Source organism: Pinus tabuliformis, chromosome Q (assembly GCF_031772625.1).
Source record: "Pinus tabuliformis cultivar Carrire ecotype Pingquan chromosome Q, CPIR1, whole genome shotgun sequence".
NCBI classification, from domain to species: domain Eukaryota; kingdom Viridiplantae; phylum Streptophyta; class Pinopsida; order Pinales; family Pinaceae; genus Pinus; species Pinus tabuliformis.
The window spans coordinates 445,521,520-445,665,698 of record NC_142296.1 but is presented as its reverse complement, the minus strand read 5'-3'; the positions used below and the strand labels follow the sequence as shown (position 1 = coordinate 445,665,698).

Sequence of the window (144,179 nt, the reverse complement as noted above, 5' to 3'; positions counted from 1 at the left end):
ATGTTGGATGCTATAATTCCAATTCAATTCCTAAACACTTAATTGTCAAACCAGGGCTATGTAAGCTTTGAGGCATAACATAAGTAATGTCAAAGACTCTAGATTTAACCCTGAAAATCCTACTTCTATTCCTACAATTAAATCATTCGAAATCTGAAATAACAAATTACAAGAAAGCATTTTATTCCTTTACTTGCGCTTGCAGACACAATGACATTGCTCCACTCTGGAAACTGGATTCACTCAGAAATAACAATCAAAGGATTTGATGAAAGAAATAAATCATGCCACTCAATAACTCGATTGTAAAACTCAAAAGATTCGAAAAGCAAATTTGTTCCTGTACTTTAGTTCTTGCACTAGGAAAACAAAGTAAGTTTATTTTTTGTGTTATATCAATTTTGTTTCCTATACCAGAATGACCATGTTCCTGTACTGGAATGATTCTATTCTTGCACTCAAAATGACTATGTTCCTGTACTAGAACCACTCTGTTCCTGTACTAGAACGATTATGTTCCTGTACTAGAATGAATCTATTTCTATACTCGACAATCTTTCACTCCTTAGTTAACAAACCAAAATATGTTGTGTTATCAAGCAAGAAATCAAGAAGTGCGAAAAGAAAAAATTCAATTCAGTAAGCATTAAAAAAAAAAACAAAAACAAAAAAATCCCAAATCATTACATGCCATGTCAAATGTGAATTGCAACTCTGAAATATGAACTGCGAAAGCCAATGGGAAATTTATCAATCTTAATGCAAATATCGAACTCTTACGTTCAAATAAAGGATCATCGTATAAAGATGTGCTCTACTTATATTCCCTTTGAAACATTCAACACTGTGTCAAAGTATGTTCCTGTGTTTGTAAACGAATTTGACTTCAGACAAAAAGATTTGTTTTATAGTCTTGAATCTGAATAACAATGATTATCGATTCATGTACTTTAAGACTCCAATAAGCGAACAATTAACAAAGCGAGGAATGTGATTTAAATATGATAGTTTATACAGGAATATTGGCATCTTTACACAATTGTGATATATATTTTTTGATCAGAGTGTGGGAGTTCTCCCTCCTTGCTACAAAGAAACAACTCTTTAAATAAAGCCTCAATTGTTCATTAAGCAAGATCATAATGAATAATCCTGCAAACCCTAATCATTAACTGAAAGTGATTCAAGAGGAAAACTTCTCAGACCAAAGAAATGCTTGTTGTGCTTTAAAGAAATAACGTAAAGAAATGCTTTAATGAAAACAAAGGAAACACACTTAACACACACACAGATATGAGAACACTTCAGTAAGGAAAAGGAAACACGCAAGAGCTCTGTCAATCACGCACACTCATCATTAAGAAGCGACCTTCTCACCACTCATTTCTTGTACCTAACACACAACACAGTAAGGCTGGGAGAGCGAGTTGGTTTGGCTGGGCCCTAGCCAACCAGCTCATTTCCCTTTTAAGGAAACTGCTTAGCTTATGCGAGTAAGATTACCATTACAAGAAATAGATAGGAAAGATGCATAAAACTGGCATTGCCTCCTTTTTATTAAAAATATAGAAAGTCTTTATGAATACACATTACAGAGTGACGGATCCAGCCCCCAAAGGGTTGTGGCGATGCAAGTCTTTGAAATACAAATGCTAAAATTCTCAGTTTCGTTACCCTACGCTATGACCAAATTTTAACTTATACAAGTTACATCAGTTGTCGGCTGTATCGAATAGTTAACAGAAAGACGCAGCAGATGGTGGTCGACCCCCATCTTTGGAAACCATCTAACACCCCGAACCCTTTACAAGAAAATGAGAACAAGTCTTCAATGGTAGGTGCATGCCATTTCCCTTGACAGCTACAATGAACTCGAAGCTAATCTTCTTCGAATCAGTCGATCATCCAAATCCGGTGCAGGAACTGAAGTGAGTATAGGAATGTCGGGATCCTGTACCAAACCACTTTGACTTCGATTAATGATCATACATTTCCAAGCCACAAGGTAATGTAAATAATAAGTTACATGAAAAAAATAAACATATTTAACATTTTTAATCAAGATAAGCATACATATCCATTTTCCAAAAATTCATTAAAAGGAACCAAAAATGCATGTAGAGAGGTCTTGTCCAGGTTGTGAAACAATGGTTAGGGTAAGGTAATTCGGGGTAAAAATAGGGCAATTTCAATGACCAACAGATTTCTAAGGAGAGTCAAACAAAAAAGTGGAAGACTATTACAAATCTTCAAAAGGAAGTTACTCCAGAGCCAGAGGGAGCTATGGAGTTTTTTACTCATCTTTAAGTCCTTATACTTGTTGACCTAGACTTTTAGGAATTAAACCCTAGAACAAGACTTGGAGTGTTGGATGCAAGTGAGTTTTTCGAGATGTTTACTTGGTTTATTTCCTTGATAGCATGTGGAATGCAAGTGAGAGATACAAGGGTGGAATTGGTGTTGATGCTATGTTTTTGTTAAGCCTTTGGGGTGGTTGGATAACTCAATGAATGGATTGTTAAGCCTAATTTGCAGGATGAAGAAACCCTAGCTCTTAAAGATCATGTGGAGATGGAAAACATCATGCATTAGCAGCAGAACGTTAAGGACAAGCATGAGCATCCACCTCAGAAGAAGATAAGTAATCCAAGCATGATGATATTGCAAATGGACTTCACTGATTTCTGCAAGGAGGCAAGGATCAGTAAGGAATTGACAATTCCCTATAACCCTCAACATTTACTCCTTTTTTAATCAAGAGATAAGTACTTCATATCTTTCTCCCATCATTATTATTATTATCTTTATACTTGGTCAACCTCTTGTCTTTGTATTTTTTGCTTTGTTATAATTATTTCTTCCATGGCCTCCTAAATGAGGTTTGCCGGTACATCGTGAAGGCTTCCAAGGAAACGATTTTGACAACAGATGGTAGCATTAGGAAGAACAAAGTAAGGCTTGTGATAAGAGGGTTCTCCTAATAAGAGGGAGTGGACTACAAGGATAGTTTTTTTTTTTTGCTCCAGTCACTAGATGATCAATTTTTTTTGTAAAGGCTAAAGCACAAAATCATCAAATTGGTTGGTGTTCAAAAGGAATAAATTGCGTATATTGTTAAGACATCTAGGATTGTGCTAGATGATAGGAAAAGATTCCAATTCCGAGGGAGAAAACCATCAGGCAGAGTGGAAGGGGCGACTTTCAAAGAGGTTGTCATGGGTTGAGATTGTTAATCTTCTCAAAGAAAAAAAATTTAGGAGCAGTATGTCTTTCTTTGAGGAGACTCTGTCAGATAACAAAAGGACTTGCTTATGCGACAAAGGGAGAAACAATAGCAGAAGGACTTTCTTACGAAACAAAGGGAGCAACAACAGCAGAAGGACTTGCTTACATAACATAGAGAGTAATGGTAGAAGGACTTGCCTACGTAACAGGGAAAGCAATAGTGGAAGAAGGACTTGCCTACATGTTAGAAGGAACAACAATGGTTGGAGGATTTGCTTCGATGATAAATGGAGCAATTAGGATTATCACAAGAGATTTTCTTCCGTGTCAAAGGATTTGGCCTCGAATATTGAAATGAATGATTCTAGTCTCATACACTATTTCTTGGGATTGGAGTTGAGATCGTATGAGATCTTCGTTATTTAGATTTTGAGGAGATTCATATGATGGATTGAAAATTCATGACTACACCTATGGTGACAAATCTTAAGAAGTCATGTGATTCCATTTCAGATTTAGATTTGGTGGATCCCATGATGTGCAGGTAGTTAGTCAAATCCTTGATGTACCTAGTTAACATCAGACTTGATTTTTGCTTTGCATTGAGCACCCATAGACAGTTTATGGTTGAGTCGAGGCATGTACATTAGGTTGCAATGAAGCATGTGTTGAGGTACCTGCGTGGTACCCATTTGATATGGTTTGAGATATCTATTAGGTGGTGAAATGATGTTACAACATATACAAATTCAAATTGGGACGAGAGTGTAGAGGACAGAAAAAGCACATCGGTTTGTTGCTTCAGCTTGGGATAAACTATGATATCTTTGTTTAGCAAGAACCAAACTTCTTACGCACACAGTACAACAAGATTAGAGTATATCACAACCTGTGTCACAAGTCATGAAGTAGTGTGACATCAGAAGCCTTTTGCAAGACTCCTTGATCAGGTCACTTCATCTGAGACACAGTGTAAAGTGGATCAGTGGAAATACATTACATTTACATAGATGAGAAGATTGCAAACATTCTCACTAAGATTCTTTCTAGAGTGAAGTTTGTATACTTCAAAGACAAGCTTGGCATGATGCAGAATGTGTCCCTCATTGAGAGGGACGGTTGATGTCTTTGTAGGATCAGGAAAAATCATCTACTGAAGCCATAAAGGACTTTGGTTGGGTCATAAAGGACTTTAACCACAGGAGATGGATACATTCACCTAAGAAGTGAGAAGGACTTGACTGGGTAATAAATGACTTTGACCAGAGGTGAATGGCCTAGGACAATTACAGGATTGGATAGATCTTCACCTAAGAAGTTAGAAGGACTTGGCAAGGTCCTAAAGGAATTTGACCAGAGGAGATATATGTAATTCACCTGAGAAGTCATACATGACTTTGGCTAAAGGTGAATGGTCCAAGGGCATATTCTCTCGTGAGAAGCTAGCAGAACTTGGCTACCAGAAGCACTTGGCTAGTTCATAAAGGAATTTGACCAAAGGAGATTGATACATTTACCTGAAAAGCCATAAAGGAATTTGGCCAAAGGTAACTCACATTGCCCACTCCAGGATGGAGCTATCTATAAAGATGCATCAACATAACAAGCTCATGAACTTTTCTTATAGAGGAGAAAAATTAGCTAAGGGGAAATTTGTTGCCGCCAAGGAGAATACATCCCTCGCTAAGAGGAAGTATTGATTTTTATGTAGAATTGGGAGGTGTTCTTGCATGCCAAGATGCTTCCTAAGTCATTCTAGAAGAATTATGGAAATTGAAAATAAAATAAACTTTATTATGGGCATCATGTAGGCTCAAGAATTCAAGTCGACCCCACCATGAAAGGTTGTGTCCCTTGGTAAATTTCACTCATTCAACTTGTATATATATACATGATGTGACACTTCATTTGATCACTCAATCGTCATCATCTCTCTTCTATAACATCCACGTGTGGGAAAAAATACAAGACGAATTTGATGAAGCTTGGACTTGGATTTTTGACACAAATTTCTAGACAATTTGGAATCATAAATCTTGTTGAAGAACAATTTCTCTTCGAAGAAGAGTTTTTGGGTTTTCTCCCAAGTTTAGTTTTCCTAGGGAAAATTTGTTGTCTCTATTATGCATGGTTGTCTCTTTATGATATTATCGTTTTCGTTGCATTATTGTTGATATTTTTTGTGTATAAATTGCTCAATGACATCAATGGCATAAAGATAATTTGTTAAAATATGATTAGCAATTAATTATCATATCAGAAAATAGGTTTCTATTGTTTATCTTGTAGAAAAATCAACAGGTTGGGGCCTCCTTTTAGCTGTCTCGTTTACCATTTATAGATGATATATTAATATTTTGTTATGGGTCAAGAATGGATATAGAAAAACTCAAGGAGATACAGATTTTGTATTGTCACCTATGTTGCCACGGGGACTTGGTAAATATAGGGAAGTCCACTATCTCTTTTTTAGGGGTTGAGACTAAAGATTTGGAATACTTTGCAAATCTTTTCGCATTTAAGTATATTATTGTGGAAGATGTGAATATGGATGGTGCTTGGGAATTTTCTGATGGAGCTGCTTAGCATGACCCTCAGCATTATGGGGTACGGGGGGTGCTCTTTTATGGTGATCCTCACATACTAAATTTCAAAGGAGGCTTGGGTCATGGAACCAACAACTATGCAAAACTGATGGCTCTTAAACTTCTTTTAGTTGGTGACAAAGGGGTTTCTAGAATCCAAGTGTTTGGTGATTCTTTTCTACTGATTAGGACGATGAGGAAGGAAAAAAAATGTTTAAATTTTCTACTACATCCTTTGCTAGAAGAGGTTCAAGGTGCATGTTATATGTTTAATGATATCTCTTTCAATCGTGTGTATAGGGAAACGAACATAGTTGTTGATGCTTTGTCTATAACTAGGATACAAATTATTCATGAGCAATGCTACATTTAGGAGAAATGAGAGGGATTGACTTATAAGTGCCATAATCCTACTTTTTGTGATATATAACATTCAATTTTATTTTTTTCCCCAGCTATGATGGAGTGGGTTTTTTTGTTATATTATGATCTATAGATTGCTTATTTCCAATATTTTTCTTTTATGGATATTTTGTAATTAGGGACTATTCATAGAAGATCGTGGCATCCATATAAATGGAATATGCCGTTCATGAACTTTTTATGTTGATGAATGGGGGGTTTTGTGAGAACTTGATGATGCATTACTGTAAGTGGTGATGGGATATCCATACTATTTTGAGGAGAAATTTTGAAGTTGGAAAGTTGATATGTGTAATGCTAACTAAGCATTTGAGAATGTATTTCAGTTCATGGAATTAAAATTACAATTTTTTTTCCATAAAGGAAAGATATTATGTTGCAAACTTAGTTTAACACTTATATTTCAACTTAACTTGGATTACACTGGTTGTCCCTTGATTCGCCATCCTGAACAACATTGTTTACTAGTTTTCTTGTATTGTTTTATTTTATGGAGTCCTTTAGTCCACTACTCTGGCATGGATTTTCTGTCGTCTCCTCATTCTTTTTGTACAGTATTAGTTGTAATATAAATTGTATATATTTTAAAGAATAAATTCTTTTTTTCTCTAACGAAAACACCTTGTGGAAAGCCCTTTGAATAGTTTCTCATGATCCATGGATGGTAAATGGGGTAAGTCATTGGCTTTGATTATTGAGCCCAATTTTAAGGGAATCAAGATAATTGAACTCATGACCTCTGGGGAAGAGATATCGCATCTAGCTCATGACCACTTAAGCTAGACCTCAAGGCTATATTTTAAAGCATCTATTATGTTGTTAATTAAGATTAATCTCATAGAGTGAGTAATTAGGGCAGGTTTTAGCACATTTCATCATTGTTCCCATTTCACTTTGTTATGCTTCTCGTTCTTCTTGTTTATACATATAAATGGTATTGGGAAGGTGTTAATATTAACTTATTCAAATATGTCTCTAGTTTTCATTGTCATGCTTCTTTCCACACACACACATCAATGTTGAAAAAATTTAGAATTGACAAAAAAACATAGTTTCAGAAAGAAAATAAATAAATAAATAAAAATAAAAAATAAAAATAAAAATAAAAATAAAAATAAAAATAAAAATAAAAATAAAAATAAAAATAAAAATAAAAATAAATAAATAAAATAAATAAATAAATAAATAAAAAAATAAAAATAAAAATAAAAAAATAAAAAATAAAATAAAATAAATAAATAATTAATTAATTAATTAAAAAAATAAATAAATAAATAAATAAAAATAAATTAATTAATTAAATAAATAAATTAAATTAAATTAAAATTAAAATTAAAAATAAATTAATTAATTAATTAATTAAATTAAAAATAATAATAATAATAATAAATAAATAATAAAATAAAATAAAAAAAATAAATTTAAAAAAAATAAATAAATAAAATAAAAATCGATATATATATATATTGATCCATAAGAGTCAATACTGAATCATGGAGTCTGATAGTTGTCCAATCAAGGACTGAAAAGTAGAGAACTAATACAAAATGACATGACTTTTACAAATGTATCACATCATAATGAGTAGATGTACAACGATACCAAGAACAAAACTAGCAGCTAGTTAATGCCCTCTCCCCCTTTTATGTTAAAAGATGATGGGTTGTTTTCCAAGCCTACCCCTAACAATAGAAGACCCTGGCATTGCAAAAAGTGTGTGATGGTGCCTGGTGGGTGTAGGATTAGGTTCATTAGTCTCTCTAAAAGGTGGTGCTGATACTGCCTCATCCTCCTCTCCTCTTCCTCGTCGTCCTCCCCCTCCTCCTCTTTCTTCTCCTGTTATTCTGCTTGTCCCTCCTCTAACCATCTAGGTGCCTCCTTCATGATAGATTGTTCAAATTCCAACCTCCACTTAGACAATACATCAATATTGTTTAAGTAAATGGCATCCACATCTGATGTTTTGTCGATTTGCCTCATCCATAGTCGAAGGTTATAATGGACACACACCAAGTCTTTGAGACATGAGAACCCCAACCTATAAGAGGGTCATAAAAAATATAATGAGCCTTGAGAGTCATAGTATATTAAAGGGTCATAAATTACAATAAACGTAATTGTTTTGTTCAAGTTCGAAGTTCTAACTTGTGCATTTATTTGAGTGCATTTTTTGAAATACACTTCAATTGTGCTCACATCTTGAAGCACTACAAGTTTAACTAAGGATTATGATGGAAAATTTATGAAATTTTGATGCCCTTGCACCATAGTTTCTCCACCAAACATTTATAACAAATAAGAAAGAAAATAAACTAAATTACATTTCATTAAAATGGAAAATAGAAAATAAAGAAAACATAATTAAACTTTCAAATAAAACATAAGTGAATTTAAAAAATTTGAAGTTCTAAATTTTAATGACTTATGTGGCATCAAAATGGTCCTTCCATTAATAACATCATCAAAGACAAATAGTCCAATACCCTCTCGATACCTTTCTATCTCATCATTAATTGTGATGTGAACCTTGACATCAAATACCATCCTATAAAGGAAAGTATGCAACCCTTCCATCACCTCGCCATCAAAATCAAGTTGCATTTTTAGGAAAATGTGAGGTTGAAGAAAAGTGTTGTTGCATGAATGGGTCAATGGGGCATTCTGATCCACTAACGATCAATCAAATCCCACAACATCATTTGTCTATTAAACCCAAGGGTACCCTTGCCCACATAATAAGATATTATAATTTGTTTGGTCCTATCTATGGCCTCATATAGATAGCCCACTGTAGACTTGTCACGATCAACCAATCTCAGAACCTCTACTAAAGGTTCACTAACTGAGCACATTTCTTCCACTCCTTCCCAGAAGTGGTCAGTGTACACTAATTTAGCAATGGATATGCCATCATCTCTCCTGATATATGCATATGCACACCACTCATTACAAACAAACATTTGCTTCAACTCAAACTGGCATTGAAGTAAAGATTGGAGATTAAGGAAGTTGGTTGCAAAGTGTGTGATTACAAGATTCCGCAACTCTCTGTTTGTGGTGCCTTTACTCATGGGGCTAAGAACGAAAGCATGATTATATATGAACTTAGGGATGCTCCTACCCTGATAAGTCACATCCTTGATGAATGAAATTTTTTCCATATACTCAAGAATCAAATAAATATAATAAGAAAAGCATGGAGTCAAAAATAATGAACAATGCTTATCCATAAGCATCCTACCAACACCTAGATAATTAACTGCATTATCAATTATTATTTGCACCACATTGGGAAAACCAATCTCTTGGAGGAACCCATCCAACAACTCACATAGCAACATTGCATCTTTTACATGTATAGATGTGTTCACTGATTTGATAGATATAGTACCCCTAGGAAAATGTACCAAGAAATTTGGATGGGTACTACCCTTCCTATCTATCCAGTCATCAAACATGATTATGCATCCAATGACCTCCCATGACTACTTCAACTCATCCAATCTAGATTTGATGCCCTTCTTTTTATTCTTGAAGAATTGCCCCCCACAACTCATGTAGCACTTTTATACCTTTGGTTAATAATAATAATGGCATCACACATCAACTACCAAAATGGATTGTTTTTTGTGATGCTGAGAGGTAAGTCACTCCAAAAAATACACCTCCCCATAACCTTGTTTGCTTCTTGCTTCTCATTTTTTTTTAATCACTGTTTTGATGGAACTGATTCGAAAAACAAAAAAAGTGAGGACCTCCCAGTATATGTAGTCGTCGAGCCCCTCCCACTACCCTCAGTGGTAGATAGTCCTGAAGCTCTAGTTGCTTGTTCGGTCTTATTTGCAACCGCCACTCCTTTCCTTATTTCATTTTCATTAATTGCATCATGCACAGCTCTCATAATCTCTCGTCTGGATCCTTTACAAATCCCAACTTCTCTGCCAAGGATTCCAGCTAGATGGAAATTCAACTTGAAAACCCATATGTCATGTACTGGCCACATAATTTGCAATATAGTTTTGTCAATTGTTCCCTACAAGTTCCCCATACTACCAAAATGGGTCCAAGACCTTTGGCATATTTGCAATGCAAGTGGACAACTTTAAAATTCAAACCTAAGGCACGATAAACACAGAAAAACAACATTAAACCTTCACTACAAAAAAAATAACATCCTTCTAATTTAATAAATCAATTATAAAAGGTTTAGAAAATATTATTAGATCATTAAAAACTAAAAATGACAATAGGAGAGTGGAAAACAATTGATTCAAGCTGGTTGTCCCATTTCTTAATTTTTTTAACCTTTACATTGCTTTATGGGCATGAAAATCATGGAAAATTGTTAAGAAATAGAGAAAAAATGTAGATGAACAAAGAGGCAAGCAACCAAACAAAAATATATGAAAAAAAAGCATTAAGGTAGTGGGGTTTAGATACATACCTTTCAATGGAAACTTCACCATTGTTTTGGCAAATGAAGCTTACCCTATTGGAAATGTAACTAGTGTCAATCTTCATAATGTAATTATAATGTACTATTGATGTATTTATTATATTCATTATTTTTATTCATTTTCTAGTCAAAGCATGTTATTCATGCTTGTTACACGAAATTTTTTCACCATGATAGTTGATTTGGATCCCTTGTCATCCGATGAAGTGTCCCGATGAATCCCCTATGAAGTTGGAAGTAAAATAATACTAGGGATAAAATGAGTTTTGGGTTGCATTGCTTAAAAACCATTTTTGAGCATATGCGCAATTTTCCTAGCCATTACCTACGCATGTGTGTTTTTTACCATTGTGGCCTATAGAAATATGCACAAAGTCTTCCACTATAAACTGCGAAATCTTGTTCATGCAAATAAAATAAAAATAAAAAGCAAGTTCTATAAGCTTTGATGGATGAATCTTATCCAAATTAGAAATCTTGAACTACTACATACCCATGCCTCATCCCTTGGTTCATGGAACTAATCTCCTCCTCTTAAGCATCATATCCCTTGAGAAGAGGAACTAGAAACCTCCTCCTCTTGCCTATAAATTGAGCATAAGACTAGAGGAAGGAGGGAGACTTGGATTTGTACACTTATGCTGTTGATTTTGGGTCTGAAGAGCTTGTCATCAAGGGAAGGAACATAGACCATTGGAAGAGGCTTGTGACATGAAGGAAACTAATTTGTAATCTTGTTCTCTTTTGAATTCAATACAAAGTAGTTGTTATTTCCTAATTGCGTTTATTTTGATGTTATCTGTGAGATTCCTTGATCACTCGCATATTTTATAACTGATAATTGATTCAACTATATGTTGTATGTTAAGTTAGGGATTTCATTTACCTTTGATTTTATATGTGAGATGCTTTGATCCCTTTGAATGTTTTTGTCTATGCAGATCTCTTTTGGAGCATCATGGAGAAGTTGTGGAAAGCATTAAGAAAGCCTCTAAGGCGTTGAGTAAAAGTTGGTTGTGGAAAGCATTAGGAAAGCCTCTAAGGCATTGAGGAAAAGTTGGTTGTGGAAAGCATTAGGAAAGCCTCTAAGGCATTGAGGAAAAGTTGGTTGTGGAAAGCATTGAAAGGACTTCTACAAGCACATTGCTAATAGGTAAGTGATTCTTCGTGTACTAGATTTTTCATGTTTTAGTTATAGGCTAAGGAAAGGTAGTAATTATTTTAATGTTTGTTACTAGGTTTGTTGGAAATCTAGGGAGATCCTTCTTGTTCGCAAGAAGCATTAGTCCGCTATAATAATGCTTATAGAGTTTATTGAGTCAAAAGATAATTTATTATGATTCAAAGAAATGTAATTGAGTCAAAGTCCCATTTGGAATTCTTGTAAGGAAAAGAAAATTTATTTTATCTTAAGCAAAATGTTCTCCACAGACCAAGTCGGCCCTCCTGGACAAGTCAGTCTAAAGAGGCATTTATTCGACCTCTTGGACATGTATCAATACAAGGAAACTTGATCTCATTTAATCACTCACTCATCCACATTGATTTATGTGCAAGAAGAAGAAGAACTTCAGTGAAAGTCAAAGGAGAAAAGTCAAAGGAGAGAGAATTTTTTGCTTTCTTCAGTTTCTATCCACACGTGCAATATTTTCTCTGATTTATGGAGTTGTTACAAGGCCAAAATTTAGCCATCACTGCAGGTCCAAAATTTTCAGAGGTTTAACCAGATTTTAGAGAAGTTTGACCAATGTTGACTTTGACTTGTTAGAGGAAGACCTAAAGGAGGGCTAACTTGGGGTCTTTGTGGTAGTCTTGGTCTTGGTTTTGGGTCTTGGATATCTCACTTTGATCTGATTCTATAAGAAGAGGATTTCCTTGGTTTTCACCCTTGTGGGGTTTTTCCTTGGCTTGGAGCCTACATCTTTGTGTTCTTTGTCTCTTGTGATCTTCATGATTTGTATATTTTTTGATAATTACTTGATACAAATAACATAATAAAATAAATAAAAATCCAACAAACATTCACAAGTAATTCTCAAGTAAGAGAAATCAACCCTAATCTATAAGCATCTTGATTTTTGAACATGGTATTAGAGCTAAGGTGAAGGGAGGGCAACTTGAAGATCACTTTTGTTGGCATATTTGAAGACACTTCTACAATAGTTATCTCACTTTTGAGGACACTTATTGCAGTAGTGATACTTGAAGATATTCTTTATCAAGGGAAAAAATAAGAAGATCCAAAGACCATGATCTTTGTAGCAGCCATCATTCACTCTTGAAGAAGACCATTATAGCAACAACATCTCTCTTTTGTCATTTTTGAAGGCTTTTGGAAACGTTGTCAAGCTCTTGCTCATTTATCATCCATCATTGAAGAAATCATTATAGCAGCTTGAAGACATTATTGTAGCAACCATCCTTGAAGAATTCACTATAGAAACTACCACTCAAGAACATCTTTGGAGACTCTTGGAAGCATCATCAAAGCACTCTTTTGACAAGTAAGTACTTTACTAAATTCTATGTCTCAACCTTCGAGCCAAATGGCATCTTTTTGTATGGAAGGCAAAACTTGATGGAGCCTCTAATTCAAGTCTTAGAGAAAGATAATTCATTTGGTTTTCATAGATAATGAAGTCATTGATCACATTCTAGGAAAAGTTCCAGAACCAGACAAGGAAAAGTATCAAGAAGTGGCCAAGTACAATACGGGGGAAGTTTGGGCTCAAAGGATCCTCTTTGAGTCTATAAAAGACCATCTTCTCTCCTTTATTTCAGATTTTCCCACATTCAAAGAAGTCTATGACAAACTGGAAAAACTATATTTTGTCAATACTACCAGTCATAAAATTTCACTAAGGAATCAACTTTATAGAACAAGGATATAAAAAGATGAAGATGTAGCCTCATACCTTATGAAAGTCTCAAAGTTAAAGGATCAACTTCAAGGGCTTGGAGAAGTCATATCTAATTATGGATTAATCACTTCCATACTGAATGCTCTACCTCCTTACTGTAGTGGTTTTGTAACTAGCATCCAGGGAAGATTTTAAGGATGGACATTTATCTTAAAGTTTAGAAACCTTGGCGAATCTTACTAATCTTTAATATGCAAAATATACATAAAATTATCTAAGTTTCTTATGATTTTATATATTCCCTATAAAAATTTGGCAATTTTTGAAAAACAATAGTTTATGTTATAAAATTTGGGCAAATATTTAAAAAAAAATGGAAATTGGTGATTTTTTTTATATAAAAAAGCATGGAAAAATAGCTCACCTGTGAATATTAGCCCCTAAAATTTTCCCTACTACCATCTACGCAAGAAAATAAACTCTGACATTTGAAGAAATTTGGGCATAATGTGTTCTAGAAGAAGCAAGGTTAAAAGCCAAGGATGATAGTGTACCTAATAATGAAAATGCTCAAACTTTTACTGCTAGATCAAGGAAGAAGTTTGGAATATTTGAACCCCATCGTAGATACAATAACAACAACAATAATCAACCACATGGGAACCAAAACATGTCTAAAGTGCAATGCTTTGGTTGCAATGAATTTGGACATTATAAAAGAGATTGTCCCAAAGATCCTAAGAACAAGAAGAACAACAAGAGGAAAGAGAGAAGTGAAGCTCACATTGTAGAAGATGAAGAAGGCAAGAAGAAACCAAATATTGAAGACAACAAGAACCTATACTATTGAAGAAATTGATAAATATTAGGTTTGAAAGCAGTTTGTTTTCATTTCCTTATTATAAGATGGCAGTTAGAGTAGCAGTTATAGCTACACTTGTGTAGAAGATTCTTGAAATTCACAAATTATAGAAGCATCAAAGTCTACATGGAGTTCTAGAAGGAACACTCAACTGCATATATTCACAAATAGTTGAAAGCAATCATCATATTATCTAGCTAGTCATAATAGAAGAGTTTGGGTCATCAAAAGTTGTCTACACATCATTCAACAGTTACAAGTATTTTACAGTCACTGAAGCAATTAGTTTCATGAAGATTTAGAAGCAGACATCTAACAAGAAAGAACTACAATATTCTTAATAGAAGCAGAACTATAATAGAGTTAGGATCATTATGCAACATTATAGAAGTCTCTCCAACACGTTATTTCGTTTCTAGCATCAATCTAGCGATATCATCAGAATTTGACATTTGAATGGAATAATCAAAGAAGCATAACAAAAGTCTATTCTACAAGAAGAGCAAGCATCTTATCAATATGCATTGAAGAAAAATCTAGAAGCAACAAGGGATGAATCTCATCATTCTATATTTCATGGACATCATCTTCAAGGAAGATTAAAGAAGCAATTTGACGGAAGCTTGAAAGGAATAAGTACAATTACCTTGGAGTAAGTTTTCATAAACATCCTGTAATCAACTATCTCAAAAGAGGACTCATATATTCAGAGGGAGTTGAAGGAAGAACATGATGCACTTAGATCATAGATGTACTTGGGAAGAAAGTTAATAGTAAAAGCATAATATGTCTTGGTCATATAGTTGAAAAGGAAAGTCAAGACTCTTCTAGATGGTTGGCAACAAAATATATTATTGTCAAGACTTATGTTGACACTACTATTGGTTGTTATCCAAAATGAAAATAAATAATGTGAAGAGGACTTCAAAGGGAGCTTGCAACAAGGATTGATATATAGAATCCTACAACTTGATTCAAGGATACATATCAATTACTCTTGATAATTATGATAATAAGGAATGACAACAATAATGTTTGGGATATAGGGCTTCCAGAAAGAATACATAACATAAATGTATACACTTCAAAATAATAATAATAAAAAGGCAACTAAATGATAGTAGAAGTCATAAAATATTTTGTTGATCACTTGATGATATGTTGGATCTCATATTGATTAAGAAGAAGTTCACCCACCTCATTCAGAAAACAGGGAGCTATAATTGGTTCTACATTGATTGGTTTGACAAGTACTATTGTTGATAGAGATACCACTGATGATAATTGGAAACTGATATGATTTCTTGGATGAACATGAAGTTGAACTCTAAAGGAAGAAAGTGTGAAGGCATGCACAATCAACTGTGAAGAAGTTAGGCTCCATAAGAGAATTATATGATGACATGTTGGATTCAAAGTTGTCAAACAACCAAGAAGATCGAAGACCGTTATGATGTGACACAGATAGGGTCCGAGAAGCTACAAAAAATCTCCACTGAATAACAAGCATTCGATGCATTTATGAGCATTTGTGACAAGGTTAGGCTTGTGGGAATTTGTCCATGTTTGAGAGAGAGTGAGGTTGGACATCGTATTCTCCATGTGTCATGCACTATGGCTAGGACTAACAACTATAAGCCTAGTGAAGGCTCTGGTAGGGAGAATGGTAGATTCAATAAGCATCCAGGACCAATATTTTTTGAGGATAGGGTATCCAAGATAAGAATAGTCCTGTGAGGGCATACTTAGTGAACATCCAGTTGGAGTATGTGCCTAGAGAGCTGGTGGTGTCTAAATTTATTCCTCCCAAAACTATGCTCTAGTCTAGTGGAGAGATAGAGCGTGTTAGTCAAGGCCTTGCTATTTTTGAAAATGTTGGTTATGATGATGCTTATCATCTAAATCCCTTCTTATGAGGATATTTCAATTTGAGAGTATCTTGTTGTGTCCTTATTAATGCCTCCCTAGTTAAGAGGGAGTGTTGGAAATGAAACTATTATCGATCTTTGTAATGTAATTCAAATGTATTATTTATGTATTTATATATTCATTATTATATATTTTCTAGTCAAAGCATGTTATTCGTGCTTATAGGGTTTATTGAGTCAAGATAGAATTTATTATGAGTCAAAGTCCCATTTGGAATTCTTGTAAGAAAAAGAAAAATTATTTTATCTTGAGTCAAAATGTCTTCCATAGACCAAGTCAACCCCCCTGGACCAGTCGGCTTAAAGAGGGTAGGTATTTGACCTCCTAGACATGTATAAATACAAGGCAGTTCAACCTCATTTGATCACTCACTCAACCACATCGATTTCTATGCAAGAAGAAGAAGAATTTAAGTGAAAGTTAAAAGAGAGAGAGAGAGAAGTCAAAGGAGAGAGAAATTTATGTTCTTTTCCCTCATTTCTATCCACAAGTGCGAGACTTTATGCTATTTTTGGGGCTGTTACAGAGCTGAAATTTGACCATCATTGCGGGTTTGGAAATTTCATAGGTTTGACCAGAGTTTAGAGAAGTTTGATCAATATTGACTTTGACTTCTTGGAGGAAGACTTGAAGGAGGGCTAACTTGAGGTCTTTGTGGCAGTCTTGGTTTTGGTATTGGGTCTTGGATATCTGACTTTGATATGATTTTATAAGAAGATGATTTCTTGGGTTTTCCCCCATGTGGGTTTTTCCTTGGCTTGGAGCCTACATCTTTGTGTTCTTCGTCTCTTGTGATCTTCATATTTTGTATAGTTTTTTATAATTGCTTGATGAAGAGAACATACTAAAAGAAATAAAAAATCAACAAACATTCACATGTAATTATCAAGTAAGAGAAATCAACCCTAATTAATAAGCATCTTGATTTTTCAACACACCCCTTGCAAAAAATCTTGTTGGTGTATTGGTGATGACTGCTTAGATTCCTCCACAATCAACAAGGATTCCCACAAACCCTTGTTCTCCCTTCTCTAATAACTTAAAAAAAAAATGGTAGAAAAAAAGACAAATCAAGTTCTTTAAACCACCCTTCACGTTGGCCTGGAAATTTTTTTTGTCAAACAATAATACAACTAAAAAAAATGTGACTTTTTAACAAATCATTGATTTGTCGTCAATTTTTTTCAACACTACAAAAGGGCTACAACCTAGAGGACTACCAATTCGCCTTGTTCCTCGACAACCTGACCTAGATATTCTACAGTCTAGAGTATGCTACTACTTAGGTGACAGGTGGTTGTTGAACAAATAAATAAAATGTAATGGAGCCTGGAGGTTGTTGCATCACTGTCCAACAGTCATTATGGTAGGCGCCCAACCTTCTTCCCCTAATAATCAATGTAAAAATATTTACACGAGGGTCCTATGAAAAATGCTTGGTTTCTCTGATTTTAGATCTCCTTGGTCAATGTTCACACTTCCCTTGGCTGGTTCAGGTGCTTCCACACAACAAAATAGAAACCACCCCTGTGGAAACCCAATCTACATTGGCCCAAAGGCTAATCTACCTTGGCAGATTCCTTTATATAATTTCCTTTGATTTTCTTATTAAGCGGGGAGCTATTGGTTGCGCGTTCGAACACTATGTCAGGGGCTTAAATAATTTTTTAAGTTTTTTACTACAAACCTGACATAGTATTACCTCTATCTAGTAAGAGCGTAGAACATAAGGGAGGTGCGAAGTTGTTTCCTCGGCCAAAGGGAGAGCAAGGAAGTCGGGTGAGAAATAAAAACATATTGATTCGAAGCCAGAATAGGAAACTCTGATTATGAACCAATCTACTTGTTGTTTGATCACAAAAACTACCAAAATATAAGTCGCCTCGGTCGTAATAAGGGCTCAGAAGAACCGAGAGAAGGATATCATAAATCCAAGTTCCAACAATCGTAGATTCACAGGTATTTCTCCACATTGGACATCTTTTTTATTCTCTCTCTTTTGTTTGGTTTAAAACCAGAGGAAATGAAGGATGGTCCCTTCTACAATTGCTTTTTGTTCCTATCGAAAATAGACCCACACTGAAATTAAGTTATCTGCATGAGTATTGGGTAGCTATTGAGAAATAGATTTACAACTAGGAACAAAATTATAAAACAAATTTAATTACACATTGGCATAATTATACACAATAAGTACTCAGAGTTCAACAGCATAAATAAATGTCTTGAAATAGAGAAGACCATTAATTTTGAACATATTATTCAATGTATTGATGACACTACACCATTTTCTCCAACTTTATCATCATCTCACGCTCTTTAGCATGTCTATAGCCATTCTTTAAATCATATGATCTCACAAAAATGCAACACAAAGCACTACAGTGGGGATTTTCTATTTATGGAGTTTTGGGTTGGAACTTGGTAAAACCATTTTTAAGTCAGACAATGGTTTTTGTTATTTAAATTTCTTTTTAATGTTTAAATGAGTTTAACTAAACTAGTAGAAAAGTTTTTATACATGAAGATTGTGCAGAGTTGAAAAATCAAATCTAAGATTCTAAAAAATTATTGTTAAATTTTGTACAAATTTGATTAAAAAATATACCAAAATACTTTTAACACAAAGAACCTTTGGAATAAGGCATACAAATATTCACCTGAGATCGGATTTTTCCATAAATAAGGTGGTTGTTGCACAAATTTTACTATCAATGAAAGATTGTTATTTTTTTCGCTTTAAAAAAAAGGCGGTTGTGACTACCAAAAATATATTCTATAGTTTTTCTTTTGTGAATGCATTAATTCTGTGAACTACAGGGAACCTAAATCCCGAGTTTGACTTGAATATTGAAATATATATGAAGTTTTGATGCAGGGGCATCCTAGTCAAGAAAATCATTGTATATTTGGTTGACTTAGGGGATCTGATGTTTGATAATGAATTTGATTTCTTAATAGGGAATTTTGTATATCTTAATAATTTGAGTGAGAAATATTTGTGTGAGGTTTTTAAATGTAAATATTCTCAATTATGTGAGAATATGAGAGATGTTAGACTTGTGAATATCTCATAAAGATCTTAGGGAATAGAAGATCCTAGAATAGGGAATTAGTTGAGTTAAAAGTGGATTTAGAGGATTTTTAGGATATGGTTGAGCAGATTGTGGATCTGAACTAGAAACGGTTGCAGAATCCTTTTGTATATATTTGTAAGCCTCAAAGGCATTAGGAAGAAGGAGAAAAGAGGGCCATTTGAAATAAAGGAAACATGCCAAAGGGAGTGGGAGGGTGAAAAAGACCAATACTTGGTCTACCCACATATTGTATATCATGCCATTTAGATTTGAATATGATTTATAGATAGCATCTATTTTCATCTCTGGAAATTATCTCTGTTTGTGAAATCGCAATTTGTTTCTGTGTGATATATCTGTAGGTTTATGGGTTGTATATGATTATGTTGATATTGGTTACGCATCCCTTGGCTCATGAATTAATCCATATTGTGTGTTGCTCCTGTTGGTCACATACTTCATATATTATTTAGAGAGTTTTGTGTGATTTGATCGTTGAACGATTTGAAGGTAAAGGCTTTCCATTTCCTATGACAAAATTCAAAGTTTCACAGATTAGATTATTGTCATCACGACAGTGATGCGAAAGTAGAGAGAAGCCAAGTTGTATAAGAGTGGAACCAGCTTGTTGAAGCTAAGAGCATACTCTGTGCAAACATGTCAAGCCGTGAGAGCCAAGCAAGAAGAAAGAGAATTTCTTAACAAAAGGGAAATTCATAAGGGGAAATCATCATCAATCTTGCGGGTCCATTTCTGATCAAAGGAAGACGAAATTAAAAATTCTGGCATCTGGGTTTTGTGCAGAGCAGGGTCTATTTGGTAACTCGCAAGTGATTTTCCAAAAAGATCCTTGGTTGAGGCGTTCCGAAGTGATCTTTAAACTATGTTTTTGTAGACTACGTGATTAGAAAAAGAAAAACGACTTGCTGTGTTTGGAAATCAATGAGAGAAAATTGTTCCACTGTGAGCACAGATCTGGGTGGATTCAATGAGAGGATCAAGCTACTCATATTTCTGAAATAGCTAAATTTGTTCTACGATCAAGCCAGTGAGAGTTGTGTGAGATGTTTGCGAAGCATTCAAAGAATGAAGGACGAGTTAAGTACCGATGGTGGTATAGTTGTGTAGTTCCAGTGGAATAGTTTTAAAACAATAAACTCAGAAAATCGTTGTGCCATAGCTTGATATGAGGACGGTAAGAAGATCCAACAGTATATTGAGGATTATGTATATGTATTTGATAGAAGATGAGACAAACAAAGAGGAAATTGTGTTATAAACACAGGAGTTCATGTTCGGTTGAGAATTTGAATTGAGTTATAGGACAAAACCTAATGGTATGATCATGGCAGGTAGATGGAATAACAGATGAAGGGTTAAAAGAGGGTGTTCAACTCTTGTTCTAGAGTTGGGTTCTTGTTCTCATGTGTTACCTCTATCATACTCAGGTATTCCATATAGTGCAAAACTCTGAAAACTAATCCTTCCATGTTTTGTATAACTGATATGAGTGTAGTTTTAATGAGAAAGTGAGGGATAAGAAGGGTTGAAGTCTCTTTCTTGAGACTTGTAGTATATTCTTAGTGTATTAAGGCTATCGATTGTGGAATCATAGGCCTAGTAGGTCATCATTTGGTATTAAAGGGAGATGATTCTTGCCAGTTAAGTTTGTTCACTCATGGAAGAAGTATTGCATAGCGAATTTGTGCAGAGGAGATTCAGATCTATAGAACCTGAATCAAGGAGAACAGAGCATATGAAATCTGAATCAAAGAGAAGGTGACCCATTCAAATGTTGAAGAAGGGAGATACAAGATCGTGAAAAGATCTTGCAGGTATATTTTTGTGATAACTCTGGTTTTAAAGATGTGTTTGCAGGTTACAAATAGCAGCACTGTAGGTTTGTTGTGAGAGCTTGTAACAACACTGTAGGTTTGTTGTGAGAGTTTGTAACAACACTATAGTTTGTTGTGAGAGTCTATAAAAACATTGTAGTATGTTGAGAGAGCCTGTAACAGCTTTGAAGTTTGCTGTGAGAGTCTGTAACAACACTGTAGTTTGTTGAGAGAGCCTGTAACAACACTGTAGTTTGATGTGAGAGTCTGTAACAACATTGTAGTTTGCTGAGAGAGCCTATAACAACACTGTAGTTTGTTGTGAGAGCAAAGATTTTTTGTTCATCCTGTAACAACATTGTGGTTTGCTGAGATAGCAGCCATCAATTTGTGGTATCAAAGCAAAAGAACAACAAGAGGAGTTGTAAGAAGAAGAACCAATTGTGTTCTTGAAGACAAATTAAGTGGATACTCTGAAGGAAAGTGGGGAAGAACCTAAATGTTCTTGGACAAAGAGGACAAAATTATTCTCAAGAAAAGTGGATTTAAGTTGCAGAAGCAAAGAGGAGCGAGAGAGTTTCTCAGAAGATGGTTCCAAGACAGAGAACCAAAAGATATCAAGAGGTCAAGCGCAGAGAGAAAACTTGCATTGTTGGATGGCAAGTATGAAGGCTTGCTGAAAAGGGGATTGAATGCAGTCCACAAGTGAACAGATGGAGTTCATAGAGGAGGAGAAGATGACTATTGATAGTCATTGCAGAGGTTCAGGGAGAAGCCACAGAAAGGAGAAGGAAAATGCCAAGGCAAATGGCATGAGAAAGAATCAAGAAGAGATTGACAAAGAGAAAGCTGAGATAAAATTCCATCTTGAGTTATTGATGGAGATGTTACAGAGGAATAAGGAAGACCAAAGGTATGGTTGGATTATGAAAAGAAAAGTCAAATGGCATAGATTGCAAGTGAAGTGGGAGCATAGATTGAATGCTCAACTGAAGGAAGAGTTACTCAGAGTAAATGAGTATGAAAATGAAGTTTTGGTATGTGAACCAGAACATGGCCCATTTCTTTTTGAAAGTAATGAAGATACAGAGGAGAAATATACAGAGGATCTTCTGAATCATATGAAGGATTCAGAGCAGCAAGAAGACCTGGTGGCTGAAGCATCAAGTGAGACTGCAAGGTCTTATGTTTTTAAAACTAACAATTTGTGTATGATTGCAGGTATTATAGGAGATAAGCAGCCTTTTGAAGATGTCTTCAGGATGGGTGAAGATCTTGAAGTAAAATATGATGAAGAAAACCTCTTAGATGAGGAAGGCTTTGAATGGTTGCAGCAGAAGGAGTTCATTGATGAGTTACTTAATGGGAGAAGACAATCATCTGAAGTTGTCATGGAGATGGAAGATCATAATCTTATTCTGATGAAGAATGAAGGAACACTGTCTCAGAGAGGTAAGCCAATGAATTTGACTAATGTTATTGATGAAGAAAAATTGTGGGAGAATGCTAAGGCAGAAGACGGGGCAAGGATAGCTCTTGAAGAGGGCTTACAAAAAGACAATAATGCAAAATGTGTTGAAGAAGGAGGTGAGGCAGATTTGTCTCAGGACAAAAAGAAGATAGTCATAGGATTGAATAAAGAGGAAGGACAGCTACTGAAAGACGTTAAGAAAGAAGAAGAACCTATTGAAGACTATAAACAACATCATGATGAAGTACTTGTGAGGTGTCAAAGAGAAATTGAGTTGTTGGAGTATTTGCTGAAAGAACAGGAGTATGAGAGTGTGACTGTAGTCAGAAATGAGGGAGTGTCTCAAGCTTTGATTGGGACAGAGATATGTGTTAGTTTCCAAGTTTCTGATGTACTGGCTAACAGAGAAGAAGAGGTGGATGAGTATGCAGTCAGAAAGATGACAGACAATTTACTTCTTGAAAGTAAATTTGAAGATAAGAAGCAGCAAATGGAAATTGCAGAGGAAGATGTTTTCAAAGACATTAAGGATGTATGGATGGCAGAAAAAGCTGAAAAGAGAAGCCATCAGATTAAAAATGAATGTGAAAAATTGCAGTAGAGAAAGAATCTCAGGGAAGTTGCTAAGACAAATTTTGTGATAGAAAAACTGTGGAAGTTGATGATGAGATAGTCCAGATGGAGACAACTAACAATATAAGGGATGATCAATCAGAATTTGAAACTGATTGAAGAAAGGAAAATGAACCAGAAGATAGCAAACATGCAACAACAACAAAGGTGCAGAGCATTTGGACAATTACAAATTAAGGTTTGGGACCCTGGAGGTTTTCATCAGCATATGAAATCACATGATCAGGAATGTTTTCAACTTTGGGAGTCTGATGTAGGAGCATCCTGGTCAAGAAAATCATTGTATATTTGGTTGACTTAGGGGATCTGATGTTTGATAATGAATTTGATTTCTTAATAGGAAATTTTGTATATTTTAATAATTTGAGTGAGAAATATGTGTGTGAGGTTTTAAATGTAAATATTCTCAATTATGTGAGAATATGAGAGATGTTAGACTTGTGAAGATCTCATAAAGATCTTAGGGATTAGGAGATCCTAGAATAGGGAATTAGTTGAGTTAAAAGTGGATTTAGAGGATTTTTAGGATATGGTTGAGTAGATTGTGGATCTGAACCAGAAACAGTTGCAAAATCCTTTTGTATATATTTGTAAGCCTCAAAGGCATTAGGAAGAAGGAGAAAAGAGGGCCATTTGAAATAAAGGAAACATGCCAAAGAGAGTGGGAGGGTGAAAAAGACCAGGACTTGGTCTACCCACATATTGTATATCAGGCCATTTAGATTTGAATATGATTTATAGATAGCATCTATTTTCATCTCTGGAAATTATCTCTGTTTGTGAAATCGCAATTTGTTTCTATGTGATATATCTGTAGGTTTATGGGTTGTATATGATTATGTTGATATTGGTTACGCATCCCTTGGCTCGTGAATTAATCCATACTGTTTGTTGCTCCTGTCGGTCACATACTTCATATATTATTTAGAGAGTTTTGTGTGATTTGATCATTGAACAATTTGAAGGTAAAGGCTTTCCATTTCTTGTGACAAAATTCAAAGTTTCACAAATTAGATTACTGTCATCATGGCAGTGATGCAAAAGTAGAGAGAAGCCAAGTTGTATAAGAGTGGAACCAGCTCGTCTAGAAGCATACTTTGTGCAAACATGTCAAGCCATGAGAGCCAAGCTATATAAGAGTGGAACCAGCTCGTTGAAGCTAGGAGCATACTCTGTGCAAACATGTCAAGCCGTGAGAGCCAAGCAAGAAGAAAGAGAATTTCTTAACAGAAGGGAAATTCATAAGGGGAAACCGTCATCAATCTTGTGGGTCCATTTCTGATCATAGGAAGACGACATTCAAAATTCTGGCTTTTGGGTTTTGTGCAAAGCAGGGTCTATTTGGTAACATGTAAGCGGTTTTCCAAAAATATCTTTAGTTGAGGTGTTCCGGAGTGATCTTTAAACTGTATTTTTGTAGATCACGTGACTAGAAAAAGAAAAACAACTTGTTGTGTTTAGAAATCAATGAGAGAAAATCATTCCCTATGAGCACGGATCTGGGTGGATTCAACGAGAGGCTCAAGCTACTCATATTTCTGAAATAGCTAAATTTGTTCTGTGATCAATCCAGTGAGAGTTGTGTGAGATGTTTGTGGAGCAGTTAGAGAATGAAGGACAAGTTAAGTACCAATGGTGGTATAGTTGCATAGTTCTAGTGGAATAGTTTTAAAACAATAAACTCAGAAAATCATTGTGCCATAGCCTGATATGAGGATGGTAAGAAGATCCAACAGTATATTGAGGATTATGTATATGTATTTGACAACAGATGAGACAAACAAAGAGGAAATTGTGTTATAAACATAGGAGTTCAAGTTGGGTTGAGAATTTGAATTGAGTTATAGGACATAACCTAATGGTACGATCATGGTAGGGGGATGAAGTAGCAAATGAAGGGTTAAAAGAGGGTGTTCAACTCCTGTTCTAGATTTGGGTTCTTGTTCTCATGTGTTACCTCTATCATACTCAGGTATTCCATATAGTGAAAAACTCTGAAAACTAATCCTTCCATGTTTATGTATAACTGATATGAGCGTAGTTTTAATGAGAAAGTGAGGGATAGGAAGGGTTGAAGTCTCTTTCTTGAGACTTGTAGTATAGTCTTAGTGTTTTAAGGCTATCAATTGTGGAATCATAGGCCTGGTAGGTCATCAAGTTTGTAATTCATTTCATTCATTTATAACATACTATTGTAAAGGTTCATAAAATTTTGAATTGACTATAATCTGTGAAAATACAATTCAAATAACAAAACCTCTAAAATTACATATGTCAAATGATTTAGTTAGCATTTTGAAATTGGATGCACCTTTGGTTAAATTCTAACTAAGTTGCCTCACACTGTTTTTAATCATTTTTAACCGGCTTTTCCCAGCTTATCTACGAATGGAATCCCTCATCTTTCGGTTCCATTCTTGGTCCAACCGGAGTCAATTTAATTCATTAAATTTCACTGTGCAATGGTAAGAGTTTGCTTTTGGTTGAGGGACCCAAAATAAAATTTTGCAAAAAAGTTGGTCATCTATATGTGTCTAATTTTAGAAAAGATGAGCTCGAACACACAAATAAATATGCCATTATTGAGTATCTATAAATGGATTTGATGAAAAGTTATACTTTTAGTTTGTTTTGGGACCAAGGTAAAACTTATAATGGGTAGCAAAATTTCCTTAATTTAAATTTGGTAGGAATAACTTTGATGTAGAAATTTAGAATAAAGAACTTTGGTGATTTTTTATTACCCATTTTCAAATCCCAGATTACACGATTTTAATCATAGTGAAGTTGAGATGCCGCACATAAAAAAACAGGGTCAAAATTGAAGAATTACCAAAGGCATTTGCTTGATATAAATTTCAATAATAAGTACACCAAATACATTAATTTCAAAGGCTCAAAATGGAATATGACCTAAAAAATTCATATGAATTTTGGAATAAAGTTACCCTATTTAAATGTTGAAAATATTGTTCATTCACAATTCTGAGTTGACCATTGTTTTTCTATTCCTTCATAATTAATGTGCTTCTTTCTATGATAGTGCACAAACTTTTGGATAGGGGAGAGCCTTTTATTCTTGTGCAGGGACCAATACTAGTTATAGTACTAGTCCCACACATCCATAAAAAAATCATCATAAACCATAAAAAAGATGCACATAAATAGTTTATATTAAGTTATATAAGTTATATAATTATGTCCAAAATGGGCCCATATATTGATTGGACCAACAACTGTCAAACACCAAACCTTAACATCACAAGTTGACAAGACATAATGTCCCAAGTACCTCCAGCTCTGAATTACCAAATAAGTCAAAATGCACTACAAAACATTCCATTGAATTCTATTTGGGAGTACACCTATCCCATCAAACAGTCACCCATTGATTTCCACTAGAGAAACACATCCCATTGCTCAGTAATACCTACACAAGAATAGGTGAAATGTGTGTCAGCCATATGTACATGTGTGTTTAACCATTCAACCTATTGAAGACAATAAATGACAACATTCAATTCAAGAATTAGTTCAGAGGATGCAATAAATGACACCAACCCTTTCAATTCAAGTATTAAACACACCAGCCTTTTCAATTCAGGAATTAAACACATGAAAGCATAAGGATCAACCATGAAAGATTATCAGTCACTTGATCATGTACAAATCAATCCAGAACACACATTTGAATTTGGGAGATGGAAATCCATACCAATCTTCCCTACCAATTAAATTCTAAATCCAAAAACTATAAAACATCAACTCTTACTGATTTTCATTTCAAACATTCATTCTACTCATCAGTTGTTGGAGACATACGATCAGTGTTCAAACACAGTTACATTCATTCTATTCATCAATTGCTAGATACATACAAACAAAGTGTGTGCAAATGGTTGCATTCGTTCTTTTCATCAACTGCTGGAGCCATACAAACAGAGTGTGTGCACAATGTTACATTCATTCTATTCATCAGTTGCTTGAGACATACAAGTTTGTTTTTGTTGAATAATGCTATCATTTTTGTTGAATAATGTTATTTTTGTTGAGAAACAAGGGTAAATTAAAGCCATTATAGCCAATATCACTTGTTAAACAGATCACAAGATCTGATTAGAGAAGCATTTCTAAATGAATAATGATACCAATGTCTATTTATCACTTGTATATGATTATTAGAAATTCTCTTTTAATTATTAGAATATCAAATTAAGACAAGATAACTACAAGATTGCAAAAGTAGAACTACAAGGAATTAGACAAATGAGATGCAACAGATAATCATTTATTTCATTATGAGGAATATTATGAGAAAGGTGTTTAAGAGCCTACAAATTGGCCCATAGACATTAAAATTCTATTTAATCATGATGATAATGTAGAGGTAGTAGATGACTTTATTTCCCTTGATTCCACTGGTCTGCTCATGATGGGGGAGGAAGAAGAAGTGTAGGAGGAGGAAGTGTACTTAAATGATGACCATCCCTTTAACCTGTCCCCTACCCAACTCAGAATGGTGTCTGATAATATCATGGCGGATGTGAGAAATAAATAGGAGCTACGATAAATATCGAATGTACCAATTTTGAGAAGGGAGAAGGTAGCAAGGGGGCCTAGAAATGCAAGAAGGGATGCACCTAGGGAGTTAGAACACACTTATAGAGAAGAGGCAGCACTAAAGGCCTATGATTTGAAAAGACTAGTTATTCCAATTAGAGAAGAAATGAAATAAGTGGAGCAGCCCAGTTTAGTAACCCATTTCAATGCCACTGTAACCTCAAATTTGACCACTATAATTCAATATCATACTACTATAATAATAATGCTTCAAACCGTATATTTTTCAATAGTCTGCAATAAGTCACTATTGAGGAGAAGTAAGTTTACAAGTGATTGAAAATATACACTCCAATCATCAATAAAATGCAACAGACCTTAGAAGATCCTCACAGCCTAGACAAGTCAATCAAATAAAGCCCACAACCATGCAAGAGAAATCTAGAAAGAATTTTTATGTGTGAATTGAAAAGACTAGCTATTCCAATTAGAGAAGAATTGAAATAAGTGGAGCAGCCCAAGAACACTCAGAATGCTAATACTAGTTAGAAACCCCCAGCTTCCCAACAACCCAGTTTAGTAACCAATTTCAATGCCACTGTAACCTCAAATCTGACCCTTGCAATTCAATATCAGAATACTATAATAGCAATGCTTCAGACCTGATATTTTTCGACAGTCTGCAATAGGTCACTGTTGAGGAGAAGTAAGCTTACAAGTGATTGAAAAAATACACTCCAATCATCAATAACATGCAACAGACCTTAGAAGATCCTCACAACCTAGACAGGTCAATCAAATAAAGCCCACAACCATGCAAGAGAAATCTAGAAAGAATTTTTATGTGTGAATTGAAAAGAGTAGATATTCCAATTAGAGAAGAACTGAAATAAGTGGAGCAACCCAAGAACACTCAGAATGCTAATACTAGTTAGAAACCCCCAGCTTCCCAACAACCCAGTTTAGTAACCAATTTCAATGCCAAAAGAAAAATACTGCAAAAAGATAAAATGAATGCCAAGAACAATGATTTGAGGACACAAAAAAATAGTTGGGTTGAAGAAATTGTGTTATGTCAAAGTTGTTACAAAAAGAAAAAGGAAGCAAAAAAACCAAAGTCATGGTTTAAAGCTGAAAAGGAAAGTCAAATATAACCGACATCAATTTGTTACTTCCTCTTTATATAAACTCTAGGAGATTTTTAGTTTATAGGGTATGTATTTGTAAGGAAAGATCTTATCATGAATAGAAAGGAGCTACCTTCTTGTATTTATGTTAGTATTTAGAGGAACTATAATTAGATAGTATGATTTGTATAAGATAAGAAGTGAAAGAAGGAATTAGATGTCAAGATATATTTTATATAGTTTAGTTATAATAATTAGGATAGAGTAGGAACAAGAACAAGAAGGAAAGAAACCTCTTACTAGTATTTGACTTAGGCTTTGACTTGCAAGAACAAAAAGAACTAGAACTAAACCCTTAGACTTTTAGACTTTGAAAGGGAATAACTACATAAAGAGACTACAACTAAGAACCCTTACTCTCTATAGCTCTTCCTGATAACTCATATTTTTACCAACTAGGAATTTAGAGCTTATACTTTGAGAAAATACTGCAAAAAGATAAAATGAATGCCAAGAACAATGATTTGAGGACATAAAAAATAGTTGGGTTGAAGAAATTGTGTTATGTCAAAGATGTTACAAAAAGAAAAAGGAAGCAAAAAAACAAGTCATGGTTTAAATCTGAAAAGGAAAGTCAAATATTAACATTAACTGCAAGCAGATTAAGACATTGATTAAATTTATGAGAGATTTTTTGGCGTAAAACACATGATATTTCATTTGTTGACACGTTTCGAACCAACCAGTGTGGTTCATTGTCAGGACAAGTTGAAGAATCAAATCTAGCTTTGCATGTTAAATAGTCAAAGCAGAGCCTCTAACGGCTATAACTCTTGACTAGGCAACAGCTATATTGACTAACGGCTAAATTTGACTGGGAAACAGTTAGTTGGACTGGACCTGGGGCATAACCATATTTAATTAAAATAAGTTAATTTAATTGATTATTAAATTAAAAGTTAAAGGGACATATGAATTTACATAGAGGTTTTAGCTATTTTATAAAATTTTATTTTATATATATATATATATATATATATATATATATATATTAATTTAAATGATTATTAAATTAATAGTTAGTTATGAAAGGTATTAACTATTTAATAAATATATATAAAGATATAAATATTAGAATAATTTAAGTGTTAGAAAGAATAAAACTATAATATTCTAAATATTTAGATTTAATTAATTGTTAAATTAACATATTATCATAGATCGATTTCAATATTAAAGTAATTATTTTTCTTTTATTAAAATACCTCATACTATATCAACAACTCATCAAAGAACAAAGGCCAAAGGATACGGGATAACAAGGGGAAACTTACTAATAAGAAAACAAGAACAAGCTATAAACGAGGGAGGGGAGGAAGGGAAGAAAACGACTAGGAAGAGAGGGCTGGGACCTAGCAACTACTGATCTTCCAGCCATCCTCTCTATTGAGATTGCTCGGCCTTTTTTCAATCTCAAGGGCTTCCCTAAATTTCCAGTGATGGAACTGCGAAACTCTAGCAATAACACTAGCCTCCTCAATACAAACATGATGTTTGGTTTTCTCTGCATGTTCTGCTAAAGTGGAAGACTTGGTTCTCCTATGTTTAAGGTCAGTTGCGTGCTCACTAATCCTTTGATTAATGGAGCGACCAATCTCACCAATATAGGGGTCCCACAGGAACAAGGGATAATATATACCCCTTTCATGTCCTTAGGGTCGATAGGATCCTTCACTGATCTGAGGGACTTACGAATGGTGTTAAGGGGTCTAAAGGTCGAGGGGACATTATGCTTCTTAAGAATCCTCGCAATCTTATCAGTGGTCCCCTGAACAAACGGAAGATGGACACCTGGAATCCGCTCTTTTGGTTCTCTTTTAGTTAACGAATTCTTGGCAGCTTTGAGGAAAGCTTTCTGACCCATGTATCTACTATAAGAAAGCTTTCCTCAAAGCTGCCAAGAATTCGTTAACTAAAAGAGAACCGAAAGAGCGGATTCTAGGTGTCCATCTTTCGTTTGTTCAGGGGACCACTGATAAGATTGCGAGGATTCTTAAGAAGCATAATGTCCCCTCGACCTTTAGACCCCTTAACACCATTCGTAAGTCCCTAAGATCAGTGAAGGATCCTATCGACCCTAAGGACATTAAAGGGGTATATATTATCCCTTGTTCCTATGGGACCCCCTATATTGGTGAGACTGGTCGCTCCATTAATCAAAGGATTAGTGAGCACGCAACTGACCTTAAACATAGGAGAAACAAGTCTTCCGCTTTAGCAGAGCATGCGGAGAAAACCAAACATCATGTTTGTATTGAGGAGGCTAGTGTTATTGCTAGAGTTTCGCAGTTCCATCATCGGAAATTTAAGGAAGCCCTTGAGATTGAAAAAAGGCCAAGCAATCTCAATAGAGATGATGGCTGGAAGATCAATATATGGAAAGGAAACCGATCGAAACTGAGAAGGAATTCACCAGATTTAAGCCTGCCAAGCCATCAAAAAGAATATTAGAAAGAAACAGCTGTTTGAGGCGAGCATACCCATGCTCAGAGAAAGTAAATCTTGTCCGCATATCAAGTACAAGCGGATCCACTATGTATACAAGTATAAAGAACTGAAAATACATAATGGATCATCTGATCGTGATCGAACAAGTACATGTCTGAATATCACATATAAGAAGATGATCAATGAAGCTAAAAGATGAAGCTGATCACTGATGTCAAAAACTGATCCCAATAGTACCAAATGAACATGATGGAATAAGATGATACTACATCGCAACTCAGATGCCAGCATATAAGATGTCGTTGTGAAGGACTGCAACATATAATGTGGATGGTGTCAACTAGCAGCAACAGAAGCAACTGACAAGTGAACCAAATAATGTTGACGCAACCCAAGGTCTTCACCGACTGCCATGGTACATTTCTACACAATGGGAATAAATGATCTGAAGTCGACCATGTGAGAAATCATTTGATTACCGGTCATTGATGTATACCGTTAACAAACGCGAGACTACTCACCGATAATGATAATGAGAGTCAAGGTACCCAGTACAATCTAACAAGTGCGAATGAATGAGCTAAAGTCGAACACCTGGAAGAATCTATCAATTAGGGGACAATGATGGTTTCCCACTATCGATAGCGAGGGAATCTACCACTAATGACTACAAACCCCAAGGTATTTCCAAATGGACTCTAAAACTTTGTCCTAGAGGAATGAGTCGTAGTCAATAGGTAAAGATCCACTAGAAGGAAGGCATTAAGGCATCCTTCATCAATCTAGCGCGAGTGTAACCCGTAGGCCAATAATGTGGAAGGAATCAGACGAAAAAAAATGTAGTAACCCAACCGAAGCACGTTTCCGACATACACAAGATGTAGCTAACGCACGATAGAAACCCTCTGAACCAACCAATAATGAAAGCTGACACAGAGGCGAGGAATCCACCAATAGGGTCAAATGGAAACCAAGGCACTCCATGAATCCCAATGTGTGATAATGAAATCAAATGTCGAACATAAGGGAAACCACTTGGTCCAAGACCCATGATATTGATCGATGCTGAGCACAAGGTGGCCTATCAATAATGAAAATAGGGCTAGGGTGCGCTCTAAGCTTGACCTCAGAGCAATATGTCGTCGTTGATAAGGACAAGACCCGCCAGCAAGAAGTCAATGGAGACCTTCTCAAACCAGCACGAGTAAAGGACCAATATAACCGATGTGATGACAAACATGACACTGACAACCAGGGATGGCCGATTGAAAAATAGGTCAAGAGACACCACAGAGAGGTTGACTTAGGCTTACTTCCCTTGAACAAAAGTACGACCCAGTGATGACTATATGGCAGCATATGATAACTCTGTATAAGTTTGTCATGCAGGAGGCACGAGCGAACTCTCCATATGATTGGAAGAGGTAACCAATCAGAGGAGAACTGACTCAATAACAAGGTTAAGGCGTACCTAAGTCAAACTAAATCCCGCCCAAAATGGAGAAGAGATTTTCTTTTGAGTGCTTTGTTCAAGGGTGACACAACTGACTCTAGCTGCCAACAATATATGAAATGTTGTCCCGTTCCCGCATACACAATAAGTTGTAGATATGTTGTCCAGACCAATCATAAATTCATCTACTATACTTAAGCATAACTCAGTATTACATGAAAACTACATTGAACAGTATGCTCAAGATATAGATTTTAAAGATGTATATGCAACTTTAAGTCATGGCAAACAAGTAGAAGAATTGGATTATCATGTTAAGGACCAACTCTTGTATCATTTTGGAAAGTTATGCATTCCTTAAACTGAAAGAGTTAAGATAATTCAAGAAGCACACACTTCTCTAATATCAGGTCACTTTGGTGTAAGTAAAACAGTTGCACAGTTGCAAAGATTTTGTTATTGGCCAAAAACGAATGAAACAGTTTCTAGATATGTAAGAAGGTGTACCATGTGTGCTAAAACCAAGCCCAACAGCAGAAAAATAGGCTTCTACACTCCACTACCAGTTCCTTCTCATCCTTGGGAAAGTGTTTCCATGGAATTTGTTGGGGGACTACCTAAATCTAGAAAAGGTCATGACTATTTATATGTTATTGTGGATAGGTTCAGCAAAATGTGTATTTTAATACCTTGTAACAAACAGATTACAGCTGAACAAACAACAAAGTTGTTCTTTCAGCATGTATGGGTTCATTTTGGATTACCCACTTCCATTGTATCTTATCAAGATTCCCGATTTGTTGAGAAATTTTGGTCAATTATTGAATTTAGGCTTATGTGATCCATATCAAGTTTGAGAAGATTCTTCGGTGAAAATCACATAGAGATACTTTTGTCTACGCGTTTTGAACCAACCAGTGTGGTTCATCGTCAGGACAAGTTGAATGAACAGATCTCGCTTTGCATATTAAATAGATAGGGCAGAATATCCAACGACTATATTTCTAGACAAGGTAACGGCTATAATGACAACAGCTAGATTTGACCGGGAAACGGCTAGTTTGACTTTGATAAGGGGTATAAACTTTATTTAATTAAATAAGTTAATTCGGTTATTAATATTCTTATTAAAATAAACGTAAATGGACCATTTTATAATTATAATATATATTAGAATAAGTAAATCATAAAATAAATAAATTTAAAATTGTTAGATATCAAAATTATTACATATAAATATTAAAACTAGAGTAATCTATCAATAGTTAATTATATTTAATTAAAATATAAGTTAAAGGGACATATATTTATAAATATATATTAAAATCAATTAATTTAAAATAGTTAGAATAAGTAAATCCTAAAATAAATTAATTTAAAATTGTTAGATATCAAAGTTATTATATATGAATATTAGTTAGTTATAAAAGTTAAAAATAGATTATTCTGGTTAACACATTCTTTTATTTTGGTTAACACATAAACATCATGTTACTTATCCGCCAGATATGGATGATGATCGTAGGATTTGGAGGCTCCAAATCAACGGCGGAGACATGTTCTGATGGATGACTGGATTTGACAAGGTTAACAGGCAGAGTTGTATAGGATTTGAAGTCTGATGTCGACAATTCATTGGCAGAAGATCATGTTCCACGAGCATTCTTGGAGTTAACAAAAAAAACGGTCGCTTCGAATATGTTCAAGAGAACTGACACTGATCCGTTATGAAATAGGTGGCAACCTCCCTAAGAAGCGTTATACAGTGACTGATTACGCAGGACAGAGGGATTCAAACGGATAGAGGCAGGGGAACCGGAAAGCCGAGAAGCGGAAATGAACAGTCAGGAAGCAGATTGGCTTTAAAGCCACAAACTGACAGAGACAAAGAAAGCGGGGAAAAAACAAGTTAAGCAAAGTAGTAGGCAGTAGGCTGAAAGCAGAGACAAGAAGCCGAGCTGACCTGCAGAAGCAAAGGCAGCATCAAGCCAGAGTCAAGACAGAGACAGAGAGAGTCAGAGAGTCTATGTGCTCCAGAGAAGGCTTGAGAGGTTCAAGCGCACTCCTCTGTAATGCCTGTCATGTATGAGTCTCAAATTGGGCTCATATTACTGTGACCAATAGAGGTCTAGAAACAGTAAAGAGAGTCTGTGTACTCCAGAGACTTGGGGAATCTAAGTACAGCATTGCTGATTTATATCTGTTGTGTGAGACTCAAATTGAGCTCACTGTTGTAAAAACTCTGCTTTGAAAACATAATAGAGAGGCCACCACTGAAGGCTAGACCAAGAGACTTAGCCCATGAGTATTGGGTGAACTCCTTATTAAACTTGTTGTGTTTATATGTTTGCCTGTTATGTTTTCCTTAACTACTTCATTGCCTGTGTATTTCGCAATCTTATCGATCCGTTGCATAAAATAACATAGGCACATCCATGCACATGAGTTTGTAATACCTTATTACTTGTCTTAGATCAATTCCAAATCTGAACGGATCAACCATAAAAATTTCCAATGGAGAAATCTTCCAAGTTCTGTAAACATAAATAAAAACACTAGACAAGAAGTTAATATATCCCACATATAAACTTCAAATAAAATCTTGTGTTATAGAATACAAAACTTGAACATGCATACCTTATATATACAATATGGTACAGGGAACCACGCAACCTTGCGGCTTACGCATAATAGTTCTTCTGAACAAACCCCTTGCAGGGCTCAAGCCAAGGACTCCTTTGGTAGTCAAAACTCATGGCTTCAAAGAGTTCCTCCTGTGAAGGCAAATCAAATTCTGAGAAATCATGAGAACTACAAGGATCAAAAGAGGGAATTAAGGGGTCCCATGTCCCTGTAGGACGAATCTCTCGGTCAACTGTTGCGACCAAGTCCCAAGAAGGATAATAATAGGTCAAAGGATCCTTCTCAAAAGCGATTGAACATTAAGGATTCAATGCCACATAATTCACCCGTGGCACGGTAGAGTCTACTTGAACACTTGGAACAAACCAAGGGGTATTCTGCAGTAATTTCGAATTAGGATAGTGATTATCATATGCAAGTTGATCAATAGTGACAATATTCCCTTTATGAGGAAAACACATCACTCGAAAGAGTGAAGACACCACCGCGTTCATAGCATAGACAAAATCACGCCCAAGTAGCATATTAAAGTCTAAAGGGCTATCAATCACCATCATATCGATTAAGATAGTCTTCCCACCTAAAGTAATAAGCAATTGAGGAAGAACGCCCATAGATTCACCAGGTCTTTTATCATAGGCTAACAACTGACACTGAGCTGTCTACAACTTTGGGGAACCCAAAGTTTTCCAAGTCAAAGAGGATATAATACTTGCAGAGGATCCTTCATCCACCATACATCGATAAACGTTTGTGGAATTAACTCTGACCTTTACTTGGAAAGGTGTAGCGGAAGGAAGACGGGGCTCGACAAGACTATCCCAATCAAAGGAGACAGTCCTAGAACCTGGAGGGGGAACATTCGAAGAAAATGGAATGCCCCCTATACCAGAAGACTTTGTACTAGAAATCAAATCGACTCTTTTGTTAGGCACTTCATCCCCCAAAAGAGGAGTGTAACCAACCAGAGATTGCACTGGCTCAACCACATTATCAACCAATGGTTGATGAGACTGATGAGAAACCATATCAGATCCAGGAGTAGAAGAACTTTTAGACTCGGATCATATCCTTTGTACCTCTAGAATACTAGGGCACAAATGAGTAAGATGGTCTCCCTTGCATATCTTACAAGGGAACTTAGGTTTAAAACTTCTACGTCCAAGTTTCTTATCAACATCCATTCCACTAACATGACTAGCAGTGGTTTGCGGAGAGTCCTGAACATGACTTGCAGAGGTCAGGGACTCTTTGCTAGTATGACTTGCAGTGACTAGACTTATGCCCCCAGCATGACTTGCAGCGGCTGAAGGCTGATCTTCAACATGACTTGCAGAGGTTGATGGTGAATTGCTAGTATGACTTGCAGTGACTAGACTTGTGCCCCCAGCATGACTTGCAGCGGCTGAAGGCTCATCTTCAACATGACTAGCAGAGGTTGATGATGAATTGCTAGTATGACTTGCAATGAATAGACTTGTGCCCCCATCATGACTTGTAGCAGCTAAAGGCTGATCTTTAACATGACTAGCAGAGGTTGATGATGAATTGCTAGTATGACTCGCAATGACTAGACTTGTGCCCCTAACATGACTTGCAGCAGCTGAAGGCTCATCTTCAACATGACTAGCAGAGGTTGATGATGAATGGATAGAATTATTCTTCTTCTTCATCTTCCTATTTCTCCTCTTTTTAGATCTCTTATTACAAGAAGGAGGAGAAAGAGGAATCCTAGATTTCTCTTTGAAAGAAGATGAACAATTAACATCCATGTGATGCCCCTGAAATAAAGCATTCATCTGAGAAGCTTCAAGAACATCTGGAATATTCAGAGTGGACCACAGCCAAACTGGTAGTCCAACATTCAATCTAGGAATATTCAAAGTGGCCATCAAGGGAGTACCAACGTTCCAAAGAAAGGAAAAGCACAAGGACCCCCTTTTGGGAGGGTACCTTGGTTGGTTTTCACATGAATATTAGCCATATCTAACTTATTCGCAGATCCTTCCCTTACAGGAATGTACAAATGACTTTTCAAGGAAGATAGACACACAATCAAAACCTTTTCCCTTGAGGAGGCAACTCCACAACTTTTGAAGGAAAGATCAAAAGTCTTTCAAGATCAGTGGAGTGGTAAGTCAATCACTCAGAATCTAAAGTCCAAAAGTGACTAGACAAAAATACCTAAAGCCAAATATATACAAGGAGCAAAGAGCACTCGACTATAAAGTCCCTAAAGATACAACCAATCAAGCAACTTCCAAGTATTTCCGCTTCGAGTGATGAGGACCGGACACCAAAATACAAGAAAGTGAAGTAAGGGACCTTCCGAAGATAGTCTGGGATAATGATGGCCCAGGCCTACCAGCGAAGGTATCAGAGGTAGTTACGCTAACCTCCAGACAACAACCTTTGCCGGTGCAAGCCCCCAAGCTTCGCAAGGGTGCCCTCCAGAAGTACTGCTAAACGTGATACAACGTCAACCTCAGGTGCCACGGGATTCCCCTCTGCAGCCACTTATGTGGATTCCTAGGATAGGCAACTATGGACACCAACTCGTATCAGAAGCCGACAGAACAGTCGTGAGGTAGGATCTGACAAGTAAGAGAGGGGGTATCTCTCGTCCTTATCTTCACTAACCCTCATGCTTTACTCCCAGTCACGGAGCTTTCTCGGTCTCCCTAACGCTATTGGATTTCGCTCTTTAATCAAACTTCTATGTTTTACAATTTAGAGCAGCCTTGGAGAGTTAACTCTCCTCTCGCCTAATCCAAGGCCCTAAATAAACCTAAACTTGTTGATGTATTCTGATGACAATACAAAAAGGTTCTAGTTTATTTTAATTAGTGCTTGATTTTAAAGGTTGTTCTTTTAAGTCAAGGGATAAATGGGAGTGAAACCAATGATGTGTGTATGACTCAACCGAAATCAATGAAAAAGTAACTACATGAATGCAATCATTTTTCCTTCGATGAAAAGAGATCTCTACATGGGTTCTACGAAACTTCTATAAAGCAGAAAACTTTTTCTTTTCTTTTCTTGCAACACACTTCACACATGCAAAAACTAAAAAGATTACTAATGCTTTAACAATGAAAACTATCCTAATGCAAGGTGTAATGAAGATGCAAGATCCTAAATCACTCTTAAAAACGAAAGCAATTGTTTAGAACCATTAATAAGCCAACTTAAGTATTGAAGATAATATAAATTTTGAATGCAAAAAATTCTCTCCAAACAAGAAGGACAGATCGCAAAAGATCACAATTCACTTTCAAAAAATGAAAAAGGAACCAAAATCAAACTTGGCAAAAGAAAACAAAAATAATGTTTTTTTTAAGATCTTTTCTTTTTCAAGAAACAATCAAAACAACCTTTCAAAAGCACTCTAAATGCCACCAAAGACTCAAAGATCGAAAGAAGAGCACAAGGAAACTTTGCAAGTCACAAATTCGACAACGAATGAAAACTTGAACAAAAAAGGCTTCAACTTGTACTAAACGACCCAAAAGCAGCAAAAGAGCTTTGAGAAACTGACCAAGAAGTCAGGAAAGAAACACTTTCAAATTCATCAAAAAGAAACTTTCAAAAAGAAAGAAAAGGTGTAAGGCCACAAAATGACGGAAAGCAAAGTGAGTAGACCAATAATCAAGCTTGACACAAAGATTGAAAACAATCTACTATTCCGGAAGACCAGAACAATCAAGAACTTCTATAAGAAGTCTTGTGTGTTCAAACACAAATCATAAAACTCACTCATAAGCAAACTTAGGCCAAAACTTTTCAAAGCAAAAGAGAATTCAAAACAGTAAGCTCACTGAATAATTAAATTCTAAAGACAAAAACTAACCGCTCAGAAACCAAACAGATCAAGAAACAAATATTTCTGGGAAGAAAATTTTGAAAAAAGCATGCAAAAAATGGTATACGTGACTGTGTTCAAACACAGGGGCGTGTACACGCGCTTATGACAATGGAAACTCGCATATACGCGGTTTCACTTCATAGAAACAGGTGTGTGTACGCTACTGTAAATAGACAAAGGTGTGTATACTGAGTTTTGCAAGAAAAATAAGAAACAAGGCCTAATAAAAAAGATCAGACTTGAGGGCCAAGTTCCTACAGGCGCAAGAAATACTGTCACAGCAAGTAAACCAAGAACTGAGCCCTGATTGACACTGAACAAACCAAACTAGGAATAACAAGATTGTTATCCCCAATGGAGTCGCTAATTCTATTACTGGAATAAGTACCCTAGGGCTTTGGGTTAGAACCCCAACAGAGCAAGAGAAATCTACAGCAAGAAACACGCATACAACTCAGGCAACATACTTAAATAAACAAACTATGCAAGGATGAACATACCCAGATGTTCTTCATTTGGGTAGTTCCAGCAGGGTTCAAACCCTTTGCAACTCCTCATGATCTTCGAATCTGCAAATCAACCAATTTGAACATACATAGCAGCATATAGATAAAGCATTTTAATGAAATCAACTTTATATCATATAAGTAAGATGATTAGTTATACATCAAAATGACATTCATACATGAATTACAACAACATCCGATGCATAAACAAAGTCAATCTCAGGAACAAGACAACGTTTCTTTTTATTGTAGAAAACTATAATAAACATGGAGAGAATTCACCTAAGTCTTCTTCTTCCGGCTCCAAGCGGAACCGTCCTCTAGGTCCGTCCAGTCCCAGTCTTCAACAACCTCCTTCCATAACCAATACCATGATATCTCAAGCAAGTGGGAGAATATCAACACTCAAGGAAACAAGGGTTTCCTGAAACTTGGGGAAGTGCTTGAAGCATAGGGATACTTTAGACTCAGTCAGGGGATAATCTCAGTATAATAACTCTATCTCTTCTCCTCCTTAAGGCCTTCCCATAGAAGTCTACTTATACTTCTCCCAATTAGTTTTTTAGTTGGGAAACAGTTGGGCCACGGGCACTAGGAGGTAATCAACAAGTAAAACCCGTGAACTCCTTCCATAGTTAAGGAAATTTAATTTTTTTAAGTGTTTTAACACATATATGCGAGTTGGGTATTGACTAACCCACGTGTACACACTTTTAGCACAAGGCAAAGTAGCGTACAAGGAGCAAAACACTGTTTTTAAAATATTTGGACCAAGTATGGAAGGAGGGGTTGCCCTAGGCCATAAACCAAGCATCACAAATACCAAGGGTGATATTTGGAGCTATAACACAATTGGGAGATGGGTTAGAGCTTATACAACTTAAATCCACACTAGTTCAAATCTGTTAGGGGAGACCAAACCCCTTCAAAGATGGGTTTCCTAGTAAATCATGGTGGAGTGGGTTTAAAAAAAGGCATCCAGACCTTGTGCTACATACAATTAAGGGCCTTGACAGAGACAGGGCATTAAATCTACGCTCTGCAATTGTGTCCAAGTTCTATAACACTCTTTCTATTGCATATGAGCAACACTCATATGCCCCATAACATATATGGAACTGTGATGAAACAAGCTTACAGGCAGGAAGGAATTGTGGTATGCAAGGATTTTCCAAAATGTGCCTAAGATTTTCCCCAAGAGAAGGGGGTGGACCACTATTATTTGTTGTGTTAATGCAAGTGGTTCTTTAATCCCAGGATTTTATCTATTCAAAGGTAAAACATAACTAAAAAACTGTATACAAAACTGTGAACCAGGTGCATGCATGGCTACACATCCCCATGCATGGATGACAAAGGAACTATTCCTGAATTGGCTTTGTCACTTTGTTGCATCTATAGCAGGTGGTGTCTCACCTTTAAAAAAACACCTACTAATTTTAGATGGCCATGAAAGCCACATGGTTGTACAGACAATTTAGGAGGCCAATAATTTGGGCATTGACATGTTAACATTGTCGCCTCATACCACTCATATATTGCAACCCCTTGATGTCAGCATGTTTGGACATTTTAAGAACTATTTCAGGGTCAAGCGATCTTCGTGTATGACAAAGAATCCGGGGGTGGAAGTAAAGAGGTTTGAGCTAGCTGAGCTTGCAAGTAAAGCATTTAAAAGGGCTCTCACACCTTCTAATACCAAGGCTAGATTTAGGAGGACTAATATATGGCCACTTAATGTTGATGCTCTTATGCATGATACTGGTTGTATCCAAGCATTTGATGTGGAAGGTCAAGAAGTAGAGAACTTACAAGACCATGTTGATGGTCAAGAAGATGTTGTTGTTGCTGAAGGTATAATGTCCCTTTCTGAAGGGCACTTCTATAATGATGATGATGAACATGGGAGTGAGACATAGTTCAATCATGAACCAACTGTCAATATCATGGAGGCTATCACACCCATTGAACCACCGACCAATTCTTCATGTGATATTCCATATGAGGTAGTTGATCAAGCAAATGAAAATGCAAACTTAATTTCAAATGATAATGCAACAAGATTAAAAAATGAGCAATTGAGCATGCCAACCCAAGTAAGCCCACTATCATGGTTGGTAGAGGCCATGATGAATATCAAAACACATAATGTGTCTACCACCAATGAGGAAAGCATGGACATGCCTTCGCAACCATCAGAGTTGAACACCGAAATTGTTCATTATTTTGTGGACAATGGGTCATTGGAAGAGGAGCCTATTCGGCATGAAGTACCTGAAGAAGACAACAATGAGGGCCAATCAGTTGTCTCAGAGGTTGAAATCCAAGTGTTAGGTCTTGAGGAACATGGGACATAAAAGAAGAGAATACTTGGTGCATTCCTAAAGTTACTAGTAGAGAGAGTGAAGGCCCCATTAGGGCACTCAACATCAGATTGTCTTCGTTTGGGGATGAGTTCATAGTTGCTCACATCTAAAGATTATATGAATTTATTGTTTGAGTATGAATGTAAAAAAATGAAATTCAGGAATCTTAAAAAAGAAAGAAGGAGCTGGCCAAGGAAAAGAGAACTGCAAGGATTGCAGTAGCAGAAGCTCGAGCAAAGGAAATGTTGGAAAGACAAAAAGTAAGGGAATATAAGGAACATAATTTTTTTTTGGGCAAGGTAAGAGAGGGAGGCAAGAAATGTTCAACAAGTGTTGGGAAAATGAGGGGTGACAAGCATGGAAGACTATGGTCCAAGACAATTTGAGGCAAATAGGATGATGTCGAACACGCTGGACCACATTGCAGAGTACACACCATCATACCAAGACTTGATTAACATCCAAGTTCCCCACTATCAGCCAGGGGTTATGCCCACCTCTTATACCCCTACCAGTGCAGGTTTAAATCCTAACTATGTTTATATGACACCTTCACTCAGTGTTGGGGTTAGTAACACAAGTGGACACTTGGGCTACTCAGTCCCTCCATGGATACAAGGAGGAAATTGGAGTCAAGCATATGGAAACATTCAGGCACATCCTAATCAACCAATCTTGGGTAGTCCACCATACTTGGGTCAGGCAGGTGACTCAACAATTTTGGGAAATGTAGGAAATGGAAGCCATCAAACATAGGGGTGGCATGACATAATTTTTGTAGCCACATCACAATGTAAATTTTGTAAGGATGCAATATGTTGATTGGTTTAATAATAGAAGCTACACTTCTACACAGTTAAGGATTATCTAGTTCATCAGATTGAGGATTGCAAATGACACAATTACATCCAGTTTTACTTGATTTGAGAATGTTTGTCAATGGTCATTGTGATGATCAAGGAACAAAGGTAGTTGAACAGAATTCAAGGATTTGAACTTTGTTGGGATAATATGATCTATAGATAATTGAACTCTGTTTGGATAGTTTGATCAAAGTTAGATAAATTGAATTCAAGAATATGAACTCTATTGAATTTGAATTTGAATTCTAATCTGAAAAATATTTTTATTTCGATGTTAGGTTTTTATGCTTTTTTCAATAATCAAAATTTGCTCTTTTATTTAGAGAAAATCACTAACTCTAAAGCAATGAATCATTTAGTTTAATCTTTTCCTTGGAAGCTTTAGTTTATGGTATTGTTAGGAGTCAATAACAACTGTTGAATAAAGCAACAAGAAATGATAAAAATATAATCCAGAAATTCCAATTTTAATTTGTCCTTGAATTAAAATTGTGAATTAAAATCGAATTTAGTCTCACGAGCGCCTTGGAAATAATTAATTAATTCATTATGGATTAATTAGTTGGAGAAATTCCAGTTAGAAGTCTTCTGAAGTCATGTAACAATTATCCCTTAAATTAAGGAGATTATACCTTCATTAAGGAGATAAGATTGAGTTATATTTGAGTTGTAATTAGTTAGCTCAATTCACTGAGTTAAGTTCAGTTAAATTAGTTCCAAACTATTTGAGGAACTAATTGTGAGTTATCAATCAGTTAATGCATGCATGCATCCAACTAGTGTACTCTAGATAATTGAAGATTCTCTCATCAGTAACTCATGCATGTCTATTCTAAGAAAGACCCAATTGAGCTAAATGTCAAGGACAGGTTACTATCAGTTGCATGAGTTTTCCTATAAAGTAAAATCATCCATGCAGAAGGAATAAGGTTCCTTGAGGATTGTGCGTTTTATAGGGTGTGAGATCAATTTGAGTGATCAGTGTTACACTTGGTAACAGGAGAATCACCCAGAGAAATTGCACAAGGAAATAGGAGGCTTGGAGGGTAGAGGAGAAGGTTTTTGAGAAGCCTTGTTTGCATGTGAGCATCCAGGAGGATTGTACTTAGAGCTGGCTAGCTGTGGGAACTAAGGCTTTGTGTAATTATGAGATATTTCCACCTTGTATGATAATACAGATAGTGGGGTTTTTAGTTGAGGCTTTCCCCTAAGTATTTTCTATGTTTCATGTGCATTGATTCTTATTCTTCTGGTTATATGTGTTCAGCTTGATTCTTGCTCTATCTTTAAGCTTCCGCAAGTTTGATAGTAGAAGTAGATTATAGTATTTTGCTTTGGTATATTGCATTATCGAGTTAATCTACAGTCATATTTTCTACATAGATCTCAGAGGTAGATTTGTAGAGAATTTGTAGGAAATTCTACATGGTATAGGAGTTGTGAAAAGTATACGAAGAAGAGAATTCGAAGTTTGAAGTTTGGGTTTGTAGGTGCAAATCAAATTCTTATCATACTTCAAGGTTGGCCAATGGTGTTCTATGGCTTGAGACTCGAGTATGCCTTGGAAGGTAGCTCGAATTACATAGCATGGAAAGATTGCATGGAGGTTGTATTAGAAGACAACGGCTTGAAGGATTTCATTGATCAAGAAATCCCAAAACCAGGTTCAACTAATGCACAAGAGTTGGCTGAGTGGAAGAAGTGTGTGGCAAGGGCGAGACGGATCATCCTTGAGGGAGTTCGAGACCATATTTTCTTGAGTCTCCATGGGAAGGATACTCCATATTCAATGTGGAAGACATTGAAGGACCTCTACCAGAACAATAGTGACCAGAGGAAATTGGCGCTCAAGGATAAGCTTCGAAGAATCAAGATGGAGAACTGCGATACTATTTCCACATATTTGAACAAGCTCACCACTTGGAGAGATGAGCTTAGCAGTGTGGGAATAACTATTGCTGATGATGATATGGTGAGCCTCACTCTCCTTGGCCTTCTAAAGAGCTGGAATAGTTACCAAGACTCTGTGAATGGAAGGGAGAAACTGCCGGATTAGGAACGACTATGGTCAGATCTCATGTAGGAGGAGATCAGGAGGAGCACTTGAGATGGTTCTTCATCCAAGGATGATGATGAAGAAAATCTGGCCTTAGCAAGTAAGGCAAGGAAAGGGAAGGGGAAGGCGTCCCATTCCTAATCAAATTCTTCTCATGGAGGGAAGAAGGTTGACAAGTCTGAAGTGTGATGCTTTAATTGTCATGAAATGGGTCATTATGCACCTAATTGCCCATTGAAGAAGTTCAAGAAGGGATCCTCGAAAGGATCGGAAGGTGAGGCATTAGCCTCTCAGTTCGAAATGGACTTCACCCTCATCGCATGCATGGTGTCATCGATGATGGGTTGTGGTTGGTATCTTGACAGTGGAGCCTCATTCCACATGACCGATGATAAAATTTTATTCAGTACCTTGGAGGAGAAAGACCTCAAGATGTGCATAGAGATGGGTGATGATGAAAGGTATAGTGTTTCAGGAGTGGGCGCGGTTACTTTTCAGAGGGAGCATGGAGCTCTTATCACCTTGACAGATGTGAAATATGTGCCTGGACTGAAGAAGAACTTGGTATCAACTGCGATGTTGGAGGACAAAGGCTACGATGTTGTCTTCAGTAAGGAAAGGTTTTCCTTCGACACATCACCACGAGACAGGTGAAACAGATCGGTTCACGAGTCAAGAACCTGTATGCTCTTGAGGTTCAAGATGTATGCAAAGCCTTGAGGATCAAGGCAAATGTTAGAGACTTGGTGGTTGAGAGGGAGAGTAAATTACCTCTCAACATTCATTCGCAGAAGAAGTCTCAGACAATTGTGGAGGAGCCACAATTGGAGATGCTGAGAGGAGACTGTTTGGAGGCATCCACTCATGCAGAGACCTCTAGTAGGGGGAAATTTTGAGCGAAGTGGGCAGAGGGATCACATGCAACCATACCTCCGGGTGTGAGGTGGGGCGATGTGAAGTGATAGTCTCAAGAAGGCTGAAATTGGGCAGGGTCCATTAAGAGGTTTTATCTCATCAATCGTACCTTGCCACAAGAGACCAAAGTACATAGTAGCAGGAGGAATCAGTGGGATTGATGTAGTTAGAGATCAAAGTGACAGAGGCTAGAGCAGTAAGATACTGAAGAGTGTAGAGAAGGATTGACAACAGCGCAGAAAGGCAGAGTCAACCAAAGCGCAAAGTTTTCAGTTGACGAAGGCAATAGCAGTCAGAGACTTTGATGACATATGCATCACACTGATTCAGGTTGGATGTTTTTTTTTTTTGTTTCTGGAGTTGCTGGAGCAACAACACTAGAGAGAAGTGTTGCATGCATAACATTCCAAAGGTTCACGGTTGGGATCGAGTCGAGTTGAATTCCTTTCTTATTGAGAGGGAGTGTTGAAAATAGCAACAAGAAATGATAAAAATAGAATCCGTAAATTCCAATTTTGATTTGTCCTTGAATTAAAATCGAATTTAGTCTCACCAGTTGCTTGGAAATAATTAATTAATTCATTATGATTGGAGAAATTCAAGTTAGAAGTCTTTTTGAAGTCATGCAACAGTTATCCCTTAATTAAGGAGATAAGATTGAGTTATATTTGAGTTGTAATTAGTTAGCTTAGTTTACTGAGTTAAGTCCAATTAAATTAGTTCCAAATTGTTTGAGGAACTAATTGTGAGTTATCAGTCAGTTAATGCATGCATGCATCCAACTAGTGTACTCCAGATAACTGAAGATTCTCTCATCAGTAACTCATGCATGTCTATTTAGAGAAAGACCTAGTTGAGCTAAATGTCAAGGACAGGTTACTACCAGTTGCATGAGTTTTCCTATAAAGGAAACTCAACCATGCAGAAGGAATAAGGTTCCTTGAGGATTGCGCAGTTTTACAGGGTGTGAGATCAGTGTTACACTTGGTAACAGGAGGATCACCCAGAAAAATTGCGCAAGGAAATAGGAGGCTTGGAGGATAGAGGAGAAGGTTTGTGAGAAGCCTTGTTTTCATGTAAGCATTCAGGAGGATTGTACTGAGAGCTGGCTAGCTATGGGAACTAAGGCTTTGTGTAATTATGAGATATTTCCACCTTGTATGATAATACAGATAGTGGGGTTTTTAGCTGAGGCTTTTCCTTGAGTATTTTCTATGTTTCACGTGCATTGATTCTTATTCTTCTGGTTATATGTGTTCAACTCGATTCTTGCTCTATCTTTAAGCTTCCGCAAGTTTGATAGTAGAAGTAGATTATAGTATTTTGCTTTGGTATATTGCATTATCGAGTTAATCTACAGTCAGATTTTCTACATAGATCTCAGAGGTAGATTTGTAGAGAATTTGCAGGAAATTCTACAACAACAATGCTTTTAAGCATCTTATTGCTAACCAACTTTTCTAGTTTGAATCACCCAGTTCCATACAACAACATACAAGCCCTAAATTTGATTCTAAGCACCTTCTCTGATGAATCTGCAAGCACTTTTCTTTGTTGTAATCACATATGGTGGTTGTATCTCCTCCTCACATAATTTTTTGGCCATGAAAAAATAGAGAGACTTCCAAACCTTTCTCTGGCACCACAAATATACAACTCACAGCGCAAGCATTTAAACCATTAGGGGAGGGATGCCATTACCCAAATTGAAAAGAGGGAGGGAGGGACTAAAGACAGTGAAGAAAATCACATGTATTTAGGCAATTTTTAAATTTAAATCTAACAAACAAACAAACAAGCTAACAACATTTTACTGCTAACAACTGCTAACAATTTAAATGTATTATACTGCTGACAACTGCTAACAATTTAAATGTATTATACTGCTGACAACTGCTAACAATTTAAATGTATTATACTACTAACAACTTCGATCAACATTATACTGCTAACAACTGCTAACAAAAATTATGCATCATTCAATTACACTCGTAACATAATCATAATCCAATCAAGTACCAATCATAATCTAGACTACTTATAACATGTACCCGCCATACCCTTTATCACAAAAACCAGAAACTCTAACTCATTGAAGAAAATCACATGTATTTAAGCAATTTTTAAATTTAAATCTAACAAACAAACAAGCTAACAACATTTTATTGCTAACAACTGCTAACAATTTAAATGTATTATACTATTGACAACTGCTAACAATTTAAATGTATTATACTGCTAACAACTGTTAACAAAAATTATGCATCATTCAATTACAGTGGTAACATAATCATAATCCAATCAAATACCAATCATAATCTAGACTACTGATAGCATGTACCCGCCATACCCTCCATCACAAAAACCAAAAACTCTAACTCACTGAAAAAAATATACCAACATAACCACACGACATCAACTACAAACTCGTACCATATCGACCTAAAAAGAAAAACATTGCCCAAACAATCTCAACAAGATTGTACCCAAGCCAATTAGCAACACTAACAGCCAAAAACCCTGTTTACTTACAAAATTTCAATCAAGACCATGATTTACTAGATTCCTATATTCTTAAGAGATTCGAAGCTAAATTACTTAGTTAGGTCTCTTCGTCTTAAGCTAGTTGTAAACACTTTTCTATTTGTAAAACACTATGTATAGAAGTTCTATTAATAATATTAAGGGCAGGCACCCATTTTCTGTAACAAGATTTCAACAATATTTATGCTTTGTCTATTTTGTCGAGGGTTTCACCTCCTCCTAAGGATTTATTTCCAGACTCTTATTTCACTCTTCAATTCTTGGTTGAGACCCATATGGCCACGATTATAACTTTTCTTCTTACATTTCCAAGACAATAAATACATATTATTCTATAATTCATTAGGAATGATAGTTAAACATGAATTCTCTGGTGGGGCTTCTTATCTTGTTTAAAAATTAAGGCTCAGGCCTGTAGGGCCATGATTTTTTAGAATTCTTTCTTTGTTTTAAAGAAAAACAACTATATGCTCTTTTTGTCCTTTTATAGTTGAACCTGTAGCTTATTAAATATTTCAACAATACTTTCTACCTTGGTAGGTTGTGCTCATTTCAAACCCTATTCTCACATACAAAGTAGTATAATACACCAAATGCCAACACTGAGCGCGCAATTAGAATAAATTATCACAACCAGAACACCAAAACACCAAAACTACAACCAAACTTAACGCACTATTGCTGCACAAATGACTTGACACGTGGAGTCTTCATGCTTCAAACCCCACAATTTACACAAAACCCACAATTTAGACAAAACCAACACAACTGAAAGTGTTCAAAAACATAGGCAAATAAGCACAAAGGCACAATAATCCATCCAGTTAAATGTGTTTAAAAACACAGGTAGATATAGGATGGTAGGACAATGTCCTACCTTCTAGGTCTTGTTTTGTCGGCTTCCTCCATGCCAGCGTGCCACAGGAACCCCAGTTGCTCCATAAACCATAGGTCCAACTGCCAATCGTACAGTGACCTGCAAGACAAGCCTGACAGGGGGTTAGACATCCAAAAACCTGCATAAAACAAGAAATATCTCCAATGTAGCTCAAAAGCTTACTCTTTTACCTGATAAAACCCTTCGGAGCACGAAACCACCATAACCAGCATCGAGCCGAGCTAAATCCACCATAAGGACGAACACAGACGAATACCAAGGCCAATACACCATACGGGGAAGAGAAAACAACCCAATAAACCATACCAAACTCCAGATAACAACCTCACAACCTCTCGAACAAGAAACATAAAGACCCCATAACCCACTATTTGCAGGGCCAAGGACAGGCATGGCTGCGAGTGGCATTGTAGCAGCACCGTGCAAGTACCCGAGACCAGAAACACACAAGAAACATGTCTGAACAAAATAAGGCAGAGGTTGAGTGAATCCTCGAACAAGTCACTGCTAGGTTAACTTAACATGCCCTAAACCGGTTGAATTGGTCACCACACACACATGACAAGTGTCTGCAGGTGGATGACAGGTGTCATATGACACCTCAGCTAGTTGATGTGGCATTGGTGAGGTCCTAGAAGGACCCGTTCGCGTAATTGCGTACCTCCCCTAATGAATTTCAATAATAAGTACACCAAATACTTTAATTTCAAAGGCTCAAAATGGAATATGACCTAAAAAATTCATATGAATTTTGAAATAAAGTTACCCTATTTAAATGTTGAAAATATTGTTCATTCACAATTTGAGTTTACCTATTGTTTTTCTATTCCTTCATAATTAATGTGCTTCTTTCTACTATAGTGCACAATCTTTTGGATAGTGAATGAATTCCGTCTATCATAAAGATTTCGTGCGTTTCATCCACTTCAACCATATCATTTTGATCCCGCCATGGAATCTTTAAAATAAAAAGAATATCAGATAATATATTCTAATGGTAAAAATTCTTATTAGAATTGTTAAAATAAAAGGAATATGTGGTAATATATTCTAATGGTAAAAGTTCTTATTTCAGTGGATATAGTAATATAATTTATGGAGATGGATGTATGGTATTTATTTTTCTAATTTATGGAGATAGATGTTACAATTTACAACAATTTTGCATGAGAGCTTTTCTGAAAGGAACAAGATTTATTTACTAAAGAGTGACTAAAGGGTGTGGTGGTCACATAGTATAGCCTTTTTTTGCGCTCGAATTAGTAGCAAGAATTATTAATCTATTGCTCTTTAAACCGAAATGGAGCAAAATTAAGGGGACATGGTGTAGGCAAGGATTTAATGGATACTATAAATTATTTATTAACTAAAGAGTGACTAATATTAACTAAAGAGTGACTAACGGGCATTGGTGGTTACAAAGTATAGCCTTTTTTGTGCTGACATTAGTAGCAAAAATTATTCTCTGCTTAATTATCTCTTGCTCTTTAAACCGAAATGGAGCAAAATTAAAGAAACATGGTATAATCAATGATTTAATGGATACTATAAATTAGAAATACACAATACCAATTATAAAACACTAATCACAAGTGAATAAAATCAAAATAAAATTCAGAAAAAACATTATTTCATTTTGATTTTTTTTAATAAAAAGTTTATTTAATATACGCGTTATACCCTTCCCAATTAAATTAAAACTGGACCACTCAAATTTAATGTTGCATTGTTTTTTCAAATTAAAATGGTACAAAATTGCAGCTGTGGATGGGAAAGCTCGGTAAAATATCAAAACATCACACCACGTGTCTAGTATTTTTCTGGCATCTTATTTGCTTTGTCTTTTTCTACAATAAATTTGATTACTACTTTCCGAATTTTTAAAGTTCAATGGTGAAAATAGTCAAAATTCCAGGTGAAAATAGTCAAAATTCCAGGTTCATCAATTTTTCTTTTCTCCGTATGACCTAATCTCATCTCAGCAGTTGTGAGGATAAATTTTCTTTTACTTTTATGCCCAAATACCCTACCCACATGATTAAACGGCTCCCTTTCTGCTTCCTTCCCACTTTTCCCTCTGCATATTCTGGTCCTTTCCGCGACAGAGTCTTTCCATTTGTTTCAAATGGGCCGAGCTTTTAAGGATTCCTTTGGAGAGCACAATTGGGAGCTCAGAAGGTTTCACGTTGTAAAAGACGGGAATTGATAATAATGGAACCTCCCACTTTAACATGAGGAGGAGCTAGTTCATTCAAAAATGAGGTCTGTATGAGCTCTCCTCATATTGACGTCGGTGTTCCTCATTATTTCCCTCTTTTACAGCGTGAGATCTTCTAGGTTTCGATGCAGGGCAAAGATGGAGTGTATGTTAACGAAAATTTTTGAAATACAAGAAGTGACAGAGGCCCTCTTTGACGTTTCATCTTTAATCTGTCGACACGAGCTTAGAGGCGTGTTTTGAGTGAGATATCTTACTCTCTTATTACCCCTTGTTATTTTGCACGGGTTTACAAAGTTTCAGGTGATTTTTCTTTGTTTTATAGTGAAGTATTGTGGAGAAGGGTTTTATAAAACAGCCTTGACTGTGGATATACCCATTCAAGACAAAAAGAGGGTATATCAACCCAGGTCGAACTTTTATCTTGGGTATATCCACACAGGTCGAACTTTTAAGATAAATTGTACACATCGATCAAAGATCCTTAGAGCAGTATGCGATCGAATATCTACCTTGTTTAGAAGAAAACAGAGATTTTAGGAAACTGTTGTTATTGCAGTAGTGGCCAAGGGCGTAGAGATTTGGGTGTCGAAAAAACAACCTTGGCAAAATAATTCTTGTTAACCCGTAAAAGATCTGATTAGTTCAACCCTGCAGAAGTTACAGCTCTAAGGTCTTTCAATTCGTTCATCGGGGCTTAACTCAACATGATATGCGAATAGACAGTGACGAAGGAGGTATGTACATCGTCTCTCACTTTCCCTGAGCTTTTCCGCCACCACCTCATCTCGTTGTATTGTAGGATTTGATTTGAACAACTGGGTACAAAGTTTTTGGATGCGTTCTATGGATTGCTCTACTGATGTAAGCATCCTTACCCTTCCCTGTCTTCCCTTCAAAAGATCCTAAGGTTTTTGTTGTAACTTTGGAAACATGATCATTGAAGCGAAGCACCCCACTTACGATTTCCAAAGCCCACAAGGAAGCTGTTGCAAATATTTTCTTTCTTTAAGGCGTTTTCTGATTTGGAAACTTTGGTGTTTGATCCATGTGTCTGATGAGAACATATCTTTTCTCCTAAAATGTTATAAGTTCAAATACAGAGTACAGTACCTCCAGAGATTATTGAAGCCGAGCACCCCACTTGAAATTTCCAAACCCCATAAGGACCCGAGCACCCCACTTGAAATTTCCAAGCCCCATAAGGAAGCTGTTGCAAATATTTTCTTGTTTTAAAGCTTTGTCTGATTTGGAAACTTTGGTGTTTGATCCATCTGTCTGATGGTTGAGAACATATCTTTCCTCTTCAAGTTCAAATACAGAGTAGGGCAGAGTATGTACACCTCCAGATTTCAAATATATGGAGGGTCCCATTATCTTACAAATGTCTGGCTTGGCTATTGTTGCTATTGTTATTGTTATTATTGTTATTGTTAATGGAGCGACAATCTACATCCACTTAGTTTCAACAAACATACTTCCAAATTCTCTAACAATTTAGTGCTTCTTGACTGCGATGTCGCAACAATTTCACTATCTCAGGTGAGAGACTAAAAATATTTGCACTGTGTGGTCCTTAGATCTCACAAGTACAAATAGCACATCGACTATGCTGGGTAGAAACACACTTGATAGGTACAAATTTGAGAAAAGCATTTTGTAGTGGTATTGGAAATCTAAGCAATTTTACAGTCTTGGATATCGGAAGTTCTTTGTTGAAAATGCTGACCCTTGCTTGACTTAGTTACTTAAGGAGCTTGAAAGAAAACTATTGGCTCTTTTGTTTATGATTTGGAATCTTTGTTAGATTTATTGGCATTCAACAGTGTCTAGGATCACTATGTGAAAGTGGCAATTACCTTGGATGATACGGTGAGGGTTGAGGAGCTTGGGTTAAATTTGACTCTCACTTAGAGGCAGGGTTGAGGAGTTTGGGTTAAATTTGACCCTCCCTTAGAGGCACCATTTTGTGAATGTCCAACAAGGAATTGACTTAGCCACTTAGCATTGTGCATTGAAGGAAATATAATTTCTTTGGAGTATTCGAAACTGCTAAAACTAAGAGTCTTTTATAAAAGAGGATGAACCAAGGCTTTACATTTAAGGTCCATTGTGAATCCTCCAAGCTAGTTGCGTTAAAAGAATAATGAACCATCTTCGTGATGGTTGTCAACTTCGTCTTGAAAAGGCAAGTTATGGAACCATTTGATAAATCAGTTATAAACTAGCAGAAATCAGAAAATAGAACAGATGCATCTGATTTGTTGATGTTGCAATCGTTGCCCTCATTGTTTTGTTGGATCAACAACATTTCGAAGAGCACCACTTACTAGGAGAGAAATTAGATGGAATGGGTGTACACCTAATTCGTCACAACAAGAATGTGTGAACCCAAATGGAAAGATTCAGTCAACTGTAACATTTCATGATCCTAACCTTAATTTAAATCGTCATGAATCCATAATCTCAACCTCAATTCAGGCAGAATTGTAAGAATCTCCCCGTAGGCCTTTGTGTAATGAAGAGTTAGACTCCAAGGGGGAAAAAGAGCCCAAGGATGAATTTGAAGAAGCCAAAAAACTCCATACCAAAATGTGGGTATGGAATAGGAGTGATATGGCGTTGTTATGCTGAGTCTCGTTCCTGAAAATGGTGAGGAAAATTGTCATTTGATAAGTAAAGGAGGGCTCACTTCTGTCCCTTGCAGAATTTTGTCAATCCTACATAAGAGGATAATTAGTGCGATTCTATGGGGTCATCTCTTGAGTCCTAAACATGAATTAAGGCTAACAGGAAGGTCAAAATTGACTAGTTGACCACGTAGGAAGACATGAAATATGGGTATTAGGGAACTAGGATAAAATTAGGGATGTTTGGAAAACTGTAAGGCATCTAAGAGGCTAGAAAAGTAATAACAATGGCCACAATACAAAATAAGACAACTGACGATTTTGAAAGAGGCCAAATGTTTGTGCATATGCTTGCTGTAGTTCCTGTAGGGATAGATTAAAGGTTGGACAAAGTCCAACTGCTGGCAGTTTTTCTCCTGCAGGCAGGTCTCCATGGATGGTTGCTTTTTCTCCAGCAGTAGGATTCTGAGGATGGTTGCTGGCAGTAGGAAATGCTACTGTTCTATTAAAATTGTCACCTAGGGCAAAATTACACCTTGGGACAGCTCATTTGATGGAGATGATGATTGCATTAGATTCCTTTTTTTGAGAGGACCAAAGTTGATATAAAGATCATCTCATTCGGACAAGCAGATGTATGATTTTGAATTTATGCCCACTCATAAATTGTTCAGGTCGGCTTCATCATCATGTAGATTCATGGAGCCCAATAGACATGACCCTTTCAACTTCATTGACTTGTATAAATACAAGTGTTCCTCCTCCTCATTTGGCACATTCATCACTCACTCATTCTCTTTCCTTCTCTTATTGGTTCGTACAACATTGGGCAGCATCTCTCTCTCACACGTGTGGCAAGAAGGACGAGTTTTTTTCTGGGTTGAATTGCAGAACCGAAATTTCAGAATTTCAGACAGTTTGACCAGCTTTGACCAAGGACTTGTTGACTAGTTTTGACTACGATTTTTGGAGGAACATTTTTGTTTGACCAGGCCGCATTTACTGGCATAGAAATTGAGATTTTCTGGGCTGTTTGACCTGTGTTGACTGCAGGGTTGACCACAGTTTGACTGAATTTGACTGCTGATTTTGTGACTATTTTGGGCTGACTTTGACTGTTGTTGGGGGCTGATTTTGAAAATTTGACTGCCTTTGACTGCGTTTCAAAGGAGGAGTTTGACTGTTGTTTTGACCAATGTTGACTTTCTGGTTAGGGCTGAAGTTTGACTATAGAAATACACATGGCTGCTTTGACTTTGAATTGGGCATTTCATTTGACTTTTGTACTCTCTTTCTCTGCTGAACTTTTGATATAATAATAAGAAGAATTGATAAAGGGGTTTTTCCTTGGCATCTGCCAAATTTGGTGTCTTCTTGTCTTGGCTTGTTTTCTGCATTTTGTTTCATGTTCTATCTGCTTTTATTGTTAATGTGATTATTGTGATTGCTATTGGAAATTGTTATTGGGCTACTAAGGAACATTGAAGTAAATTGTGTTAAGCATAGAACATACCATTGTTAACTAAAATTAACAGGGAATTAGAGCCCAAGTGAAGACAAAGCCCAAGCAATAGTGAGAAAAGCAATCACTAAGGAACGCTGTTGGACAAAGAATATTGGTCTAGCTTCAATGAGGACTACATCATACTTCAAATCCAAGGACAAGCTCCAGGACAAATCCGACTATCGTGCATGGAAGATGACTTTGGATTTGACTTTGGAAAAGGATGATGCTTTGGACTATGTAAAGGGAAGAGTGGTGGAGCCTTCTTCAAATGCACCTGCTGCTGTAAAAACAAAATACAAGAAAGGTGAGGTCAAAGCTAAAAAAATTATTGTAGATTCCATTCACAAGCCTTTGGTTGCCTATATTTATGATTTGGAAACATCTAAGGAGATGTATGACAAGCTGGTTGGGGTGTTTAAAGTAAACAATGCAAATCAAGTCCTCTTTCTCAAGAACAAGCTAAAAGACATCAAGATGGATAGAGGAGAGTCCATTCAATCCTACTTTATGGGGATTATCGAAATCAAGGATGGTCTCCAATCTATTGGAGAAGTTGTTGGTGACTGGGAGCTCACTCTTATTGCACTTGGAGGTCTTACAAGAGCATGGAATGTGTTTAACACCACCATCCTCAACAATGACAAGATTCCAGGTTTTGATGAATTATTGGCTAGATGCACTCAAGAAGAAATAAGGATGATGGAGAGAGATAAGTTTTCAAATGGAAATGATTCTACCGCTTTCTCTGCTCATGCTAAAAGGAAGAAAAATGCTGGTCCAAGGAGACAAGGTCAAGGATTTAAGCTGAGATTCAAAGAAGGAAGAAAAGGAAGAGGTTTCAATTGCAACCTCACAAGAAAGTCCTCACAAGAAGGATACTCCAAGGGATGATGACAAGAACAACCACAACAACTACAAAGGCAATGACAATCAAAGAAACAAGTTCAACAATAAAGGAAAGAGGAATGCTCCCGCTACTCGATATGGAAATGGTCGTCCTCCCAAAAGATCAAGAAATTTCAAGTATGAGGAAAGTAATGTTGTAGAAAAACAAAATGAATTTTGTCTTATTTCCTCTTTATTTACTGTGTCTCCTCTGGATACATTGGATCATTGGTTGATTGATAGTGGAGCCTCAAGGCACTTTACTGGGTATAAAGAGGTCCTCTCAAATTTGGTTGAAAATAAGACTAACTTGGAAATCATACTTGGAGATAATGCCACGTATCTCGTGAAAGGAATAGGTAACGTCACTCTTCACTCGAATCAAGGCAAAACCATTCATCTACAAGAAGTATTGTATGTGCTCCATTTGAAGAAGAACTTGGTATCTATTTATGCGATGGAAGATAAAGACTTCAAGGTAACATTCATGGACGGAAAGGTACATCTTTGGCAAAGAAACCCTAAAGATGCATTTACACTTAGATTTAGTGTTGATTGTCTTTATCAAGTTGGAGGAAGTCCTTTGAGAGCCATGTCTTGCGATACTTCTTTTCAATTTGAATTATGGCATCAAAGATTTGACCACCTTCATTTCAAAGCCTTACCTCGGGTAAGGAAGATGGTCACAGGTATGCCCGATTTCAACATGAATCATGAAGGTGTTTGTCAGGGTTGTGAAGCTGGGAAACTTACAAGGGGACCATTCCCTTCAAGTGAAAGTCAAACTTTTGATATTCTTCAATTGGTCCATGCTGACCTATTTGGTATGTTGGCCATAACATCATTAGGAGGATACTTATATTATGCTATCTTTGTGGATGACTTCTCTCGCAAAACATGGATCTATTTCTTGAAGAAGAAGGATGAAGTGTTCAAATGGTTTCGTTCTTTTAAAGTCTTGGTGTAGAGTCAAACAGGGAACCATTCATGCCATGCTTCATGATCTAGGTATATTGAAGTTCTTATGGGGAGAAGCTGCAAATACTGTCGTATATGTTCAAAATAGGTGTCCACATCAAGCATTGGATTTCAAGACACTTGAAGAAGTTTTCACTGGTAAGAAACTTGATGTTTTTCATTTTAGAATATTTGGTTGTCCTGTTTATTTTCATGTGCCTAAAGAAAAGAGAAACAAGTTGGGAGCATGCAGGAAGAAAGGAACTTTTGTGGGCTAAAGTGAAAAATCAAAGGCATATAGAATTTATGTACCTGGTCAACGAGATGTGGAAGTAAGCCATGATGTTACATTCAATGAAGACATTGCTCTTGGGAAAGCTAGAGATCTCCCCATTCCAGGAAAAGAGAATGATGATGCTACAGGAAAGCAGGATGAACCTCCGTTCGATGAGCATATGCCCAATAGATCCCATTGATCCACCTCCTAGTGATCCCTCTTCCTCAAGAAAAAGGACCTTTGTCGCTCAAAGACACTCTCAAAGATGTTGAAAGCATATTGCTCCAAGAGGAACATTTTGTGAAAGTAAGAAGCCAAACAGGTATCAAGAGTACCTCGCTGCTATGAGTACTATTGTTCAATTTGAGCCTTGTATGTTTGAAGAAGCAGTGAAACACCGAGTATGGAAGGATGCGATGAATGAGGAGTACAAATCCATCATGAAGAATGATGTATGGGATGTGGTTCCTAGACCCAAGGACAAGTCTGTGGTCACTTCTAAATGGCTTTACAAAATCAAACATGGCGCTGATGGGAGTGTTGAAAAATACAAGGCCAGATTCGTTGCTCAAGGCTTCTCTCAAAAGGAAGGGGTGGACTATGATGAGATATTTGCACCAGTTGCCCGATATACCACTATTTGTTCAATTATAGCTCTTACTGCCTCTCAAGGATGGAGCCTACACCAAATGGATGTTAAGACTGCTTTCTTGCATGGCTCGCTTAAGGAGGAAGTCTACCTGGAACAACCTGAGGGGTTTGAAGTACAAGATCGAAGGACACACGTATGCAGATTGAAGATTGCCCTCTGTGGGTTGAAGCAAGCCCTTAAGGTTGTCATGAGAGGATTGATAGCTATCTTATGAAGCTAGGATTTACAAGGAGCGAAGTTGACCCTAACCTATATTTCAAGGTTGAAAATGACATGCCTCTCATTCTGGTTCTTTATGTGGATGATCTCTTTCTGACAGGTGCAAACCCTCTCATTTATCAATGCAAGAGGGAGTTGGCTTCCGAATTCGAGATGAAGGACCTAGGACTTATGCATTACTTCCTAGGCTTGGAGGGCTGGCAAAAGTCAGGTGAGATTTTCCTATCTCAAGGAAAATACATTGTGAAGCTCCTCGAGAGATGTGGGATGGTGGATTGCAAGTCTATGTCTATTCTGATGGAACTCAACTTCAAGAAGCTATGTGGAAGTGCTGTTGGGCTCGAATTGGCAAATCCTTCCGAATATAGAAAACTTGTGGGGGCCCTGATGTTCTTAATAAACTCCCGTCCTGACATATGCTTCATTGTGAATATGTTGAGTCAATATATGGTTGAGCTTCATCACATTCATTGGATTGCTGCTAAGAATTTCTTGAGATATCTCCGGGGCACAATCTGTTATGGACGGTGCGATACACTACCTGGAATTTGAGGCTGCATGGATATACAAAGATGCTGATTGGGCTGGCAATGTGGTGGATCGTAAGCGCACATCTAGATGTTGCTTCTCATTAGGATTTGCTTCAGTTTCTTGGATGAGCAGGAAGTAGAAATCCGTTGCACTATGCACCACTGAGGCCAAATACATTGCAACTAGTATGGCCTTGTGAAGCTGTTTGGTTGAGGAAGCTCTTCAGTGAGCTATTTGAGCACATGTTAGATACCATCGTGATCTTCTGCCACCACCAAAGTGGGAATTGCCTTTCAGAGAATCCTGTATTCCACGACCGCTCTAAGCACATTGATATCAGGTACCACTTTATTCGGGATATGGTACAGTCGAGAGCAATGAGCTCCAACACATCAGGACTGATGAGCAGGTCGCAGATATCCTCATGAAGCCTTTGGGGAAGGTCAAATTTTTAACCTTCTGAGAGAGACTTGGAGTCGTGGAAAGACCCTCCCATGAGTGTCCTGCTTGAGTTGGACACTGAGCTCTGGGAGCTCCTAGGGGCTTGGGGTACTTCTTGGAGCTATGAGCGACCATAGGGTGAGTGGTTCACCTTCCCCTATGTGGTGCGTTGTGTATAGGGTGAGTGGTTCACCTTCCCCTATGTGGTGCGCTGTGTATAGGGTGAGAGGTTCACCCTCCCCTATGATACCCCATGGTGACATGTGTGTAGGGTGAGTGGTTCACCTTCCCTTATGATTGACATATGCATATGATGAGTGGTTCACCTTCCCCTATGGCATATGAGCAGGATGAGTGGTTCACCTTTTCCTGTTGATGCCCCAACATACATCCTACCAATGTAGTCTGAGACTCATGGGAAGTACCTCTCATCTGGCCAATGAGTTGGGAAATGTGGATAGGGACCATAGCACTACCGATGGATGCATTGTGTACTGCCGTACTCCCTATGTCTAGGATGCATGGTGTTCAACAACTTGATCTGGGATCATTTGAGGTTCTACCTTTGGACTGACTTTTGTTAGTGGAGAGTGGTAATGTCTTGTGACTCACTCTCAATTGATTCTTCTTCATTATTACTTCACGGTTCAATAGAGCAAAGATGAGATGACATAGATGATACATGAAGACAGATGGATTGGTAGTGGAATTCTCCCTAGTTGAGAGGGAGTGTTAAAATTGGAAACTAGGGCTAAATTCCACCTTGGGACAACTCATTTGATGTATATGATGATTGCATTAGATTCCTCTTTTTGAGAGGACCAAGATTGATATAAAGATCATCTCATTCGGACAAGTAGAAGTATGATTTTGAATTTATGCCTAGTCATGTACAAATTGTTCAGGTCGGCCTCATCATCATGTAGGCTCATAGAGCCCAGTGGACATGACACTTCACCCTCTTCGACTTATATAAATACAAGTGTCCCTCCTCATTTGGCACATTCATCACTTGCTCATTCTCTCCTTCTCTTATTGGTTCGTACAACATTGGGCAGCTTCTCTCTCACACGTGTGGCAAGGACGAGTTTTTCCTGGGCTGAATTGCAGAACCAAAATTTCAGAATTTCAGACAGTTTGATCAGCTTTGACCAGTTTTGACTTGTGGTTTTTGGAGGAACATTTGTGTTTGTCCAGGCCGCATTGACTTGCACATAAATCCAGATTTTCTGGTCTGTGTTGACCTGTGTTGACCACAGGTTGACTGCTGCTTTTGTGACTGTTTTTGGCTGACTTTGACTGCTGCTGGAGGCAAAGTTTGACTGCCTTTGACCAAGCTTCAAAGGAGGAGTTTAATTGCTGTTTTGACCAGTGTTGACTTTGCGGTTAGAGCTGAAGTTTGACTCTAGTTGACTGCAGAAATTGACAGGGCTCTTTTGACTTTGAATTGGGCAAGTCAATTTGAATTTTGTTCTCTCTCTCTCTCTGTGTGCTGAACTTTTGATATAATAATACGAAGAATTGATCAAAGGGTTTTCCCCACTTTGGAGTTTTTTCCTGCACATCTGGTGTCCTCTTGTCTTGGATTTTCTTCTGCATTTTGTTTATGTACTATCTGTTTTTATTGTCAATGTGATTATTGTGATTGCTATTGGAAATTGTTATTGGGCTACTAAGGAACATTGAAGTAAATTGTGCTAAGCATAGAACGTACCATTGTTAACTAAAATTAACACGTTCAAATCCTCTTATCTTGAGTTTCCCTGGCTTTGTTCCCTTAGGAGATATGGGAGATGACTTTATTTCATTATCCTCAGAATGCTCATCTTTCATAACGCTCCGAATCTAACATGGTGTGAAACATGGACACTTTCATGTATAATAAAACGTTAGCGCAAACAGTATTTTTTTATGGTTGTCCTGTTTAGGCTCTGGGCCTCTCCAAAAAATCTTGGAAGAAAGTTGAAAAAGTTCAGAAACTATTCCTTTTAGAGTATCTGGGAATTAAAAATATAAACCCCTTACTCTGATGTTAGCAGAAACAAGTGTGTTACTTTTAGAAGGAGAAGCATTATGTCAATTTATGATATATATTATCAAAATACAGCATATGGATATGAATGCATTACTGAGGCAATCTAAGATTGCATCTCAAGATAAGGTAGCATTCAGTGATTACTACGTGAGTGGATGAAAAACCCTTCAGGTCATTGGTTAGTAGTCCAACACTTAATTTCCCAAGTCACTCAGGAGCCATTGACCTGATGGATTCTGTGCTTCCACCACTTATCTTGAATAACGTGGCACCCTTGCAGAAATTCAGATGGCCTAATCTCCTCTTGTAATGAGCAGCCTATTGAGATTTTTCATGATTTCAAACAGCTGCATTTGAAATCTCCCACTTCAAAAATCATGAAAGCATGAAAACAAGCTGCACTAACCAAAAGGAAATGAGTTAAATCTTCAAGCTATTTTTGATCAATTGAAACAGAAACTAGATAGAAGAAAGCAAACTGAAATCCAAAGCAATAGAATCAAAATTCTACAACAAATTGTTCGAGCAAAACATCAAAAGTAAAATTATAAGCAATGGAAATTAACAATAACGAGAGCAAAACTAGGTTTGAGCAGAAACAGAGTCTTGAGAGGCAAACCATCCAATTTTGATAAGCAGAAAATAAGCTGAAAGCAAACAAAATTACTTTTGGAAAAATGAAGTGAAGCTTGCTCTCTATTGCAGGGTATTCACAAGCAAACATGCACCATAAGAAAACCAATGCTCATTCAGTTCCTGGAGAAAGGCTCATCTGTATAGAAGGCCAGTAGGTAAGCATCTTGTTGAAAACAGTTACATCACTTGGATGAATCAGGACCACTTTCATGGCTGATTGCTCAATTTCTGATCACTGATCCTCATTACCTTGGTCCCTTAGATGGGGTTACTTGGATCCTCAGTCATGCGCACAATGTTATGTTTTATGATCAGCAAATTTACTTTTAAATTTCCCCTTTGAATCGTGCTTATGTTTACATCAAATCACAAACGTTTGCAAATTCTTCTGATTTATTACTACAGTGCAACTGTTGGTTTCTTTTCAATTTTTTGTCACCACTGAAACTTACTCTAGAAAATGTTGCTTTCACTCTGATATGGATAAGAATAACAGTGGTGGCAAGGATCCATTGCATTTATTGGTGCATTGTTTGCCAGTAGTATAGTTCAACCTTGATTCTTGGCTATCCTTCTTTTTAGCCTCCCATCTCATGTGCAAGTACAGACTCAAATTGTTAAAGAAGGCATTCAATTTGTGAATTCTTGTGGGTTACTGTGATTTTGATTCCTGAAAAATCAGATTCTTTGAAAGCAATGCTCCAACACTTGCATAGTTTACTAGAGTAGTAAATAACATAGCAAGAATGGTCTTAACCTAGGTGAGCACCACTGTGAGGGAGCAAGAAATCGAATTGACAATCCTTGCTGACTGAATGACACTTTGACTTTTGATCATCAATACGCCAGCTTTAATGTGATGTTTCATTGTTAGCAGCGAAGTGTTTGTATGTGTATAGTCTTCTAAACCAGCAGGCTTTCTAAAGATAATTCGAGACAGGTCACAAAGGATTGAAATTCCTTGCTGCGTTATTGAAGATCTACTCTAGAGATAATTGACGGTTGTTTTGATTGCCAGGAAAAGAATACGTGTCCCTAAAATCTCCAGAATATCCTATCAACAGAACAACTGACACTCAATGCGAAAGCCTAATTGCACACTAGCATGACTGGTAAAAGGGTGTGGAGGTAGGGTTCCTCAGTAGACCTTTTTCAAGATCCCGATTTACTTCAAACAGGCAAGTGGTTTTTTTAGTACGGCATTCTATATATCAGCACATCCGAATAACTTAATTTAGTGAAAACGCATACCTGTTTCAAAAGTTAATAGCCTAACTTTTGACTCGCTAATCTTGATTATGGGAAGCAAGAAAATAGCCATGGTGGGGAAGGTTCCTTTTTCCAACAGCTCCTCCAAAATATCCTCCCATAAGGCTCCATACAATAGGTCATAAATAAACCAGTGATCAAGACAGGCGTAGAGGAATGTTTTAGAATCATAAGAGACAGGTACTTAGCTGGACATTAAAGACTAGCAAGTTGGCAAGACTATGCTGAAATGAAAGCAAAAGGTAGATGATAAACATGAAACCAAAATTAAAGGAATCTTATTCTCAGAAAAAGATTAAAAATTTCTTAATCTAAGCAAGCGAAAGTAAACCTATGCTACAGAAAGAAAACAATACCTATTTCTGTTTCATATGTTGAACACGTAAACCTATGCTATAGACAGAAAATAATACCTATTTCTGTGTCATATGTTGAACATGAACAACGTATGTCATATGAAGTAATATTGGTAGTGTAACCACCCATACTGATGGTTCAGCCCTGAACATGGTTCTCGTGTCGAGTGGGCAAAAAAGTACTCTGCAAAATGGTATAAAACAAGGTACAATCCAGAAATAGCTCCCTTGTGATGAAAATTTTCACGAAAATTTAAAACACAAAGGGCCCCGATAATAACCAGGAGTAATGTTTTTGGATTTTGGCCCAGTAACCATTACTCTTTTTGTAATGTTCCCAATTTTATGAATGAAAAAAATTAAAAATCACTGAGGAGTTTTACCAATTTTTGGTAATATTAAATTAATAAAGCAAAATACTATTTTTGGTGGAGAAAGGTTGAAATTATTATTTTAATGGAGAATGGTGGGCAAAATAATATTTTATTGAGGGGAGACAAATCATTATCTTAATGGAGAATGACGACAATAATATTTTATTGGAGAATTGAGACATTACTATTTTATTTAAAATGGAGAATCTAGAAGCTAGAGGGAGACTCCATGAATAATTATAACAGGAGGAATTCAATTGCAGATAATTTTATTCCTATCTATCTTTGACATAGAAAATAGGTTAAGAGAGTTTCAAGAGTTTCAGGCAAAAGTCAAAGCTAATTTCAGTGGACTTCAAGTGCCACACTATTTAGCTCTTTGGGAGGATTATTTTAGATCTTCCATTGTGCTTATTGCAGAAGATCTAATTATCATTGTTTGCAGGAGGCTCCAACATTGGGGTGTAATTTGATTGCAGGATCATTCGATCACCAGGGCCAAGCTTATTTGTCTCACCAAGTGAAGATCGAACCACCCAATCTGGAGGAGGAATTTATATTTGCAAATCCAGAAATTATCTTGGGCCAAGAAGGGGTCGAGTTCATTAAAATTGCCGGAGGGCTGAGTTAATAATGACGAGGGCTGAACTGAATTGCTGATTTAATGATGAGCCGAAATTATCTCCAAGGAGAGATGTGATGCAAAAAGGATTTAGGAGGCCGCATATTCTATCTCGATGCCAAGGAAGAACACATTTAAATTCTTACAAGAAGAGGATCGAGCTCATTCAAGAGGGAAGAGGCCAAGTCATCTTGCACCAATACTTAGGATTCAACATGCCAAAAGACACATTTTAGAGGAGGATCGATTGCCTTGATTACCTGATCCTTCATTCTAGACTTAGAGACTTTTGGGCCGAACTGTCATTCATCATTCCGCTTCCAATTCTAAGTGCTATTTTCGTCATACAAGAAGGGACATATTAGTTTAAGGTGAGGAGGATGAATTATGAAGTTTCCAGGCATTGTTTTTTAGAACGCTGAGCAATATATTGCATAAGGGTTTATGGTACCAAGTGCTGGCAAAAAGGGGACAAAATTCTAAATTAAGGAGTCGTTGATACGCTTATGTACCAGATCTAGAAATTTCCTTGAGACCACATTCTTTGCATGCTTGTAGCAGCCTATTCAGGGGAGGCTGAGTTGGATTTAGAAGTACAACCAAATCAGTCAATTTAAGTTGTGTTCGTGGGTGCACTTTCTAGGTGTATACTTGACAATGGCATTGTAAATTTGACATTTTGCTCTCAATTAAAGATATGATTTGCTTCATAATATATGAATGTTATCTCTCAAGTTTGATACACATCCTGTGTTGTCCAGGGAAGCAAATTTTTAGAATTGCATACAAATTGTTGTTCAGGATTGGATCATTATATTGTTTGTCATCTATCTCTATGCTTTCAGAGTTGAAAAAGTGGAGGAATAAGCTCACGGGATTGTTTTTACCGGCAGAACCCAGTTTGGCAAAATAAGTCCTAAGACCTTATGGGAGCATTTTGAGGCATCAATCGACGTTTTTTGGGGGTAAAACTTTGGCGCTTTGGTGCAACACTTTTTCATGCTATTCTACACATAGATACCTTTCCAACGGTGCAAGAATCACATCAGGCAAAAGTTATGCCACTCAGAAGTTGACTTTCTTGTTTTCACCACCATAATTCGAGAGGATGTCACATCAACCCCCATTATTCATGGAAAAGGGGCTAGCCATGTGATTATGATGTAGAAGACTCTAGAAGAGTCTATATTGTAACTCTGGTTAAGAGTTGAGATAGTCAAACCTAACCACTAGTACGCTATCAGGTTGTGTTATAATTGAGCCATTAGGAGGAAAAGGGATTTCATTCTTTCGAGTGCATTTGTTCCATGACTGAACAAAAAGAGCCAAGAGAGGTAAGAGGTAGAGCACACAGAGGATTTGTGCACTGTAGTAGCCCACGGGCCACAAGCCATACTTCATTGTACTCGCTGCGGTATTTCCATTCAGAGAAAGAGAGTGGAGCGACTTGACCTTCTAGCTAGGTTTTTCTCCCGAAAGGGTTTTCCAAAGCATATCTTGTGTCAAATGTGTGTGTGAGCTTTTATTTTGCCGTTCTCTATTTTTTTGCATAATTTTTATTCGCATGCATGCACTATTAACAATAGATCTACATATCCAAAAATCTAATAAAAATGTAATAGTGTAAAATTTCAGATTTTAAATATATTTTTATTAGATTTGTTGTGAAGTCCAGTGGAATATCTACGACAATTTACGGATCATATTGGTATCAGAGCAATCTCTTTCGAGAATATTGCGAAGATTTGCAGGAGATCTAGATCCGCTTAGCCAAAAGTCATAAAACCCTAATCATGGCCGACGAATCTGTGAATAACCCTCGTGATCTTGCAAAGGAGAGGTTTTCGTGGTTGGAACAACAAGTCATTGATATAAATCGTAATGTAAATCTCCTCAATGTGGCCATGAGCAATAAGCTTGGGATATTTGGAGAAGATGGGGGTTCAAATGTAGATGACAAATCACAAGGGGGATCAAGAGATTGGGAAGAAATAGAGAACCAACTGAAGAAAGAATTTGGGAAAAATCAACTCAGTTTGACTGTTGTGAATTAATCACAACCCTTGTTTAAAATGGAAGCAAAGGTCAATATCAAGTCGTACCACGACGAGATCGACGCTTTGAAGTTAAATCATTGGTTGCAACAACTGGAAGTGTATTTCAATGTCCAACAAATTGAGGAAGAACAAAAGATTTCATTTGCGCGACTAAAATTAAAGGGCCATGCCTTGAGTTGGTGGGAGAGCCACACAGAGACCCTGAGGTTGGAAGGGGATCCTCCAATGAATAATTGGGAGGACTTCAAAACCCTCATTAAGTGATAGTTTTACCCTATTGGGTACATAGAGGACCAGTGGATTCGATGTCCCTACTTCGACCAAAATTGGGGCAAAGCGTGCAGGATTACACCACAAAGTTAAGAAAGATTAGCATAATGCTAGGTATCTCCTCAAAGAACCGAGATGTACTTAAGTATTTGGGGGGTCTACACTGTCACCTATGGCAGCAAGTGATGTTGGTCAAGCCAAATCAATGGACACGACTTGTGTACAGGCACATAACCTGGAGAACATAGGCTTGAAGAGGGCGCAATCAAGTGGTTCGAAGCACAAGGAGCAATAAGATGCTTCTAAGGAGGGGAAAAAGAAGCATAAAGCATGAAAAGATAAAAAGATGGTATCCAGAACACATCAATGCAAAGATCACAACAACCACTGCACCATTGCAACATAGATAACCATACAGAGGAGAAGTGTTGGAAGTTGCATCCAAAGCTAAATCCGAAGAACAAAAAGAAAGACAATAAGAAGAAGAATGTTATGGACACTGATTTGAGCAGACAAGTTGAAGAAACTTGGACGTGGATGAGAAGATTGTCTGTACATTAATGCAAAAAGAGGTGAATTTGAGTAGCCTTTAGCAACAAGAAGAGAAAGAAATGACCAAACACTTCCATATGAAGATACAAGTCAAGAAGACAAAAATTGATGCTCTATTTGACTCAGGATTGCAGGTGAATCTCCTTGCAGTAGAGTTGGTCAAGAAATTGGGGTTGGAAGTTCTTCATCATCCAAACCCATATCCATTGGGATGAGTAAATAAGGATGTAGAGCTGATGGTAACAAAACATTGCAAAATTAGACTTGCTATTAGTGTTGATTTTATTGATGAAGTAGAACTGGATGTGGTTCCCCTAAATGTATGTGGAGTCATGTTTGGGAGTCCCTATGTGTAAATGTGAGATGCAATATTAATGTGGAGAGCCAACTAGTATCGGCTCGTCAAGGATGGAAAATCATTCATGATCAACACACACAAAGGGAAGTCAAAAATTTCGCTGGTAAGTGCTAACCAAGTCAAGAAATTGATCAGTTCTAGCAAGATGTATGTTTTATTGTTTTTAGGAGAAAATTAGTTTATAGAAGAGTCAATAAGAGGCAAGGCATCCTTGGAGGGGTGCATTAAGAAACGGAAACAACAACTGGAAGAGTTGCTATAGGTATACAAGGATGTGTTTTGAGAGCCTAAATGGTTATCACCTAAGAGGGAGATGGAGCACGAGATACAACTATTGTCGGACTCCGCATTGCCAACAATTGGGTTGTATAGGCAGTCAATTATAGAAGCACGTGAGGTGAAGAAACAATTGCAACAACTTTTGGAACATGGCATCATTCGATCGAGTAAATGACCATGTGGGTCATCCATCATCATTATGCCAAAGAAAGATGGGACTTGGCGAATGTGTATAGATTACAGGGCGTTGAACAAAATCACGCTCAAGAACAAGTACTCTTTGTAGAGGATAAATGATCTGCTAGATTAACTGCAGTAAGCAAAATACTTCACCAAGTTGGACTTAAAGTCTAGATATGCCAGGTTCATGTCAAAAAACAAAGATACCTGGACAACCACCTTCAAAACCAGGCAAGGTTTGTATGAGGGGTTTGTGATGCCATTTGGCCTATGTAATGCGCCGGTTACATTTATGAGATTAATGAATGATGTATTGCACTATTTTATAGATTCATTTGTTATTGTCTATTTGGATGATATACTAGTATACAATGCTACCTAGGAAGATCACATCTCCCATTTGACATAGGTGTCAGAGACATTAAAGAAGCACCAACTACTAGCAAACCTTAAGAAGTGTGAGTTTGCATAGTAGTCTTTGGGGTATGTGATAGGTGGAGGAGAGATGTAGATAGATCCTGCCAAGATGGTGGCCATCATGAAATGGATGGTGCCTACTAATGTTTTTGAGGTCAAGAGTTTCATTGGGGTAGCACAGTATCTGAGGAAATTCATAGCCTCATTTTCAATAGTAGCAACACCGCTCCATGCCATAACAACAAGTGGCAAGAGTTTCCAATGGAGAAAGCGTCAACAAAGGGATTTCGAGGAGCTAAAGAAAAAGATCAATCAAGCACAAGTTATGGTATTACCAAACTTGCAGCAGCCGTTTGAAGTGGAGACAAATGCGAGTGGGTATGCTATAGGAGCGGTTTTGATATAAGAAGGATGATCCGTATGCTACAATTTTGAACTATTTCATGGGGCAGTTCTTGATGCAGGAGCATGTGACTTGGAGGGAAAAATCTTCAAACTTATTCCAAAAATCCAAAAAAATTTACAGGCAAAGGAGTGGGGTCCTTTAGCCATCAATTTCCATGCTTTTCTAGTTTAGCATAGGGATAAGATCATGTTGTAATAATTGTTGTATGGATAAGTTGTAGTGGAGGTTCTCGAGGGGGATGTCTCGCAGAACTGTTAGTCATAATAACTAAGTTTCTGTTTTAGGAACTGGTTGCTAAAATGAACCAGTAGATATGTAATTGGCATGCTATTGTAAAGGGATAAGGACCGAGTGGGCTTTATCTATTATTTTCTAAAGGAAAGAACGGGACATCTCTGTATTGATTGATCCTGGAGACATTGTGATCTTCGAAAACCCTCTCTGTGCATCTGAACTTACGATTCTCTATTAACTGGTATTTGTATGTGTATTTGGTTGCGGTTCTTTTCTTCTGAACCTTGTTATTAGTGATTCGGCCTTGTTTTCCTATTGATATTTGATTTACGTTGGTTGGTGTGGTTTTTCCCTTATATCGGCACGCCATGTTTCCTTATAAACATTGTTGAGTTCTGCAAGTGGAAATTCTGTTTGCACAGGAAAACCGTGAAAATACTTAGCTTGAATGAAGTTCTGGCCTTGAAATCTTATTAAATATGGCTCATACCCGTATCGGGTCCGAACCATTATCGTATCGCAGAACCACAGTGGAGCGGGAAGGACCTTTGAAATCGCTGAAATTCGAAGCTCCGATAGCTCGGACCCGAAATACTATAAAGGAGGGTGGATAAGTTGTTGGGTCTGCACGGCTTATCGGATCGCAAGACCCAAGCGGGAGGAGTTTGGCAAGAGGTTTTGGAATCGCCGATAGCGATTTCCGATAACACTACGTGTTATCGCATCGGGGGAAAGAACATTGAAAGGCCAATAGTTAACTGCCGATAGTGTTATTTGCGTATAACACATTTCTTTGAAATCTTGCGCCGATATTGTAATTCTTTGAAACTAGCACTACGACCGTTTATAACTGCCAATAGTTTATTTTGTAATTCCTATGGAATTACGGTTCCAATAGTGGAAAAGAAGGTTTGTTGTGAAATTTGTTTCCGCTAACAAGGGTTGGGGTGATTTAGAAGGAAAACGTGATGATTTTAGGAAAAAATGGAAACTTATGAAGCAGTGAGTCTAACAATAGATCACTGATACACCATTTGAAGAAGAATGAGAAATTCAGCCAGAGTTAGAAGAAATTATATCAGGTTTCAGCTGTTTGTCTATATCGCCTGCACCCAGGCCACCATTAGTGGTATCAGAGCAACCAGTTGACATTGAATTGAATCTCAGAAGTAGGAGAACGAAAGTTAATATGGCTTTTAGAGTTGGAAGAGGACGAGGACGACCAGTTGCAAATGTTGAAGTGATGGAAGCTGTGCAACAGATGCAAGCTAGATTGGATGCATTAACAACATGGAGAAATATAGATGATGGAGATGCTAGTGAGCCTGAGGTTGAGGCTGCAGAGGAGGAAGTTGTAGCAACTACTCTTGAGATGAGATTCTTCCAGTGAGTGTTGAGATCCACAGCTAGGCCAAAGACTGAGGTTTCAATATATGAAGGAGGACTGAACCCAAAAGAATTGATAGACTGGATTAATGGCATGGAGAAATTCTTCGACTATGAAGAAACAGAAGATGAGAAGAAAGTAAAGTTTGCTGTCACCAAGCTAAAAGGCCATGCAGCGCTTTGGTGGGATGGAGTGCAGGCAAAAAGAAAGAGACTTGGCAAGCAACCTATCAAGAATTGGAGCAGAATGGTAGCAAAGCTAAGAGGTAAGTTTCTACCAAGTAATTATCAGCAAACCTTGTTCAAACAAATGCAGAATCTTAGACAGAGGTCTATGACAGTGAAAGAATACACAGAGGAATTCTATAAGGTAAGCATAAGAGCTGGAGAAACTCAGGATACAGATGAGAAGGTGGCTAGATATGTGAATGGTCTTAGGATGGACATTCAAGATGAGATAAGTATACTGTCTCCTAAAACAGTAGAAGAAGCTTATCAGATGGCACTGAGAGCTGAAGAAAAACTCGTGAGGAAGCAGTCTGCCAGAGGGAGAGGTACTTTCCGAGGAAGGGGAAGTCAAGGTGGTAGAGGAAGATCTACAACACCTAAAGATGGAGCTAGCAGCAGCTCAACCCAACATGCACCCACAAGAGGTGATGCAAGAGGCAGAGGGAGTTTTTCTAGAGGAAGAGGAGGCAGAGGAAGAGGAAGAGAAGTAAGATGTTACAGATGTAACAAACTGGGACACAGAGCTTTTGAGTGCCCAGAGAAAGCAGAAACAAGTCAGAGGAATGCCATTATTGCTCAAGCTGAGGGAGAAGCAACATCAACAACAGGGACAGAAGAAGAAAATATACTAGAGAGGAGAATCTTTGTTTGTTAATAAAGTTTTTCTCAAGCCAGCAAAGGAGATAGTTGAACCATCACAAAGAAAGACTTTGTTCAAAACAATGTGTAAGGTTCAAGGGAAATGCTGTCAGATAATCATTGGTAGTGGCAGCACTGATAATTTGGTCTCTACAGAAGTGGTGGAGAAATTAAAGCTGAAGACAGTGAAACATCCAACACCTTACAAGGTGTCATGGTTACAAAAGGGACATCAACTGTTAGTGAATGAACAGTGTGAAGTGGAGTTTCAGTTGGGTAAGTATAAAGATAAAATTGTATGTGATGTGATGCCAATGGATGTGTGTCACATATTGCTTGGAAGACCTTGGCAATATGACAGAGGAGCTATGCATGATGGGAAAGGAAACACCTACAAGTTTGGAAAGGATGGTGTCAATCATACGTTGCTGCCTCTGCAAGAAGAAGATGCATCAGGAAAGAACACTGATCCAAAAACTCTGTTACTAGGAGGAAAGGAATACTTGAAGCAGATTGAAGAGAATGAGGTAAATTTTGTTGTAATTTGCAAGCCCAAGGTAATAATGACTTCTACTAAAGTTTCTGATTTACCCATTGAAATTCAAGAAATGTTGGAGAACTATTGTGATATTATTGTTGATGATTTGCCCAATGAGTTACCACCCATTAGAAGAATTAGCCATCATATAGATTTGATTCCTGGAGCAAGTCTACCTAACAAAGCAACTTACAGAATGACTCCTACAGAAAATGAAGAAGTTAGGAAGCAGGTGCAAGAATTGCTTGACAAAGGGTTGATCAGAGAAAGCTTGAGTCCTTGTGCAGTACCAACAGTGTTGAGTCCAAAGAAAGATGGAGGCTGGAGAATGTGTACAGATTCAAGAGCCATCAATAAAATCACAATCAAGTACAGATTTCCTTTACCTAGAATTGAAGATTTAATGGATTGCTTGAGTGGAGCAAAGTATTTTTCAAAACTAGATCTTAAAAGTGGGTATCATCAGATAAGGATAAGAGAAGGGGATGAGTGGAAAACTGCCTTTAAGACAAATGAGGGATTGTATGAGTGGAGAGTAATGCCTTTTGGGTTGTCAAATGCACCAAGTACGTTTATGAGACTCATGAATGAAGTTTTTAAAGAATTCATTGGTAAATTTGTAATAGTATATCTGGACGATATATTAGTTTACATCAGGTCTAAGGAGGAGCACATAAGACATCTGAATTATGTTTTTACAAAGGCTACGACAAGAGAAATTATTGCTAAATTTGAAGAAGTGTTCATTCATGAAAGAAGAGCTAGTATACTTGGGTTTTTTTATTTCTGTTGAAGGATTGAAGATGGATCCAGAGAAGATCAAGGCAATCATGGAGTGGCCTTCACCTAAAAGTGTTTTTGAGGTAAGAAGTTTTCATGGTCTTGCTAGTTTTTATAGGAAATTTATAAAGAATTTTAGTAAGATCAATGCTCCTATTATTGAGACCATAAAGAAAGATAAACAACCATTTAGATGGACTGCTGAAGCAGAAAAGAATTTCCAGCTATTGAAGAAGAAGATCACTGAAAAGCCTATTTTGGTTCTACCTGATTTTAGTAAACCTTTCCAAGTGAAGTGTGATGCCAACAGAGAAGCTATTGGAGGTGTATTAAGTCAGGAAGACAGACCTATAGCTTATTTTAGTGAAAAGCTGAATGATTCAAAGAAGAAGTATTCTTCTTATGATAAGGAGTTCTATGCAGTTGTGCAATCATTGAAGAAATGGAGGCATTATCTAATGTCAAAGGAGTTCATAGTTTATTCAAATAACCATGCACTACAGTATATTATGCAGCAACCAAAGCTTAGCCAGAACCATGCCAAATGTGTAGAGTATCTTCAAGGTTTCCATTTTGTTTTAAAACATATAAATGGGCAATCAAATAAAGTTGCAAATGTTTTAAGTAGGAGAAGTGTATTATTTCAAGAGAGTCAAATCCAAGTGTTGGGTTTTGATTTTTTTAAAGAATTGTATGAAACAGATCCAGATTTTAAAGTGGCATTAGAAGCTTGTAAAAACCTTGTTTTGGTGGATAGGAGTAAATGGTTGGATTACTTCTTACAAGATGAACTGTTGTTTAAGAGAAATCAGCGGTGCATACCAAACTGTTCTATGAGAGAGAACTTAATCAAAGAGAAACATAGTGGAGGACTTGTAAGACATTTTGGTGTAGAGAAGACTTATGAGTAGTTAAACAGATTTTATTTCTGGCCGAAAATGAAATCTGAAGTGGAGAAGTATGTGAGAACTTGCAAAGTCTGTCAATATGCAAAGGGAAGAAGCCAAAACACAGGTTTGTATGTTCCATTACCAATTCCAGATAGGCCTTGGGATATGGTAAGTATGGATTTTGTTTTGGGCTTACCAAAGACTCAAAGAGGTAATGATTCAATTTTTGTTGTAGTGGATAGATTTTCAAAAATGGCACACTTTATTCCATGTTATAAAACTAGTGATGCTTCTCACATTGCTAAGTTGTCTTTAAGGAGGTTGTAAGATTGCATGGGTTGCCTAAGAGTATTGTCTCACACAGGGATTCCAAATTTGTTGGACATTTCTGGAGGACATTATGGAAGAAGTTGGGAACTAAACTAAGTTTCAACTTTGCCTATCATCCACAAATTGATGGACATACTGAAGTTGTGAACAGGAGTTTGGGCAATATTTTAAGGAGTCTTACTGCTGAAAAACCAAAGCAATGGGATCAAGTGTTGGCACAAGCTGAATATGCATATAATGACTCACCTAACAGGAGTACAGGACAGAGTCCATTCCATGTAGTTTATGGAATGCATCCAAGAGGAGTATCTGAGTTAAGAAACTTGGGAAAAGATGAGATGAGAAGTGCAGAGGGAGAAGATTTTGCTTCAGAAATGCAAGCAATACATGAACAAGTGAAACAACAGCTGCAGGATAGTAACATCAAGTACAAAACCAGAGCAGACATGAGAAGAAGAGAGGTGAACTTTGAAGTTGGAGATTTGGTTTTAGCACACCTCAGAAAGGAGAGGTTTCCAAAGAGGGAGTATAACAAATTGAAGTTCAAGAAAATTGGACCGTGTAGAGTATTGAGGAATTTTTTTGCAAATGCCTATGAGATTGAATTACCTCCTGATGTTGGAATATCACCAATTTTCAATGTTGCTGACCTGTACAAGTATGAAGGTGAAACTGCAAATGATACAGAAAAGGATCAAGAGACCCAAGAGATTGACTGGGTAAAATAGTTACCCACAGCAAAGGAATTGCAGCCAGAAAGAATTTTGGACAAGAAGATGTTTAAGAAAACAAGGGGACGAGAGTACTTCCAGTATTTGGTAAAATGGAAGGATTAGTGAACCGCTGAAGCTACTTGGGTTATAGAAAACATGCTACAAAAACTGGGCAGTTCTGTAGATGAGCTCATGGACAGGAGCCCATGAAGAATTTTGTCCTCAGGAGTCTGATGCAAGAGCATGTGACTTGGAGGGAAAAATCTTCAAACTTATTCCAAAAATCCAAAAAAATCTACAGGCAAAGGAGTGGGGTCCTTTAGCCATCAATTTCCATGCTTTTCTAGTTTAGCATAGGGATAAGATCATGTTGTAATAATCGTTGTATGGATAAGTTGTAGTGAAGGTTCTCGAGGGGGATGTCTCGCAGAACTGTTAGTCATAATAACTAAGTTTCTGTTTTAGGAACTGGTTGCTAAAATGAACCAGTAGATATGTAATTGGCATGCTATTGTAAAGGGATAAGGACCGAGTGGGCTTTATCTATTATTTTCTAAAGGAAAGAACGGGACATCTCTGTATTGATTGATCCCGGAGACATTGTAATCTTCGAAAACCCTTTCTATGCATATGAACTTATGGTTCTTGGTTAACTGGTATTTGTATGTGTATTTGGTTGCGGTTCTTTTCTTCTGAACTTGTTATTAGTGATTCGGCCTTGTTTTCCTATTGATATTTGATTTAAGCTGGTTGGTGTGGCTTTTCCCTTATGTTGGCACGCCTGTTTCCTTATAAACATTGTTGAGTTCCGCAAGCGGAAACTCTGTTTGCACAGGAAAACCGTGAAAATACTTACCTTGAATGAAGTTCTGGACCTGAAATCTTATTAAATCTGGCTCATACCCGTATCGGGTCCAAACCATTATCGTATCGCAGAACCACAGTGGAGCGGGAAGGACCTTTGAAATCGCCGAAATCCGAAGCTCCGACAGCTCGGACCCGAAATACTATAAAGGAGGGTGGATAAGTTGTCGGGTCCGCATGACTTATTAGATCGCAAGACTCAAGCGGGAGGAGTTTGGCAAGAGGTTTTGGAATCGCCAATAGGGATTTCTGATAACACTACATGTTATCGCATCGGGGGAAAGAACATTGAAAGGCCGATAGTTAACCACCGATAGTTAACCGCCGATAGTGTTATTTGCATATAACACATTTCTTTGAAATCTTGCGCCGATATTGTAATTCTTTGAAACTAGCACTACGACTATTTATAACTGCCAATAGTTTATTTTGTAATTCCTATGGAATTACGGTTCCAATAGTGGAAAAGAAGATTTGTTGTGAAATTTGTTTCTGCTAACAAGGGTTGGGGTGATTTAGAAGGAAAACGTGATGATTTTAGGAAAAAAGGGAAACTTATGAAGTAGTCAGTCTAACAATAGATGACTGATACACCATTTGAAGAAGGAGAAATTTAGTCAGAGTTAGAAGAAATTATATCAGGTTTTGGCCATTTGTCTATATCCCCTGCACCCAGGCCACCAGTTCTTAACTACCCTACCTACGACAAGGAGCTCTATGCCCTGGTGCAAGCTATGAAGAAGTGGAAGCACTATTTGATGGGAAAGGAGACAGTAATCCACACATATCACCAACCACGACAGTATTTGTATGCCTAGAGTAATTTACAAAAACCAGACATTCTAGACCTTGTGCTACGTACTGCTGAGGGCCTTGACAGAGATAGGGCTTTAAATCTACACCCTTCAATTGTGTTCAAGTTCCATAACACTCTTTCTGCTGCATACGAGCAACACTTATATGCCCCATACCATATATGGAACTGTGATGAAATAGGCTTACCGGCAGGAAAGAATTGTGGTATGCGAGTATTTTCCAAGAGAGGGAGCATAAATGTGCCAAGATTTTCCCTAAGAGCAGGGGGTAGATCACTATTCTTTGTTGTTTCAATGCAATTGGTTCTTCAATCCCAGGATTTTATTTATTCAAAGGTAAAACATAACTAAAAAACTGTATATTATACTGTGAACCAGGTGCATGCATGGATGACAAAGGAACTATTCCTGAATTGGCTTTGTCACTTTGTTGCATTTGTACCAGGTGGTGTCTCGCCTGAAAATAGACACCTACAGATTTTAGATGGCCATGGATGCCACATGGTTGTGCAGACAATTGAGGATGCCAACAATTTGGGCATTGACATGTTAACATTGCCGGCTCATACCACTCATATATTGCAACCCCTTGATGTCATCATGTTTGGGCCTTGTTGACCTCTACTGGTCAACTACCCATGCAGTACATCCCCCTTTTCTTGGCAAAAAGGGGCAGCACCTGATCAGCATGTCCGTGCCATCCTCCCATCATCAGCAGCTTGATCTTTTGATTGTAAACCCAGTCTGCATATCTTGATTGTAAATAATCTTAGCAGACATGAGTCATGTATGTAATTTGCCTAGGTGGACCTAACTTTCTGATGACAATCTACGTCCCGGAAGGTTTTTCGTCTCACCAATCCACGGATCGACAGAGTTTTCCTTCAAACCTGACCCCAAAGCCGGGATTGATTTTGTCATTGGAATTTTAGGAGAATCCTAGTGTGTTGATCTGCTAGATTATAGTTGTGTCGCAGAACTGGGTGATTTGTGAGGGTCTATGTTAAAGGGGTTTTCTCCCTTAAGATGTAAATTGTAAAAGTCATGATGTAATGTGTCCTGAGGGTCGAAAAATGTTTTAAATCCCCTCATGAGTCCTAAGTCCTAGGTCCTAGGTGATGTTTTCCGAAGGCTTAGTTCGATGATCCATTTTAAAATGAATTAAAAAATTAACAAATGAATAAAAATAATAAAATAATAAAATAAGTAAAAATTAAAAAAATAATAAAAAATTAAAAAATAAAGCAAAAACCCTAACTAATAAAATAATAATATTTTAAGTGAATAAATCGACGGATGAGATCAAGAGATGTCTTGATCCTCATCAACGGTCGAGATCATTTCTGCATGGATCACTCGAACTAGCCGTTGGAGGCATTTCCTTTAAGTAGGGTGCTAGGGGTCATTTCAGATCATCTGATCTGTGAGTCTGTACTGAGAAGCTCTCTTGTAATCTGATTTTCTGGTTAATAAAAAGACTTTGGGGTCCAAATCGTGTTGGTGTTACTCTCTGGAATTGCTGTGAGATCTTTAATTTTCTGCATATTTCAGTTTTCAGCCATTAATCATAGCTTGTTTTTTTAGAGTAGTTTGAGCACAGGTATCTTGTTCACCTGCTAGGGTTTGAGGGCTGCTAGGGTTTCTGAAATAATGGCAGGTATCTCCATTATTTTCTGAGATCTAGCAGCATTCTTTCTCTCTGTGCTGATGGTTGCTTGAGATGTGCAGGGAAACTTTTTAGTGAAGGATATTTGTGGGCGTTTGGGGAAGTTCTAGGCTGAACCAGCCGACTCCCACAGGCTTTTCTGTGCAGAGCCCAGCTGATTGTGCCCTGGGTTAATCATTAAGAGTTTCTTTTCTGTTTTACATTGAGAGATTTTCTTTCTGTTCACAGTGAAGTTCAAAATTTCTGATATATTGAAAACATTACTGCAATTATTGTTAAATCTGGCTAAAAAGGGGCCAAAATCTGCAATTTTGTTTAACTGATCCGGGAAGTCTCAAATTTTGGTTCTGTACACATTCTTCTTGTATCGATTTTCTATTTCGATTTGCAGATTTTTTTCTGAGAAGTTTCAAGGATTCATCAAAGTTCTCATTAGGGTTTCAAGTTTTGCCTTATAGGCAAGTTACAGGTTGCAGGGTGTTCTCTGAAGCTTTCAAGGGTTTAATCAGTTTTCTGGTTATTTCTCAGTGTTTAATTCTGCTACAGGGATAATTTTTCCTTTGAAAGCAGATCTGCGTGGCCATCTTACGCAGCATTCAACACTCCTTCACACCGCCGTCAAGGTCCAGGTACTCCACACAGACCAGCTGTTTTGCGTGAGATAATTACCGTTGGATGTGCACTGAATGGTAAAGAGCAAAGGCTTCAGCGTGGGCGTCAGGTAAATTTCTAAATTCGATCCTGTTTTCAAGAGCTGTGCCATTAAAATCATTGCAAGCCACGAAATCGTTCTCTGTCTGCCATCGAAGGAGATATGAAAGCCATAGCGTTAAAGATTATGTTTTCTTGCTGACGGGCCGGATAAATTTTTTGGTACGTGATCCCTTCTCCCTGCCTGCGTATGAGCAAGACATTTCCATTTTTCTGCGTGTAGTGAGGGTGGCGTTTTTGTTTAACTCGCATTCTCATCCAGCTTACCCGTGGCTCATTTCACTCAGTCTTTTACTTACCGCAGCCAAGAAACTATACCTGAAACCCTGCAAACACTTCATTTACCTCGCCAGCAGACCTGTATATGCAAATCGTGTCCAAAGCCATCCGCTGCCTCACGCCGTCGAAATCTCTGCCCTCCGCGTGATATCTCGCTGCTGTCTCTGCCCTTTTGCGCTCAGAATTTATTCCGTCGAGCATTTCAAACCCGCGCGCAGCCTGCCAGTCAATAAACGAGGGGAAATCCAAAACGTTTCATATTGTTCTCTGTTGCATGAAGTGCGAATTTCGTTTTTACCTGAGTTTTGCTCACGTTTCTCACGTAGTAGGGCTTTGATACATGTTTTAAAAGAAACTAAACGCTGCATATTTGTTTTAACAGCTCGGTCTTGTCGGTTTCTGGTAGCCATTTTGCACAGTTACATTTTAGTTCTGGGTCAAATAGTTTTGAATTGCCAGCGTAGTGGTAGGTTAGTCTTAGGTTTTGCTTTAGATTTAAATTTCAATTTATGTTTTTTTAGTTTTGTTTTACATAGTTTCTTTTTATAGTTTTCATGTATTTGGATTTTAATCCTTTCTAAATAGTTTCATAAAAAAAAAAAAAAAAATCAAAAAATGAAAGGGTTTTAGGTTTTCTTCTAATTAGATTTGAATTAGATTTTTTTTTTAGATTTTAATTTAGGTTTTAGGTTTTATTTTATTTTATTTTTTTTTTAAATTTAAATTAGATTTTTTGATTTTCTTTTAAAATGAAAAAGAAATAAAAAATTTGTAGTTTTATTTTTATAGTTTGGTTAAGTTTTTATTTTTTAAGATTTTATTAAAAAAAAAAAAAAAAAAAAAAAAATTTAAAAAATTTGAAAAAAATATAAAAATAGTGGAAATTTTTAGATCCAGTTATTTTCGGGAATCGTTATATTTTTCATGCTGAGATCTAAAATTTTTCAAGTTGAGATGCGAAATTGATATCTGGTTAATGATCTATGACTCGTGGTGGTTTAAAGCATTTATCTTTCAAAAATTCCAGTGACTGGATATCGTTTTGGTCATTCTAAGAGCATTGTGATTTAGCTGATGATAGATGATTGCTGTTCACGTTTTATGTTTCTATATCATCTAACTAATAATCGTTTTAATAACAATCTCTTAAGGCACTGGTCTGCTAAGTTAATCAAATCCATCGAGTGCTTTTTTACATCGTATCTCGTGTCTCCCAACCAACTGGTCAACAGTTGGTCACATCATCTCACAGGGTCTACCCCCTTTAGCCGCGGGAGACAGGCTTAAACGGAGGGATCGGGGATCAGAGTGACAGCCCCCGTCTGAGCGTTGTCGTGTCAATCTGCGCGACAACATTTTTTGGCGCCGTTGCCGGGGATAGAGTTTTTCTGTTCCTGGGGTTTCATCGACATTCATCTTCTCATCTCTCATTTGAGCTGGCAGATTCAATATTTTGCATCTTTTCATCACGTATCAGCAGTACCTCTTGGGTTTGTTTCCTGTTTGGGTGGCGACTCCATTTTCTTATTTTTCCCAGACAAGAAGCCTACCGCATATCTGTTTGTTGATTGCTTCTCGGATCTTAGAATCAGATTTGTTGTTCAAGTGGCGACTCCACTTCTTTCATCTTTTGATTTTCTTGAGCAAAGATCTAGTTCTATCATCCCTTATTGTTCATCATGGATTATTCATTTAAACCATGTCGTTTTACTCACCGTCTCCATGATTTTCCGGAGGAGGCCCTTCCTGAATTGCCTATTTTTTCAGATGGTGATCCAATCGCTGCTAAAAGGCATATTGACTTGTTTATTCGCATCATGATCATATATTGCAGACCCCCTCAGTTTCATCATGATGATATCAAAATGCGTCTATTTGTCCTTTCTTTAGAAGATGATGCTTTGAATTGGTTTAACAATTTTCCTAAGGATTCTTTCTCTTCTTTGGTTGATATTATCAATGCTTTTGAAGATAGATATGGTTATCCAAACAGCTTGCATTTTTCCTCCAAAATTGTGCAACAGAATGTAAGTAATTTGATAGGAGGTCCAGCTGAAAGATCCCAGGACGATTCTTCATGTCAAAATGTGTCATCCACCGAAAATATTGCAGATCAAGTTCATGATAGTGAAAAATCAGGGACGAATGACAATGAGAAAGAAGAGCAAAAGCAAATTATACGAGATCTAATGATGCTGGTAAGAAATATGGAAATCAATCAAACTAATTATGTCAATGATGTGAAAATTTTATGCACTCACCTGGAGAAACGTAATAGAGAGATTGAGGTCACGCAAAATCAGCATGCTAAGGAAATTGAGGCCATAAAAACTAATTATGAAACAGAAATTAGAATCATGCAAAGCAGGTTGTCAGTCTTAGAGGAAAATATGGTGACCATGAAAGCTGATCATGATAGGGAAATTGACTCTATGCAAAACAAGCTATTAACCATGGATGAGGAAATGACTATCATGACGTTCAACCATAATAATCAAATGGCTGACATGCAAGCGAACCATAAAGAAGAAATAAATTTTATGCAGCATTGCTTGATGGACATAAAGGAAAAGAATGTTAAAGTAATAAAAGACATGCAAGAACACCATGCCAGACAAATCAGTGATATAAAGGTTCAACATTCTAGTCAGATGGATGCCATTAGAATACAAGTTCAAAGGTTTCAGCAATTGGAAGATGAGAGAAACCAGCAAACATCAACAGATCAGGAGCCTTCTCATTTGCTGCAACAAGATTCATCTTATTATGAGGAGGTTATTGATTCAATTGAAAGATGGTTGATTGAAGGTGATCCAGACAGACTTAAGAATGATAAAGATCAGATGCAAGACAGACATGTCACGCATATCTTACATACTTCATCTGATAGTTTTGAAACAGAAAGTACCAGATCATCAGTAATTCAACCTGCCAGAAAGAAAAAACGTAAGAGAAAGAAGATTAGACGAAGATTTGATGCATCAGACGGCCGCGAGCAGCTTGATTTTCGGATAGGAAAGAGTCCTACCATATGCAAAATTGGACATGGCACATCCGACAAGCAGCCGACAGATTTGCCTGAAAGCAGGCAAATGCTCAGTATGCACTATATTGAACACATCTGATGCCGTAGGGCATCCTTTGTATCGTATTTCTAACCCTACTCCTTGTTTTTTCCGCATTTTTGTTTCTGCTTTAGATAGTTAATAAATGAAGAGCTTTTATCTTTATTGTGCTTAACGTATATGATGATTTTTGGATGGACGCTACTTATATTTTGTTGTGTGTTGTATGGATGCAGATTCTGGATTCTCACATTCCTGCAAGCAGCAACGTGTCCCCAAGTAGAGCCAGATGTTGACCTCTACTGGTCAACTACCCATGCAGTACATCCCCCTTTTCTTGGCAAAAAGGGCAGCACCTGATCAGCATGTCCGTGCCATCCTCCCATCATCAGCAGCTTGATCTTTTGATTGTAAACCCAGTCTGCATATCTTGATTGTAAATAATCTTAGCAGACATGAGTCATGTATGTAATTTGCCTAGGTGGACCTAACTTTCTGATGACAATCTACGTCCCGGAAGGTTTTTCGTCTCACCAATCCACGGATCGACAGAGTTTTCCTTCAAACCTGACCCCAAAGCCGGGATTGATTTTGTCATTGGAATTTTAGGAGAATCCTAGTGTGTTGATCTGCTAGATTATAGTTGTGTCGCAGAACTGGGTGATTTGTGAGGGTCTATGTTAAAGGGGTTTTCTCCCTTAAGATGTAAATTGTAAAAGTCATGATGTAATGTGTCCTGAGGGTCGAAAAATGTTTTAAATCCCCTCATGAGTCCTAAGTCCTAGGTCCTAGGTGATGTTTTCCGAAGGCTTAGTTCGATGATCCATTTTAAAATGAATTAAAAAATTAACAAATGAATAAAAATAATAAAATAATAAAATAAGTAAAAATTAAAAAAATAATAAAAAAATTAAAAAATAAAGCAAAAACCCTAACTAATAAAATAATAATATTTTAAGTGAATAAATCGACGGATGAGATCAAGAGATGTCTTGATCCTCATCAACGGTCGAGATCATTTCTGCATGGATCACTCGAACTAGCCGTTGGAGGCATTTCCTTTAAGTAGGGTGCTAGGGGTCATTTCAGATCATCTGATCTGAGAGTCTGTACTGAGAAGCTCTCTTGTAATCTGATTTTCTGGTTAATAAAAAGACTTTGGGGTCCAAATCGTGTTGGTGTTACTCTCTGGAATTGCTGTGAGATCTTTAATTTTCTGCATATTTCAGTTTTCAGCCATTAATCATAGCTTGTTTTTTTAGAGTAGTTTGAGCACAGGTATCTTGTTCACCTGCTAGGGTTTGAGGGCTGCTAGGGTTTCTGAAATAATGGCAGGTATCTCCATTATTTTCTGAGATCCAGCAGCATTCTTTCTCTCTGTGCTGATGGTTGCTTGAGATGTGCAGGGAAACTTTTTAGTGAAGGATATTTGTGGGCGTTTGGGGAAGTTCTAGGCTGAACCAGCCGACTCCCACAGGCTTTTCTGTGCAGAGCCCAGCTGATTGTGCCCTGGGTTAATCATTAAGAGTTTCATTTCTGTTTTACATTGAGAGATTTTCTTTCTGTTCACAGTGAAGTTCAAAATTTCTGATATATTGAAAACATTGCTGCAATTATTGTCAAATCTGGCTAAAAAGGGGCCAAAATCTGCAATTTTGTTTAACTGATCCGGGAAGTCTCAAATTTTGATTCTGTACACATTCTTCTTGTATCGATTTTCTATTTCGATTTGCAGATTTTTTTTTTGAGAAGTTTCAAGGATTCATCAAAGTTCTCATTAGGGTTTCAAGTTTTGCCTTATAGGCAGTTTTTTTTCATCCGGGTTTTGTTTTTCTTCTGGCAAGTTACAGGTTGCAGGGTGTTCTCTGAAGCTTTCAAGGGTTCAATCAGTTTTCTGGTTATCTCTCAGTGTTTAATTCTGCTACAGGGATAATTTTTCCTTTGAAAGCAGATCTGCGTGGCCATCTTACGCAGCATTCAACACTCCTTCACACCGCCGTCAAGGTCCAGGTACTCCACACAGACCAGCTGTTTTGCGTGAGATAATTACCGTTGGATGTGCACTGAATGGTAAAGAGCAAAGGCTTCAGCGTGGGCGTCAGGTAAATTTCTAAATTCGATCCTGTTTTCAAGAGCTGTGCCATTAAAATCATTGCAAGCCACGAAATCGTTCTCTGTCTGCGATCGAAGGAGATATGAAAGCCATAGCGTTAAAGATTATGTTTTCTTGCTAACGGGCCGGATAAATTTTTTTTTTTTGGTACGTGATCCCTTCTCCCTGCCTGCGTATGAGCAAGACATTTCCATTTTTCTGCGTGTAGTGAGGGTGGCGTTTTTGTTTAGCTCGCATTCTCATCCAGCTTACCCGTGGCTCATTTCACTCAGTCTCTTACTTACCGCAGCCAAGAAACTATACTTGAAACCCTGCAAACACTTCATTTACCTCGCCAGCAGACCTGTATATGCAAATCGTGTCCAAAGCCATCCGCTGGCTCACGCCGTCGAAATCTCTGCCCTCCGCGTGATATCTCGCTGCTGTCTCTGCCCTTTTGCGCTCAGAATTTATTCCGTCGAGCATTTCAAACCCGCGCGCAGCCTGCCAGTCAATAAACGAGGGGAAATCCAAAACGTTTCATATTGTTCTCTGTTGCATGAAGTGCGAATTTCGTTTTTACCTGAGTTTTGCTCACGTTTCTCACGTAGTAGGGCTTTGATACATGTTTTAAAAGAAACTAAACGCTGCATATTTGTTTTAACAGCTCGGTCTTGTCGGTTTCTGGTAGCCATTTTGCACAGTTACATTTTAGTTCTGGGTCAAATAGTTTTGAATTGCCAGCGTAGTGGTAGGTTAGTCTTAGGTTTTGCTTTAGATTTAAATTTCAATTTATGTTTTTTTAGTTTTGTTTTACATAGTTTCTTTTTATAGTTTTCATGTATTTGGATTTTAATCCTTTCTAAATAGTTTCATAAAAAAAAAAAAAAAAATCAAAAAATGAAAGGGTTTTAGGTTTTCTTCTAATTAGATTTGAATTAGATTTTTTTTTTAGATTTTAATTTAGGTTTTAGGTTTTATTTTATTTTATTTTTTTTTTAAATTTAAATTAGATTTTTTGATTTTCTTTTAAAATGAAAAAGAAATAAAAAATTTGTAGTTTTATTTTTATAGTTTGGTTAAGTTTTTATTTTTTAAGATTTTATTAAAAAAAAAAAAAAAAAAAAAAAAAATTTAAAAAATTTGAAAAAAATATAAAAATAGTGGAAATTTTTAGATCCAGTTATTTTCGGGAATCGTTATATTTTTCATGCTGAGATCTAAAATTTTTCAAGTTGAGATGCGAAATTGATATCTGGTTAATGATCTATGACTCGTGGTGGTTTAAAGCATTTATCTTTCAAAAATTCCAGTGACTGGATATCGTTTTGGTCATTCTAAGAGCATTGTGATTTAGCTGATGATAGATGATTGCTGTTCACGTTTTATGTTTCTATATCATCTAACTAATAATCGTTTTAATAACAATCTCTTAAGGCACTGGTCTGCTAAGTTAATCAAATCCATCGAGTGCTTTTTTACATCGTATCTCGTGTCTCCCAACCAACTGGTCAACAGTTGGTCACATCATCTCACAGGGTCTACCCCCTTTAGCCGCGGGAGACAGGCTTAAACGGAGGGATCGGGGATCAGAGTGACAGCCCCCGGTCTGAGCGTTGTCGTGTCAATCTGCGCGACAACATTTTTTGGCGCCGTTGCCGGGGATAGAGTTTTTCTGTTCCTGGATTTTCATCGACATGCATCTTCTCATCTCTCATTTGAGCTGGCAGATTCAATATTTTGCATCTTTTCATCACGTATCAGCAGTACCTCTTGGGTTTGTTCCCTGTTTGGGTGGCGACTCCATTTTCTTATTTTTCCCAGACAAGAAGCCTACCGCATATCTGTTTGTTGATTGCTTCTCGGATCTTAGAATCAGATTTGTTGTTCAAGTGGCGACTCCACTTCTTTCATCTTTTGATTTTCTTGAGCAAAGATCTAGTTCTATCATCCCTTATTGTTCATCATGGATTATTCATTTAAACCATGTCGTTTTACTCACCGTCTCCATGATTTTCCGGAGGAGGCCCTTCCTGAATTGCCTATTTTTTCAGATGGTGATCCAATCGCTGCTAAAAGGCATATTGACTTGTTTATTCGCATCATGATCATATATTGCAGACCCCCTCAGTTTCATCATGATGATATCAAAATGCGTCTATTTGTCCTTTCTTTAGAAGATGATGCTTTGAATTGGTTTAACAATTTTCCTAAGGATTCTTTCTCTTCTTTGGTTGATATTATCAATGCTTTTGAAGATAGATATGGTTATCCAAACAGCTTGCCTTCTTCCTCCAAAATTGTGCAACAGAATGTAAGTAATTTGATAGGAGGTCCAGCTGAAAGATCCCAGGACGATTCTTCATGTCAAAATGTGTCATCCACCGAAAATATTGCAGATCAAGTTCATGATAGTGAAAAATCAGGGACAAATGACAATGAAAAAGAAGAGCAAAAGCAAATTATACGAGATCTAATGATGCTGGTAAGAAATATGGAAATCAATCAAACTAATTATGTCAATGATGTGAAAACTTTATGCACTCACCTGGAGAAACGTAATAGAGAGATTGAGGTCACGCAAAATCAGCATGCTAAGGAAATTGAGGCCATAAAAACTAATTATGAAACAGAAATTAGAATCATGCAAAGCAGGTTGTCAGTCTTAGAGGAAAATATGGTGACCATGAAAGCTGATCATGATAGGGAAATTGACTCTATGCAAAACAAGCTATTAACCATGGATGAGGAAATGACTATCATGACGTTCAACCATAATAATCAAATGGCTGACATGCAAGCGAACCATAAAGAAGAAATAAATTTTATGCAGCATTGCTTGATGGACATAAAGGAAAAGAATGTTAAAGTAATAAAAGACATGCAAGAACACCATGCCAGACAAATCAGTGATATAAAGGTTCAACATTCTAGTCAGATGGATGCCATTAGAATACAAGTTCAAAGGTTTCAGCAATTGGAAGATGAGAGAAACCAACAAACATCAACAGATCAGGAGCCTTCTCATTTGCTGCAACAAGATTCATCTTATTATGAGGAGGTTATTGATTCAATTGAAAGATGGTTGATTGAAGGTGATCCAGACAGACTTAAGAATGATAAAGATCAGATGCAAGACAGACATGTCACGCATATCTTACATACTTCATCTGATAGTTTTGAAACAGAAAGTACCAGATCATCAGTAATTCAACCTGCCAGAAAGAAAAAACGTAAGAGAAAGAAGATTAGACGAAGATTTGATGCATCAGACGGCCGCGAGCAGCTTGATTTTCGGATAGGAAAAAGTCCTACCATATGCAAAATTGGACATGGCACATCCGACAAGCAGCCGACAGATTTTCCTGAAAGCAGGCAAATGCTCAGTATGCACTATATTGAACACATCTGATGCCGTAGGGCATCCTTTGTATCGTATTTCTAACCCTACTCTTTGTTTTTTCCGCATTTTTGTTTCTGCTTTAGATAGTTAATAAATGAAGAGCTTTTATCTTTATTGTGCTTAACGTATATGATGATTTTTGGATGGACGCTACTTATATTTTGTTGTGTGTTGTATGGATGCAGATTCTGGATTCTCACATTCCTGCAAGCAGCAACGTGTCCCCAAGTAGAGCCAGATGTTGACCTCTACTGGTCAACTACCCATGCAGTACATCCCCCTTTTCTTGGCAAAAAGGGGCAGCACCTGATCAGCATGTCCGTGCCATCCTCCCATCATCAGCAACTTGATCTTTTGATTGTAAACCCAGTCTGCATATCTTGATTGTAAATAATCTTAGCAGACATGAGTCATGTATGTAATTTGCCTAGGTGGACCTAACTTTCTGATGACAATCTACGTCCCGGAAGGTTTTTCGTCTCACCAATCCACGGATCGGCAGAGTTTTCCTTCAAACCTGACCCCAAAGCCGGGATTGATTTTGTCATTGGAATTTTAGGAGAATTCTAGTGTGTTGATCTGCTAGATTATAGTTGTGTCGCAGAACTGGGTGATTTGTGAGGGTCTATGTTAAAGGGGTTTTCTCCCTTAAGATGTAAATTGTAAAAGTCATGATGTAATGTGTCCTGAGGGTCGAAAAATGTTTTAAATCCCCTCATGAGTCCTAAGTCCTAAGTTCTAGGTGATGTTTTCCGAAGGCTTAGTTCGATGATCCATTTTAAAATGAATTAAAAAATTAACAAATGAATAAAAATAATAAAATAATAAAATACGTAAAAATTAAAAAAATAATAAAAAAATTAAAAAATAAAGCAAAAACCCTAACTAATAAAATAATAATATTTTAAATGAATAAATCGACGGATGAGATCAAGAGATGTCTTGATCCTCATCAACGGTCGAGATCATTTCTGCATGGATCACTCGAACTAGCCGTTGGAGGCATTTCCTTTAAGTAGGGTGCTAGGGGTCATTTCAGATCATCTGATCTGTGAGTCTGTACTGAGAAGCTCTCTTGTAATCTGATTTTCTGGTTAATAAAAAGACTTTGGGGTCCAAATCGTGTTGGTGTTACTCTCTGGAATTGCTGTGAGATCTTTAATTTTCTGCATATTTCAGTTTTCAGCCATTAATCATAGCTTGTTTTTTTAGAGTAGTTTGAGCACAGGTATCTTGTTCATCTGCTAGGGTTTGAGGGCTGCTAGGGTTTCTGAAATAATGGCAGGTATCTCCATTATATTCTGAGATCCAGCAGCATTCTTTCTCTCTGTGCTGATGGTTGCTTGAGATGTGCAGGGAAACTTTTTAGTGAAGGATATTTGTGGGCGTTTGGGGAAGTTCTAGGCTGAACCAGCCGACTCCCACAGGCTTTTCTGTGCAGAGCCCAGCTGATTGTGCCCTGGGTTAATCATTAAGAGTTTCCTTTCTGTTTTACATTGAGAGATTTTCTTTCTGTTCATAGTGAAGTTCAAAATTTCTGATATATTGAAAACATCGCTGCAATTATTGTCAAATCTGGCTAAAAAGGGGCCAAAATCTGCAATTTTGTTTAACTGATCCGGGAAGTCTCAAATTTTGGTTCTGTACACATTCTTCTTGTATCGATTTTCTATTTCGATTTGCAGATTTTTTTTCTGAGAAGTTTCAAGGATTCATCAAAGTTCTCATTAGGGTTTCAAGTTTTGCCTTATAGGCAATTTTTTTTCATCCGGGTTTTGTTTTTCTTCTGGCAAGTTACAGGTTGCAGGGTGTTCTCTGAAGCTTTCAAGGGTTCAATCAGTTTTCTGGTTATCTCTTAGTGTTTAATTCTGCTACAGGGATAATTTTTCCTTTGAAAGCAGATTTGCGTGGCCATCTTACGCAGCATTCAACACTCCTTCACACCGCCGTCAAGGTCCAGGTACTCCACACAGACCAGCTGTTTTGCGTGAGATAATTACCGTTGGATGTGCACTGAATGGTAAAGAGCAAAGGCTTCAGCGTGGGCGTCAGGTAAATTTCTAAATTCGATCCTGTTTTCAAGCGCTGTGCCATTAAAATCATTGCAAGCCACGAAATCGTTCTCTGTCTGCCATCAAAGGAGATATGAAAGCCATAGCGTTAAAGATTATGTTTTCTTGCTGACAGGCCGGATAATTTTTTTTTTTTTTGGTACGTGATCCCTTCTCCCTGCCTGCGTATGAGCAAGACATTTCCATTTTTCTGCGTGTAGTGAGGGTGGCGTTTTTGTTTAGCTCGCATTCTCATCCAGCTTACCCGTGGCTCATTTCACTCAGTCTCTTACTTACCGCAGCCAAGAAACTATACTTGAAACCCTGCAAACACTTCATTTACCTCGCCAGCAGACCTGTATATGCAAATCGTGTCCAAAGCCATCCGCTGGCTCACGCCGTCGAAATCTCTGCCCTCCGCGTGATATCTCGCTGCTGTCTCTGCCCTTTTGCGCTCAGAATTTATTCCGTCGAGCATTTCAAACCCGCGCGCAGCCTGCCAGTCAATAAACGAGGGGGAATCCAAAACGTTTCATATTGTTCTCTAGTGCATGAAGTGCGAATTTCGTTTTTACCTGAGTTTTGCTCACGTTTCTCACGTAGTAGGGCTTTGATACATGTTTTAAAAGAAACTAAACGCTGCATATTTGTTTTAACAGCTCAGTCTTGTCGGTTTCTGGTAGCCATTTTGCACAGTTACATTTTAGTTCTGGGTCAAATAGTTTTGAATTGCCAGCGTAGTGGTAGGTTAGTCTTAGGTTTTGCTTTAGATTTAAATTTAAATTTATTTTTTTTTAGTTTTGTTTTACATAGTTTCTTTTTATAGTTTTCATGTATTTGGATTTTAATCCTTTCTAAATAGTTTCATAAAAAAAAAAAAATAAATCAAAAAATGAAAGGGTTTTAGGTTTTCTTCTAATTAGATTTGAATTAGATTTTTTTTTTTAGATTTTAATTTAGTTTTTTTTTTTTTTTTTTTTTTTTAGATTTTTTGATTTTCTTTTAAAATGAAAAAGAAATAAAAAATTTTTAGTTTTATTTTTATAGTTTGGTTAAGTTTTTATTTTTTAAGATTTTATTTAAAAAACAAAAAAAAAATTTAAAAAATTTGAAAAAAATATAAAAATAGTGGAAATTTTTAGATCGAGTTATTTTCGGGAATCGTTATATTTTTCATGCTGAGATCTAAAATTTTTCAAGTTGAGATGCGAAATTGATATTTGGTTAATGATCTATGACTCGTGGTGGTTTAAAGCATTTATCTTTCAAAAATTCCAGTGACTGGATATCGTTTTGGTCATTCTAAGAGCATTGTGATTTAGCTGATGATAGATTATTGCTGTTCACGTTTTATGTTTCTATATCATCTAACTAATAATCGTTTTAATAACAATCTCTTAAGGCACTGGTCTGCTAAGTTAATCAAATCCATCGAGTGCTTTTTTACATCGTATCTCGCGTCTCCCAACCAACTGGTCGACAGTTGGTCACATCATCTCACAGGGTCTACCCCCCTTAGCCGCGGGAGATAGGCTTAAACGGAGGGATCGGGGATCAGAGTGACAGCCCCCGGTCTGAGCGTTGTCGTGTCAATCTGCGCGACAACAGGCCTTTCAAGAACTATTTCAGGGTCAAGCGAGCTTCGTGTATGACAAAATCTAGGGGTGGAAGTAAACAGGTTTGAGCTAGATGAGCTTGCAAATAAAGCATTTAATTGGGCTCTCACACCTTCTAATATCAAGGTTGGATTTAGGACTGGTATATGGCCACTTAATGTTGATGCTCTTATGCATGATACTGGTTGTAGCCAAACATTTGATGTGGAAGGCCAAGAAGTAGAGAACTTACAAGACTATGTTGATGGTCAAGAAGATGTTGCTGCGGCTAAAGGTATAATGTTCCTTTCTGAAGGGCACTTCTGTGTTGATGATGATGAACATGTGAGTGAGACACAGTTTAGTGATGAACCAACTGTCAATATCTTGGAGGTTGTCACACCCATTGAACCACCGACCAATTCTTCATGTGATATTCCATATGAGGTAGTTGATCAAGCGAATGAAAATGCAAACTTGATTTCAAATGATAATGCAACAGGATTAAACAATGAGCAATTGAGCATGCCAACCCAAGTAAGCCCACCATTATGGTTGGTAGAGGCCATGATGAATATCAACACACATAATGTGTCTACCACCAATGAGGAAAGCATGGGCATGCCATCACAATCATCAGAGTTGAACACCGAAATTGTTCATTATTTTGTGGACAATGGGTCACTGGAAGAGGAGCCTATTCATCATGAAGTACCTGAAGAAGACAACAATGGGGGCCAATTAGTTGTCTCGGAGGTTGAAAGCCAAGTGTTAAGTCCCGAGGAGCATGGGACATAAAAGCAGAGAATACTTGGTGCATTCCTAAAGTTACCAGTAGAGAGAGTGAAGGCCTCATCAAGGCACTAAACATCATATTGTCTTTGTTTGGGGAGTTCACAGTTGGTCACATCTGAAGATTATATGAATTTATTCATTGAGTCTGAACATAAAAAAATTGAAATTCAGGAATCTAAAAAAGAGAAAGGAGTTGGCCAAGGAAAAGAGAGCTGCAAGGATTGCAGTGGCAGAAGCTCGAGCAAAGGAAAGGTTGGAAAGACAAAAAGCAAGGGAAGACAAGGAACATAATTTTTTTTGGCAAGGCAAGAGAGGGAGGCAAGAAAGGTTCAACAAGTGTTGGAAAAAGGAGGAGGGGTGAAAAGCATGTAAGACTATGGTCCAAGACAATTTGAGGCAAATAGGATGATGTCCAACATGCTGAACCACATTGCAAAGCACACACCATCATACCAAGCCCTGGTTAACATCCAAGTCGCCCGCTATCAGCTAGGGGTTATGCCCACCTCTTATACCCCTAGCAGTGCAGGTTTAAATCATAACTATGTTCATATGACACCTGCACTCAGTGCCGAGGTTAGTAACACAAGTGGACACTTGGGATACTCAGTCCCTCCATGGCTACAAGGAGGAAACTGGAGTCAAGCATATGGCAACATTTAGGCACATCCTAATCAACCAATCTTGGGTAGTCCACCATACTTGGGCCAGGCAGGCAACTCAACAATTTTGGGCAATGCAGGAAATGGAGGCCATCAAACATAGGGGTGGCATGACATAATTTTTGTAACCACATCGCAATGTAAATTTTGTAAGGATGCAATATGTTGATTGGTTTAATAGTAGAAGCTACACTTCTACACAATTAAGGATTATTTAGTTCATCAGATTGAGGATTGCAAATGATAAAAAATACCATTCTCTTCTACACAGTTACATCCAGTTTTACTTGATTTGAGAATGTTTGTTAATGGTCATTGTGATGATCAAGGAACAAAGGTAGATGAACTAAATTCAAGAATTTGAATTTTGTTGGGATAATGTGATCTGTAGATAATTGAACTCTATTTGGATAATTTGATCAAAGTTAGATAAATTGAATTAAAAAATCTGAACTATGTTGAATTTGAATTTGAATTCTAATTTGAAAACTATTTTTATTTTGATGTCAGGTTTTTATGATTTTTTCAATCATCAACATTTGCGCTTTTATTTAGAGAAAATCACCAACTTTAAAGCAATGAATCATTTTGTTTAATGTTTTACTTGGAAGCATTAGTTTATGGCTTTGTTAGGAGTCAATAACAACATTTTTAGGCATCTTATTTCTAACCAACTTTTTTAGTTTGAATCACCCAGTTCCATACAACAACATACAAGCCCTAAAGCTAATTCTAAGCACCTTCTCTGATGAATTTACAAGCACTTTTCTCTGTTGCAATCACATATGGTGGTTGCATCTCCTCCTCACATAATTTTTTGCCCATGAAAAAACAAAGAGACTTTGAAACCTTTCTCGGGCACCACAAATATACAACTCACAATGCAAGCATTTAAACCATTAGGGGAGGGACGCCATTATCCAAATTGAAAAGACGGAGGGAGGGACTAAAAATAGTGAATAAAATTGCATGTATTTAGGCATTTTTAAATTTAAATTTAACAAACAAACAAACAAACAAACAAGCTAACAACATTTTACTGCTAACTACTGCTAACAATTTAAATGTATTATACTGCTAACAACTGTTAACAACTTTGGTCAACATTATACTGCTAACAATTGCTAGCAAAAATTATGCATCATTCAATTACACTGGTAACATAATCATAATCCAATCAAGTACCAATCATAATCCAGACTACTGATAACATGTACCTACCATACCCTCCATACCCTAAAAAAAAACCAGAAAATCTAACTCACTGAAGAAAATCGCATGTATTTAGGCAGTTTTAAAATTTAAATCTAACAAACAAACAAACAAGCTAACAACATTGTAAATAACTTGTTAAGTAACGGAACAAGTAGGTAGGAATAAATTAGTAGAGTGCATGGAGGGTTTCTAACTGGTAGACTTAGAAACTTCAACATGGTATCGGAGTGTGGTTGTAGATCACAGGAGAACCGAGGACATCAGCCAAGCGGAGCAATAGCAGCAGAAAACAGTGGTCCCGTGTGACAGAAGTTGTTTCTAGCAGAGTAGCAACAAGGGAAGGTTGATGCAGTGCCTGTGTCATCAAGGGTGAGCCAGGAAGAGGCAACACAGAGGCTAAGGGAGGCAAAGGGAGACTCGCGCAGAGCCACGCAGAAGCTAGGAGGGTTGACGCAGTTGGCTGAGGAGGCCAAGTTGATGGTACTGGGATTGTGCATAGCCTAGGAGCTATCACCTTCAAGTTGCTAGGGTTTAGAAGGATGTGGGAAAGATGCAGAGTGGAGCTGGTGAGGTACTGTAGTCAGAACATTACCTGACAGGGCAAGGCCAAGAGGAGGGAGTTGCTATTGAGGGTTTCTAACCGAGAAATCAAGATCAGTGGTGCGGTTGCATAGACGATCAAAGTAGGGGGGCATCTCAACATTGGCAAAAGGATTTCCAGGAGCGAAATCGAGACTCAGAGGGAGTCCCATTGAGAACTTCCAGGAGGGAAGTAGAAGAGCATCATGGCATTACACGGAGTAAGAAACCAGGACAGGCTGGACGGAGCATCAAACTTCGTAGTCTGGAAGGCCAAAATCTTATCCATACTTGAAAGAAATCTTGTTAAGCTCTTCGCCTTGAAGACGATAGCTATCTCAGTCGACCCAGCTGAGAACGACAAGTACGAGGAGGCAATGGCGAGGGCCAAGAGCATCATCCTTGACGAGGTCAAGGACCATGTAGTACCACACATTGCTGAGAAGGAAACGACAAATGAGATGTGGGATGCCCTAAAGAAATTGTACCAGCATACTTTTGTGCAGAGAAGGATGTTACTTAGGTTAGTTTGACCCCTTCATAGGAATATCTGAAGCTACAAAGCGGTCCTTCCAGGTGGCTTTTCCAGTCTAGGAGAAAAGATTAGAAGCTCTGATTTTATGTGGAAATGAGATTTTTCACTACGTGGATGAGAATTTGAAGCTTATGCCGCAAACAATATATGACAAAACAACTCCAATAGAAGAATTGGAAGAAATGCCTGAGCTTGTTGTGTCGTCCTCTTTGCTTGCATTAACATCTATTCTTGATGTTTTTATTGGGACATATTTACAAAGGTCAGCATCTGAAAATGGAAGTTGTTCTGATGGTCTTGATCTAAAGAATGCTGCAAAGGCTAAAGATTATGGAGCTTTAAAGTTTTTGAAGAAGCTAGAACAATTGGACGTAGTCAAAGATATTGTTGGAATAGTGGAACTTGTTACGGGAGATGACCTCTGCCAGACTATCGTGGACAGACCACCAATAGACGAACTGTGGATAGACCAACCGTGGCAGACCCCTGCTTCCTGCCAGCGATTTCGCTGTCCGTCGTGCCAATCCTTGCTTGTTGTCCTCATGTCCTTGCCACCAGCTCTTCCGGTTCAGGCAATCACGCCACCAGCTCTTCAGGCAACCATACCCACGGTCACTGTTCATCCACGCTACCATCCGACAAGGTTTCTCGTTCGACAACCCTCCCATCGTTGCAACCGGTACCTCTGTCCCCATAGAAACACACATCTGTTGATCCCATCGTTCCACACCTCTGCCTCGCCACTCTACCTTCTCACCTTCTGATAGAGTTCAAACACTGCAGCGATTTGCGGATGTTGTTCATAGTCCTTGTTGACTTGGCGTAAATGCTTTGCTGGCTTGGTGTGCCATACGTCACGACTCTTCATAACATTAGCATTGGTTGGTTAATGTATACATTGGGCGATATATATATAAACATTGATCTGTTGTGTCTGTATAATAAATCTGACATAGAACGCCAACGCCAACGGCTTTATATATGAGACCGTAATTAATATAATCGATCGATAAACTTAACATAAATTAATAAATGTATTTAATTAATTGAATTATTATATATATATATATATTAAAAAAATTAATTAATTAAAAAAAACTAGCCCAAAATAATATTAATAGCAATTAAATATAAGTTGAGGTACCAATGACGTCAGTTTCCATATGCGGAGATGACAACTGCAACATGAAGACAATTGTCAGCGATATAGCTTTGAGGACAAAGCTTTTGAAGGAAAGGGCAATGTTACGAATATAAATTGCCTAAAATAAAATGAATATAAATAACGTAAATAATAAATAATCAAATATTGATTATGTTAAATAGTCATTAAGTTAAGTGAAAACGGATGTCTAAAAGACATGCCTAGTCATGAAAGGGCACCTGCTTAGGTATATATATGTGGGTCCTCATTGTAACATTCATCACTTATACATTTTTATATATAATAAATTATTATTACAAATACCTCTCGTGTATTTTTACATTCAAGCCAACAAGCTATCAATTTTGTTGCTTCAGAACGCTTAATGCAATTCCCGAAACTCTTCCAAATCTGGCATGACGCTGAGGTCTTCTGCTAGAGGAAGTGCTCCTAATGTTTTGAAGAGGGAAACCTTCAATCTTGAAAGGGAGGTCTCACTCCACGTACAAAGGGAGAACCTCAACCTGAAAAGGGAGGTCGCAACCTGTGATGGTTTAAGGATGACCACCAACTCTGGAATGCGTAATGCAATTCTTAGAACTCTTCCAAAACTGGCAAGAAGCTGAAGTCTTATACTAGAGGAAGTGTCCCCAATTCTTTGAAGAGATGTCTCAACCCCGCATAGATGGTTTAAGGCTGATCACCAACCGAAGGCATGCTCAGAGGTATCTTTGTCTCTGGCTACAACTCTGAATCTGGTATGGCAGGTTGTGGCTCAGGCTCGCTCGATGTGGCTTTGAAGCTTGTAGACGACCATCACTTCCCCCCCTGTCAGATACAAGGTGAGATGACAGAGAAAACTCAACTGCAAGATTGTTCAATACTCTAGAACAAGTTCTGACATGATTGAAATATCTTCTTGGTTGTTGAAGCCCATTGCCAAGAAGCGATCCATCCAAGATGAATCTTTGTTCTTGCAAGAGGCTTGTTTTTGAAGCATCTGTTTGAAGAATGAATGGTTTTATGACAATGCTCACATGGATGAAGATCAAAATAGTGATCTTTCATATGGCCAATTCGGTCACAGTGTTGGCATTTAACAATTTGTTGTGGCTGTTGTGGAAGAGGCGCAGAATCTGGAACAATTGAAGGTGAACTATCATGAAGAAATCCAACACTCTTAAACTAGATGGGCTTTGAGTAATTTGGAATATGAAAGGACATGTCCTTGTCATATCCAAGACCAGTTTTGTGCTTGTTATGGACAAGCTCTTCCCAAGGTCTAATGATGGGCTTAGGAAGTGTAGACTAAACTTTTGCATTTGCATGTAACTTTGCTGCTTCATTAGGTACTGGATCTGAATCAACTGTAACATTATTGACTTGCTGTTTATGGGAGTCTGTTTCAATGTTCTGAACAGAAACAAGTTCAGAATGATGACTCCATTGCTGTAATTCTTCCTGCTATAGTTGAGATTCAAGTTGCAAAAATCCAATCTGTTCTTGTGCATTTTGCAGAGATGTTTGAATACCTGTGAGAGTGTATTTGCTAACTTTAATTGTGCTTTCAACAGTTGAAACGATTAGAGTTCTTCATAACTCTAATAAATTATCAATTCTGATCATTATTTAAACAAATGATATCACAATGAGGAAGATATACCCACTTGTACTCTCATCACATTAAGAAGAGGAGTAGACTCCAAGACTATGAACAATCTTCCAGATGCAAGTGAGAGTAAAAAATCTTGGTGTCAACAAGAGAAAATGACACCCAAAAAGAGTTTCAACTCAACGCAAAGTTGAGAGGAATATAATGCATTTAAATGTATAGTCCAAATTGACAATACGAAGGCAGAGAGACAATATGTTAGTATCACAAATATAAACTGGCAATCCAAAGGCAGAGAGACCATCCAGAGGCTAGTGGTCGCAGTTTTCAAACCTAGGAGGCATTCATTTTCATTGTGGCTGGCGAATATTCGATGTTCTGTTGCAGCTGTCCATCACTAGATATATTTAAGCCGGATGAATTCATTTCCAGCTTTAGCCAATCTTCAAAAGCATGAGGGTAACATGTTTGTAGGGCAGTAAATTTCCAGGCAAGTGAAAACCAATTACTCCACGGATCTGCTGGGAGATCTTCATGAATTTTCTCTGATGCTCTGCTCCATAGGTTCCTCAACCAAGCCATGTAAAAATCTCTGTTTTCCCACCCTGGTTTTCAGTTTCTCCTTATTTCTCCCATGTAATTAAATGCCCATTCCCATAACCATACATTTAACAGACTGAAAAAAATAAATATTGCTGAAAACACAAATTCTGGAAATTTTTCAGAATGCTGGAAATTGCAGAATTAAAAATCAGCAATCAAAAACAGCCATTAAAACACATTAAAACACTGATATTTTTGGTCAACTTGACCCTGGAAAAACCCCCTACAACTCTTGGGGAAAACCAGTTTGAGAGCTCTTCTTTATTTCTGAAAATTGCATTTTTACAGTGAGAATTATTCAGCAAAAAATCAGCAAGCAAATTTACAACTTATCTCCTTTCCCGTGCCTCACAGCAATCTGGAAATTACAGCAAACAGGACAGCAATAAATGCTGTACGGCCTCCGTTTGGTGTGCAAAAAATCAGCAAACTGCTCCTCGATTTTTGTGCAAAAATCTGCCTTTCACTATGTGCTGAATCAGCTGTACAAATCTGCTCAACTGCTGCCTTGGAATGTGTGCCAAGCTGCTGTCTCCTTCTCCTCCCTGCTCAGAAATCTCTTTTGCTCTCCTTCTCCCAATCTGCTCATGAAAGAATGAATGACCTTTTCCTCCTTTTCCTCCTTTAATATAACTCCAAGTGACTTTTGGGTGATCTCTAAATCCAATAGCTGAAATAGATTTAGATCAATGGTTGAGATTAAATGCTCATTTAAATCTCACTTTCTATTTTTTAATTCACCCCACTTTAATAAAGACCCACTTAGTCATTTATTTCCAAGTCACTTTTCCTTTCTAATTTTTCATTGACTTTATAAAAGTCACTTTAAAATTAGACTTAATAACTTTATCACTTAAAGTCACTTTTAAATTAGATTTAGCTTTATAAAATTATAAAGTCACTTTAGGAGAAAAATTAAATTCTTTTGGACACTTTTCCTTAGGCCAAAGATCAAAGCCTAAGGGAACCACCTGTCCTCCGGTACCAAATTTCAACACTCCCTCTTACTGAGGAAGGTGTTCCTCACCACACCCATCTTGTCTCTGAAGTAGACATGCTTGCCCCGTGGTAAGGCTTTGGTAAGAATATCTGCAACCTGCTCATCAGTGGAAATATACTCAAGTTTCACAACTCCCTTCTGAACATAGTCTCTGATGAAATGATATCTGATCCCGATATGCTTTGACCTGTCATGAAATACTGGATTCTCCGTGAGTTTAATGCAACTCTGATTATCACAGTAAATCAGTGAAGGTCTCAACGGCTGACCAAATAAGCCAAACAACATCTTGCGAAGCCAGATGGCCTCACAACTAGCTAGACTGGCTGCCATATACTCTGCTTCCGCTGAACTCAGTGCTACTGACTGCTGCTTCCGGCTGAACCATGACACTACTGCTGAACCCAACCCAAAACAACACCCTGAAGTGCTCTTCCTATCAGAAGCACAACCTGCCCAATCAGAATCAGTGTATCCTGCCAATCTCACTCCATCTCCCTGCCTGTAGTCCAGACCATAATCCACTGTCCCCTGCAAGTACCGCAAAATGTGTTTTGCAGCCACCCAGTGAACCTTCCTAGGCTCACACATAAACTGACTCATCGTGTTGACTGCAAAACAGATATCTGGTCTAGTGTTGACCAAATACATCAAGGAACCAATCAGCTGCCTGTACAATGTGGGATCCACCAACTCGGAATCCGAAGCATGAAGCTTCTTCCAGTTGGTGATCATCGGTGTCGACATGGGTCTACAATCCTCCATGTGGAATCTGCTAAGGATGTCCACAATATATTTCCCCTGCCCCAGGAAGAAATGCCCCTCCTCCTGCCACACCTCCAAACCCAAAAAGTAATGCATCAGGCCGATGTCCTTCATCTCAAACTCCGCCGCAAGATCTCTCTTGCAGTGCTCTATGAGTCTCTCTGCACCTGTAATGATCAAGTCATCCACATACAGCACCAGAATGAGAGGCTCCTCACCAATCACAATAAAGTAAAGGTTCGGATCTGCCTCACTCTTTGTGAAACCCATCCCCTACAAGTATGCATCTATCCTGGAGTACCAAGCTCTGGGAGCTTGCTTCAGGCCATAAAGGGCCTTCTTCAATCTGCACACATGGGACTCCTTCCCATGCACCTCAAAGCCCTGTGGCTGCTCAATGTACACCTCCTCCTGTATGAAGCCATTGAGAAATGCGGTCTTCACATCCATCTGGTGGATCTTCCAACCCATCTCTGCTGCTATCGATATAATGGAGCGGATCGAAGTATATCGAGCCACGGGAGCGAAGGTCTCCTCATAATCAACTCCCTCTACCTGGGAGAACCCTTTAGCCACAAACCTCGCTTTGAATTTCTCAATGCTGCCATCTGCAGCATGCTTTACCTTGTAAAGCCATCTGGAAGTAACCACGGATTTGCCCTCAGGCCTCGGCACCACCTCCCAAACATCATTCTTCATGATAGAAAAATACTCCTCCTGCATGGCCTCTCTCCAGACCTGCTGGCTAGCTGCCTCCTCATAGCTAGAAGGCTCAGAGTCAAGGATGCTGGTAACCATCGCCATATAGCTACAAAACCTCTCAGGTGGTCTACTCTCTCTGACCGGCCTCTTCGGCTCAACAACAGATGTGGCATCTCTCAAGGTGTCCTGAAGCCACTTGGGCTTCCTCTTCCCTGAGCGCACTTCTCCCACTGGAGAATGAAACTCCTCCTCCTCATCATCATCAGTAGCCTGAACTCCTGACTGTCTGTCTGCTGTCCTCCTGCCTGCACCTGAACCTATAGAAGCTGAGGTACCGTGTGAACTGTCCATCAGTGGACTCCCTAGTGAACTGCTCTGTGAACTGCTCTGCATGCTGCCCGGAGCACCACCCCTCTGGCTCGGCGAGCCACTGCTCACTGATGGACCTGACATCCTCATAGATGTACCTCCGGATCCTCCTGATCCCTGCCCACTGGATCCCTGCGACTGACTCAACTGCTGCTGAGGGTCTGGCTGATCCAGATACTCTAACTCCCGTGACCTCCTAAAGGCCCTGTCCTCCTCGAACTTCACATCCCGTCTGACAACAACTCTCCTCTGAGCAGGAATGTAAATTCGAAAGGCCTTTGAGGTCTCACTATAGCCCACAAAGATACCCTTCTCTGCGGTGGGCTCTAGTTTGGTCCTCTTCTCCTTGGGTATATAGGAGTATGTTATGCATCCAAAGATATGAAGATGACCAATATCAGGCTTCTTCCCAGAGAAAGCCTCCTCCAGAGTCATGTGCCCCAAGGGACGATGCGGACTCCTGTTTTGCAAGTAAACAGCTGTGTTGCAGGCCTCTGCCCACAAGAACAATGGCAACCCCTGATCATGTAACATAGCTTTGGCAACCCCTATGATGGATCTGTTCTTCCTCTCCGCAACCCCGTTCTGCTGGGGGTTGTAAGGAACAGTGAACTCCCTCCTAATGCCTGCCTCCGCACAATAATCAACAAACTCTCCAAGGGTGTACTCTCCTCCATTGTCCGACCTCAGGGACTTGATCTTCCGACCTGTCTGTGTCTCCACAAGAGCTCTGAACTCCTGAAACCGCTTGAAGACCTCACTCTTGGTCTTCAAAAAATAAATCCAGGTCCTCCTGGAGTGATCATCAATGAATAAAACATAGTACTCATATCCACTCAAGGAAACATGAGACATCCGACCGCTCACATCGGAATGAATCAAATCAAGTATCCCCGTCGCTCTGCTGTCACTGCTGGGAAAAGGGGATTTGGCAAATTTGCCCATCGCACAACCTCTGCAAGTATCAAAGTGATCAGTACTGAAATCTGGCACACCTGTAGTGATCTCCCGCAATGTCCTCAAGGCTCCATGATACATATGTCCCATCCTGCGGTGCCAAATCTCACACAGCTCAGAACTGCTAGCTCTGCTGTCGGTACTACTACTCAATGCCAAAAGGGGTTGGAATGCAAACTTGTACACCTTTGCATGGCGTACACCTATCACTCTAGCTGAATCAGCTGGAGTGCCCCTGGGATACATCAACATCTGTCCTCCCCTGAACAGTACGTCATATCCTCTGTCCTCCAAAGCTGAGACGGATATGAGGTTCTTCCTCATCCCTGGCACAAAAAGAACCTCTGACACCTTCAAGGGAGGTTTGGACTCCCTCTGAAATGTCACTGTCCCCACCTCGACTGCTCTAACAACTCTGTCATCACCGAGTACTACCTCAATATCAGTGCCACTCTCTGAAAGCTCTGAGAAGTACTCACAGACTCTTGTCATGTGACGTGAAGCCCCACTGTCCACATACCAGATACCTGTAGATGCTCCGCTAATCGAGGGAAAAGCATGCTCCCTCTGAACCTGTGTGGCAGGTGATCCTGCACTAGAGGACTCACACGTAGTGAACGCAAACTCCCGGTCAAAACGACCTGCAAAGTCCTTAATCTCTGCTGAAGGTGCCACGTCCTGGTTCTTCCCCTTCTTCTTCTTCTTCTCCGGACACACAACTGCATAGTGTCCCATCTTTTGACAATTCTAACACTTCACCTTGGAATAGTCCTTCTGTGTGTTCCCCTGTTTACCTTTACCTTTGCCTTTGCCCCCACCACTGCTTGTGGAAGCCTGCTTCTTCCCTTTGCCTTTCTTGCCTCCTGCCACCAGTGCTACGTCCTCATCCTGCTCAACTGGCTTGGCTGCCCCAAACTGTCCTTTCCTGATCTCTGTCTGAATACAATCATCCCAAAACCTCTCCCATGTGGGAAGGGTCTCACGTGCACAAACCTTATCAGCAAAGTTCAACCATGAACGGGGGAGGCCATTCACTACAATACGCACCAACTCAGTGGATGGAATGGCCTCTCCAATCGCTGCCAACTCATCTCTCACATTGGTAATCTTTGTGAGATATCCAGCTGCACTATCATTCCCCATCTTAATGTTCTTCAGCTTCTCCTTCAGGACCATCTTCCGGTTCTCATTGGTACTCTGGTAGAGATTGGACAATGCTGTCCACATCTTATGGGCATTGCTCTTTCCTCTCACATGATGAATGCAATGGTCTTTGATTCCGTCTAGAATCAACCCCTTACCCTTATTGTTCTTCTTTTTATACTCAGCCAACTGAGTAACATCAGTGGACACAACAACAGGGTTCTGTGCGGTATGCACCATGATATCCCAGACTTCTGCCTCCTCAAAGATACTCTGCATTCTCTCCTTCCAAACACTGTAATTTGTATGCCCATCCAACCTATCCTCCACCCTCAATCCCAATGACACCTGCTGTCCTAAAACTGAAAAATAGCACTGCTGTAGTAAAGATAAAACTGCTGTTTATGAAAAAATCAGCTTGCTGGAATTTTCTGAGTGAAAAATCAGCAATTGTAATTTTTCCTTTTGCTGTCCCAAACTGCCCTTCAGCACTCAAGCTCCGATACCATGTAAAAATCTCTGTTTTCCCACCCCGGTTTTCAGTTTCTCCTTATTTCTCCCATGTAGTTAAATGCCCATTCCCATAACCATAGATTTAACAGACTGAAGAAAATAAATATTGCTGAAAACACAAATTCTGGAAATTTTTCAGAATGCTGGAAATTGCAGAATTAAAAATCAGCAATCAAAAACAGCTATTAAAACACATTAAAACACTGATATTTTTGGTCAACTTGACCCTGGAAAAACCCCTTACAACTCTTGGGGAAAACCAGTTTGAGAGCTCTTCTTTATTTCTGAAAATTGCCTTTTTACAGTGAGAATTATTCAGCAAAAAATCAGCAAGCAAATTTACAACTTATCTCCTTTCCCGTGCCTCACAGCAATCTGGAAATTACAGCAAACAGGACAGCAATAAATGCTGTACGGCCTCCGTTTTGTGTGCAGAAAAATCAGCAAACTGCTCCTCGATTTTTGTGCAAAAATCTGCCTTTCACTATGTGCTGAATCAGCTGTACAAATCTGCTCAACTGCTGCCTTGGAATGTGTGTCAAGCTGCTGTCTCCTTTTCCTCCCTGCTCAGAAATCTCTTTTGCTCTCCTTCTCCCAATCTGCTCATGAAAGAATGAATGACCTTTTCCTCTTTTTCCTCCTTTAATATAACTCCAAGTGACTTTTGGGTGATCCAAGTGACTTTTGGGTGATCTCTAAATCCAATGGCTGAAATAGATTTAGATCAATGGTTGAGATTAAATGCTCATTTAAATCTCACTTTCTATTTTTTAATTCACCCCACTTTAATAAAGACCCACTTAGTCATTTATTTCCAAGTCACTTTTCCTTTCTAATTTTTCATTGACTTTATAAAAGTCACTTTAAAATTAGACTTAATAACTTTATCACTTAAAGTCACTTTTAAATTAGATTTAACTTTATAAAATTATAAAGTCACTTTAGGAGAAAAATTAAATTCTTTTGGACACTTTTCCCTAGGCCAAAGATCAAAGCCTAAGGGAACCACCTGTCCTCCGGTACCAAATTTCAACAAGCCAACTGCCAAATCCTTGAAGAACTGCACCATTTGATCCAAAATTTTCTCGTTTGCTCAAAGGTCAGCGAATCTCTCCGTAGTAGGTGCCGATTGGTTTCAAGTTTTGAATGCCCAATCACCAATAATTACAAAATTCCTGAAGAACATCGAAGGCAATTGTAGGAGCAAATCAAAGTCAAAGCCAAAAGATCAATCTCGAGCAATAGTAAGCTCAGAGGATTTGTTGTCAACGGAAAAGATTCCCATCACTCCAATTGTGAATCGAAAACAAGGACGGATATGACAATGCGGAACCGGGTATAAACTGTGTGGAACCAGAGCCGGATACAATTGACCTCGCATCTAATAAAATCACACCAACAACGGATCGAAAACAAGATTGAGAACCAATAGTTTTAGGGCTTTTAGCAAAGCTCCTGCACACCTTAAAATATATATCGCTCAAGGCTACATCAAGGGCCTATCCTAGTTTTCATCCCATATCCAAATCGAAAGTCTGTAGTGGAGGTTTCACCCACGGATCCACTAGTAGCCACACCAACAAGAAAATGTAGACCCTTATCACTGGTAAGGCTACGCGAGCATCCAAACCTGGTGATGAGGTTGAGGGGAGAGGCCGAGGGGTTGAGCAATTGGATAGAGCACTGTGTTGCCAAGGGACTGTGTAACACAAACATTGGCTTGGCTAGGAGCGAGTATGGTGCGATATAGAGGCGTGTTATATAAATTGTATATGCCGAGCAATTGTAGAATGGGAGAAACTGTTAGGCGGAGCCACGATGGGTGGTATGGTGGTTTGATGCCCCAATGTCAGAACGACGACGGTTTGATGCCAAAACACAGTCATGCCAACAATGTGTAATCCGTGCTCGTAGGAGGAACGATATTACCTTATTTTGAGCCTTTGATAGTCAATCATGAGCGCACCAGCGTTCAATCCTCCACAACTTTCAAACTATTCCATGCTCACCGCTTGGTCTCCACGCTCACCACAACAGCGTTGGACATGGAATAATGGCAGAAGAAATGACATTCAATGCATAGTACGAGGAGCGTTATATGAAGTGTTAACTGGGCAGGCTATTTTGCTATTTCAAGACTGTAAACAACGCAGAGACTAGGCGTTACAATGCAGAGAATGAATTTATCATATTCCATCGCTAGCAAAGAATGGAGCAATGGAGAAATGGCAGAGGCATTTTTGCATGGGAGAATATACAAAGCACATGGCTGACAAGAGCTCAATGCAACCTAAATGACATGTCAGTATTAGTAAGAAAATAATGGCGTTTTTTAGTAGCGCATGTAGGAATTTTAACAGAGAAGGATCGCTTAGATTCACAAAGACCACAAAAACAAGTGGCTCAAAATGGAGCAGGGCCAACAATCACCCGCTCTGATACCATGTTAAACTCACATGGAATGTAAACATCATATGTGAAAGATAAGCATTAGATTGCATATATTATTGACATGATATACATTTATAGTACAGGGTGTGATCCTTGGATTCATATTCCAAGTGGTCTCTTGGACTCCAGTGGCTGTTCACATTCCACACCAACCCATAGAGGATTAGGTGTCTAACGCCTCTAATCACATGCATATAATTATCTAAAATTATATATTTCTAAGTTCATATATAGCTTCACTTTCTCTTACACAAACTCTGACCTGGATAGGATATTAGATGCAAATGTTTTCCCTCTTTCTTTCTACATGGTAAACATTCTCTTCAAAACAAATATGTTTGGCTAAAACCTTGCAGTACAGTGTACCCTCCTTTCCATTGTTGAGAGCTCTTTGCGCTGTACTATTTCAAACCTGTGGAGCATTCAATAAATCATATTCTTTTACCTTGGGATTTTCTTGCTTTCTTCTCCAAACTTTTGTGACTCTTTCATGTCTGGTTGTAATTCTTTGGGTTGTCTAGGAATCCTATTCAAGTTGCAACCTCGAGCTATATGCCCAACATTATGGCATTTGAAGCATTCAATTCTGGACTTGAATGAGGGAGCATAATTTCTGTTGATGAACACATTAGAGTATCTTCCTGCAACTTTACTTCTGGAGAACTGATAGGAGCCCTTATAGATGTCTCTGTCATATGCTCTGCAATCTTTTGCCATGTGCCCAAAATTTGTACAAGAGTAACAATGACCAAAAAATATAGTTTGATACTTGGAAGATGAGGATTGTCTTGGTGCACTTCTGAAGTTGTTTTGCCTTGAGGTTCTTTGATGATATTCATTACTACTTGCATTTTTTACAACATCAACATATCTTTTTGGAGCAGAGGTTCTTCCAATGTTATTTTGACTCCTCTCCTTGCTTCTACTGGAACTGGGGGCATTAGCACAACTTTCAAGCTTTTCCACATTTTTGTTCTTTGGTGCTTTAGAGTTTGCATCAATTTTGCTAGAAGACCCACCTACATATCCAAGACTAGATTTGTCAAGTGGTGGTCATTGACAACTTAGGATGTTGTCCAAGACTTGAGAACTCTTCAAGTTCTTGTTTAGCTGATCAATCTCTTTCCTTAAAGAAACAATCTCTTCTTTTACTTCTCACAATCTTTCTCCTTCTTTGTCTGTTGACTCTCCATTACTTCTTTTATTCTCTTACTTGGACTTTAAGCGAGATGAAATCTGCTTCAAGTTTGTTAATTTCTTCATCTTTTTCCTTGAGTTGGCTTGCCATGATTTTTCTTTCTTTTTCGGCTTCATCAGCTTGTTCTTTTAGGAGAACAAATTTTTCCTTTTTAAGATTTAGGTTCTTATCTTCAGATTCTTGTATCTGCGTATTTAGTTCTCTATTTTCTTCTTTGAGTTTGGCTATTTCTTCAAGGGAAAATTCAAGATCTCCTTTGAGGTCTTCTTCATTTTTTACTTGGGAGTCTTCTTCATCTTCTAGGTTTTCCTTGCTCTTGGTGTCTTCAATTTTGTTTTCAACTGTCTTCTCTGGTTCTTGATTATCTTTTTGCTCTTGGCTACCATCTTCTGGATCTGAGGTCATGAGTAAAAGTCCTTTTGAGTGAAGATCTTGAAGATTCTCCCAAAGCTCTTTTGCTGATGAACATTTCTCCATTTTGACTTTTATTGGATCTGGTAAGCTACTTAGAATGGTACTCATTGCTTTTGTATTGTATTCCTTTGACTCATTTGTAGTTGTGTCTCTAGAAACAACTGATTCCCAGACGTCACAACCAAGAGCCATAAAAAATAACTCCATTCTATTTCTCCATGCTACATAGTTTGTTCCATTGAACGAGGGAGCTTTGCCAACTTGATTTACTTTTGATTTCGTGACTGAGGAGGAGATATCTTCAGAAGATTTGGAGCCTTTCCTTCTTGATTTTTCCATTTGTGTTCCTTGGATCTACCTTCCAGCTGTTAGGTTGTGCTTGAAGGTATTGGCTCTGATACCAATTGTTGGAAATATTGATGGGGTGGTAAATCAGTGTTTCTCTACAATTGTTAAATTATGCCAATTAAGATTATCAATAAAATCAGAACATGAGATGTACAATAAGAAAATAATTTTATTAATAAGAATGACGAGGACTCTAATCCTCTTACAAACAACCAAACTCCAACTTGTACAATAAATTCTTCAAATTCTTCAAGGCCCCAACCTTGGGTGAGGACTCCAATCCTCACTGGAGATCCAAGCTCCAACTTGGTCTACTTGAGAACTCCAATCCTCAAGCCCAGGCTCTAACTTGGTCTTCCATAAGGTTCCAACCTTGTGTGAGGAGTCATGACTCCAATCCTTTAGGGCTCCAACCCTCTCAATCTGCATTGATTATTCAAGGAGGATTCAATGCTGCTTCAAGTCTTCCAAAAGCTTCTTCAACAAGACTTGAAAGATTTCTTCAACAATATTCCAACAATACTTCAAGGATGTATTCAATACCGCTCCAACAATGCTTCACATACTGCTCCACGATTTACTTCAACAAATACTTCTAGAGCTTCTACAAATCACCTTCCAAGATGCTTCAAGGTCTGGTTCAATTCAAGGTCAACTCCAACAAGGCTTCAAGATTCATTGAACGTGTCTGCAAGGCTCTTCATGTCTGCGCAAGGAATACTTCACATGTCTTCAATGATTGCTACAGTATTGGCTCCAAATGTGTGTCAGCTAAGTGGATGCTTCAAAGGATTTGCTCCAAGACCAAGTAGGTCTGCTCAACAAGAGTGATTCAATAAGCCCAAATTTACTGCTCCTACTCAAGTTAAAATCTCCTATGTTACCGGATTCGTGGGTCTGGGTAGTTGGATTTGTGGATCCCATAATCAGATACGGATTTGGATTCGGATATGCCAGGATCCACTCAGTTCACTTTAAGAGCCGCTTTTGAAGAGTCCAGTTAAAAAAGGTGTGTCAGAACATTTCAAATATTATTGAAAAAACTATTGTTGAATCCCCTCGATTATTTAGTGGCTTGTGTGGACTTTTGAAATATTATGCTCAGTTCACTTTAAGAGCCGCTTTTGAAGAGTCCCACTAAAACATGTGTGTCAGAGCATTTCAAATATTACTGATAAAACTATTGTTGAATCCCTCGATTATTTAGTGGCTTGTGTGGACTTTTGAGATATTACGCTCAGTTCACTTTAAGAGCCGCTTTTGAAGAGTCTCATTAAAAGATGTGTGTCAGAACATTTCAAATATTATTGAAAAAACTATTGTTGAATCCCCCGATTATTTAGTGGCTTGTGTGGACTTTTTAAATATTATTGAAAAATCGATTACTGAATCCCACGATTATTTAGTGGCCGGCCAAGTCTAACATTACCTTATTATGCTGCCAATTTTAAATTGCCAGCTCTCATACATTTAGTCTTGGATGGTTTATAACAAATTCCTATTAAATTAATAAATCCAATTCACTTTATAATCCAATCTAAATAGTTTGTGTCCCTTTAATTTAATTTATGTTTATAATTTTATAATCGTTGCTGTTATGTTTGACATTAATTGTAAACTAATTAATTTGGGTCAATAATTAATATTTAGTACTTACAAATAATATATTAATTTTAAAGTTATTAATAAAATAATTTTTTATTAATTGTTTTATATAAGTATTACATTTTAGAAATGTAGTATATAAATTGTAAAATATAAAAATTACAATTTTTTACTTTTATTTTTAAAAATATAAAAAATATATTTAAATTATTTGTACTTGTCGTTTCCTTGGCGTATCCAGACCCTGGCTTTTCAAAAAGCTAGTGGATTCGTATCCGTATCCAAATTCGTATATGGATCTGGGTAACTTAGCAAATCTCCTTTAATTAACCTAGATGTTTGCCATTTAATATTCCAAAGGTCTTCTCTTCAAAAGGACTTTCAAAGACTACTACAATTAAGTCAACAAGGTCTACTTTATAATATACAAATCAACACGAGGAATCTTCAAAGTTGTTGCTCCAACAAGTGATTGTTAGTTTTTGGTAGCTTCGGAAGTGCTTTAGCCTTGAAAATTGGTGGAGAGACTAGGGCACATGAGTTCTAAAGAACCCAGAAACTGTTTGGTGAAATTCCACCCGGATTGTATTTTATTAAAATAATTAATATTTTTAATGGAGTTCCTAAGTCTAAACTTAGGGAAATTAAAATATTGATGGGAATTAATCAAAATATGGGTGAGAATGATCTAGAAGGCGGATCAAGTAATGTTTTAATCTTAGCTGATGATTAGAGACTTAATCTCGGCCGTTGAAGATTCAACTGTAAAAGTATAAAATGGAGGCTTGGGGCTTATTTGGAAACACACACAGAGAGATTGAGGAAATCGATTTTCTAAGGTGAGAAGTTCTCAGGAGGAAAATCGATTGGAGAGATCTTGCAGCTAAAGGGCAAAGAGAATAAGAGAGAACGACTTTCCGGAAAATACAGAATAGAGAGGCTGAGAGAGCTTGCAGAGAGGCAATGCAGTAGCCGGGAGAGTTGACGCAGAAAGGCTACTTGTCACGCAGAATCGGGAACTATCGGAACAGCCGAAAATGTCGGGAACTGCCAGAACAGTCGGGAGAGCTAACGTAGAGGCAATGTAGTCGCCGGGAGAGCTGACGTAGAGGCAACGCAGTAGCCGGGAGCGCTGACACAAAAAATATGCCTGTCACGCAGAATCCAGAATTGACGGAACAACCGAAAGTGTCAGAAGAGCCGGGAGAGCTGACGTAGAGGGCAGAGAAGGTGATGCAGGGCCAGCGCAGAAATAGCTGGGGTTAGCCAGTCTTGTGCCGGATAAACCGGAATTCTGTCGGGTGAAGTGAGGTAAAACTCACTCAGATTTTCCGCCAGAATTTTCTCTGAGAAGTATTGTTAGATGAGCATCCTAGATTTGTATTCAAATATTTCTCCTACATAATAATAGACCCTCAGAATTGCTGCACCGATTTTAATTTTTCCCGCATTGGTTTTTTCCGGGGACTATTGTGTCCAAAAATAAGTGTGCCCTATGTATCTTGTTCTTTGCTCTATTTTTTGTTTCATGTGATCAAATATTTAATTAGTGTAGGCTGCAAAAGTAATTTGCTTCAGTATTCAGAAGAATAACTTGATGAATGTATTTTAAAAAATCAAGTAAGTGAAGTAGATTCAGATTTGTTGTAGTAGGGGTTCCTTCAAGATTATGAATTTTCACATGGTATCAGGGGGTTGATTTTGAAATAGGAAGAGCAGATCCAGTACTGAGTAGTGAGGCCGAAAGCTGCACTTGGCAGCAATTTGAATCCCCTTGAAGGAATTGCGGAGTCCTTGACGGGAAGCATATTCGAGGAAATCTTTCTCTGAGTGAGACGACAAAGAGGTACGATTTCCAGTTCGTGAGTTTGCAGAGGCAGAGGGAGTGACACAAAGCCTTAGTGCACTGCTTGAAGGGCGTGGTTTTTGCCGGGGTAGAAATCCGTTGGAAAAGAATGAAGACACGTAGAAGGGGAATTTTCTCCTCAGAGAACTTTTCGCTAGAAAGTTCGAATTTCTCACTTGCTGAGCAGTGCTAAGCAGTGACTAGAGGAGTTAGTTCGACAATTGGGTGAGATGGCATCGCACGGGCTCAGAGATCATGATAGGTTGGAAGGTGCTTCCAACTATGTCATATGGAAGACCAGAATCTTAGCTGTTCTGGAGGAATATGATCTCGAGGCCTACGTCAATAGTGTTGTAGTTGTTCCCACTGAAAACGATCAAAAGAAGAAGTACAAGGCCGAGCAGGGGAAGGCAAAGAGGCTCATTCTCGATGGAGTTCGAGATCATGTGGTCTCACACTTGCATGGCAAGGATACAGCGCAAGAGATGTGGGAAGCCTTGTCTTCTCTGTATGAAGGCTCTTCCGAACAACGAAAGATGTATTTAGAGCAGAAGTTGCTGCGGACTTTGATGCAGAAAGGAGAAGGGGTGAACCTCTATCAATGTCTTCAGGACACTAGAGACCAACTTGCTGCAGTGGGGTCCACTCCTTAGTCAACTGCGATGGTGAGGATAGCCCTGAATGGAGTCTCAAATGAATGGTAAGTCTTCGTCCAAAGCATATTGGGCAGGGAAAGACTACTTTCATTGGAGGAGATGTGGGTGGTTCTTCAATAGGAGGAGTTAAGGAGGGACCTAGTGAAGGTCATCCTCAATGGCAGTGGTGGGAGTGGCACAAAGACGAAGGAGGAGGAGGAGAACACAACTCTAGCATTGAAGGGACAACATAAGTTGAAGCAGAAGGATGATATTTCGAAGGTGAAATGTTTCAGATGTGGCGAGATGGGTCACTTTGCATCTTAGTGTCCTTTGAAGCAAAAGGATAAGGATGAGAAGCATGATCCAAAGGTTGCAGCTGCGAAGATAGACAAGGAAGAGTATGCCATGAGTGCCCATGCATCTCCAGGAGGGAGATGGAGCGATATTGAGCTGTAGTCAGGAAGACTACATGTGCGTAGGATCCTTGAGGAGTCCACCTCTTGGATCAATTCCTTGCTACAAGAGCCTAAGATTCAACAGTAGCGAGATGGACTTAGTGTCAGATGATGCAGTGGATTGTTTGGAGGACAGTTGCAGTAGCTTGGGACCCAACACTGATCAGCGCAGAGTAAGGTTGGCAACAATGCAGTTGGCACAATGCAAAAGTCAGCACCAGTGCAGAAGATTTAGAGGGTCAAAGACTAGTAGCAGTTAGATTCCAACATTCATTGTATTATGCTGAACACTATTAAGTTCAACTAATTTTGGATGTTTTTTAGTTGCTTCTCTCAGCAACTGAGTTGCAATACGAATGCAGTGTTAGCAGTGGAAGTGCTAGCAGCATAGCAGATGCAGCGTTTTAGAGGGAGTTGTAGTATAGATGCAATAGTGGTAGTGGCAGTGTTATGGGTAGCAGTACAGTTGCGACAGGAGCATAGTGTTGGTGGCAGCTACAGTGCAAAAAAGGGGTGCTTCAGAAACAAAGCAGCATGCAGATGGACATTGTTGCTAGAGCACTTTCCTTGCTAAGAGGGAGTGTTAGTTTTTGGTAGCTTCGGAAGTGCTCTAGCCTTGAAAATTGGTGGAGAGGCTATGGCACATGAGTTCTAAAGAACCCAAAAACCGTTTGGTGAAATTCCACCCGGATTGTATTTTGTTAAAATAATTAATATTTTTAATGGAGTTCCTAAGTCTAAACTTAGGGAAATTAAAATATTAATGGGTATTAATCAAAATATGGGTGAGAATGATCTAGAAGGCAGATCAAGTCATGTTTTAATTTAAGCCGTTGATTAGAGATTTAATCTTGGCTGTTGAAGACTCAATAGGAAAAGTATAAAATTGAGGCTTGGGGTTCATTTGGAAACACACAAAGAGAGATTAAGGAAATTGATTTTTCGAGGCGAGAAGTTCTTAGGAGGAAAATCGATTGGGGAGATCTTGTAGCTGAGGGGTAGAGAGAATCTGGGAGAAGGACTTTCCAGAAAATGCAAAATAGAGAGGCAAAGAGAGCTTGCAGAGAGGCAACGCAGTAGTCGGGAGTGTTGACGCAGAAAAGCTGCTTGTCACGCAGAATGCAGAACTATCGGAGCAGCTGAAGCTGTTGAGAATTGCCGGAACAGTTGGGAGAGATGACGTAGAGGCAATGCAGTATCTAGGAGAGTTGACGCAGAAAAGCTACTTGTCACGCAGAATCCAGAACTGTCGGAACAATCGAAACTGCCAGGAACTGCTGAAATTGTCGGGAGATCTGACGCAGAGAGCAGAGAAGGTGACGCAGGGCTGACGCAGAGCCTAAAAGGTTGACGTAGGGCCTACACAGGGCCAACGCAGAAATAGCGGGGGTTAGCCAGTCTTGTGCCGGATCAGCCAGAATTTTGCCGGGTGAAGTGAGGTAAAAATCACTCAGAATTTCCGCCAGTATTTTCTCTGTAAAGGATTGGTAGATGAGCATCCTAGATTTGTATTCAGATATTTCTCCTGCATAATAATAAACTTTCAGAACTGCTGCACCGGTTTTCCTGCATTGGTTTTTTCCGAGGACTATTGTGTCCAAAAATAAGTGTGTCATATGTAGCTTGTTCTTTGCTTTGTTTTCTGTTTCATGAGACCAAATATTTAATTAGTGTAGGCTGCAAAAGTAATTTGCTTTAGTATTAAGAAGAATAACTTGATGAATGTAATTTAAAAAATCAAGTACGTGAAGTAGATTCAGATTTGCTGCGGTAGCGGTTCCTTTAGGCTTAGGAATTTTCACAGTGATATTCAAAGCTAATTCAACAAGGCAATGCTTCAACTCAGCTTCAACAATGCTTCAACTCAGCTCCACAAGATCAACAAGTTCTCTTCAAAATTTCCTCAAGCCCGCTCCAAAAATTTGCCAAGATTAACTCCAAAAATCGAAAAATAGGTACAAGAGGCTTTGACTTTGGATTAAGCCACAAGAAGACTCAAGTTTGAGCTCTGTGCTAGCCTAGAAAGGCTATCTCAATAGAAATCTGATCAAACACAGGCAGGCCGAGGTTAAGAGACTGTCCAAGCTCAAACCAGAGCCACAGAGGGTCACGAATGAGGGACAGTCAAGCCACATAACAGAGCTACAAGAGGTCGAATACAATGGGCTGTTTTTAGAGCAAAAAAGTGTGATGTAATGGGACTGTTCTTGCCTCAGGACTGCTGAGAAACACAGAGTAGAACCACTAGAAGTTATGACCAGAAAAGCCCGAGACTTGTGACTAGAGAATCCCAACGAAATCACCTCGGAGATAGCAAAGAATCCACAAAATTACTCAATGAAATCACTTCAGAAACGAATCTCTCTTGCTTGAATCAGATGGTCAAATGGAGAAGTCTAGCTTCAGTATATACTTGTTCGATCGTGTTGAAAAGACATGTCTTTTGAGATGGAGGGCCGACATGAGCATGCAGGTTGACGTTACCAGGTTTATAAATATTGATTTTAATTAAAATTTTTAACTGTACAGGGGCTGACTTGAAGTGTCATAAAAACATGTATTTTCTTTTGAGACCAAGCCATTTTGGACAGTTTTTGATCAGGATAAGCCTTTCCTTGATATTGGGCTACGCCTACTGCTGCATGAGTGCTATTTGTTGATGCTTGTGGCTTTGCTTCTGGCTTGATAGATATCACTTATGTGATTATTGGCACAATTTTGAGATATGCTAATGTTTTTTGAGGTTGTTTTTTTGTCCCTTTTTTTGTATATAAGCGATGTAACTATTTGTCCCTTTTTTTGTATATAAGCGATGTAACTATAACAAAGTGGGTTCCACCTCCTGTTAAAATGACTGAAGCTTATGTGAGGGACAATATTGAAATTTCACGCAAGCGAATGGATGTTAAATGCTTCAATGTCATGACTAGTGTTGTTGAGCTGGACCATAGCAAGAATCAATAGGTCCATGGATGTCACTTCAGTAGCAGTTTCTAGTGGCTATAGTTGTCACCATGAATATACAGTCATATAGAATAACATTCTCAATATTTCTTGGTGCAAAGCGATCTGCAAGTTACTCTATGTTCTGTCTGTAGCACCCGATGCCTACCAGACTTGTCCTTGTATTGTGACAAGTTAGGGCTGCTAGTAGATACCCAAGCAACAATCCTTTTGACCTTTTGAGCCATCAATGACAATAAAGATGACATCTCAACAACAATACCAAAGGACACCAATGTTTAGGTCAGAGACCAGGGCAAAACCCCATAAAGGGGAAAACCCAACCAAACTTTTCTTTAGAGAGATCCTTCAACAGTACATCTAAACATAGATAATACTAACCACAAGATGGCATCCACAATGCTAAGTCTACAATGTGAATGTCTGCAACACTACGTCAAAAAGTTGTCCAATAGAGTGTCCAATGAGTTCACCACTGAGAGGCTGATCCTCTCACCATACCACAAAAGACAAGGCTCGGATAATAGATCTCCTGAAGTTCAGACCTTGAATAACTTGGCATGTACTTCTTGCCATCTAATAATACTTTTTCTTCATGGATCAAGTTAAACTGTTTCTTCTGAGGCTAGGTCTTGTCTGGTACAATATCTCTCATCATAGAGCTTTGCTCTCTTCTTCCATCTGTTGCCAAAGCCTTGATAGCCTTCATTGTGTACTTGTAACCCTTCACATGGGGATCCTGGAAGAACAATTACTACAATAGTAATAATTACAAAAGAGAGATATAAAATACTTATGTTTTGAGAGGATATCAACTCCCTCTTGATTTTTAGGCTGCTTGCATCCATCTTGCACTTTCTCTATGTCATCATCAAGGTGTCATTCTTTTCTTGCAAGAGCTAGGGTTTCTTCTTTCAACGAAAACGATTGATCCTAGGGTTTTGCCTACAAACCCTAGGTTTTCTTCTCCAAGCCATTATTGGCTTGCTAGGGTTTACTAAATCTGAATGTTCAATATTCAAAAACCCTAGAATTTGGCCAAGACCTTCAGTCTTCCAAACCCTAGATTTTGCAATGCCATCAAGTTTCAACCTTTTAGCAAGGTATCAGATTGAGTATCAAGTTGTGTACTCCAGTATTTTAGGTTTTGAAGAGGGGCTTCGACCTCTTGACATGACTGCTTCACTTAGCAAATAATGTGATCCTATGTCATAGGGTTCGTTGGATCTGAACCTTGAGGTTCGAAATTTGGCGAACCTTAAAATCTATAAATATTTGTTCCAGTTCGTCATGTTCAAGGTTAAGTAACATGTTCCAGTTTTTTAGGTTCGAGGTTAAGCAACATGGAAACATCTTGGGCGAACAAGTTACAGGCATAAAAATTCAAGTACATTAGGTTCGGGCCTCGAGGCCAAGCGACAAGTCCATTACGTTCAAGGCTAACCTGCACAGAAAAAGCCTTGGGAGAGGAGGTTACAGGCGAGCAGATTAAATGTTAGAAATAAAATCGCAGGAATGTGCGTTGCGGGGCGAAAATCGCCAATGAGTTACAGATCCAGGTTATGGGTTTCAGGCTTAGGTTACAACTTACAATTATGAAACAAAGTAAATGTTATTTTATTATTTATTGTTGCCATGAATCGTAAGTTATATTGTAAATTAATATAATTTATATTTTAAAAAGATGTATAAATTTATTAATATAATATTTAATTATTAAATATATATAATATAAATTATATATATATATATATATAGATATATTTTGAAAATGTGAAATATGTATATGGACGAACCTAATGGCGAACTTTATTCGAACCACATGGACAAATTCGAATTCGAATCAAACTTTAATGTTGTCGAACTCGAACTTGAACTCGAACCATGTGACATTGGTGTGACATCATCATCCTGCCTTAAATGCAAGGAACTTTTTGCAAATAATATCCTTGGCCTCTTCAGGCTCAGATTCAATGCAAGACATTTCTTGCATAATATTTCCTTAACTTCGTAATGCAACATATACATAGACTTGCATCTTCAATGCATCACTGAATTCATTCTTGGACTGTGGCTAAACTTCAAGATTTATTGTAATGCATATGAATGACTCGATTCAAGCAATCACAAAGACTTCTTAGGGCAATCTAATCTTACACATCTTTTTGCCTTGTATTTAAAATTGTCATTTCCTGAGATAAAATTGAAACATACCTTGTATTGAATCATTGTGATTATACTTCGTTTAGCCACTTGCATCATTAGTTCATTAGTCCTTGATTTGCTCATATGTAAACCTTCAAATCAATGTGGATCTTTGGCCAATATCAGACAGGCCGACTCCCAAATTAGGCTGGCTTTCTGTAATGCATTTTGATATTTCTTTACGTATAGAACAGAGACCCCTTTTAAATTGTCAGCCCTCCATAATTCAATCCACAAGGATCTCTGCAACATCCTCCAAGTCTACCTCTGATCTCGCTCTATGTTGCATTAAGATCTCAAAGATATATCTCAGAATGTAGGTCTCAAAGAGGTCTTACAACTATGTCTTAGGATTCACATTCAAACAGAGATATGCCATAAAGATGAGATTTCTACAAGGTCTGAAACATTTGCCTTCAAGTTTGGATGATGCCACAGAGAGGGTGTCTCAGATCTGTGTTGTACCACAGAGATATATTTTCTCAGATTTGTGCTGTACCACAGAGATATATTTGCCTCGGAGACACACTGTTCCTTAGAGATACTTTTGACGGTTTTACCTCAGATTTGTGCATTGGACCTCACAAGATTTAGTTTCTTTAGAGCTAGAGAGAGCGAGTATATTTGCTTCTGATCTGCGACTTTGATCTCTTTATCCTTCTTGTCCAAACCAGAGACATATCCACACCTTTTCCACAGAAGATACATGCACATCAGATCCATACTTTTTCTGCTTGAGAACCATATACAATATACCAAAACAAGGCATAGTGGTTGAGAAGTATTTCGGTCTGAGGCTTTGAGGTTCGATCTGAAGTTTTAAGATATTACAACGTGTATATATATATATATATATATATATAGTGCTTCACTGAATTCGCTCCATAAACATAAACCTTAGACAATCACTGAAATTCAAAAAGTCTTTTCCTTATCCAATCACGTGAGACATCAGTTCCCCATTGAGATATAAGATTGAGATTTTGGATCACTAAAATACCGAGGCATGGTAGAGGGTTATTCGATCTCCTGGTCCTGAGATCTTTCAGCCTCTTAGAACAGAGGATTTCGGCCTGGTAGTATCAATCCTTCATATTTTATTCTCTGAGGTCTTTCATTAATCATATTAGGTCTCCTGAGATTAGATCTCCAACTAGGGCTTCCAAGAATTCACCATAGCTTTAATACCATGTTGAAAAACCAAGTGCAAGATGTACAAGCAATATCTCTGATCTACTAATAATTGTTTGTGAGCTTATTACAATTTATTCTTCTTCATCAAATAATTATACTTGAGAAATTCAACCAATAGTAGTAAAGGGAAAGAAGAAATCACAATGAACAATACCAAAAGACACCAATGTTTAGGTCAGAGACCAGGGAAAAACCCCACAAAGGGGAAAACCCAACCAAGCTTTTCTTAGAGAGATCCTTCAACTGTACATATAGACATAAATAATACTAACCACAAGTGCTAAGTCTCTAATGTAAATGTCTGCAACACAATGTCAACAAGCTGTCCAATAGAGTGTCCAACGAGTTTAGCACCGAGAGGCTGATCCTCTCACCATATCACATAAGACAAGGCCCGAAAAATAGATCTCCTGAAGTTCAGACCTTGAATAGAATTACAATCAGATTAGAGCTCGGATCTAGGCTTAGGTCTCGACCTAGTCTTAATCAGGACATAACAAACTTTTGATAATTAGTAGATCTCTGTCACTAGACTTCAGATCACAAGTATAATAATCAGATCTCAGTCACCAGAGTTCAGATCACAAGTATAATAATTCTTCTCGGTCATTGACTTCAGATCATAAGTGTAATGAGCAGATCTCGAACCTCTGACTTCAAATCATAAGTATAATGAGCAGATCTTGAACCTTTGACGTCAGATCATAAGTATATTGAGCAGATCCCGAACCTCTGACTTCAGATCACAAGTATAATGAGCAGATCTCAAACCTATGACTTCAGATCAAAGGTGCAATGAGCAGATCCTTAATCACTGATTTTAGATCATAAATGTAATGAGCAGATCGATAGATCTCAAACCACTTCACATAGGAGAGAAAATGAGTAAGGTATGTGTGTTTGAATTGCATCCCAAGGAGAGCGAATTAACCTCTGTATATAGCCATTAGGTGATCCGAATGAGTGAGTTTCTAGGCAAGACAGTTAGCCATCACGTGACCCGAATGAGAGAGTTTCAAGGCGAGCCAACTAGCCATCATGTGATTCGAATGAGAGCTTCAAGGCAAGCCGACTAGCCATCATGCGAGTTTCTAGGCAAGTCTACCTGATCATCCAGAAGAGCCAACTTAAAACTTTTGGAGCCACTTGAAATTATAAATAAAAAAAAAAAAAATTTGTTTTTTCTCAAATACAATGAAAATAAATAATTTTATGAAGACCGACCATAGCTACAATTTCAACATCCACCCTAGCTGATCCAATCAAGAGGGGTTTCGGTATTGAGATATATATCCTAGCCACTCAAAAAAGGAGGGATAAAATCATATCTACTCACTGGGCTTAACGTGGAGATTGTGGGGAGAGGTCAATCAGATCTCTAAAAGCTGCATAACGTTGGAGTCCTTGTCAGCCATACAAATATCTTGCTGGTGTTTTAACAGGTTCTCGGAATCGTATTTGACATGTATTTCCATATCCATATTTAATATAATAAGGTTGAGTTACGCTGCTATTTCTCGTGTTAACTTGAGTTGCAATTTCTAGGTTTTACCTTGCAAAATTTATTTGCCACGTTGATAATTTAATGGTGCAAGTTCTGCAATTTGATTGGGTTTTAAATAAATAAATTTATGGTGTAATTTTTTGAAGCAAAATTCTAGAAAAAAATGTCAAATTATTTTTCGGGATATTACAGGTGCTCTTCCTGTCCTCTACACTCCTAGCCCAGTCTGAGCTTGTATGGCCTGCTAACTGCACTCCACCACTTCTGACTTACCTTAGTCGATACCCATTGTACCTCAAAGATACTTGAGCACATGCTTTGTTGCCACACAATGAACCCTCCTTGGTTCGACCATAAATTGGTTTAGTGTGGTCATAGCAAAGCATATATCTGGTCTAGTATTGACTAGATACATCAAAGAATATATCAACTGCCTATACATTGTGGGATCAACCTGTTGAGAAATCTAGGGGGCAACAAGTGTAGATGATTTCTCTTACTTTGATAATTGCTTGTGATGTATTTTTACTTTACTTGATTAACTTCTTCTTTTCTTATTATTATTAGTGTTCTCTATCATCAAACAACTATGAAATCCTAAAGAATAATGAGATAATAGGACAGAAGATACAGGCGATCAACCAGGGCCAAAAACTCTCTAACTGAGAGGAAAACCCACCAAAATCCTTCTTTTCTTATAGAACTTCAATTGACAAATTCCAAGACCTATGACCCTTGACCAAGACCCTCCAAGACCAAGTCATCCTTCCTTCTTGATTAGCTTTCCTTACACAACTTCCAACAATGAACTTCGACCTTCCAACAACTTCGACCCCAGCAACAATTTTTGCAACTTCGACCTAGTAGCTTCAACAACTTCGACCTAGAAGCTTCACAATTTCGACCTTGATGTAGCTTCGGTAGCTTTGACCTAACAACTTCACAACTTCGATCTAGAGGCAGCTTCACAGCTTTGGCCTTGCAGCTTCACAACTTCGATGCAACTTCAGAATTTCGTCTAACCCACAAACTGTAGAAACCCTAACAAAAGAGAGAGAGAGAGGCCCAAAAACTTCGATCTTGATCTTCTTCATATTCTTCGTCCTTTGCAGCTTCTATCTTGAGGAGATTGAACTTGGTTGAGTCCAAATGAGGTCGAATACCTTCTTATTTATAGGCTTGTGAGGGGTATGAATTGCTATATTGAGGCCCACTTGTTCCTTCATGTAGGCCGACTTGATCTTTGTGCCATGACGAGGTCTTGGAGGGTCTTTTGACTCTATTTTTCACTCAATAATTTTTTCTTTACAATATGTAACATGCCCAAATGGGTCTTCAATACGTGACAATGACTCAATTGACTTTATGACAAACCTAGCAGCACTCAATGGGTGCTTGACCTAAAAATAAATTTTCCTTGAGCATGAATCCATGCCTCAAGAACACAAATAATACATTTATTTTTCTCTTTTCATTAAATACATAAAAACACGATTACATATGCCATTATTAAGTCCGAACCTAGTTACATTTTTCAACACTCCCTCTTAACTAGGGAGGTATTCATAGTTCATACAAGGTACTTGGACATTCTCAATCTGAATAATTCTTAGAAGAGGAGTCGGATTAGTAACCCATTTGTATAGCATCATATCTTCCAACGTTGTCACATAGCAAGGCCTTGACTAACAACTCTATCTCTCCACATGATTAGAGCACAATGTTTGCGAGACCAATGGTTTATAGACACCCTCATCATTATCTCTCTCGGAACATACCCCACTCGGGTTCTCTCAGAGTATGTTCCACTAGGAATATTCTTATCTTGGATTCCCAGTCCTCAAAGAATATCGGTCCTCTATGACTAGTCTTATCTTGGATGCCCTACCACATTCTCAAAGAGTATCAGATGCCAGATGCTTACACAATCCTCCATTCTATCTCCCGAGGTGAAGACAAGAATGATGTGTCTATCTCTCCTTCTCACCCAATCCTCCATTCTATCTTCCCAGGTGAAGACAAGAATGATGTGTCTATCTCTCCCTCTCAATTAGGGAGGATATGCCCATTCCAGTGAAGGAATGTACCCAAGCTCCCTCTTAATCAGGGACTTGACCAAGCTCCCTTTTGACTAGGGACTTGCTTCCAACAACTCTTTAGGTGGAGATCATGGGACAACCAGTTGCTTGAAGAGCTCCTCCTTTCGATGTCATGAACTCCTTTTTCTTTATTCAAGAGTCTTCACCTTTTTGGGACTTCTTCGTAGGGCATCGACCATTCATCACTTTCATTCATGAATCATGTCAATCATGTCATCCTTTCTTTCATTGGAAAGTGATCCATTAGTCCATATCTGGCCTTTCCTTCATACCTTGCTACCTTCTTCACATCATGTTTCCTTCAAGATCTTTCATCCTACCACATGAGTGTCAGTTGTAGATGACATCTACAACTCTTCCTTTGGTAGCCTTGCATTAGCCCATCCATATATTGTTCAAAAATAGAAAATGAACATTAAACAAAAAATACCTTTGTGATGATCTTTCATCATGACATCTTGTTTACATCAGCATCCTGCATATATATTGACACATCTCCAAAAATATATACAACGTCAAGGGTCTTTTTCTTTTTCATACTTTATCAGGATCTTCATATCTTTCCCATGGAGATATCATAGTCAAATCTTCTAGTCCTTGGATGTTGATTGCCTTCTCCATAGTTGAATTTTTCATGATATCTTCCTTTCTTTATTCACATAGTTCCTCTCAGGGACTTCCAATCATAGTTCCTTCAAATTTGTCAACCACTTCATATTTCATATGAGGACATATTATGTTGATTTCATCTAGTCAATGTGTGAACCATGCCTTCATGCATCCTTTCACAGGAGGAGATCCTTTCTTTTGATCATGCTCTTGAGGTAAAGCACTTATTCATGATATCTTGCAATGTTGCGAACATCGGCATCGGGATAAAATCAGCGAGGGTCTGGAAAACCCAAAAATCATAAAAATCGGGAAAATATCAGTAAAAATCGGCAAACATCGGCACAAATCAAAATACCATCAAAATATCGGCAAAAATTGGCAAACATTGGCTAGGTCAAAAAATCGTGATTTCAAGATAAAATCGGGATGTTATCGAGATTTTCGCAACATTGATATCTGCAACCATATGCCATGACTCTATTTTATCTAGTACAAGCATACATACCTCATTTCTTTCTTTTGGTAATCTAGACTTCCTTCGGAAGCTTCCTTGATTAAAAGAACTTCAATCCCTTGACCTGCTTCACTTATTTTGACATCATAACATCATCCCATGAATTCCATACAAGTTGGAATTCCTGGCGAGACACTTGCTTCTTCCAGTAGGTGAACCTTCCAATGAAGATTCCAATGGAGGATCTTGATCATCCTCATCCTGCAAATGCTCCTTTTGAATGATGTATGATGAGCTCTATACTAGATGACTTTCTTTTTCCCATAAGTACTACTTATGCTTCTAATGAGGTTATCAAGAGCTACATCCTTCTATTTCAGCTATCTTTCATGCTTCTTTATGATGATGTCACATGCTCTTGCTTTCAATCATATGCTTCTATGATGCCATCTCCTAACATGATGCATCCTATCATGCTTCTAATGATTCCTACCATGATAGTTATACTTTACAAAAGAAAAATTGAAACAAAAACTTGAAAAGAACTAGGTGAGGTAGACTATCTCAATCATAGTAGAGATATTTTACTTCTCCTTCTTGTGTTTCTTCTCTTCAGCATCTTCCACTTCTTCAGTGATATGGGCTTCTTCCCTTCCTCTTTTGTTGTTGTCCTTCTTGAGCTTCGGACAATCTCTCTTGTATTGCCCATATTCATGACAACCATAGCATTGAACCTTTGACATGTTCTTCTTTTTCTGAGGACCAAGCTTCCCAAACTTCCCTTTCCTTCTAGCCATGGTAGCAAATGCTTGAGCTTGCTCGCTTGATCCTACCAAGATTTTTTCCTTCAGCCTTCCCATAGATGCTTGATGTGAAGTTGCCCCTTTCCTCTAGTAGTGCATTGAGCACTATGGTAGTCATTTCCTTTTCAAACATTATTTCTCCCAACTCTTGGAGTTGGTCTCTTATTTCTGACACCCTCATAAAGTATGAGGCTATTTCTTCTTCTTTTGATATCTTCATCTTGCAGAGCTTGAGCTTCTTCTTTTGGCAGTTTGACGATTAAACCCTTAACATGACCAACGACTTCATTTTCTATGAGGATCAAATCTATCCTCTTCTTCCATGCAAGACAATTTGATGACCCAACCAATTTGTTGCTCTCCTTGCAATATGAAATCATTTTGACATATTCAAATATAGATATAAAAATACTTACTTGTCAAGTGAAGATACTCCTAGATGATGAAATCTTCAACTTGATGCTTTCTTGATTTTGATGATGATGTAGATAATAGATGTCTTCTTGGTGAAGATGTCTTCTTCAAAAGTGATCCTTGGCTGAAAGGGAGATCACATTGATTCCTTGATGATGATGGCAATGCTTTTTCCTGCTTTTCTTCCTTCAAGAAAATGCTAGTTAAACTTGTTTCACAACCTCAAATTTCGGCCCTTCTTCAAAATTTCGGTGTGATGTAATAGTTCTGCAATTTTGGTCTTTTCTGCAATAACCCTAGTTCACACGTGTGGCTAGAAGATGAACAAATTTTCCTCCTTTCTACTTTGCTTGCCTTGACTTCTTTTTCTTGTTATTTCGTCTTGCAAAGGAGACCTTTCTTGGCACAACACTTGATCCTTGATGGTGGCTGCAATTTGATACTTGCTACTGCAGAAGGATGTCTTAATACTTCGCACATGTGGAGAATATATCCCAGAAAAACAGAATAAAAAGTGCTTCGCTCTTCCTTCCTCGTGATAATGATTGTAGAATTGGTGAGTTACCCAAGAACGCTTCAAGTGTGGAACCCTTCTTTGGATGAGCTAGGGTTTTGAGGTCTTCTTTATTCCCTTTCAATATGATGAGAGGGTTAGTCCTTCTTGATGATTGAAGCTCTTGATATTTCCAAGATGATCTCTTTATACTTTGGCCCTAGAGTATCCTTCTTCGTGTTGCCCTTCCTTGAAGTAGTCACCTTAGCTTTGAAACCACATTGAGAAATCTAGGGGCAACAAGTGTAAGTGATTTCTCTTACTTTGATAACTTCTTGTGATGTATTTTTACTTGACTTGATTAACTTCTTCTTTTCTTATTGTTATTAGTGTTCTCTATCATCAAACAACTACCAAATCATAAAGAACAATGAGACAATAGGACACAAGATATAGGCGATCAGCCAGGGCCAAAACCTCTCCAACTGAGAGGAAAACCAACTAGAATCCTTCTCTTCTTATAGAACTCAATTGATGAATTCCGAGACTTATGACCATTGACCAAGACCCTCCAAGACCAAGTTGTCCTTCCTTCTTGATGAGATTTCCTTACACAACTTCCAACAACAAACTTTGACCTCCCAACAACTTCTCCAGCAACTTCGACCTAGCAGCTTTAGCAACTTCGACCTAGCAGCTTCAACAACTTCGACCTTGATGTAGCTTCAGCAGTTTCGACCTAACAACTTCACAACTTCGATCTAGAGGCAACTTCACTGCTTCGACCTTGCAGCGTCACAACTTCAATGCAGCTTTAGAATTTTGTCTATAACCCAGAAAATGTAGAAACCCCCTAACGAAAGAGAGAGAGAGAGAGGCCCAAAAAATTCGATCTTGATCTTCTTCTTCTTCTTCTTTGCCCTTTTCTAGCTTCTATCTTGAGGAGATTGAACTTGCTTGAGTGAGTCCAAATGAGGTCGAATACCTTCTTATTTATAGGCTTGTGAGGGGTATGAATTGCTATCTTGAGGCCGACTTATTCCTTCATGTAGGTCGACTTGATCTTTGTGCCATGACAAGGTCCGTTTGACTCTATTTTTGACTCAATAAATTTTTCTTTACAATATGTAACATGCCTAAATGGGTCTTCAATACATGACAATGATTCAACTGACTTTATGACAAATTGGAAGCACTCAATGGGTGCTTGACCTAAAATAAATTTTCCTTCAGCATGAAACCCATGCCTCAAGAACACAAATAATAAATTTATTTTTCTCTTTTCATTAAATACATAAAATCACAATTACATATGCCATTATGAAGACCGAACCTAGTTACATATTTCAACACGACCAACTCTATCTCGGAAGCAACCAACTTCCTCAAGTTGGTAATCAGGGGTGTTGACATAGGCTTACAATCCACCATCCTGAATCTCTTTAGGATTTCAACTGCAAACTTCTCTTATTCGAGGAAGATCTCACTTGTTCGCTGCTACACCTTCAACCACAAAAGTTATTACATCATGGATGATGTCCTTCATTTGAACCTTTGCCCCTAACTCTGTCTTGCACACCTCTATTAGCTTCTCTGAGGAAAAAATGTCATCCACATAAAGTACTAGAATGAGAGGATCGTCACCAACTAGTATATAGTACAATTTGGGATCTGCCTCACTCTTGGTGAAGCCCATGGCTAGCAAATTCCCATCAATCCTTGAGTACGATGCTCAAGGTGCTTGCTTCAGACCATACAAAGCCTTCTTTAACTTGCGTTCATGGAAAATCTCTCCCATGCATCTCAAATCCCTACAACTCCTCGATATACACCTCCTCAATTACTCCATTAAGGAATGCTATCTTCATTTCCATCTGATGTATCCTCGACCTCATCTCTAAGGCAATAGACATAATAGCCTTGATAGAAGTGCATCTGATGATTGGAACGAATGTCTCCTCATAATCCACTCCCTCCTTTTGGGAGAACCCTCTCGCCATGAACCTAGCCTTGTACTTCTCAATGCTCCCATTTGCAACATGTTTGATCTTGAAGATCCATCTTGAAGTGACCACTGATTTTCCTACTGGCCTAGGCACAATATCCCATACATTGTTCTTCATAATGGAAGAATACTCTTTCATCATGGCATCCCTCCAAACCTGTTGGTATATTACCTCCTCAAAGCTAGAAGGCTCAGAATCATTGATGTCACTCATAAGTGCCACGTAGCTCGAAAAGTTTTGCGGTGGTTTGCTCTCTTTGAACATCCTCGTAGGAGCCCCCACATGCTCCTCAACATCCCTAAGAGTTTGCTCCAGCCATCCTCCTGATAGAACTAGAAGGTGCTCACTGCTTCTTGCTCGTCTTATTGATTTGAAGATTGAGTACCTGCTACTAGTGTCGCTGACCTCTCCTCAACCTTTAGAACCTCTTGTTGTCAATCATTTGCCATTAGTATGGTATCATTTGACTTTGTCAAGGCTCTGTGCTCCTCAAATATTACATCCCTACTCACCATAGTCTTCCCTTGTGATAGAATGTACACCTTGTATGCCTTGGAAGTCTCATTGTACCCAACAAAAATGTCATTCTGTATCGAGGGCTCCAACTTTGTCCTCCTCTCTAATGGTACATGGATATGCACCAAACACTTGAAGATGTAGAAATGTACCACCTTTGGTTTCACTCTTGTCAAAACCTCCTCAAGAGTCTTGTGCCCCAAGACCTTGTGAGAACTCAAGTTTTGAACATGGGTAGATCCTGATCATGGGTCATGGATTTAGCAGCCCTGACGATGGCCTTGCTTTTCCTCTCAACAACCCCATTCTACTTTGAATTGTACGAAATTGTCAACTCTTTCTTGATGTCTACCTTGTTACCACAAAATCTAGCAGGCCTTGGAGAGGGAAACCTTACAAGACAAGAGCTAGACAGAGTTCTAACACTGGGGTAGAGGTCCAATGTCACCTCAGCCAAAACCCCATGCTTTTTATGGACTTTCTCTAATGGGAGGAGTCTCGGTGGGAGGGAAATCACTTAAAATGGATATGCTAGGTATAAGGTACGAAGTGATCAAGCTAGAGCTCATTCAAGAGAGAGACTCAATAATGGCTCAAGGCTTCAAGGAAGCAAAACACTCTCTAAGAAAAACCCCAGAAATCAAGGTTCAAGACCTAGGGTTTTGAGGTTTTTCGATGGTGATAGTATTCACAAGGTCAAGAACAAAGAGAAATGGTTCCTTGCAAAAATAATCAGCTATTCCAAGGCTCGTGAAACCCTCAAGAAAGTCCTCAAGTCGAGGGAGAAGAAACTAGGGTTTCCCTCTTAGGGCAAGACCTAGGGCAAGAGATTTCACAGATGAAATTTGAGTGGATGCCCACCAAATTGATAGGTCACGTAGCCAACACCTACCTCTTGATGTTTAGGCTCTCAAACCACCAAAAAGCCTCCTCCCTAAAATTTCGCTCCAAGCCCTAGTTTTTCTCTCTAGCCTTAAAAGGACTGAATTTAAGGAGAGAAATTTATGGAGAAAAATTTGAGATGATTGCCAAAGACTTGGACTAGTGCCTTGTCCTTTAGTTATCATTTTCTTTCCATCGTCTAAATTTAACTTATGATTTGTATACTATATTGTTGACTGATGTGTGGTGTTGAAATATAATGGAATGACGGTACTAGTGGGTATTGGTTTCCTTTTAGCTATTCAACATGTCTTGCAACCATTGGGTGGAAATGTCTCATTGAATATATCATTTTGTATTTATTGATTTTTTTGTAGAATACACTAAGTTTTAATGTATGTGCATATATCCTTTTTAACGTTATTGTTGTCTTATTTGTTTAGGTTACTTATGGAGGGGCTAGGAATGCTTCAAGGCCTATCGTTGAAGCTACAATGCCAAACAGTGATGATGATTCTATTCTTGGGATAAATAGATCTAACAAATCTCAAATCACGGGGTATGCATACTCTGTTTTGATATATGTGTTTATATTTTAGTTTGTCATAATTGAAAATATAGTTCACACAATCCTGCAAGTCTCCTAAAATATGAATATATCCAAGTCCACTGATTTTCATTATAGGTTTTTATCTATCTATCTATCTTTCCGTATCACTGTTTTCTTTTGCTTATTTCAACCTCACCCATCAAGACGATCAATATTCTCTTTTGTTCTGCTATTGGTTTTATGCATTGTCATTCTTATAATACTTTTATATTTCGCTATTGTATGCGATGCCCATTTTCTCTGCTGTGGCTTACTTCTGTAAGTTTTTGATCAGGGAATTTACTGACAGCATTGGTGTTTCTGGGTAATGCCTTTTATAAACATTTATTTTCTAAAATAATTGGGGGGTTCATTGCTACTGTCATGGATGTGACTCCTTTCAAACTGGATATTGACGAGCTTGTTGATGAGTTCACACAGGTTGTATTTATCTCCTTGGATTTAATTCTTATATATTTTTATATATTCTGTTTATGTTATTGGCAAAGATATAAATTCAGTAGGAACTAATTTAGATCTAGATTTTCGGCATGGCCAGTAATCTTATATATGTTACAGATAAAAGCAACAACACTAGAAGAAATGAAAGTTATCTGGCGTGGCCGAAAGTTTTCTTTCATCCATGAGGCTAGGCCTACAGATAAAGATTCAGCTTTTTTCATGCAGACATTGTATGACCGTGCAATAAGTATGTGGCCGTTATGGTTCTTGTAACATATTACAAATCTTCCTTCATTTTCAACTGTTTAGGAAAACACTTTCTTAGGGAGTTTTGGTCATTTCTCTCTTTGATTTTAACCCATTTATAGTGACACAGTATATATAATCTGGTTAATCAGAATCTTTGTTTTAGAGCCACTAATCAGTGCTGTGAGTTATGCATGCAGGTCACATGGTTGGTGGAGATTCATTTTCGCGGAGACTTGCAGGATTATATGCACTATATTGTCTTTACGAAACACAATTGTTTGATAGACCATTTAAAATCTATTTATCTCTGAGTATGGTTAAATTTAAGTTTTATGAATATGAAAATGAATTTTTCTATAATTTGATCAACATGGTAGGGTTAAATGAAGTCATTTTTAGAGTGTTGATTTTAGCTTGTTGGGCAATTCTCAACACCTGAAGCTTCTGGTTTGGATCTGATATATTTTTCATAGACATCAGAATATACTGACAATGCTTGTTTTCGAATACACCCAAATACAGAGGACTTGGAAAAGCTTAATGTTATTGTGGTTGACGCAAAGCATAATGGTGTGGGAGTTGCTATAGCTGTGGTGAAGAAGATGGTTGCCAAGAATATGTTTCTTTTTGGTTTTGTTGAAGTTGATGAGGAGCTAGTTTCTAAAACTGTTAATGCGATGGCAAAGCAGCAACATGCGCATCTTCGGATCGCCTCAGAAAAGTATCAAACATTTCATAAGATTACTTTCAAATAAGTTCATGTACAGGAGGATTTGCTTTCATGTGATTTCAGCTCTAGAAGTTGCAACTGATTTTCATTCTTTTTGGAAAACAGGTTGTTATCACATATGCCAGTACAAGAACATGTTCATATGAATCTTGTAAGTGTCATTAGACTTGATTACTTTTTTTAACAGGGAATACAAAAGATCTTTTCTATTGCCATACATGCTTTTGATTTAGTATTGTGTCAAAAAATGTGTGCATTGTCCAGTTTATATCTTCTTGTGTCTAAATTTTGACTTGGTACTAATTTCAGAAAATGTTGAAGGTCAAGAAGTGGTCACACTGAGACGTCTTCAAACATTATTTCAAATCTTCCATTAAAATGTGCATTTGCAATTACAGGTGAAAGATCTGAAATTGGATGAGCTCAGAAAGCTGGGAAGAGAATATTCAATGGCAAAAGAGTCTGTTATCAAGGGTATGTTCTCAAGACAACCACATTAATAAGCCATGCTTGAAATAGGTTTTGAATATCAAACTACGCTGCCATTTTTACATGTATGTAAATGTTACTAAGATGGAAATAATTTTATGTTTTGAATATACAGAGACGAGTACCATGCAAAATGTAGATGAACTATTAAATGTTGTACAAGAGCGTGGATCGGAAGTAGGAGAGAATTTAGAAAGGATTGCAGAGGGTTGGAATCAACAAAGAAAATCATTTTATGAACAAAATGGTATAAAAGAAACAGACCTAACAAAAACACCTGATGATTTTGCACAGGAACTAGATGAGCTTTTGTCTGAAGATTGATTGGGATGTATTTTGGCAATTTCTCGTAGGCATTAATATTGTGCGTTGTTTGCATTTTGGGCACCTTTTGTAGAGTTTTGCAATTCAGTAAAGTTAAAAGGAGTCACAGGCTCAGAAAAATGATCTGATGAGATAAATGTATCTAGAAATAAATCATGAAGGTGTTGATTGCTAGGGACACTTTATAGCTGGACTACACATGTACGCTAAGCGTTATTAGTGCAAACATCCGAGGCATTGTAACCAAGCTTCTAGTAGTTTCTATGTGGAACTTATAAATTTATGTTAAAATGAAAGCTACAAGGTGTTTTTATTTTTTATTTTTATAAGAAAAAATCATTATATTCCATTAAAGAATTATACTTGTTTCAGCCCATTGGAACTGCAAAATTATCAGCCTGTTCCCAATTTAATCCTGCTGTCCAGAGCTGGATTTCTACCAAAATTGCTAACAAAAAAAAAGAAGCATACATAACAAAAAAAAGAAGCAGCTATAACGTGCTATGGTAACATGTAAACCTATACTTGAGGAAGTAGTAAGTGATAATTCTGTTTTTTCTAAACGCAAGGGTTTTGTCTGTCACCTCAATGTCTGTTCATGGGGCTTATGATATAATTTGTGTTTGTGCCCCTTTCAAAGTCTTGCTAGAAATGGTTGAAAGGGGTTGAAACTCTTTCTTGATTTGACAAACACTACAATCAATTTCTTCAACCCTTCACGGTTGGTACAGAATAGTATTTAGGTAAGCATTGAAACAAAAACAGAGTGAGAGAGCTTTATGTTTGCTATCGCCTGACAACTTGAATCCTTTACACAAGGATGGAAAGTTAATGTTAGCAAAATTTAGAATCATTGGTTATAGTTACTTTACACCATATTGAGTTCCTCGACCAATCAAATGGTGGCTTATAATCCTCATCTGCTATACTATGTTAGAACAATTGAAGCATAATTTATAGAAAATCCAAAAAGAAATGAGTGAAAATTTCAACAGAGGAAATTTATATGTAGCAACCACCAAGTTCTATTGATGAGGAAAATATTAAGTATGTTTGCAGGTTATTTGAATCTCTATATGCTCTGAAACATGGACTGATAAAATTGATGTGCAGTCTTTGAAGTTTTGTTTCCAAAAATGTAGAGCAGATCCCAATATTTTATATGATGAGAAAAAATTGTGAAATCTTGGTTATTCTATTAGGAAAAATGGTGAAATATTGATTCTTAATATTTATATAAATGATTTGGTTATTATAGCAATAATGATGGTATGATAAAGGCTTTGAAGGTTGAATTGTAGAAAACTTTGATATGAGTTGAAATTGGGTTATTTTTTTATATTCTTGGAGTGCAAATATGCCAATTTGACGGCATTTTTTTCAGTGTAAACACACTATTGATAATCTTGTTTCAACATTGGATATAGAGCAACAAAGCTAGTAGGGAAGGAAGCCAAATGACTCATGGATGCTTTATATAAACTTGGTTTTAATTAAGAGGGCTACCAATAATCAGATGTGACAATTAAAGTGCAATTCAATTGACAAATAATCTAAATTTTCATATGAAGACTAATCATTGTAGTTAGATGTTCACTACCTTAGAAATCTTGTTGAGTATGACATTATTGAATTGAAGTGAAGAAAAAGGAACATGCATCTTCACCTAATCTCTACAGAAGCAATTTTTATGAAGTTGAGATCTAATTTTGGGATGAGAGAAGTTGACACTGGGGGATGCGATGTAATGCCACCATCTTCTTCATGCATTTTGTATTATGCCCCTAGTCCATATTAGAGGGTTGTTAGGATTTGCAATATTGCTTAGGGGAAACATGTGTGATGTATGCCTTTGTGGTACCTTTTTGGGGAATTAACGAGTCACTATTGCCCCATTTTGGTCTTCTTATGTGGCCTAATGAGATGTTAGGTATTTTGTGTTATGCTCAACCAACTCAAAATTACTGGTGGCAATTTTCATTTTGAGGTTATGATTTTCTTTGAGGGGCCACATTAGCACTCATGATTTGATGAATATCTTGTCTTTAAAGCTTTTGTCTTATGGGTATTTAATTTTTGAAATCATTGGGTTGTGCTACAAATTAAATAATTGAAACTACCGTGTGAGCAATCAATGGCATGCTTTGAAAGCATTTTATCCTTCAAACTTTGATGTTTATCCTTTTAATGTTTTGATTTTGTGGTGAGTTTCATTTGTGGTTTATTTGATGGACTTGTTATTGATGTGATAATCATATTAGGATGATGTGCATAAAGCAACACAATGTCAATGAAGTTTATGCATTTAACAATGCAACTAGGAGCTATCTATTTGTCAAGTCCAAATATTAACAAGCTCGATACTTAATATTTCTAGGGCCTTATGGCCCTCTGAACCCTCCATGTGCCCAAATTCTATATATAACAAGTGTTGGGATAATAGATGATCATTTTGTAATTAGCAAATCAGGGGAAATTTATTGAAAATGAGTGATTTTTGAGCTTTTCTTATAATACTACCTTTCCTTTGATTTTGGACTAAAAGATTTAATAAATTTCATTCAATAATGTGTTGTAGCTATAGGAAGGTTACGTAATCTAAGCAACACAAGGATATGATATTGCGAAACTCAAGGTGCCATAAAATAACATTAATTACAATAATAATTTAGTCAAGGGATTTGTGTAAGTGAGTGTTAAGTTATGGTATGTTCTATGCTTATAACAGTTTACTTCTTTTTCTTATTATATTCCACAGATTAGTAATCACATGTACATAAAGTAAAGCGCAGATAGAACATTAAACGACCGACAGAAAACAAGCCAAGACAAGAGACATAAGATGTGGTGGCTAGTCAGGGACAAAACCCACAATGTGTGGGGAAACCCTTTGATCAAATCTTTTTTTATCTTCAACAATTCAGCAGAGAGAAATAGTACAATAAATCTGATTTATATCAGCAGTAGCAAACCCTAGATCAGCAGCATCAGCATTAACAACTTCATTATCAAACTAGGGTAGACGATATCTCACAAACCGATCGTCGGATCGACTTGATTCCACCACCAAAAGTTGCGGCTTCCAGAGGAGGTTCAGATGAACCTACAACGCAGTTCAGATGAGGAGATATTCTATTCCACGCAGGTTAGTGTTTACTTCTGCAGTAGCAGTTTCAGTTTCGGCAGCTTTCGGCTTCAAACTAGGGCAATGGATATCGTGCAAAACGTCCGTCGGATTGACTTGATTCCACCACCAAAAGTTGCGGCTTTCAGAGGAGATCCAGATGGACCTATAACACAGTTCTAAGGAGGAGATCTTCTAGTCCACGTAGGTCAATCTTTACTTCTGCAGTTGCAGCTGCAGTTTCAACAGCTTCCGGCTTCACATGTGTGAGAGAGAGACCATTTTCTGAGCAGTAGAGAAGAAACTCTTTTCTGCACAGTAGAGAGAGAGAGATGTGATGAGATGAGTGAGTCCAAATGAGGAAAATTCCTCCTATAGTTATACACAGTGTTGGTATTTGAATAGATGCGACTGTTGGGCTTCTGAGCCTACATGAGTTGTAGGTCGGCTTGATAATAATTCCATAATCAAAATAAATTCATATCTCCATGAATACTTATTGGAATCAGATGATCTTTATATCAATCCTACACCTCTCAACGAGAGGAATCTAATAAAAATATTATCAGCCATGAATAAGATGACCCACATGAAGTTTTGCCTTAGTTTCCAATTTTAACAATCCCTCTCAACTAGGGAGAACTTCATTTACAATTTGTCTATAGGTCGTTACTATTCATCCATCAAATGCACTGCCCTGTACAGCCTGTCCCTTGCGCTGCTCTGCTCTATTCTTCCTATTCTGCTTTGTCTTGTTCTGCCCTGTACTGATTTGTATTGTTCTGCTCTGTTCTGCTCTGCTCTTGCATTGTTCTGTTCTGCTTTGCTTTTGTTCGAATTATGAAGAAGAAGAAATGATCGAGGATGTATCATACTGACTCAAAGTCAGTCTCAGAGTACGTACCACTAGTCCTAGACCAGTCTCAACCAACTTGAAGTCAGCGTCATAGTGAGTACAACTCCACTGGTCCCAGACCAGTATCATCCTCCATTGACGCAAAGTCAGTCTTAGAGTGCGTACCACTGGTCCCAGACCAGTCTCAACCAACTCGAAGTCAACTTCATAGTAAGTACCACACCTACCACTGGTCCCAGACCAGTGTCGCTATCTCAGAGAGTGTACCACTGGTCCCAGACCTGTCTCAACCGACCCGAAGTCAGTGTCATAGTATGTACCACTCTCACTAGTCCCAGACCAGTATTGCACTGACACGAAGTCAGTCTCAGAGTATGTACAACTGGTCCCAAACTAGTCTCAATCGACCCGAAGTCAGTGTCACAATATGGTACAACTCCTACCACTGGTCCCAGACCAGTATCATTGACCCTAGATCAATGGAGGTCATCTTAGCGTAGGGAGTACGGTAGATACAACGATGCGTCCATCAGTACTACTATGGTCCCTAACTTCATTTCCCTGCTCATTGATCAGATGAGAGGTACTTCCCATGAGTCCTAGACTGCATGGGTAGGATGCCTCGACAAGAGAACTAATCAATCCTGTCCTCATAGGAGAACACATCAATCCTGCTACAATCGCCATGGAGAACACATCAATCCAGGCCTCAAGAGAGAACACATCAATCCTGCTACAATTTTGCCATAGGGTGTACATGTATACCACCAGGGGATAGTGAATCATCCTGTGGTCGTACGCTGCTCCAGAAAGCACCCCGCACCCTTCTGGAGCTCCTAGAGCTCAATGCATCATACATGACCCTCATTGGAGGGTCTTTGAACAACTCCAAGTTGTTTTCGGAAAGTCAGAAATTTTACTTTCCTAAGGGGTTTTATCAGAATGTCGACTACCTGTTCATCTGTACCGATATGTTGGAGCCTTATAGTTCCCGTTGCACCATATCTCAAATATAGTAGTATTTGATATCAATATGCTTGGAGTGATCATGAAATACAGGATTCTCTGATAAACGAATCCCACTCTGGTTGTCACAAAGGATCACGGTGGTATCCAATGTAAATCTGAACAGTTCATTGTAGAGCTTTCACGACCAAACTACTTCACAGGAGGCCATGTTGGCAGCAATATACTCTGCTTCGGCGATGCTCAAGGCCACCGACTTCTGCTTCCTGCTCATCCAGGATATCGAAGCAGATCCCAAGGAGAAACAACACTCGGAAGTGCTCTTACGGTCCTCCACATTCCCTGCCCAATCAGCATTTGTGTATCCAAATAGTCTCACATTTTCGGTAGTGTATCTTAACCCATAAGTGATAGTGCCATGAAGATATCTCAACAGATTCTTGGCACCAATCCAATGTATGTGGTGGGGTTCAACCATATGTTGACTCAACGTGTTGACTGCGAAGCATATAATTGGACGGGAGTTCACGAAGAACATTAATGCTCCGACGAGTTTCCGATACTCAATAGCATTTCGTAAAACAGGTCCAGCAACACCACTGCTTAACTTCTTGAAGTCAAGTTCCATTGGGGTATTTACAGGCTTGCAGTCCACCATACCGAATCTTTCCAATATCTTCACCACATATTTTCCTTGAGATAGGAAAGTTTCTCCTGGCTTCTGCCACACTTCAAGTTCTAGGAAATAGTGCATCAGGGCTAGGTCCTTCATTTCAAATTCAGAAGCCAACTCCCTCTTACCTTTGAGAATGAGAGGGTCTGCCCCTGTTAGAAAGAGGTCATCCACATACAACACCAGTATGCAAGGTTTATCATCTTCAACCTTAAAGTAAAGGTTAGGGTCGGCTTCACTCCTAGTGAATCCTAGCTTCATCAAGTAGCTGTCAATCCTCTCATACCATGCTCGGGTGCTTGCTTCAGCGCATAGAGAGCCTTTTTCAACCTGCATACATGAGATTTTCGATCGTAAATTTCAAATCCTTCGGGTTGCTCCATGTAGACCTCTTCTTTGATCAAGTTGTGCAAGAACACAGTCTTGACATCCATCTGATGTAGGTTCCATCCTTGTGAAGTGACAAAGGCTATGATCGAGCGGATGGTCGTATATCTGGCAACAAGTGCAAATATCTCATCATAGTCTATACCTTCCTTCTGGGAGAAACCACGAGCAACAAAACGAGCCTTATACTTTTCCGTACTTCCATCTGCTGCATGCTTTATCTTGTAAAGCCATTTGGAAGTAACAACTGTCTTGTCCTGGGGTCTGGGAACTACTTCCCAGACATCATTCTTCATGATAGACTCATATTCTTCGGTCATAGCATCCTTCCATACTTGATGTTTGACGACATCTGAGAATGATGAAGGCTCATTTTGTATGATCGTGCTCATGATGGTCAGGGATCCCTGATACCTATTAGGTTTCTTACTTTCACGAAAGGTTCCTCGGGGTGCAGCATGTCCTTCAGCATCATCAAGTAGCCCCCTAAGCCATGAAGGCCTCTTCCTAGAGGAGGAAGGCTCATGTGGAGGATCAATCGGATCCATGGGTTCTTCTACATCAGGCATTGATTCATCATCCTTTTCTTTCGGTTCCCTGGTGTCAGCTTCTTGAGAGCTCCTCAAAGTTGGAAGATTGTTCACCTTGTTGAGAGTCATATCTTCGTCAAAGGTGACATCATGACTAATTACGACTTCCCTTTGACCGGCTACATAGATTCTATAGCCTTTAGTATTTTCACCATAGCCCACGAAAATTCCCTTCTTTCTAGATGCACCCAATTTATTTCTTTTCTCTTTTGGCACATGAAAATATACAGGGCTTCCAAAAATTCTAAAATGAGAAACATCAGGTTTCTTACCGGTGAACTTTTCTTCAGGAGTCTTGGAACCCAATGCTTGATGAGGGCATCGATTTTGTACATATATGGCAGTGTTTGCAGCTTCAGCCCATAGAAATTTCAGAAGTCTTTGATCATGTAGCATGGCTCAGACAACTTCCATAATTGTGTGGTTCTTCCTTTCTGCCACACCATTCTGTTCAGGAGTATATGGTGTAGTAGTCTCCCTCTTGATACCAACCTCTTTACAAAAATCATGGAACTCATTAGATTCATATTCAGTCCCATTATCAGTTCTTAAGATCTTGATCTTCTTTTCGGTTTGATTCTCGATTAGGGCTTTAAAGTGTCGAAACCAAGGGAACATTTCATCCTTCTTTTTCAAGAAGTATATCTAGGTCTTTCGAGAATATTCATCTGTAAAAGTGAGATAATACGAATATCCTCCCAAGGAGTTCACAGGCATCATACCTGATATGTCTGAGTGAACTAGTTGTAATATATCGGAGGTCTTTCTTTGACTTGAAGGGAATGGTCCCCTTTTGAGCTTTCCTTCGGCACATCCCGGACATACACCTTCTTTCTCTACTTGGAATTCGGGCATCCTTGTTACCATTTGTCTTACATCGGGTAGAGCTTTGTAATGAAGGTGGGCAAACCTCCGATGCCAAAGTTCGGACTGAAGCGTTGTGTCACAAGACATGACACCTAGCGGACTTCCACCGACCTGATATAAAGAATCAACTCGAAACCCAAGAGTGAAAGCATATTTAACATTATTTTTCCATATACGTACCTTGCCATCGCTGAAGGTTACCTTGTAGCCTTTGTCTTCCATTTCCGAGATGGATACCAGGTTCTTTTTGAGATCAGGTACATATAATACATCTTGTAAGTGAATCGTATTACCTTGATTCAATTTGAGAGAAACATTGCCTACACCTTTCACGAGGTATTTCATGTCATCTCCAAGGACAATTTCCAGGTTAGTTTCTTTCTCTATTCTTTGTAACCAGTGAAGTGCCTTGAGGCACCACTATCAATAAGCCAAATTCCCATTGAGTCCGAAGGAGCGGAGTTAGATAGCGCAACTGGTAGATAATATTCACCCTGCTTATTGTCAACAGTGTTAGATTCATGCCTAGAATTTCTAGCCTTCTTGAATGGTTGCCCTCTTCCTTGATTTCCAACATTCCTTTTACCTTTGCTGTTGAATTTTCCATTCCTTCGATTACCATGAGAGGGATTTTGATCATCGTCACGGTGAGAGTCCTTTCTATCAGGACATTCCCTTGCATAGTGACCTGCTTTATTGCAAATGAAACATCGTCCTTTTCTTCCACCTTTAGGTCCAACCTTTCTTTTGGATTTAGACCCAGAATTATTTCTTTTCTTAGCATGAGAAGAAAAAGTAGTAGGAGGACCTTTAGGCAAGGGCATTTTTTGCTCTTCTACCCTTGTTTCTTCTTGAATGCATCTAGCCATTAATTCCTCGAAACCAGGGATTACATTATTGTTTAGAAGAGTAGTCCTGAACACATACCATTCGGATGGTAATCCTCCAAGAGTTGTGAGTGCCATTTCTCTGTCAATAATAGTTTCCCCAATAGATAGGATATCACTCTTGATCTTGGTGATTCTTAAGAATTATGCTTGCATACTCTCATCTTTACCCTTCTTGATTTCCCTCAACGTATTTCTAAGAAACAAAACTTGATTTGCATCATTAACTTTAAATAAACTCACCAGTCTATCGTAGATTTCCTTGGAGGTGTCTAGATCAGAGATGTAGGCCACCAAGCGCTTCTCGATAGAGTCCCGGATGATCTTCTTCGCTTTAATTTCTCCGTTCTTCCATTTGTTCCTGGCAGCAGGAGGTGCATTTGATGGAGGCTCAACAATATTGCCTCTCACATGATCCAACACTTCTTGATCCTCCAGGGTTAGATCGATAGAAATCTTCCATCCGTTATAGTCAGCGTTCTCACGGAGCTTGTCTTCGGCAGGAAAGAGTGTTGAGGACCCCATCGTTCTTTTATGATAGCTTTGCCAATCTTCTCTTCGATGATTGCTCTTGCTCTTGCTTGGGCTTTGTCTTCACCTCTGCTCTGATTCCATGTTAAGTTATGGTATGTTCTATGCTTATAACAATTTACTTTTTTTTCTTATTATATTCCACAGATTAGCAATCACATGTACATAAAGTAAAGTGCAAATAGAACATTAAACAATCGACAGAAAACAAGGCAAGACAAGAGGCACAAGATGTGGCGGCTAGCCAGGGACAAAACCCACAATGTGTGGGGAAACCCTTTGATCAAATCTTCCTTTATCTTCAATAATTCAGCAGAGAGAAATAGTACAATAAATCTGATTCATATCAGCAGTAGCAAACCCTAGATCAACAACATCAGCATTAGCGACTTCATTATCAAACTAGGGTAGAGGATATCTCACAAACCGATCGTCGGATCGGTTTGATTCCACCACCAAAAGTTGCGGCTTCCAGAGGAGGTTTAGATGAACCTACAACGCAGTTCAGATGAGGAGATATTCTAGTCCACGCAGGTCAATCTTTACTTCTGCAGTTGCAGCTTTAGTTTCGGCAGCTTCCGGCTTCAAACTAGGGCAGTCGATATCTTGCAAACCGTCCGTCGGATTGACTTGATTCCACCACCAAAAGTTTCAGATTTTAGAGGAGATCTAGATGGACCTACATCGCAGTTCTAAGGAGGAGATCTTCTAGTCCACGCAGGTCAATCTTTACTTCTGCAGTTGCAGCGTCAGTTTCAACAGCGTCTCGCTTCACATGTGTGAGAGAGAGACCCTTTTCTGCGCAGTAGAGGAGACTATTTTCTGCGCAGTAGAGAGAGAGAGAGATGTGATGAGATGAGTGAGTCCAAATGAGGAAAAATCCTCCTATATTTATACACAATGTTGGTGTTTGAATAGATGCGACTGCTGGGCTTCTGAACCTACATGAGTTGTAGGTTGGCTTGATAATAATTCCATAATCAAAATAAATTCATATCTCCATGAATACTTGTTGGAATCAGATGATCTTTATATCAATCCCACACCTCTCGACGAGAGGAATCTAATAAAAATATTAGTTGCCATGAATAAGATGACCCACATGAAGTTTTGCCCTAGTTGCCAATTTTAACAGTGAGAAATATAATCTTTCAAATCCATTTGAGGTGACTTGGACATGAAAAATTATAGATTATGTTTATTCAAGAATTCAGCCTGGGGACTAAGTTGTGGAGGGAAACAAGCATGAAGTGTAACCACCTATGCTTTAGATCCTTTCCTATTGATGTAATGCTATGAGGTTGCAAGATGATTGCCACATATGTCTTCCAAGTTAGTGGCACTAACATTATAATGGTGAGGTCATGGTCATTGAACTTGCCATGTGATCCTTTGTTAACACCTTTGATGCCCTTACTAGGTGGCCCCTGTTGAGAAATCTAGGGCAACTAGATTGGGTGATTTCTCTTACTTTGATAACTGGTTGTGATGTCTTTTTACTTATCTTAATTAGATTCTTCTTCAACTTGATTATTATTGTGTTCTTTTCATTAAACATCTACCAAACCATAAATAACAATGAGACGAGGACACAAGATTTAGGTGATCAACTAGGGCCAAAACCTCTCCAATTGAAAGTAAAGCCCACCATAATTCTTCTCTTCTTATAGAACTTCAACTAACGAATTCCAAGACCTATGACCCTTGACCAAGACCCTCCAAGACCAAGTCAAATCTTTCTATCTTGACAAGATTTCCTTCCTTCTGCAACTTAGACTTCTAACAAATTCTTCTGCAACTTTGACCTCCCCAGTGAATTCTTCTGCAACTTTGACCTCCCCAGCAGATTCTTCTGCAACTTTGACTTCCAATGGATTCTTTTGCAAAAACCCTAGGTAGCACGTGAGAGAGAGTGATAGAGATTTTGACCTTCTTTTCTCCTTCGCTTGAGATGAGACCTTCTCCTTATCAACTCGGCTTGCAAGAGAGACTTCCTTTAACCCAAAAAAAAAAAAAATACTCGACTCTACTCAGTTGTTTGCAATTTGGTATTTACTGCTACAAAAGGATGTTTTAATACTTCGAACATGTGGAGAGTAATATCCCAAAACAGTCCAAGATTTTTGCTCTTCTTTTCTCCCCTTATCCTTCTCTTTTTCACACTCTTTTCTCTTCCTTGGTCAAACTTGAGTGTGGTGAGTGTGTGTCCTTGAATGAGGTTGAGTGCTCCTTTATATAGTCTTCTTTCCCATGTTTGTAGGCGGACTTGTTGTTGTCTCTAGGTCGACTTGTCACTACTTGATAGGCCAACTCGTTACTTGCATTATGATGAGGTCTTGGAGGACCTTTTGACTCAAATAAAATTTTCTTTTATAATATGTAATATGCCCAAAAGGGTCTTCCATACATTACAATGACTCAATTGACTTGTAGACTCAATATCAAGCCCTAGGAGCACTCAATATGTGCTTGACCTAAAAATAAATTTCCCACGAGCATGTAACCCATGCCTAAAAAATAACAATAATAAATTTATCTTTTTCTTTACATTAAATACATAAAATCATGATTACATATGTCATTATGAAGACTAAACCTAGTTACATATTTCAACACACCCTCTTAATTAGGGAGGTATTCATAATTCATTCAAGGTACTTGGACATTCTCAATCTGAAGAATTCTCATAAGA

At 38.0% G+C, this 144,179-nt stretch overlaps 1 protein-coding gene across 3 annotated transcripts; it reads left to right on the top strand.

Moving 5' to 3' along the window:
• The first annotated feature begins 51,687 nt into the window (after positions 1-51,687).
• LOC149220119 (uncharacterized) lies at positions 51,688-132,926 on the top strand. Of its 3 annotated transcripts, none has more exons than XM_089384668.1 (10): positions 51,688-51,923; positions 52,011-52,122; positions 130,207-130,322; positions 130,648-130,793; positions 130,932-131,061; positions 131,261-131,374; positions 131,586-131,784; positions 131,899-131,944; positions 132,192-132,267; positions 132,398-132,926. In XM_089384668.1, exons 4-10 carry the CDS (start codon positions 130,737-130,739, stop codon positions 132,604-132,606), a joined length of 831 nt encoding a protein of 276 aa, XP_089240794.1. In that variant the 5' UTR covers positions 51,688-51,923; positions 52,011-52,122; positions 130,207-130,322; positions 130,648-130,736; the 3' UTR covers positions 132,607-132,926. The 3 variants fall into 3 exon arrangements, with proteins under 3 accessions (XP_089240794.1, XP_089240793.1, XP_089240795.1); XM_089384667.1 differs by having other exon boundaries at positions 51,999-52,122; XM_089384669.1 differs by lacking the exons at positions 51,688-51,923; positions 52,011-52,122 and adding an exon at positions 52,319-52,616.
• The last annotated feature ends 11,253 nt before the right edge of the window (positions 132,927-144,179 follow it).

Coding starts and splice junctions, on each gene's coding strand:
- LOC149220119 (XM_089384668.1), top strand. CDS start 130,737: ATGGATGTGACTCCTTTCAAACTGGATATTGACGAGCTTGTTGATGAG. Junction 130,794..130,931: donor TTGTTGATGAGTTCACACAG/GTTGTATTTATC, acceptor TATATGTTACAG/ATAAAAGCAACAACACTAGA. Junction 131,785..131,898: donor CTTCGGATCGCCTCAGAAAA/GTATCAAACATT, acceptor TTTGGAAAACAG/GTTGTTATCACATATGCCAG.